Here is a 107,481-nt window from a genome sequence, read left to right as displayed (position 1 = left end):
GTTGAATTATAGGGTACCTACCCAAACAAAAAGCAAGTGTAAAAAAATAGGGACTTGCTTGGTGGTCTAGTGGTTAAGACTCCCTGCTCCCAATGCTAGGGGCATAGGTATGTTCCCTGGTTGGGGAACTAAGATCCCACATGCTGTGGGTGCAGCTAAACAAAACAAAACAAAACCAAGTGTACAGGGCACCCAGTTGGTCTTGGAGAATTGCCTGGTGGTGAGAGAAAAAAAAACATTTCAGAACTGGGGGAAGAATCTTATCTCTGAATGAGGTTATCTAGATAGCTAGTGATTTAAAAGCTGCTGATGCAATTGCAATCTCTGGATCCATACCTGATGTACTGCCAGGATAGAATGTCCAATATATACCACATCTGGAGAGCCCTTTCTTGGAAATTTTAATGTTAACTAACTTCATGGGAAATAGATGGGGAAACAGTAGAAACAGTGTCAGACTTTATTTTTGGGGCTCCAAAATCACTGCAGATGGTGACTGCAGCCATGAAATTAAAAGACGCTTATTTCCTGGAAGGAAAGTTATGACCAACCTAGATAGTGTAGTCAAAAGCAGAGACATTACTTTGCCAACAAAGGTCCGTCTAGTCAAGGCTATGGTTTTTCCAGTGGTCATGTATGGATGTGAGAGTTGGACTATGAATAAAGCTGAGCACCAAAGAATTGATGCTTTTGAACTGTGGTGTTGGAGAAGACTCTTGAGAGTCCCTTGGACTGCAAGGAGATCCAACCAGTCCATTCTGAAGGAGATTAGCCCTGGGATTTCTTTGGAAGGAATGATGCTAAAGCTGAAACTCCAGTACTTTGGCCACCTCATGCGAAGAGTTGACTCATTGGAAAAGACTCTGATGCTGGGAGGGATTGGGGGCAGGAGGAAAAGGGGACGACAGAGGATGGGATGGCTGGATGGCATCACCAACTCGATGGACGTGAGTCTGAGTGAACTCCGGGAGTTGTTGATGGACAGGGAGGCCTGGCTTGCTGCGATTCATGGGGTCACAAAGAGTGGGGCACGACTGAGCAACTGAACTGAACTGAACTAAATATAACTTGGGTTTCAAATAACAGAAGTGACCTGGGTGTCCCCAAATTAGGGGTTCTCCTTCTGTAGCCCATTATTCCAATGTTTAGCCAGCAGGCCTTCCCCAAATTCGTTCCTTTTAACTCCCCTGTACCTACCTGCTACCACCTTTCTCTCTGGTTTCGTCTTTCCCGGGGCAGAGGGAGGCTCCTTCCCCGGCCCTCTGTACTGAGTCCACCCACACTCGATCTGTATCATCATAAGGATAATAGCCCCTTATCTTTAGATAACACTTTTCCACTTTAACAAGCACTTTCAGACCATTATCTCACTTAAGCTGAGCCACAGCCCTGTGATGGAGGCAGCCTGCTTATTATTCTTTTCATTATTATTATCTATATTAGTCTTCTTACATTTCACAGATAAAGAAACTGTGACTCAAAGAGGTTATGACTTCCTGAGCTTCTGGCTGGCCATTCTATGTGCTTCTTACTGTGCCCACAGACCTCCTGCATCATAAAGAAGGTAAGGTGCCCCCTGCGTGAAGTGAAGTCGCTCAGTGGTGTCTGACTCTTTGTGACCCCAGGGACTGTAGCCCACCAGGCTCCTCCGTCCATGGGATTCTCCAGGCAAGAATACTGGAGTGGGTTGCCATTTCCTTCTCCAGGGGATCTTCCCGACCCAGGGATTGAACCCAGGTCTCTCGCATTGCAGGCAGACGCCTTAACCTCTGAGCCACCAGGGAAGCCCCCTGGGTACCCATTCTTTATTGTCATATTTGCTGAACTCATGAGGGGATGAGCAGTAGTCGTTCTTGAGCTCCTGACACATAAAATACCAAATGTGTTCAGATGGTGATAATAATCATAAGTAACTTTTATAGACAGTGAGGCTGAGTCACATGCTGTTCAAGGCCTTCTAGAGATCTTATCTCTAATACTGCCAACTTCCTTACAAGGTGGATATTATTATGCCTGTTTTACAGATAAGGAAGCAGCCTCAGAATCCACCTGCCAATGTAGGAGACAAGAGATGCGGGTTGGATCCCAGGGTTGGGAAGAACCCCCATAGGAGGACATGGCAACCCACTCCAGTATTTTTGCCTGAGAAATCCAATGGACAGAGGAGCCCGGCGGGCTACAGTCCATGGGGTCACAAAGAGTCAGACATGACTTAGGGACTGAGCCCACACAGGCACATTCAGAGAGGCTAACTTGCCTGACCTCACCTGTGTCTCTGAAAATTCTCTAGCCTCTCATTGTAGTTGGGAACCCTCCACTGTGACCTCACGTGTACATTGGTTCAAGTGCTGGGTCTCCCACCTATTTGCCATGTGACCATGAGTCTCAGTGTGTTCCCTCATCTGAAAAATAGGAGGGGTCCCTCATTCACAGAGTGCTCTTCTGAGGATTAAATGTCCAGCCCAGCCTGGTTTGGCAGATGGGAATGATGATTAGGTACCAATCCCGGTCCAAGAAGATGATGGGGGCCCAGAGGCCAGAGGGCAGTGTGTCTGACTGTCAGGGTCCGTGTTTCAGTCTAGGTATTTCCTCCTTCAGAGGCTTTGTCAGGTGATGCCAACAAGTCTGCAGTTGTAGACGTCATGAGGTAGGGTTTGTTCAAAGTTATTAGGTATCATAAAGTTCTCTGTTGAAGCTGGTTTATTATCTGCCTGTTTACTACAATTCAGCACCTGTATTCATCATTTTCTCTCCATCTCAAAGTTTAGTAGAAGATTTTTCATGAATACAATGCTTCCTCTATCACACCTGGCTTGCAGGGTGAAAGTGGACAGTTCACTTAAAGCCACATCACATCTAGTGGTGTGTTCTGGATTGGATGACTTGAACTCCAACCAGAGAGAGCACTTGTAAAATGGAAATGCACTGTAGAGTGAATGGTATGCCACGCCCTGTGCCAGCCACAGCCCAAAGGCAAGGCACACAGGGCTAGGAGCCTGGGAGCTAAGAGTGGGTGCTCACTAAGTTGAGTCAAGAGGCACTTCTGCCCTCTCTTGGGTGGAGGCTAGGGTTTCCAATGGGAATCATTTAGCAATCATTGTGTAGTGCTGTTGGATTGAGAGTGGATGACTTAACTCAGGCGATCTGATTCTCCATGAGGGCTCTGGACAAGTTGCCTGGCTTCCATGTCTCCATCAACTATGGGTTTGGGGTGAACAGGGCAGACCTCATGCAGCTTCCATGGGAGTCATTCAAGTCCTTACATCCAGGTCTTCTGGGGCCATTCATTTTTCCACACTGAGTTAGCATCAGAAACCCTGAGTAGCAATGACTGGCAGTGTATATTGTATTGTCAGTTCAGTTCAGTGCAGTTGCTCAGTCATGTCCAACTTTGTGACCACATGGACTGCCGCATGCCAGGCTTCCCTCTCCATCACCAACTTCTGGAACTTGCTCAAACTTATGTGCATCAAGTTGGTGATGCCATCCAACCATCTCATCCTCTGTTGTCCCCTTCTCCTCCTGCCTTCAATCTTTCCTAACATCAGGGTCTTTTCCAATGAGTCAGTTCTTCGCATCAGGTGGCCAAAGTATCGGAGCTTTAGCTTCAGCATCAGTTCTTCCAATGAATATTCAAGACTGATTTCCTTTGGGATTGACTGGTTTGATCTCCTTGCAGTCCAAGGGACTCTCAAGAGTCTTCTCCAACACCACAGTTCAAAAGCATCAATTCTTTGGCACTCAGCCTTCTTCACAGTCCAACTCTCACATCCATACATGACCACTGGAAAAATCACAGCTTTGAGTAGATGGACCTTTGTTGGCAAAGTAATGTCTCTGCTTTTTGTTATACTGTCTAGTTTGGTCATAGTTTTTCTTCTAAGGAGAAAGTGTCTTTTAATTTTATGGCTGCAGTCACCATATTCAGTGATTTTGGAGCCCAAGAAAATAGTCTGTCACTGTTTCTATTGTTTCCCCATCTATTTGCCATGAAGTGATGGGGCCAGATGCCATGATCTTTGTTTTTTGAATGTTGAGTCTTAAGCCAACTTTTTCACTTTCCTCTTTCACGTTCATCAAGAGATTCGTTAGCTCCTCTTCACTTTCTGCCAGGGTGTCATCTGCATATCTGAGGTTATTGATATTTCTCCGGGAGATCTGTACCACCACCCTGTGGCTTCCCATACCTCTTCAGTTCAGTTCAGTCACTCAGTCGTGTCCGACTCTTTTCGACCCCATGAATTGCAGCACCCCAGGCCTCCCTGTCCATCAACAACTCCCGGAGTTCACCCAGACTCACGTCCATCGAGTTGGTGATGCCATCCAGCCATCCCATCCTCTGTCGTCCCCTTCTCCTCCTGCCCCCAATCCCTCCCAGCATCAGAGTCTTTTCCAATGAGTCAACTCTTCTCATGAGGTGGCCAAAGTACTGGAGTTTCAGCTTTATCATCTTTCCTTCCAAAGAACAGCCAGGACTGATCTCCTTTAGAATGGACTGGTTGGATCTCCTTGCAGTCCAAGGGACTCTCAGGAGTCTTCTCCAACACTACAGTTCAAAAGCATCAATTCTTCTGCACTCAGCTTTCTTCACAGTCCAACTCTCACATCCATACTTGACTACCAAACCACAGCCTTAACTAGACGGACCTTTGTTGGCAAAGTCCAAGGAGCGGTGACTGTGCGGGCACAGGAGGGCCAAGAGGAGCTACTCCACGTTCAAGGTCAAGAGGGGCGGCAGTGAGGAGGCAACCCTTGTCCAAAGTAAGGAGCAGCAGCTGCGCTTTGCTGGAGCATCCATGAAGAGATACCCTATGTCCAAGGTAAGAGAAACCCAAGTAAGACAGTAGGTGTTGCAAGAGGGCATCAGAGGGCAGACACACTGAAACTATAATCACAGAAAACTAGTCAATCGGACCACACAGACCACAGCTTTGTCTAAGTCAATGAAACTAAGCCATGCCGTGTCGGGCCACCCAAGACGGGCGGGTCATGGTGGAGAGGTCTGACAGAATGTGGTCCACTGGAGAAGGGAATGGCAAACCACTCCAGTATTCTTGCCTTGAGAACGCCATGAACAGTATGAAAAGGCAAAATGATAGGATACTGAAAGAGCAACTCCCCAGGTCTGTAGGTGCCCAATATGCTACTGGAGATCAGTGGGGAAATAACTCCCATACCTCTTAGGACCCTGAATAAGGCCCTGCATGGTCTGGCATCATCTCCTGTCTTTCTCCTCCCTTCCTGTGCTCCTGTTCCTCAAACGGACTGTGTTTCCTCCTATCACAGGGCCTTTGCAAATGCTAGTCCCCATGCCAGGTCGTTCTCTGTGATGAACAGACTTTAAGGTGACTCCCTCCAATCCCACCCCACGATCCTTAACTCCTGGTGTTCACACCTTTGAGTGTGGGTGGGACCTCTGACTTGCCTGTAACCAATAGAATATGACAAAGGTGACAGAATGTTACTTTTGTGATTATATTACGTAAGATTCCATCTTGCTAGAGCCTCTGACCTTTCTCTAGTCAGGTCTCCATGTCAGAACACAGCCCTGCCTCACCCCCAGAGAAACTGTGAGATAGCAAAAGTACTCTTTTTTGGGGGGGGGGGGGGCACTGCACAGCTTGCAGGATCTTAATTTCCTAACCAGGAATTGAACCTGGGCCCTCAGCAGTGAGAACGCTGAGTCCTAACCACTGGACCGTTGAGGGAACTCCCTCAAAGGTATTCTTTTAAGTTATGTTTGTTGTTTAAAAAGAAAAAGCTGGGTAAATGCATTACTATTTTCTATATGCAGCACAGAAAACCAATATATTCTCTAATATTCACCTAGTTTATGCCTACTCATCCCTCACCATTCCCACCCCACTGAGATTTCTCATCAGCCAAGATGCTAAGGCTGGTCTTCTTATTAGAGGTTCTCAGGCCATTGTGTGCCTCGCCACTGCATGACTTACATAGTTAGAAGTGTGTGATTATTTAATAGCTTCCCCTCTCCTCCAAATTGTGAGTGCCAGGAAAGCAGCCTGTCATGGTCTCTGTATTTCCCAAGAGACAAGCACGGTGCCTAGCACAGGTAGGTGCTCAGTAGATATCTGTTGAATAAATAAGTGATTTGTAGAACATTCAGGGTCAGGGTATAGACAGGGGCTGGATTGTTCAGTGGCTAGAGGTTAAAATGACTTGGGTAGAAAATGGATTTTGTAGTACTAAAAACTCACTTTGGGGATTTCCCTCGTGATCTAGTGGCTAAGACTCCAAACTCCCAATCCAGAGGGCTGGGGTTCTATCCTGGTTCAGGGAAAGAGACCCCACGTGCTGCAACTAAAAAACTGGCATGCTGCAACAAAGATTGAAGATCCAATGTGCCAATACTAAGAAGCGGCCCAGTCAAGTGAATAAACACACGTATTTTTAAAAAATCTTGATTCTATTGTGACGGAGCTAGACAACTGAAGCTAAAAATGCATTTGGGGGGCATCTTTGATGGGAATAATATGTGTCCATACAATAGTCAGATGAGCCACCCCATGGCTTGGCATAATGATGTTTCTCTTCAAAGCTCCAGACTCCTTTCTCCTTCCAGAAGAATATCTTGTATTTTGATCACCAAGCAACTCTCTTGACAGTGTCCTTCCTATGAGTTTCCACCTTCATGGTCAGAGAAGGGACAATGCAGGGGGAGGAGGAAACGGTGTGGCACTCTGGCTGATCACATCTAATTCACAGATGTTATTATTTGGCTCACATATCATTCAAAATCACCTAATGAGTTTCCCACATTAAAAACCTGGAGATCCCTGTGCAGAACAGCCAGACAGGCTCCTTGAGGGGGGCGGGATCACGCAGGACTCTCCAGCTCTGTTTCCCGGAGCGTCAAGGAGCAAGGAGGCTGCCTTCTGAGGCCAAATTGTCAGGGTCGGCGGGGAGGTGTGGGGGGTGCCCTCTGCCTGTGCTCCACCCCACTTCACCAGCGTGCACGCCTCTTCCCTAGACAGACTGCAGTAAAACAGTACATGAATCAATAAAGAAGTGATGCAAGATGCTAGCCTAAGAAAAAAAACAAAAACCTGGAGATTTCAACATGAAAAGTGGATTTCTGGCTCTTCCTGAAAAATGAGATTTAATAATTCTTGACCCAGAGCAAGAGCATCTAGATTGGATGCTGATTTACAGCTGCCCCACGTGGTGGGCCATTTTCCAGTCTTCCCCCGCCTGCTTCAATCACTCATGCTGCTGCCTGGACCCCAGAAGCATCTGAGTTTGCTATACTTAAACTAGATATTCTCAAATTTTCATCCAGCCTGGGATTTTTACATCACTGTATGTATGGAGCAGAGGAAATTCCCTTGGGACTTCCTCTAGGTTCCCCTCTCTGACTGATCCCAGTAAATCCACCTTCCCAAGTCTCCTCAGAAAGAAGCGTTACTAAACCCATCTGCTTTTTGCCTCTTTTCTCACTTCCCGGTCTCATCTACTCTGTCCACCCCATCATCATTGTGTTTCTAATACTCCTCTGCTTCTGCCTTTAGCTATAAGGCCCCCGGCATTCCAATAGCGGGGCTCCTCAAAGCCCAGCCTTTTCAGGCATTTCCGTAAAGACTGTGTGTGCCTGTGCCTTGCTGTTGCTCTGGAGGTGACATGAGCTTTAAAACACCAGAAGACAGATGAGTGGGATGTTCTTCTATAAGATTCGGAAGGTCCCCTCACAAATGCAGATGACCTAAAGAGAGTCCAGGGAGATGGCAGTCCAGTTAGAAATTCATTACAGCGTTCACACCTGCAGATATGCTGCTAAGTTGCTTCAGTCGTGTCCACCTCTGTGCGACCCCACAGACGGCAGCCCACCAGGCTCCCCGTCCCTGGGACTCTCCAGGCAAGAACACTGGAGTGGGTTGCCATTTCCTTCTCCAGTGCATGAAAGTGAAAAGTGAAAGTGAAGTCGCTCAGTCGTGTCCAACTCCCAGAGACCCCAGGGACTGCAGCCTACCAGGCTCCTCCATCCATGGGATTTTTCAGGCAAGAGTACTGGAGTGGGGTGCCATTGCCTTCTCCACCTGAAAATATTGGGCTGGCTAAAAAGTTCATTCAGGTTTTTTCTGTAACATCTTATGGAATCATTAAAAAAAAAAAAAAAAAACTCTCTTTAAAAGCCATGTAATAGGAAGTCCAAGGAGTTCTCTGGTGGTCCAGTGGTTAAGAATCAACCTTCCAACATAAGGGATGCAAGTTCAATGCCAGGTTGGGGAACTAAAATCCCACATACCATGGGGAAAGCCCGTGTACCACAACTAAGACCCAACACAGTTAAATAAATATTTTTTTTAGAAAAGTCCAGAGCTCTGAGGTTGTTGGAGTTGATTCAGGGCCTCTCATGGTCAGAACATGGTATTCAAGGCTGCAGCTCTTATATTTACATTTAAGGCAGAAAGAAAGTTTGTCTTATTATATCAGGAAAGTGAACATTTGCAAAATACCCCCAGCTGACTTCTGTTTTTCTTTCATTAGTGTTAGGGGGTTCAATTATGGCCTTCCCCAAAAAAGGTATGTTGGAGCCCAAACTTCCAGTACCCATATATATATATATATATATATATATATATATATTTTTTTTTTTTGCCACACCTGACCAGGGATCAAAACCAAGCACTCGGCAATGAAAGCTTGGAGTCAGGGCCACCAGGGAATTCCCTGAAGACTGTATCTTTAAAGAGTTAAGCAAGTTAAAATGAGGTCATTAGAGTGGGTTCTAATCCAATAGGGTGTCTGTGTAAAAAGGAGAAACTTGGACACAAAGGGAAGACGATGTAAAGAGACATTGGAGAGACTATTCCCTGGTGGTCCAGTGGCTAAGACTCTGCCCTCCTAATGGAGGGGGCCCGGGTTTGATCCCTGATCAGGGAACTAGATTCCTTAGCCCACAACTAAGACCCGGTGCAGCCAAATAAATAAATAATAATTTTTTTAAAGACAGAGAGAGAGACATTGGGAGAAGACGGTCATCTGCAGGCCAAGGAGAGACACTGGAGTAGATCCTTCACTCCCAGTGTACTAAAATTGCCCTCCAAAAGAAATTGCCCTGCTGACACCTTGATTTCAGACTTGTAGTTTCCAGAACCTCGAGACAGTTCATTTCCATTGTTTAAGCCATACAGTCTTTGGTACCTTGTTATGGCAGCTCTAGGAAACTGTTACAATTGACCAGACCACAACACGAGCTTTCCCCTAGTTTCAAGAGAGAGCAGGGAAAATGAGCGTATAGTTGGTCTGTTGTTGTTCAGTTGTTAAGTTTTGTCTGACTATTTGCAACCCCAAGGACTGCAGCACACCAGTCTTCTGTCCCTCACCATCTCCCAGAGTTCACCCAAGTTCATGTCCATTGAATCAGTAATGCCATCCAACCATGTCATACTCTGCTGTGCTCTTCTTTCAATCTTTCCCAGCTTCGGGATCTTTTCCAACGAATCGGCTGTTTGCATCTGGTGACCAAACTATTGGAGCTTTAGCTTCAGCATCAGTCCTTCCTGAGACTATTCAGAGTTGATTTCCCTTAGAATTGACTGGTTTGATCACCTTGCTGTCCAAGGGACTCTCAAGATTCTTCTCCAGCACCACAATTTGAAAGCATCAATTCTTTGGCATTCAGCCTTCTTTATGGTCCAGCTCTCACATCTGTACATGACTACTGGAAAAACCATAGCTTTGACTATACAGACCTTTGTCAGCAAAGTGATGTCTTTACTTTTTACCCTGGTGCCCCAAACAAAAGTGAATTCTACTGATGAGAAAAAAAGAAGGTGGTGGATGTTGGAATAACAATCGATAGCATCAGCCAAAGTCCTGGGGAGTCAGAGGCGAGAAAAGCCCATCTCCAAGAAGGTGTGAAATGAATGGATGAATGACTGATTTCCTGGCCTGCTGATAAATGAACGATTGATCAATAAACAGTTACTAAGCATGTAGGGTCTCAGTCCTGTGCCATGCAGAGGATACTTGCACAGTCAGTCTTGACTCTTTCCTCAGTCAGTTCATAATTAGACTGTAAACATAAAATCTTCATTTATAAACCATATTTTCCTGGACCCCAGCAGTTTGAGCATGAAAGCGACTTAGCACACATGCACACCTACATTTTGATAGGTGGAGATAAGCTAAAGAAATAAATCTTGTTTTTCTTGCTCAAACTGCCGGTGCCCAGGAAAATATGGTTTATAAAATGTAGGCACTTCTACCCTAAATCCCTCCTTTGGGCAGAGATCACTAATTGCTCCCCAGTATCCATTTTCCCCTTCTTTATAGTTATAAAATTCACAAGTGTTAGCTGGGCACAAGAACACTCAGCCATGGACTACATTTCCCAGCCTCCCTTGTAGTTAGGGGTGGTCACATGACTAAGACCCAGCCACAGGATGTAAAAGAGTGCTCATGTGGGTCAGCTCCTTAAAGGCAAAGTGGCTTGCTCCAGACACTTTGTTTTCCTCTCCCTGACAGCTTAGAAATAGTAGCCTTGGACCCAGAGAAAGAAGGAACATTTTGAAGGTGACAGAGTAACTGGCCATCTTGATTTTTAGACGATCTTTTGGAGCAGAGCTTGCCTAGACCACCTTTTTCATAGGAGAGAAACTATCTTACCTAAGCTGATGTGGAGGTATTTTTTTACAGCCACCTAGGTGAACCCTAAGTGATATATTCCATGAGAATAAAGTAGGGGTGACTCATGTGTATTTTCAGATGTACTTGTCCTTCCGCACTGCTAGATGGGATACTCTCCACTCTGGCGTATCCTGCGTGTGACTTGATTCCAAACCAGTCCTGTCTCTAGTTTTCGGTTTCTCACTGAGACCCAGAAGCTAGGGGCAGGGTTTGGGTGGGGCAAGATCTAAAGAGGCGCTTTCAGACCTGTGTAGGATTGGCAGCGGCGAGTAAGCGTGAAATCGAGTCCCCCTAAAACTGAGTCCCCTTCCTGAGTTTTATGATTAATACCTCTATCCAAAACTTTACGCTCTTGCTTGCCTCCTCTGAACTCAATCCCTTTCCTGTCCCCTTTGACTTCAGTCCTGTGGTAACTGAACACCCATTAACCAGAGTCAGATGACTAAGACTGCTGTTGTTGATAATATCGTTAATGTGCTAAAATTGCTGTTGTAGAAATCATTAGCGTACAAATTCAGGCTGTTTCTCCAGGGCAAGATGAGCTCACAGACCTCTTAGCCATGGGCCAATTGGCTGAGAACTGTAAACTAGAGACATCCTGACTCTTGAAACCGTGATTAAGAAATGTCACAAGACGATGATTAATCCCAGCCTCTTTGTTCTTCCCCCTTAAAGCATCCCTCGCTCAAAGACCGAGTTGAAGTGGATCTGAGACTTGTCTCCCACTTCTTAGCTGCGCATCCTGCAAATAAACTCTGACTTTGCTGCAGATACCTGCAGTCAAGGTTTGTCTTTCTGTGGCTGTGGGCACATGAACCCTCCTTAAATTTTGCATCATTGTGTTCCTAAGTCTCCTTAGGAACCTTAGTTTTCCTAAGCCACTCTAGTCTCAGCCCTGCCAGAAGTCATAGCATTTTCATTTAAAAACTTAAATATATGCTTGTTCTTTGTCCTAATTGCTAGGAATTCTTCCTTTGGAAATAAACAGGGTTCTAAACCATATGTTCAAAACGATCATATATATAAATATAAGACAGGAAGGACATGCACCCAAATGATAACAGAGGTTATCTCTGAGAGATAGGGTTATAGATTATTTTTTCCATCATGCTTGTGGGTTTGTGTGTGTGCTTTACACATTTTCTGCACTTCACAAGTATGTTTTTGTGGCTAGGCAGAAATAACGTTATATTTAAATATGACCCATTGTGCTTAGGCTAAGCACCTTACTGCCCTCTTTCCTTCTGGACAGCACTTTCCCATGAGGCTTTCTGATCCTTCATGCAAACAGCCCCACAGAGACTCACCGCACAAGCCTCTCAGACAGGCATACACATGTCTGAATCTACAGAGAGGCTGAGACAGGCCTGTTGGGGTGCAGTCTTCTCTGAGGGCACTGTAGGACGGGATATGATGATTTAAATGCCCCTCCCCAACTTCCATCTCCTCTCCCAGGGGTTGTTCAGGGAATCCACACCCTTGTGGAAGGAGTCGGATGGACAGGAATTGAGTCCCTGACTTTGCCAGGTACAAGCCATGTGACTCTAGGCAAGTTATTTCGTCTCTCTGCTCAATCTTCACATCCCTAAAATGGAGATAACACTGGAGTTATAGCACAGTGATCTTCTGGAGCCAGTAAGAAGATGTATGTGAAGTGTGGATGCCAGTTTGGCATGAGGTGACTCAGCAAGAGGTAAGTGGTAGCATTCTTATTGATGCCCTGATACCTGTATCTCCCTCATCTCAAACACGGTAGTGGACATCCTGAACTCTTAATCACCCTCCACCCCCAATCTCTTGCTTTCTAGGCCTGGGTCATGGTAGCACCCAGGAAAGGCTTACCTCTCTTTCAATCTCTCAGTTCAATCCACCTCCATGTCCTGATGGTTCTGCCTTCTAACTATTTTAACATCCTTCTGTCTCCTGACACCATTATCTCTCCCCTGGAAGACTGAATGCACCTCTAATTATTCTTCCCATGTCCACTCTTGGCCCCCTCCAATCCTTCTCCACATCGCAGCCACAGGAATAATAAAATAGAAATCAGCTCTTGTCACTCCCCTGTTTAAAACCCTTTTTGACTTCCAATTGCATTTAGACCATACAAGGTTACCAAGCCCAGCCCAGTCTGCCCAGTCTGCTCTCTGTACCACTCTCATCCTTTGCCCTCTCTCCCACTGCATGCCAGCCTCACAGACCTTCTCTTGGTTTCCTGAAAACACCAGTGCTTTGTAGCTTCAGAGGCTTGAGCTTTAGAACACCTGCTCCAGATACTCTTCTCCCCTTCTTAGCCTGGCCCTGCTCACCCATACTCTTTGTTCAAGCCCCAGCCTAAATGCAGTTTCCACAAAGAGCCACCCCACCCCAACACCCAGTCTAAAGCAGGCCGTCCTGTTGCTCTCTTCCCCTGTACTCTCCTTCAAAGCCCTTTTCACAAACTACCCTGATCAGGATGTATTTGAATGTCCTTTTAATGTCTGTCTCTAATACTAACACTCCAGGAAAGCAGGGACCATATTTCTTTTGCTGGTTACTGTTTCCATAACACCCAGTGAAGTAACTGGGACAAAGTGTACATTAAATAAAATATTTGTTAAAAGAATTAGTTACATATCAGAATAAAAAAAATCTCTGAATGTTAATATATGTGCTATATAAACTCAAAGCAGATCATATTGGAATTTGGGTCAGTGAGAATTTATTGTGGGCTAGTTTGGCCTGATAAATCATCTTGGAAGAGGACATCCCTGCTAGTCCAGTGGATAAGAATCTGGCTGCCAGTGCAGGGGACATGGGTTCAATCCCTGGTCTGGAAAGACTCCACATGCCTCTGGGCAACAAAGCTTGTGCGCTGCAGCCACTGAGCCATGCTCTGGAGTCTGTGCTCTGTAACAGGAGAAGCCACCATAATGAGAAGTCCTTGCACCACAGCAAAGACACAGCAAAGAGTAACCCCTGCTTACCACAACTAGAGAAAGCCCACGCACAGCAAAGAAGACCTAATGTAGTAAAAATAAATAAATGAATAAATTAAAAAAAATAATCTTGGAAGAGCAGTAAGCATCCATCTAGCTATCCATCTACCCATAAAGCGATCCACTCATAAATCCATTCATTCACTTAACCATCCACCCACTTGCCCAACTGTCCATCCATCATTTCATCCAACATTCATTGAACACCACTTAAAATGTTGAAAGGTAAGGATCTCATATAAATGTGATGATAAAACTGTATTGTAAAATTACAATTTCTTAAGGGAATGTCCTCACAAAAAATAAGATAAATTTGTGAGGTAATGGATATGTTAATTAGCTAGTAGGGGGAATCCTTTCACAGTGTATATTTATGCCAAGTTACCACAATGTGCGCTTTAAATATCTCACAATTTTATATTTCAGTTATGCTTTAATAAAGCTGAAATTTTAAAAATGTTGAAAGGGGGGAGAGGGAATAAATTAAGATTTTGAGATTAACAGATACAGACTATACTATATAAAATAGATAAATACAAGGACCTACTATATGGCATAGGGAATTATATTCAATATCTCATAATAATCTATAATGGAAAAGAATCTGAAAAATTATATGTATATAATAATCACTTTGCTGTACACCTGAAAGTAACACAACATTGTAAATCAACTATTCTTCAATTTAAAAAATGAAGAAAGAGCTGAGCCATCATCTAGGACAGTGGCTGATGAGCATTTTTGATTTACAGTTAAAAAGTCCCACACTCATTATCGTGACTTGGTACATTCATTCATTTATATAAAACTGAAACAAAAGTTTTGTTAAATAATACCCTTATCACATGTGAACCTCCCTGTTGTATTCCATCCTGTTCCATTCCATTCTGTTCCATTCACAAGACATGTTAGTATTACCCACTGCGGCTGGCAGTTTCTGAAATGGCTCCCAGTGATTCCAACCTCCTGATATTCATACCCTATGTAATCCCTTCCCTTTGAGTGTGGGCTGGACCTACTGACCTGCATCTAATCAACAGAACACAGCAGACATGGTGAGGTGTCAAGTGACAGGAAGTCCTGGATTAGGTTACAGAATTAGGTTACTGTGACTTGTGTACTGACAGCACTCTGTCTTGCTGACGCTCCCTCTTGCCCTCTTCCTTGCTTGCTTAAATAAAGCAAGTCTCCATGTTGAGGGATGCTCTGTGGAAAGGCCCACATGGCAAAGAACCGAGGGAGGTTCTTGCCAACAATTCATGAGGATTTGAGGTCTTAGTCCAACAGCCCATGGGAAGTGGATCCTGCCAACAACCCTGTGAGTGAGGCAGGAAGAGGGTTCTTCTCAGTTTAGCCTCCGGAGATAGTGAGAGACTCAGAGCCAGAGGACCGACCTAAGCTACGCCCAGATTCTTGCCCCACAGAAACCAGGATAGAATAAACGTTATTTTACCTACTAAGTTTGGGGTAATTGGTTATGCAGCAATAGATAACTAATACAGTCACTAAACTGGCTTCCCAACTTGCTGATGAGTATTGACTTATAAATGAAAAAACACTGATCTAGTTCTAGATGCAAGTTCTGTGCTGGGGCGGGGAGGGGCATCAAAAAGAGACTGAGGATGAATAAGTCCCGGTCAGTGCCTTCAAAGAGCTTTAAGTGTTTTTTGAGGATCCATAATTTAATAGGATGCATGTATTTGTGGGGCAGAGTTCAAAGACAGAAGAAGTAAGGGAGAGGTTTGCCCAGGCTGAGACAGACCACCGTGATGAGCACAGAGATATCTTGTTTGGGGATTCTTTATAGGGGGAAATACAGCCTTCACAGGAGGGTGCAGAAGGATTCTTCCACACTCAGAAATGCTTGGGAGAGGAGGATGTGACCACGAAGAACTCTACTCAGGGGAAGGATCAAAGCGACCACAAACCATGTCTTACGTCTACTGTGGTTAGAGTCTGAGGATTACTCAGGAGTCTCAGAGGAGGGAAGGCGGGAGGATGACAAAGACGTTATAAGGCGTACATAAAAAAATATGTGTAAAATGCCAAGAATGGTGCCTGATGCATATTAAGTGCTCTGTGTTGTTATTCCTGTGGTTTTGTTATAGTCATCTGGTCCTGCTCCTAGCAGTGTTCATTGGCAACGTCGAAATGATCAAACTCAGTGACTTTTCTCAGCTCTTCCCTCCTCGCCTCCCTGCAGCGTCTGGTTTCTCTGCTGCCCAAGTTTCCGCTGAAGCTCTCCAGACCCGCACCTTTTATGAGCCCTTTCTGCCCTCTCTGCCGGCTGACTTCTCCTCTCTCACACCCAGCATCCATCTTCAGATGTTGCTCTAGTGTCCGTTCTCAGACCTTGCCAGTTCTCACCGTGCCCTCCCCTCTCTTCTCTCTGAGGATCCTTCTTGCAAGGATCCTCAGGGCCTCTGACCTATGAGACTGCAGCCCTGACCTCCAGCCCTGGTCTCTCTCTGCACCTCCTGACCTCACCTTCCAAGACTTTGTTGGACAGCTCCAAACGGACATCTCCTTAACATCCTTCTCGGCATATTCTACATCCTTCTCCTCTTTATTCACCCTACACCAGCAAGATCTCCAGGTACCTAGGCACAGCCTAGACCCCCACACCTGACACCTCCCCCATAAGTTTTGTTGTTACTGTTTAGCTGCCAAGTCGTGTCTGATTCTTTGTGACCCCGTGAACTGCAGCACACCAGGATTTCCTGTCCTTCACCATCTCCCAGAGTTTGTTCAAATTCATGTGCGTTGAGTCAGTGATGCCATCCAACGATCTTATCCTCTGTTGCCCCCTTCTCCTCTTGCCCTCAATCTTTCCCAGCATCAGGGTCCCTTCCAATGAGTTGGCTCTTCGCATCAGGTAGCCAAACTATTTGAGCTTCAGCATCAGTCCTTCCAATGAGTATTCAGGGTTGATTTCCCTTAGGATTGGCTGGTTTGATCTCCTTGCAGTCCAAGGGACTCTCAAGAGTCTTCTCTAGCACCACAGTTCGAAAGCATCAATTCTTTGGCGTTCAGCTTTCTTCATTGTCCAGCTCTCACATCCCATACATTTCCCCCCACATCAGTTTCCAAGTGCTGTAGGGTCTATCTCAGAATTATCTGTTGAATCTGTCCTTTTTTTTTTTTTTTTGTCCCCTCTACACCTACCCTAAATTTGGCCCTTCTCTTCCTCACATCGACCATCAAAAGGGTTTTCTCATGAGTCCTTCCATAGTTTTGAGAACTAAACTGTTGTCTGCTGTATCAGTAAACAAAGGATATTACAGCCACCAAGCCATCACATTACGGCCGCCTGGATGGTGAGCCCTGAGGGAGCTCAGGATGGAGACAAACGGGCAGCCCACTGCCAAGCCCATCCAGCAGTCACCCCCATCACCACCACCCCATAGCACACCTAAGGAAACCTAGGATGGGAAAACACCAACATTGCCCCCAGAAAGCTGAGACGCATATCAAAGGAATGATTTCAGTGAGCCCAGACTCTTGCATCTTCCTATACACAGAGAAGTGTTAACTTCCTTAACTTGAGATATCTGGTTTTCTTTTATTAACAATAATCTTTGGATGTTCCAACTACTTGGTTTTGCTGCAAAACCTCCTATATACCCTGGCTTCCCCTTTTCTTCTTTGGAGCAGTCTTCTCAGTGCTGTTTGAGATGCTGTCTCCTGGGCTTGAAATCCTAAGAATATCTGACAGATAAAACATAACTCACAACTTTTAGGTTCTGCATTTCTTCAGTCAATAGTCCAGTAGTTATACATGCAGAGTTATAGAGATAGGCTACCTGAAATTGAATCCTAGTGCTTCCACTTAGTAGCTCTATGACCTCTGACAAGCTCTTTTATTTCTTCATGGCTTGGTTTCCTCATCTTTAAAATGGGGCTACTAACAGGTGTGTGTGCCCGTGTAAGTATGTATGTATGCATGTTTGTAAAGACTGAGTAAAGTAACAGCTTAGTAGAAAAAGTGACATTTTAGTATAAATCATCATTGTTATTATTACCATTTCAAATCATCCCACGCACTGTTCCGTCCTCTCAGAGTGCTTCCCTAGTCACAGCACTCCCTTGCTCAAAGGCTTCCAGAGATCTTCTGTTACCTATTATGGGAGACTGATGCCTTCACGGTGTCAAAATGCTTACTCCTCCCTCTATCCACGCCCTTGGTGCCCTTCCGTATGGACTCCAGGCTTGGCCATGTTTTGGTTAATCAGGTAATAGAAAATCTGTGCCACTAGCAGAGGTTTGAAAAGTGCTTTCACTCTGGGCTTGCTTTTCAGCCTGGGCTGACCCCCTGGGCTGAGACCACGTGGAGCAGAGGCCCATCAACCAACAGCGAGCCCTACTGACAGATGCAGCTGTGAGTCTGTCCTGGATCATCCAGCCCCAGCCAGGATTGTAGAGACCAGCTAAACCAGTTCAGATGGAACTGCCCAGCTTAACTACAGATCTGAGAGAAATAATACACATTTATGGTTGTGAGCCACTCACGCTCAGTGAGGTCTGTTGCAAAGCAACAGCTAAGTGAGACCCGGTAAGTAAATCAAGTACGCCCTCATCATTTTGGCAGTGAAGGCTCTCATGGGCAGGTCAGTGCACCCTTTCCTAGTAATCCCACTCTTTCCTTCCCTCCAACCCCCAACCCAAGCCTCCAGCAGGAATGCACTGAACTTGCTGACTTCTGAGCCTTTGCTCACACTGAACCCTCCTCCAGGAATGGTCTTCCCTCTCCTCCTTTCCTACTCTCCCTGGCTTCTCACTCTTCTTCTGTGCCTATTGAAATTTAACTCACCCTAAGATTTACTTTGGCCACCTCATGCGAAGAGTTGACTCATTGGAAAAGACTGATGCTGGGAGGGATTGGGGGCAGGAGGAGAAGGGTACGACAGAGGATGAGATGGCTGGATGGCATCACTGACTCTATGGACATGAGTTTGGGTGAACTCCGGGAGTTGGTGATGGACAGGGAGGCCTGGTGTGCTGCAATTCATGGGGTCGCAAAGAGTCGGACACAATTGAGCAACAGAACTGAACTGAACTGAACTGAAGATTTATTCAAGTACCATTTTTTTTTACCCCCTGCAGTTGGTGGGCACATTAGGAGCAGCCTGTTTTTGGAACTCTTTACTGGGTACTGCTGAACTCAAATTTCTCTTTATTGCAATATGACAAGTCTTTCCCAAGGAGCTGATTCCTGGAGCTCCAAGAGCACTGATGTGAGAACTATTCCCTTTTCAAATCTTGTTCAATCATCTTGAATTAACCAAGGCACTGGCATGCTTTACCATCTCCCTAACATTTGCTAGACTTGTTTATAAAGAGAACAAGTCTTTATAAGTCCCAGAAGCAGGCCTTTAGCAGGCAACAATAATTTTCTATAATTTAATAACATTGATTCATTGTAATTATATTTTAAAATGTTTTCTACTTCTATTGAGATACAAGTGACTTATTGTTTATTTTAATGTTACTTTCTATAGCAAATGATATGAGTTTCTACTTGTAGTAATAATACAAAGTTTCCTTTAAACTAAAATTTTTAAAAATTTCAAATATAGTTGACTTATTACTGCAGTGTTGTGTTAGGCACAAGAGTATAGGAAAGTGATTCTGATATATATGTACATACATATATATGTATTTTTTTCAGATTCTTTTCCATTATAGGTTATTATTGGACATTGAATATAGTTCTCTGTGGTATACAGTAGGTTCTTATTAGTTATCTATTTTATATATACTAGTGTATATATGTCACTCTCATCTCCTAATTCATCCCACTCCCTCTTTACCCGCTTGGTAACCACAAGTTTGTTTTCTAATCTGTGACTCTGTTTCTGCTCTGCAAATAAGTTCATTTTTCTAGATTCGACATGTAAGTGATATCACATGATATTTGTTGTTCTCTTTCTGATTTATTTCACTCTGTATGACAATCTCTGGGTTCATCCATGTTGCTGCAAATGGCATTATTTTGTTTCTTTTATAGCTGAGTAATATTCTGTTGTATTTATGTACCACATCTTCTTTATCCATTCCTCTGTTGATGGATATTTAGGTTGCGTCCATGTCCTGGCTATTGTGGATAGTGCTGTAGTGAACATCGAGGTGCATGCATCCTTTCAAATTACCATTTTCTCCAGATATATGCCCAGGAGTGGGATTGTTGGGTAGCTGTACCTATTCTGTTAATAGGGTGTATCTGTTAATCCCAAACTCCTAATTTATCCCCCCCCTTCCCTTTTGGTAATCATGATTTGTTTTCTAAGTCTGTAAGTCTATTTCTGTTTTGTAAATAAGTTAATTTGTATCATTTTTTAAAGATTCCACATATAAATGATATCATAGGAAATTTGCCTTTGTCTAACTTACTTCATTTGGTATGATAATCTCTAGATCCATCCATGTTGCTGCAACTGGAATGATTTCATTCTTTTTATGTCTGAGTAGTATTCCATATACATATATCACATCTTCTTTATCCATCCATCTGTAAATGGATATTTAGGTTGCTTCCATGTCTTGGCTATAAAATAAACATTTTTTTTAAGTTAAAGGAAAACTGAATTTAACAGAGTACTCTTGCCTGGAAAATCCCACGGACAGAGGAGCCTGGTAGGCAACCGTCCATGGGGTCACGAAGAGTTGGACACGAGTGGGCAACTTCACTTTCACTTTTCACTTTCATGCGTTGGAGAAGGAAATGGCAACCCACTCCAGTGTTCTTGCCTGGAGAATCCCAGGGACAGGGGAGCCTGGTGGGCTGCCATCTATGGGGTCACACAGAGTTGGACACGACTGAAGCAACTTAGCAGCAGCAGCAGCATGTAAACTGTATTACCACCTCCCTCCAAAAAGTCCTGATTTGTAGTGTGTGCTGGTTTCCACACTGTAAATTTTGTTACCATGCTTATTTCCAATAACCTACATGATGCCACTAAATACAGGGTTGGAAAAAGAAGTGTGGGATGCACCCTCTGGGTCCATACAGGTGACTCAAGCTCATTGTTGAGTGGCTCAGATATTGCAAATATCCAGAAAGTGCTATGGCAATGTCTGAAGCTTGAGAAACACTTTGTTGTAGTCACTTTGTGTATTAATCTTATTCTCCATAGCAAACAGCAGGCATCTTTAGTGGACTGACTACTTCTTGGTCTTCTTTGCAAAGCCTGCACTATCTATGGGGGTGCTCATGGTGGTGCCTTTCACTAGGCTAAGCTTTCTGGAAGAGGGACTGGGGTGAACCACTCTTCTGTTTAGGATGGCAGTGACTTGGAGTGACCTTGAGCTTCTGGCTATGGTAACTTGGCTCTAGGCAGAGGTGTGGCCCCAGGTAGAAGACTTAGGGAGGCAAAGGATGATGCATGGATCTGCCTCATCCATGTCACTGAGACTTCATGTTTTGTTTCTACCCAAATGTACTTTTCCCTCAAGGGGTGTATGATAAGAACAAATGTAAGGAGAACAGAATGCAAAAGGAGAGATTGAAGGGGCCTTGGATCACTTTTATGACAGACGACCACAAACTGGATGGCTTAGCAACAGTAGTTTACTATCTCACATCTCTGGAGACTGCAAGTCTGAAACCAGATGTTAGCTGGGTTGACAAATCAAGACGAGAGTCATAAGGAAAGGATCCGTCCCAGGTCTCAACCCTTGGCTTGATTTGTAGATGGCCCTCTTCTCCCTGTGCCCCTTCACATTGTCTTCCCTTTATGCTTCTCTGTCTGTGACCAAATTTCTCCCTTTTACAAGGGTATCAGTCTTACTGGATCAGGGTCTACGCTGCTCACCGCATTTTAATTTATTACTACAAAGACTCCATCTTGAAACAATGTCATCTAAAGCATTGGGGGTTAAGATTCCAACGTATCTTTTGGGGAGGATGCAGTTCAAACTGCAGGAGGCCTGGAGATTGATTCTAGTGATTCTCTGATGGGAAGTGTTCCCCATCAGGGCTCTCAGTCATAGGAGTTGAACTGTTGGCTCTGTTCACAGGATATGTCCCTTCCACAAGTGCCCTGAGAATTTGTCCTGCTCAGTGGAGGGGTAGACCCTCCAGGAAACAGTCAGATGACAATTTTGTCATCACACAAAATTGTTTCCTATCTGGCAGGCAGCTTACTAGGCTATCAGGCTTAATAGGGACTGTTTGCGCCCCGGCTAACATCTAAATCTCTCTCTATTCACAGGTAAAGATAGATGGCTTTTAATCAGGTGACCAGGTTTGGACCAGGTCCCTTGGGGACCCAGTTCTTTAAAGATGCTCTGGATTTCTTCAGAGGAGGCTGTTTGGGGCCAACCGAACTTCTTCCCTGAGAAGCCTCAGTGGGACTTCCCCTCACACAGGCTTGTCCTCCTGATGCCCTCTTTTGCTATTCTGAAACCAAAGGTGGTAATGGATAGCTTATGAATGAGGGCTAAAATTCTGCCAATTAATTGCATTGAATGAAGTTTGTAAACATTGTGATTGGAAATTTTAGCACTGTCAACAAGTATTTACTGACTACCCACTATGTGGTAGATATTGTGGGAATATTTTTGAGTACAGCGGTAGGCTGCAAAACCAGCCCCAGCTCTCTATCCATCCCTGTATCTGTGTTCCTTGCAATGTGACTTTGCTGCTCCTGCCATCAGGAGATTGAATAAGGGTGTTGCTGTGACTTGGTTTAGTCAATACAACTATGGAAGTGACACAGTCCAGGTTCTGACTTTGGCCTTGAGAGACCTGCATGATTCCAGTCTTGCTCATGGAACCCTGCAGCTGCATGTGAACCAGCCTGGACTAGCCTGCTGATGTATGAGGAACATGTGGCCTCACGTTACCTCAGTTGATAGTCACCTGCAAGAAGCAGAGCCTCTGGCTGCCTAGCAACTACCCCAGAAGCATGAGCGGGTCCAGCTGAGACCAGAAGAACTACCCAGACAAGCCCAACCTAAAATCCTGACCCACAAGAATCATGAAATAAACTAATATGTTTTAAAGCCACCCCTAAGTTCTGGGGTATTCTATCATGCAGGGAAAAAAAAAACCCAAACTAAAAATATACTGATTGATACAAGCACTTACCACACGCCAAACTCTGGCTCTGGTCTATTTGAAAGCAGGCAGAGTCTTGGGAGCAAAGACCTGTACAAATGTGCCATACTGGGTGTGATGCAGAAAGTGCTGTAGAGAGCAAACTCACCAGGAATAGAAGAGATGGCATGTGAGATGGGGAGGAATCATGTCCCTGTGGAGTAGGCTGGTCCAGGATGAAATTCCTGAGAGAGGAGAATGAGTGAACATGGGAAGAACATGGGAAATTCCAGGCTGGGGCCATTGGTGGTATTTACTGAGCACTTAGCTTGTGCATGGAAGCATTACACAGGCCACCTCAGGTCTGCATGAGGCCAAGCAGGGGAGAGAAGACAGCCATATTGCTGTAGCAGAAATTAGTAGAGACACCCCCATTACGTTAGCCCGTTTTCAGCTCTTACTCTTCTGCCCATACAATCAGTCTCCTACAGATGTTTTGTTCCCCCTCTCTTGCTTAATTGTACTCTGAAAATGATTGCTTTCTAGCCAAAGTTGTCCTATGTACCTGACGTTTACTTCTTGAAGACAACACTCCCTAACACTCCTTTTCTTTGTGAGTATTCTTCATGCCAGAAGGAAGGTCACGCAATGATGACCTCAAGGACCACCAGAACCTGTTCTGGAACCACCTGCCGCCAGCCCTAATGATCTCAATGTCTCTAGGAGGAAAGAAGAATGCAAGACTACATCAGTCCCGATCCTTATCGACAGCCTGTTTTCCACTCTGAAGCTACAAGACCATTTCCTGTTTCCCAGGAAGTGAGGCACAATCTTGAGGGCCTTAGCCTGCTGTGGCCCCCTCTGCCTGACAAAATAATAAAGCTACTCTTTTCTGCTCCTCCAAAGTTCAGTCTCCACTTTTCTATTCGGCACCAGTGAACAGAGGCCAAGTTTTTGGCAACTGTATATAGAAGTTGGCTAGAAATGTCAGGCTGGTTTTAACTGAAACAGGAGAAGCAGAGTCTGCTTTGTCTAGGGTAGTGAGAATCTTGGCTTGGGCAGATGGGACTTGATCTGTTTGCTATTTATATCTGGTTCCTGGCATGTGTATAGCAGGGATGATGATGAGGGTGGGGAGAGGCCTTTGTAATCTTCCCAGGAAGGCACAAGGAGTCAGAAAACCTGGCTGCTGGCCACCCTCCCTGCAACCTCACCCCATGAGTGGCAATCTCTTGAGGGAAGAGTCTGTGTTTGATTCACATTGGTCCACCCTATGACACAGGGCCTTGCATACACTAGGCATTCAGTTTTGCAAGACTTTTTCACAGGTGTTTCTCATTCCCTTCCCTTTATTCCTACTCACCCACTGAATTAGTTTCCCATGGCTGTTGTAAGAAATTGACACAAGCTAGGCAGTTTAATAATGGAGAAGGCAATGGCAGCCCACTACTCCAGTACTCTTGCCTGGAAAATCCCACGGACAGAGGAGCCTGGTAGGCTGCAGTCCATGGAGTCGCTCAGAGTTGGACACGACTTAGCGACTTCACTTTCACTTTCCACTTTCATGCATTGGAGAAGGAAATGGCAACCCACTCCAGTGTTCTTGCCTGGAGAATCCCAGGGACGGGGGAGCCTGGTGGGCTGCCGTCTATGGGGTCGCACAGAGTTGGACACGAATGAAGCTACTTAGCAGCAGCAGCAGCAGCAGGTAGTTTAATATGAGAGAAACTTATTCTCACAGTTCTGAAAACTAGAAGTCTGAAATCAAGGTGTCAGCAGAATTGGTTCCTTTATGGAGGCTCTGAGGGAGCACCCGTTCCTTGATTCTTCTTAGTTTCCCATCCTTGTCCACAATCCTTGGAATTCCTTGGCTTGTAGACACATCATTCTACCCTGCCTCCATCTTCACAAGGCCTTATGTGTCTATGAGTCTTTGTGTTTCTTCTCTTCTTATAAGGACATCAGTCACGCCCTATGCCAGTATGATCTCATCTTAACTAGTTATACCTGCAATGACCTTATTTCCAAATCAGGCCACATTCTCAGGTACTGGGAGTTAAGAATTCAACATATATATATATATATATATATACACATATTTTTTTTTTTTGGTTGTGGGGAGATGCAATTTAACTGATAACATCCACCGAGACCCAGGTGAATGTGTATTCCTCCTCTAACTGCCCCAATCCCCAGGGGCAGAATTAAACATTATTCTTCAGGGTTCCCACATATTTGCACACACGCTTCTGTTTATTGGAGGGTTTGACTTTGACCACCATTGCTGGTTGAGTTCAGGGCCTCATCTCTTTGGTCCTCTCCACTGTGCCTAGAAAAAAATATATGGGAAGGGACTTCCCTGGTGGGCCAGTGGTTAAGAATCTGTTTTGCAATGCAGGGGAGGTGGGTTTGATGCCTGGTCCGGTAACTTAAGATCCCACGTGTGGTGGGGCAACTACTGAGTCTGCGCCCCCACGATGAAAGATCCTGGGTGAAGCGAGGAAGATCCCTCCAGCCCCAGTAAGACCTGATGCAGCCAGGTCTTGGTTTACCTTCAAAAAAAAATAAAGAATCTATGGGAAATCCTCTGTAAACTTAGGTCACTTAGGTTTATGAAGCAGCCACCCTTCCCTGAGCCATCATGCCTGGCACCCCACTAAACTTTTCATGTGTTAATCCTCACAATGACCTGTGAAGTAGATATTTATACATTTTAATTTCTATTTTATAGAGAAGAACATTGGGATCTAGAGGGGAGAAATAACTTAGCAGTAGCCAGAATTAATTGCCTCTAAAAACCTGCATGGGCGCCTTGAGGCATTACGAGAAAAGCTTCCTTGTCCCCATCTCCCTGATCTGGCTAGTTCAACTCTGCTCCCTTGAGAAAAACAAATCCGGACACTCAGTCTTATTGATCCTGGAAACTGTTGCGCATTCGGTTCTACGGCCATCCAGAGCGTTTTTGCTCCATAAGTCGAACACAAAGCGGATCCACCCTGCGGACGCGAGCGCGCGGGCCGCCTTTCCCGGCGCACCGCTGCCGGGCGCGGCGTGGGGAACGGCACACTGATTGGTTGCACAAGACAGCCTGCTCCCGCCTCGCGGCCGCGCCTGCCACAGCTATTGGCCAAGCGGCCGCGCGCTCAGAGCCCGCAGCCCCTCGAGCCCCTCCCGGCCGGTTTCAGCTAGCCGCTGTTGCATGGGGCGCCGCCGGCGGCCGAGGGAGCGTGACTGCGCTGCGCAGGGCGCTAGGAGGCATTGTCGCCGTAAGTGGAGCGGAGATCGGCCCGGAATCGGGCACCACTTTCGTGCCCCGCAAAGTAAACCTAGTCTGAGGCTAAGCGCTGGAGGGGCTGGGGGAGAGAGGGAGAGAAATGTCCTTGTTTCTGAAGAGTACCCTCCCCTCCCCCAAGTCACCCGGTGGAAGGAGCATTGGTGCACCAGTTGTGACTTCTGCAGTGCCAAGGGGCCCGGCGCCAGGCCGCTTCTGGCTTGCAGACTGCGGCTGGACCGCAGCTGGCTCGGGGGAGCGGGCGCCGCGGTACCAGGAAATAGGGAGCCTGGGGAATCCGTTCCAAGAGGGCCTCCGTTCCCCGTGGGAGGCACCCCTGTTCGAAGAGGCTATTGTAAATTTCGTTCTCAAGCCACACTTTCAGGATTTGCTTCCGCTCTGGGGAACTGCCTGTCTCAGAGCGTGCTTCTCGGCCTCGGGGTACCGCGGGAGTCCCCGGCCCTCGGCGATCACCAGCGTTCTACCCCTCTGCTGGCTTTATTCTTTCCAGTCCCCGCCTGCCGAACGAGCGGAGGGCCGGCGACGAGGAGCCATTGGCTGCGGGCGCCGGGGGGTGGGGAAGACGGTGAGGCGGGCCCCTAGAGCGAGGCTTGGGGACCCTGCCCTGGCCACCGCGCTCAGTCCTGGGAGGTGCGGCCCGAGGACTCTTAGATGCCCACACTGAAGCGTGCACCGGGATCGGCGAACTCCGTGGCTCAAAAACAGGGCGGCCAGCCCGTCGCGTTCTCGCCCCAGCGGGCTTCTTCCCTTGAGTGGAGAAATGGGTCAACTCGGTCTGGCCTCGACAGACAGAGGCGCGCTCCCCCGGGCCTTCGGGTCTACTTGGGTCCAATCCAGCCGAATGCTTTTCACTTCTCCAGTGGCTCCTTAACTTGGCGAGGTCCAGATGACCCGCTGCAGCCAGCGGTGGGGGGAGCTTGCACACATGGCGCAAGAGGCTCCAGTTGCCCTTCGGGGCGGCTGCCAGGCTCTAAAGTTCCCAAGTGACCACACCAGTAACTAAATATAGGAGCAGCTGGTGCGCATGGGGTGTTGCAGCAGCTCCTTAGCACAGATCTCGGGGCTTCAGATAAGGTAGAATTCTCATTGATGAGGGCAGGAGCCCTATCGGAGGGCTGTGGTCAGTGTTTAAGCAAAAATCATCTCTCCTAGCATGATCTTCCTTTCATGGAACTGAATGAGAACGGGCAGCCAGAGTGGTGGTGCTGACACGAAGATTTTGGTTGACTCAAATTGTTTGTTTAGTCAGAGACCCCTCACATTCTAGGGCAGCTCTGCCTAAGGGGCTTCACACTTAGTGAAGAGTGGGCTCATACCTCTCTGCATCACTCATGTGTGACTCAGACAATTCTCTATTTTTCTTTAAAACAATTTAAAACCAAAAAGAAAAGAAGTGCAATTTGGTGTATTCCACCCACAGCCCCCCAACCCCTGGCCCAAGCCCCTTTCTCTGTCTGCTCCTGTTACATGCTCAATAAATTCTTGCTACTTTTTGGTCAAAGAGGTCCAGTGTTGGGTTGGTGCTGAAAGGAGCTGACAGTGAAGTTGGGCAGCCTTGTAGGATCGCTTTTGGGGGCACACTCTAGACTCTTATCATCTCAAGTTTGTTCTTCCTTCAATTCTGGGGCCCTCCTATCCCATCTTGGGCCTCATACGCATGTGGTCCTGTCACCCTCCGGTCTCAGCCCTGCCTATGCCAAAGAGTAACAGGCCTTGGTCACCTGACTTACAAGGGGGACTGTCAGCTGGACTTTATAAGGAATTCTCCCTTGGTGGAGGGGTGGTTTTGGGTGAAGGAAGCGTGGTTTTCCTACCCAGAGAGTGGAGTGGTGATTTTAGGCAGTTGGAACCTCTTGGGAGTCTAGGGCATATCTGTGCTGTATGCAGAGCATCCTCTGGAATGTAAGGGCCCTCTTCTAGTCATTTGCTTTGACAGCCAGATTTTACAGGCTCTTCCTGTTCCTGCTTTGAGGTCCAATCTCTGACCCATATTATAGGATGTCTGAGCTTGCCACCACCTGGTGAGGTTTTTAATTTGACTAGTTTTTAATCAATGGGTTCTGACTCTAAGGCGCTACTGCTCCCACCTGGTGGCAGCTGATAGAAATTACAGGTATAGTGCCTGATTGAAAGTAGTCAGTAGTCAACCTAGCCAGTCCCACCAGGATTAGCACAGACCCTGGGTAAACTTGGAGATTTACCTTCCCTTTACCTTCTATTGTGAGGCCAGGGTTGCCTTAGTGATGTTCCTTAGAAAAGCCTTCCTCGTCAGAATCATAAGTCAGATTCAGTCAAATTCTTATATTTCCTTCCTCTCTGTGCTTTCGCCCTGTACCTTGTGTATGTTAGTCGACTGCTCAGTGGTGGAGTTGCTTTTTGTGACCCCTTAGACTGTAGCCCACCAGGCTTCTCCATCCATGGGATTTTCCAGGCAAGAATACTGGAGTGAGTTGCCATTTCTTTCTCCAGGGGATCTTCCCGACCCAGAGATCGAACCCAGGTCTCCCACATTGCAGGCAGACTCTTTACCATCTGAGCTACCAGGGAAGCCCTAACCTATGCTCAATACATGTTTGTGATTATTGATGACGAATACTGGAGATGAGTAAAGAAGGGAGAATGGTATGTAGGAAGAAGCCTAGTCTGGGAGTTAGGAGATTTTTTTTGTTTCTATCTAGCTGATTTACCTCTCTTCTTGGGTCCTCAGGATTCTCATTCATAAAGGCATTCAACTGAGTCCACAAGTTTCCAGCAGCATTGCTGTGACTCAGGCTTAGGAGGATGGTCTTAAAGGTAGGAGGGGGAAGGTGTTGAGTTCAGTTTGCCGTAGTCTGAACTATTCCCTACTGTTCTACCCTGGCACATCTTATGCAAATTGCCTACCTGGCCTTGTTATGACTCATGACCCTTCTATTTAGACGGTATCTTTGTTGTAAGAGTCGGTTGACTTGTATTTAGATTTGAAACCCAAATGATGTCTGTTGATTGATGTCACCATTGGGGGATACCAACTGAGCATTTTTTCAGTATGTGGTATAAAGTGCAGGGGGAAAGCACAGTATATATCTGCTCCCTGTCTTAAGTTGCCTGCAGGCCAAATGGGGGGACAAGTATGTATATCTTTAAAAGCTCATAAATAACCCAGGTTTGTGCTAAGTCTTTAAGTGCTACTGAAACTCAGGGAGGAGAGAGTGCTGAGGGTTGGGGCAATCTGGGAGGATTTCCTGGAGGTGAAGCGATGAGAAGTTCTACTCATTCCTTAAAGATGAGTTCCACTGACTTGTTTGTTCAGAGTCATATGGATATTTAACTGGGATTAGGTGCTGGTGTCATGTCTGCATGTGCCCTGCTTCATCCTTTCAGCTAGCATTTAGGAAGTAACTTACGTGTCCTGAGCCCTGATCTAGAAAGGTATGTATTTTTTGTTCAGTCCTCATTTGAACCCAGGGTGGTAGGTATTACTAGAGCTCTTACTCAGATGAAGAAACTGGGGCTTGGAGTAGTTAAGAATCTTTCCCAAGGCTTCTCAACTAAGAAACGCCAGAGCTGGGCATTAGGCCTGTGTGTATCCTTGGCGAGATGCAAGCACACACTGAGCTCATCACTGACTCTCCCTGAGCAGCTGAGTGGGCTTGACTGGGCCTCCCTGTCCAGTTGAGCTCATGTGGACTTTTCCTTGGTATCTGTTGGCAGCTCTGAGCAGGACCCTCACCCCCTTCTCTCTGCCCTTCACATTGTCCTGTCTTTGACTCTCAGATGTGTTCATTAGAGCTCCTTGAGCTGTCTGTGGATCTGGGATTGGGAGTCAGGAGCAAAAAAGGGCAGTGACCTTGGCCTCAAATTCATTTTCTCCATGAGGTGCTGCTTCTGGCCATGTAGGTGACTTTTGTAAGGAAGAGAGCACTGGATATGGAGTTCAGTTAGATTATTGCCATTTACTTACTTTGTTTGACTTTGGCCAGGTTCCTTGAGTCCTTCTCTCTGCCTCAGTTTCCTTCTCTGTAATAAAAAGGAGTTGGAGGCATTTTCTAAGTCCCTTATGTCTTCATTTTGATTATGTCCTCATCTTTTTTTTTTTTTTTTTTTGGCTCTGCCACACAGCATGTGGGATCTTAATTCCCAGACCAGGGATCAAACCCACACCCACTGCAGTGGAAGCATGGTGTATTAACTACTGGACCACCAGGGAAATCCCATCCTCACCCTTCTTTAAGCCTCTTCTCTCCAGTGATCCAGTCTTCTTTCTCTCATTTTCCTGCCCCTACTTTCTTTTCCCCTGGGGTCTTGCCGATAAACTCAGCATCAGGGTGACAATTAGGTCTGTGACTAAAACTGTAACCTTCTCTCCTTACTGTCTCATGGGGGAGGGAATTCTTAGAGACCACCCACTCTCCAAACGGTGAGGTCTGACCCAGCTGAGATTTTGTGTCCCCATTTCCCGGTCGCGGAAGGAGCCTGGCAAAGGTGATTGAGGAGAACTGGGAGCTGGAGAAGTGGACAGGGCTTTGAGGCTGTGGGATGGAGGGACAGGTGTCTCTCCGTGCACCTGGCTGCACCCTGCCTCCTCCCCGCTGCCCTGCCAGTTCAGTGAGTCACAGGCCAGCATACACCAGAGTCCTCACACCTGCCTGGACACGAGTTGAGGTCTTGGCGAGGTCACACATATTAACCCTCCAAGGAAGCTGGTCGGGCTGGGCTGATGGGCGGATTAGCGGTTCTGAAGGCCGAGCCTGATGTTGCCTGGGCTCTGGGCCCCTCAGGAGGAGGTGAGTGGCCTGGGGCCCTCCCTGTAGACTTCCTGGGTCCCTGGGGAAAGCAGGTCAAGGGTGGGTCCTTGGCTGATTGTGGGTGGGCACTTCATGGCCCTGTGTCTTCCCAGGCGCAGGTTCCTTTGTGAGCAGCAGACCAGCCTGGTGGCTGGCGACAGAATACCCGCGTCTGCATGCTGAGGAAGATGGGTGAGGCCGTGGCCAGAGTTGCAAGGAAGGTCAACGAGACCGTGGAGAGCGGCTCCGACACCCTGGGTGAGTGAGGGCATGGCTTTTCCAGCTGCAGGGCCCTCTCTCCGTGGTTTATTTAATCAGGCTGGAAATGAGATAGAAGGGGAAGGTGAAAGACACCGAATCAGTATGCACCCTTCGGCATAAAGGGCAGTGTTCCATGGACTTTATTGTAGTTGTGCTCAGTTTGTATATATGGGGTCCCAGCATATGACATGTTTCTTGGTATGGGTCATAATCAAAGAGGTTTGGAATGCCCTGAGTAGGGGTGTCATCTGCTGGGAGCCTGTCTGCTTCCTCAGACTATTGACAGCTGCAAATATGTATGTGCCCTTGGACCAGGTGATGGTAGACAACGCTCCAAGTAGCCCCAGGACGTGCACAGGTGCCTCATGAGTGTGACCTTGCTGAATCTTCACAGCCTCCCCGTGATGGATGTTACCCACCAGGCATGACTAGCCACAGATTTCAGATGAGGAGATGGAGGGGGGAAAGACAAGTGGGCTTTTTCCAGGTCACCCAGCCAAGAGGCCCCTTTTCACTCCACTTTTTTAATTGAATCATGTCATATATTGTTGAACTGGTCATAGCATTTTAGCCCATGTAGCTACCCTAGGGCTGTAAGCATATAGACAAACCATCCCATTTAGTTGAATTCAGTAGACATTTATTGGGGATTCTCTGGTGGCTCAGATGGTAAAGAATCTGCCTGTAATGCAGGAGACTTAGGTTTGATCCCTGGGTCAGGAAGACCCCCTGGAGAAGGGAATGGCAATCTACTCCAGTACTCTTGGCTGGAGAATCCCATGGACAGAGGAGCCTGGTGGGCTACAGTCCATGGTGTTGCGAAGAGTCGGACACGACTGAGTGACTAACACATTCACTTTCAGATATTTATTTATTTTCCACCATATATAAGAGTGTGTGTGTGTGATCTGTGTGTGTGACCCTCTGGGACGTAAGTGCCCGCTTAGAGTCACAGGTGTGTGGCAGGAACACAGAGGAGGTGAGTGTAGACCTGCCCAGGGGATGATTGTACAAGTAGTTGGATTGGGATTTGATTTGGGCCTTTGGCACACAGAGAGGAATTTCACCAGCAGGTAGGCATGTGTGTTCTTGTGTCTGTCTGTCTGTGTCACGGAGGAGCATTTCCAAGAGAGTTACTGCCTGAGAGATTGGGAAGGTGGAGTGTTTCTGCTAGCAGCCTTTGGCCAGGTGTCTCTGAGGGTCTTAGGGCAGGGGGTGGTGGCCCAGAAAGTAGAGGGATACTCAGCCTTCAAGATGTGCTTGGTCACCACCTCTTCCAGGAAGCCCTCAGCCCTACCTGATCCACCCCTTGCTCCCTTCCTCCTCTGGAGCACTCATTCAGTGTCCCTGGAGGGCAGAGATCCTGTGTCTTTTGTCCCCCACCTGCCAAGAGCCAGAGCAGCGTCTAGCACTTTGTAGGCACTTAGTGGTGTTGACTGAACTGAGCAATAGTGAGAGAAACATCTCCGCCAGCAAACAGACTTGAAGATAGCCATTGGCTTTTTAAAAAAAATATTCACTTATTATTAAAGTTTATTTATGTATTTGTTTATTTGGCTGTGTCAGCTTTTAGTTGGGATCTTCGGTCTTCACTGTGGCATGTGGATTCATGTGGCATGTGGGATATAGCTCAGTGACCAGGGATCAAACCCAGGCCCCTGGCATAGGGCGTGTGGAGTCTTAGCCCCTGGACTGCCTTTGGTTTGGGAGGGAGGCCTGGCAGAGAGCCGCGTGGGGTGGGGGAGGGGAGAGCTTTTGCGTGGGAAGGTGAGGGCTGTGGGCCGTCAGGAGAGGAACTCTGGAATCCTGTGCTGGTCACTCATGTGGTTGCACTTACCTGAGTGCTCAAGGCTCTCCTGCACTGATATGGCCTGAGTTTGAACCCCCGCTCTGCCACCCACTAGCCTGCTCCCTTAGCAGATTGCTTTACCTCTTGGAGCCTTGGTTTCCTCATCTATGAAATGGGGGTGGTAATTGCACCTCCCTCATTAAGGTGGTAGGAGCAGTTATTAAATGCCAGACATTGCTGTCAGCACTTTACTGGTTTTGACTCACTTAATTCTCACAACTGTAGGCCAGAGCTGATATTAATATCCCCATTTTACAGATGAAGAAACTGGAGCGTGGAACTTTTTAATGCAGTGTTTCTAAATGTTCTGTAGCACTAGGGTATTTACCTTGTCTCCTCTGCTGTATTTCTTTTGAAGTAGGAGTTTTGGGACTTCCCTGGTGGTCCAGTGTTTAAGACTGTCTTCCAAAAAAGGGGGTGTGGGTTCAATTCCTTGTTGGGGAACTAAGATCCCACATGCCAAAAAGGTGAAAAAAAGAAATGAAGTAGGAGCTTCCTCTGTTTAACATGCTGGAGCTGAGGCTGGGGGTGTGAATGACCTGCTAGTGACACAGCTGTTTAGAGCTGGAGCCAGGCTCAGCACAGCTCTGAGTAGCTCAGCCCTGCCTTTCCTGTGCACCCCCGCTGCCCCCATTGTGGGGAGGGGCGGCTAGGAAGAGGAGAGCTTGAAGACCCAAGTAACCCTCCTCCCTCCTTAGGCTGCCTCTCCTCTCACACTGTTTTGGAAACACAGTCAGCCGACCTTGTCCTTTGAAAGGAGGAAAATAATTAGAGTCTAATATCTGCATGGCCGTTTAAGATGTCTTAGGTGGTAAGGAGTAAGGGGCTGCCCCCATGGGCTATACCTGCTTATGTGCAAAGCGTGGACCCCACTCTAGAGCTTTCACAGTGGAATCTCAGAAGGTGGGCTTGGTGCCCTACATGTTAACATGAACTCTGTATGATTCTTCCCTGCCTTGAATTTTGGGAACCACTGGCTTAATATTTACGATCTGGAACTTTCTTTTCCTGGCGTGTTGTAGGGAACTGGCTGGGGGTTGGAAGTATCTGGGTAGGTCTCTAGATATGTGTGTGTGTGTATGTGTGTGTGTGTGTGTGGGGGGGTGAGACAGAGAGAGTGAATATGAACATGGACTTGATCCATCTCCAGGGAACTGAGGGGCTAGGCTGGCTTCTGTGAGATAACCAAGTGAGGAGACCAAGACCCTTCTCCCCCTTCCCCTCCAGCCCTCCCTCTCTCCTCCCAGGCTCACTCACACTTGCGCCACTTTTCTCCTGTCTCACCAGCAGATGGCACCCTTTTACCAGCCAATCTGGTGACAGGCCGCTGAGCCCGGGACTTGGCCAGGCTGTCTCTGGGTGTGAGCGCCTGGTCCCGACAAGGGCTTCCCCGCCCAGGCCAACTCACACTCTGTGTCTCCAGTCCTGCCAGCTCCGTGGCAGCTCCTTTCTTGAGCAAGGGTGCTGGGGAAGTGCAGTGTCAGGAAGCACTCCGTACGTACTCACTAGATCAGAATAACATCTTCTTTTGGGTCAGACACTGCCACCAGCTCCTTTGTCAACACACAACGAGCACGTACTATATGTGCCTTCCCCGGAGGACTCAAGTGCCCCAGAAGTGCCCAGTCAAGAGGAGGAGGCAGACACACACACACAGACCACCCCCCCCCGCCCCCCGAGGGAGGGGGGCAGCCGGGGTTTGTGGTGGGAGCAGTCTGTCTTGCCCCAGGAGGGGCTTATGGGACACCTAGAGCCCAGGAGGCTGGTGCTGTTCGTGGGGGAGGGGGGTGTGTTTTGTGTTTCGCTGCTGTGTCACCTGGCCTGGAGAGTCCTGAGGGTCAGCTGGGTACAGGTCAGCTCTGAAGGCGTGGAGTGGGGAGCCGGCTTTCACAGGGCAGCCCTCAGCCTGGCCGGGACTGCCTGTCTGTTTATCATGAAGGCTGGAAGCTTCAAACCTGCCATCCTCTGCTTCTTGCCTCTCAGCTGGGGAAGCAGGCTGGCGGGGGGTGGAGGTGTTTGCCAGGGGAGGAGGGCATAGCCCCTGTTTCTCTCCCCTCTCTCTTTCCTAGACAATGTGATGTGAGGGGTGACCTGAAGCCTTCTGCCTAAAACTCCCCCTCTAGACTTGATCTCTCTGGACAGGGGGTCCTGGGAGGCTGAGAACTGGCCTTGATCCTCCCCTCCCCTTTACACCCTTGAGCAGGGGGCTTTTCTCCCTTCAGGGCTCAGCACTTATTTGAAATGAAGGCTTTATATCCCTCAGTGGGTGTTTCTCAGTCTCGGCACTGTAGACTCTGGGGGCTGCATGATTCTTGGTAGGGGGCTAACCCGTGCATTGTAGGGTGTTCCACAGCTTTCCTGGTCTCTACCCACTGTATGCTAGCAGTCCCCTCTGCTGCTCCCCCCAAGTTGTGACAGCCGTGTCTCCAGGCCCTACCAAGTGTCCCCTGGCAGCAGAACTCCACTCCACTGAGTACCACTGCTCTAGGAGCTCATGCATGTAAGTTGTTGAGCCCGATGGCCCGTACAGTCAGCTCTGCTGTGGCAGGACTGGAGCCAAGTGGAGTGTGGTTGGTGAGCTGAGAAGAAGATGGGAGCTCTGTTTTATGGGAAGGGCTCTGATCCAGAAATCAGGAAGCTGGGGTTCTGGATCTCACCCTAACCCCAACTATGGGCCAGTCTCCTGTCTGTAAAGGTGAGGCTCCAGCCCTGAGCTTTTGTAATTCTCTCTCTTTTAAACCCTCATTGGCTTCCATGTGCACAGAGAGTAAAACCCAAGCTGGTACTTCACACCTGGGGGTGACTGACTCCTGCCAATTTCTCCCACCGCACTTTGGGCCCCTCAGGATTCCTCTCATTATATCCGGCAAGATTGGCCACCTTTCAGTTCCTTGAACTGCTAAACTCCTTCCAGCCTCAGGGTCTTTGTACATGCTGCTTTCTTTGTTGGTATGCTGTTCCTTGTTCTTCATGGCTGGGCCCTTCTCATACCTTAAGGTTCAAACTAAATGTTTCTTGTTTAGAGAGGTCACCCTGGCTTTCTTTTCTAAGAGGCCTTCACCCAATCATTTTTCTTAAAAAAAAAGCTGTGAAAAGGTATACACAAGTAGCGAAGTTCATAAGATCATATATGCTTACTTTAGCAGACATTTATAAATCCATACTCATGTAACTGCCACCCAAGTCTAGACATGGAATATTGCCAGAACCTCCAGAAGGCCCTCCCACCTGAGAGGTAACCAGTCTCCCAACTGTTGTGATGAGCTTTTCCTTCCTTTCTTTAGTTTGATCTCACTCTTTAGTTTTTGGCCCTTGGGTTCTGGAGAGAGCAGGATGTGGGTGCTGGTGGGGGGCGGGATCAGGGGCTCTTGTGTCAACAGGATGTGCTAGTGCTGAGAAAGGGGTGGAGGTGAGACCCTGCTGGGGAGTTGCTGTGTGAGGGTATCATTCAGGGGTAAATAATCAGTATGGAAAGGAAGGCCAGTAGAGCTTTCAGAGCGCTTACAGGTTTCATTGGCACTGCATTGGCACAAGGCAGAAGCCTGTGGTGCAGAAATGCAGGGCCTGGGCCTGGGCTGCCCTTCTCATTTCAGAGACGATTGAGTGACGTCAGCCCAGCCCAGCATGCCTGTGGCATTTTGGCTGCTTCTGAACTGACCCAGAGAGATGGACACAGAGGGCCATGTCCAGGTGGGCAGGACTGAGCCCACTGTTCAGGCAGGTGAGGAGGGGCTTGGGTAGGGGTTTCTGGCTATCCTTTTGCACCATGCCACGGTCTGGCATTGCCTATGTGTTCAGATTGGCATGGACTCATTGGGGGCCTTTCTGGAGCTCCAGCCTTGCATATAAAAGGGGCTGTGGAGGGAAAGAAACAGCTTAGTCTTGGAAGGCAGCTCTTAAGATGGAGAGAGAAATGTGTTCTGTGGCTCCAGCCTGGGTGTTTGCACTCTGAGAAATACTTTAAAAACTGTATATGTTTAACTTGGTGGAGGGGAGGGGATGGGCTTCCCTGCTGGCTCAGACGGTAAAGAATTCTGCCTGCAATTCAGGAGACATGAGTTTGATCCCTGAGTCAGGAAAATCCCCTGGAGGAAGGCTTGGCAGCCCACACCAGTATTCTTGCCTGGAGAATCCCATGGGCAGAGGAGCCTGACAGGTGATAGTTCATGGGGTTGCAAAAGAGTTGGACACAACTGAGTGACTAACACTTTCACTTCACTTAAGAGGGGTGGGAGGAAGGCTCAAGAAGGAGAGATATATATGTATACACACAGCTGATTCACACTGTACAGCAGAAACTAACACAACATTGTAAAGTAATTATACTCCAGTTTAAAAAATCTATGTATGTTTAACTAAAACAATAAGTATGACATGTATCTAGTGCACAAAGCACAAGGCCCAAAGAGTAAACAGAGAGAATAGGCTTCTTCCCATCCTGTGCTCTGGTCTGCAGGTCCCCCAGCACAGCGTCTTGTGGAGCTAGAGGGACTGTTATGATGTTACCCTGGCTGGCTCTAGAGCTAGAGATGAGGATGGGTCCTGAGGTTGTTTCAGTGTATAGCAGTGGTGGGACAGGATCCCAAAGCCCTTTAGTTGTGGCTCAAGTCTCTCTACTGGGGGGTCCCAGAGTCCCCATCTCAGGGGAAGCAGCTCTAATGGCCAGAGCCCCACCCCTTCCCTCCCAGCTGTGCTCTAGACCTCAGACTTCTAGAAGGAGGGAGAATAAGGATTTCGGGGGGTGGGGGTCTGTGGTGGACATTCTCAAGCATAGCCCACCTGTTCCTTGAGTCCCTGTTTGCTGTGATGCTGCCCTGACGCAATGTAGATGTGCAGAAGACATGCATTGAAGGGATGGAGGAATTCCTTCATCCTGTGGGTGCAAATCGCTTAGTCTTCTCCCCTTAGTTTTGTGTTCATTGCTCAGTCTACAGAAACCACCCCAGCTATGAGAGCCAGTCCAGCCATGAGGGGCCTCCAGGGAAGCCTGGTGGGAGGTGGAGGTCTCATCATAGTGGGGACACTGGGACCTAGGTTGTGTGGTGACCTGTGGAGATGCTGCAAGTCCTGGAGATGGCCGCCGGGCAGCCAGCCAATTGCATGCCGTGTCAAACACTTGCAGAACCTAAAGTGAACTAAATAAGGGCGAGTTCCCCTTCTCCTGTCTTGAGATGCGTACACACTGGACGATGGTTTAGCATACGTGCTGAGGGGGTTGCACCGAAAAGGCGGCATTTCAGCTGCACCTAAAGGTTGGAGCAGGTTTAGGGATGTAGGTGTGGGACAGGAGTGAGGAGAGGGGTGGTTTCAGTGAGTGTGTCTGAGCAAAGGTGGAGCAGCATGCAGGTAGGTGCTGGTGATGAGAATAGGAAGACTGAGATATGGGAGAGCCAAGGGAGTTGAGCGGGGAGGGGAGGCAGAGGGTGGCTCAGATCTCAGAAGGCCTCGAATGCCACCTTGAGTATTCCTCCAGTGACATTTCTATCTTACACAGGGCTTAAGTTCTAAAGAGAGCCTAAAAAGTGATCTTCAGAGTCAAAATGACTCATGACAAATAACAGCAAGCTTCTTTGTTTTTTTTTTTTTTTTCTGGTTGCATGGTGGTGCGTGCCAGATTTTAGTTCTCTAACCAGGGATTGAACCCATGCTCCCTGCAGTGAAAGCGTGGAGTCTTCACGGACCACCAGGGGAACCCCTGAGCTTACAAGAATTTAATACCACAGCTCATTCAGTCCTCACAGCCGCCCTGTGATTTAATCGTCACTCAGCCTTAGGAGGTAACTGCTATTATTGTCCCCATTTTCCACAGAAGGAAACTGAGGCACAGAAAAGCTAAGCAACTTCTGCAAGTCTGGGGAATTGCGCCAGGCGCTGAGACTGCAGAGCCCACATTCTTACCCTTGTGTTCACTTGCAGCCTGGGGCAGACTATTTTGATGGTTGGGGACCAGGTAATGTTGCTGGCTTGTGGAGAACACACCCTGATTGAGGAAAACATGTCCCTTCAAAAACACTAGAGTCACACTCAGCATCTGAGCTCAGAAAGTTAGATGGGGGCTCCATCTGCTGGTCTGAGCAGCAGTGGGGGGCCCCTGGCAGGTTCTGAGCAGGGAGTGGCATGAGGTGATCCGGGCTGGGTTCCGGCAGAGCACCGCAGGGCATAGGATGGATGTGAGATCGTGGAAGGGATAGCAAGGAAGAGGCATTCTCCATGGCTGGGCCTGTGCTGGTGTGGTCTTGACCTGAGAGAGGGAACTGGCAGGAGGGTGTAAGGAAGGAGAGGCTGTGAATGGGGCTGGGCAGCCGACTGGTTGTGGAGGGCATAGATGGTCATGATGTAACTGAAACAGGGACACCCGGGCCGTTTGGGTGGATAAGGGGATTCTGATGAGTCGAGGTCCCCAAGGGACACCCCTGGAGAAGCGTATAGCAGGAAGTGAGGGCAGAAGTGCTGCTGCCCCAGAGAGGCCCTACTTCTGATGTCCCTGACAGCCGCACTGTATCTGTCATCCCTCCCACCAGGACAGACCAGCAGGCATCCTGAGAAGCAGGTGGTTAAATAGGCTGCCTGGCTGCCCTGTGTCCTTGGCACTGGGAAATGCATTTTTTTTTTTTTTGAAGACAAAGAGGAATATCCTTTGAAACTACATGGATAATTATGCAGCTTTTAAAAATGCATGTTGGTAAAAAAACGAAAATGTTCTGCTCAGAAGTATAAATGGATAATTTTGTGGCATCAAAAGCTTGCGTTACTCAATTTATAGACTTGGGGAGGTGATTTAGCAAGGTTGAGAAGTTTATTAAAATGAAATGCGTTCAGAGATGCAAGCATGGCTTTGGCTGACAAGACAGCTGGGGATCGGGGGAGGTGAGGCAGGGGCCTGGCAAAGCCAGTCCCGTTGGAATGGAGCCCTGACACAGCCCGAGCTGTAAGTGTGGTGACCCAGGCTGAAATGAGTGGTCTGTGTTTGCCTTTATATGTTAGGAAATTGTAGTTTATTCAGAGCTGTTTAATCATGAGCTCCCTAATTGGCATTTGCCTCATCATGGTTGACTGTGTTTTGTTAGGATGCATATTTTTGTCATGCTCCAGTTGGTCCCCAGAATTTTATAATTCTGTCAAGTTCATTTTGGCCACATGTATTCATTGTGTATCTGTCTGTGTAACGCTCTGCAGAGGATGGAAAGGTGAGAGGAAGAGGAGGGGGCCGATTACTGAGCTATAGCAGATGTAGCATTATTCTATACACTTGCTGGTCTTGCTACCTGGATCATCCTTTGCCCAGATCTTTGCATGGCCTGCTCCTTCTTTTTAATTCTTATCTCAGCTAAATGCCACTTCCTCCAAGAAGCCCTCCTTGACCACCCTAATGAGGTTGCTGCCCTTGCCTCTGTCTCAGTTACCTGCTCTCCCACTACACCAGTTTATTATTTTTTTTGAGAGCAGTGTCACTGCCTGACATTCTTTCAGTATTTGCCACTGTATTTAGCCCTCTTCTCCCCAGACTGGCGTGTAAGCTCCTTGAGGCCAGGGACTCTGTCTTGCTCACCACTGTATTTTCCCTAGCATGTGCTAGATACGTAGAAGATCTCTGTCACATAAATGATTGCATCTGATATTCTCAACGACTCTGGACGGGTGGTGGTTTCACATCACTCATAGAAAGGGGAAACTGAGGCTCCGAGAGCTGCAGTGGTTTTACCTGGATTCTCACAGCCAGCAAATCTTACGCTGGAGTTTGAACTTGAGTCTGTTGGCCTCTCCTGCCTCAGTGGGATCTCATTAATTCTTGCTCTCAAGGAGCTCTCCACCCAGCCAGGAAGAGTAAGACATACATGTTAGTCATTCCCACAAAAGACACACAGGCGAGATGCCCTGACAGAAGCTCACACACACAATGGGAACTTAAGGGCAGGAGCAGTTCCATCACGTGAGGACGTGGGCAGAGGCTTCTTGGAGAAGTGACATTTAGACAAGACCTTGTAACATGGTGTTGATGGGAAAGAAGGATTTTGAGGATAGGGGAGCACATTCTATTTAATGGGAACAAAAGCAGCGGAAATCCAGAGATGGGAAAATAAAGGGAGTTTTCCAAAAACAGTTTGGGTCAGGTGGAGGGTGGCAGTAGAGTCTCAAGCAGGGTACCTGAGAGGGGAGGTTGGACCCGGATCCCTTGATGGGAATGCCAGGCTGCAGAGATTGGGTTCATCCTGTGTGGCTGGGGAGGCCTGCTGGTTCTTGAATGGAGAGAGGTATTCAGGTGATGAGGGCGGAGGGCCAGGGGTGGGGTGTGGAGGCAGGGAGAGAGATTCCTCAGTGAGAAGGCAGCCATGGTCATGGTCAAGATGGATTTCAGGGTTAATGAGCTGGTTTCTTTCAGCTAACTGTAAAACCATAATAGAATAATCACATCTTTGCCACTGACAGGATGGTTCTTCCCATGAGTTCAAAGCCTCAACAGATATTAGCTCATTCTTTTCTTCATTCCCTGAAAGGGTATTTGAACCCCCATTTTATAAAGGGGGATCCCATGACAAAGCTTCCTGGTGGTGAGGTGTATAGTTAGGTCCAAAAGTGTTTGCCCAGCTCTGTGCTGGGCCTGAGGGGTCGTCGGCAGGCGGACACATGCTGCTCCAGTCAAGTTCACCACTCACGGATCCTGAAGGCAAGTCTGCTGATGTTTACCAGTTGGGAGAAGATGGTCTGGCTTAAGCACTCAGGCAGTGTCGTGAGGCTGGAGGTGAGGAGGCTGGGGCACCCTTCCTGGAGGAGGTGGGGCTGGGCTGGCAGGAGGATCTTTGGAGGCAGAGAGGAGAGGGAAGGGCATTCTAGACTGTGGAATGGCATGAGCTGTGTCTGGGCGATGAGTGAAGTCAAGGACTGGCAGTGGGTGGTTGTGGCGGGGTTGGAACTGGCAGCCGGCACTGGCGTTTGGCAGGGTCAGATGCTGTGCATGTGGAGGCAGTTGCTGCCACTTCCTGGGTCTATTCGGTTGTCTAGCTGTGACCTCAGGAAGCCTACTTACTGCTCCAAGAAAGCATTCCTTCCAGCATTATGTCAAGCCCGAGAGATTGTTTGAGGATGAGAAAAGGCATTGTTAAAGTCTAGTCAGTCAATAACGGCTGCTGTGCCGTGCCCAGGGCACTGCCTTTGTTGGGTAAGTGCAGTCTCCCTTGCTGTCAGCTGCAGCCCTCTTGTCCTCTGCCCTGCTCAGAAGCCAGCTCCAAGCTGAGTCATCCAGCATCTCATCACCCGTGGAGACGCCCAGACCGCACACGTGAGCTCTTGCCCTGTAGCCAGCAGCTTTAGTTATAGTAAGAATACTGTCAGATCTCCTCTGCCAGTAATGCAGATCAGGGAAATATATTCTGGGACGTGCACTGACTCTTCCTGTGGGCTGGGCAATGTGCTGGACACTGGGGGTGTTGAGGAGGCTGGGAGGGGAAAGGACACTGCCCCTGCCTGCAAGGAACAAGTGTTTACCTGCCTTTAAACATGTACATGTGATGGTCATGGTTTTGACCATGACAGAGGGCCAGCTGTACTCTCAGTCAAAGGTGGGGTAATGTGATTGACTCTCAAGTCAAGTTGCCTTGGTTTCAAGACTGGCTCAGCCACTCGTTAGCTGTGTGACCTCGGACAAGTTACTTGATCTCTCTGATCAAGTTAAGTCTGATCTAAGTCTCAGTTTTCTTATCTTTGAAAGGTCCTTGCTTTCTAGAGTTGTGAAGATGAAAATTGTGTAATGCACATGAGTGTTTAGAATGGTGGTTAGGGTATGCTCAGTGCTGTAAGAGTATAAACTATGATTATTATTACTTAACATCTTTCTTTTTGGGGGAGGATGAAGTAGAAAAGGATAGCTTTATTGCTTTGCCAGGATTAACAGTTTTCTTTAAATAAATTTAGCTTATATATTAATTTAAAAAGAACTTAAGTCATTACTGTAAATGAAAAGTCAACATAATTTTTCATTAATAGTTGATAACCATAAAAAGAAATATTAAAATGCAGCACTGTTATGAAATCTTAGGTTAGGCTTGAATTTGCTCCCTCACTAAAGAGGAGGTAAAGCAAGGACTTCCAGTAATCGTGTATGGATGTGAGAGTTGGACCATAAAGAAGGCTGAATGCCAGGAATTAATGCTTTCACATTGTGGTGCTGGAGAAGACTCTTGAGAGTCCCTTGAACTGCAAGGAGATCAAACCAGTCAATCCTAAAGGAAGTCAACCCTGAATATTCATTGGAAGGACTGATGCTGAAGCTGAAACTCCAATACTTTGGCCACCTGATGTGAAGAGCTGACTCATTTGAAAAGACCCTGATGCTAGAAAAGATTGAGGGCAGGAGGAGAAGGGGACAACAGAGGATGAGATGGTTGGATGGCATTACCGACTCAGTGGACATGAGTTTGAGCAAACTCTGGGACATGGTGAAGGACAGAGAGGCCTGGTGTGCTGCAGTCCATGGGGTTGCAAAGAGTTGAACACGACTTAGCGACTGAACAGCAAGGGCTGGAGGACTGAGAAATTGAAATCGGACTTTCTCGCTATGTGTCTGATTGTTATTTGCACAGTGATCACCATCCACATCCTTCTCAAAGTGTGGTCTGAGGACCAGCAGCATCAGCATCCCTGGGCGGGGGGCTTGTTAGAGATGCATATCCTTAGGCCTCATCCCAGACCTCCTGACTCAGAACCAGCATCCTGGCCAAGATCTCCAGGTGACCCATGGGCACATTACAACTTGAGAAGTCTGTTCTTTTGTTGCCAGATTTGCATGTTCCCACCCTTGGAGAGAGATGGGCTGAGTTCATTCTCTGTATTTTACACAAAAGGATATTAAACTCCAAGAGCGGCCTGCCCAAGGTCATTTGATGACTTAAGAGCAACAGCAGATCTGAATCCAGTTCTCCAGACTCGCTCTGCAGGGCGACGTCCTTGAGAGGAAGCCAAGCTGCACTCCATTGTTACTTACTGTGTGACCTTGAGTGCATTCTTAACCTCTCTGGGCCTTAGTTTCCTTACCTGCAAAAGGGGACTGACAGTAGTGCCCTTCCTCAGAGGTTGTTGTCAGGATCAAATGAGGTGATGCTCAGTCAGTGTTGCCTGCTGTTGTTTTTGTAGAAGACCTCAGGGCCTGCCTCTCCAAAGTCTGACTCAGCACCTGACCTCCGCTCAGCCTGGCTGTGATGGCCTCAGAGCTGTTGCTGGCCATGCTGTTGGCATCAGTGTGGCTCCTGTTTCTATCCCCTTTTGTTCTGCATGTTAGCGATGAGTCATTGATTGAACAAAGTAATTTAATATCTCGAGTCAGTGACTGTGCATCACTTGGTTGTATTCTGTGTGGTATTAACTTTTGGTTTTAATTAAATACAGGATTTTTTTTTTTTTAAGCAATTAGCTGGTTTGCCAGGAAGAAACAGGAATTGTCTTGGCAAGTCCCAGATTCCACAATAACACACACAGTTGTCTCTTTGCTATGAGGTTTTTGGAATAAGTGACTGCCAGGGGCCTTCTTCCTCCTTCAAGGAACAACAGAGCTGAAGCATTTCCTGATAATGAATTCTCACATCAAAACAATGTCTTTGCAGCCTTGCAACAGCTTCTCTTGTTTACTGAGTACACGCTGCCTGCCATGCTGTGCTTGGCCCCTTGTGGACATTTTCTTTCATGCTCAGAACAACCCTGTTGGTTAGTTAGATCATCTTGTCCTCACGTTTTTTTTTTAAGTTGAAGGATAATTCACATATCACAAAATTCACCATTTCGAAGTGTAACATTCTGTGGCTTTTAATATATTCACAGGTTGTATAACCATCGCCTCGATCAATTTTGGAATGTATTCATCACCCAGAAAGGAACCCTGTATCACTAAGCAATTGTTCCAGATTTCTCAGATCTCCCTCAGCCCCTGGCAACCCCCAGTCTCCTTTTGTCTCTGTAGATTTGCTTATCCTAGACATTTTATGTAAAGAGAGTCATCAGTATGTGGCCTCTTGTGATTGGTTTCCTTCCTTAACATAATTTTTTTTGAGGTTCATCCTTTTTGTTTTTTCTGGCTGTGCTGGGTCTTCGTTGCCATGGGCAGGCTTTTCTCTAGTTGGGATGAGCGGGGACTGCTCTTGGTGGTGGCGCTTGGGCTGCTCATTGAAGTGGCTTCTCTTGTTGCAGAGCACAGGCTCTAGGTTTGCGGGCTTCAGTAGCTGCAGCACGTAGGCTTGGTGGTTGTGACTTGCGGGCTCTAGAGCACCGTCTCAGTAGAGGCGGCACACAGGCCTGGTTGCCCTGCGGCATGTGGAATCTTCCCGGACCAGGGATTGAACCCTTGTTCCCTGCATTGGCAGGCAGATTCTTACCCAATGAGCCACCAGGAAAGTCCCGAGATTCATCCTGTTGTATCAGTACTTCATTCCTTTTTAAGGCCAAGTGATATTCCAGTGTATGGAGCTACCATCTTTTGCTTATCCATTCGTCAGTTGATATACATTTGAGCTAACTTCTACTTTTTTGAGCTACTTCTACTATTGCAAGTGGTGCTGCTGTGAACATGCATGTAGAGGATTTTGTGTGAATTTTTGTTCTCACTTTATGGAAGGGGAAACTGAAGCTGGGGCTAAGTAACTTTCCTGAGACCCCATAGCACGAAAGCCTCGGCCCCAGAAAAGCCTCAGTTTGGATCTGGAGGAAGAGGGAGCTCTCAGGCACCTCTTCCTTCTTTACCTCTCTAGCTCTTCTTGTGTGGTTGGAGCATCTCCAACTGTTAGGTATGATGGCTATTGGCTGGGGGCCAGAAGCTCAGCTTTGTTTTGGGAGGCAGACACTCTGCAGTCCCATCATGTCCCAGAGAGGCTGGGACTCCTGCAGGAGGTCAAGAGAAAGCACCTCTGAGCTCCAGAGTCTCACGTGCGCCGTGTTTGTGGTTGGGCTGTCGACTGTGCTCTGCGGTAGCCCTTCTGGGCTTGGCCCTCCAGGATTTTACCCCATTCCCCCCGTCCCCATCAAGAGAGATCTCTACCAACCCAGCCTCCTTAGCCTGTTCCCATGGGTAGCTGGATGTTAGGGATGTTACTTTCTTTAAACTGAGGATAGTTGTAAGAAGTAATGTAAAAATATCACATAATACAGAGATCTGTAAAGTACATAGAAGAAACAACAAGCCCATGGTTATGTTCAGGTTCAGTGGTCTCTCCCTGTCCCCAGAAGATGCTTTGCACCTTACCCCTTTCCTGAGTACCTTTCTGCCCTTCTCTAACTCCCTGCCAGGGCCCAGTATACCGCTATTGAAGTGGAATTTTCTGGACTTCTGCGATTACTCAGTGAGCTCTCCTGTGACCTTTCCTTTCCAGGTGGCATGAGACAGATGGGGAAAGGCCAGGAAAAGGCTGCTGTAGGGATTGGCAATTAAACACCAGCAAAATCCCCGAAAATGTCTAAAGTAGTTGTCTCTGGAGAATGGGGTTTGCCAGGAGGCAGTTGTCCAGGGATCCTTTTTGTCTTAAACCTTCTACAGCTAGTTAGCTCTGTCAATACTGTGTGCAGATAACAAGATACAGCCTAATTGTGTGCAGTGGTGTGTTGATGCCAGTCCTTAATGACTTGTTTCACCTGCTCTCCGCATCCCACACCTCCCAGCTTTAGAGACCAAATGGTGTTTCAGAGGCTGGCAGCCCTTTGCTTCTTATGCCAGAATGCCAGCTTCTAGCCCCAGCCCCTGATACATGCGGAGGTGCTGGAGTTTGATCTTTTGGAAGGAGTGCTGACTCTTCCTAGCAGGCCCATGTCTAAGTTTTCATTTTCATGTTTCAGAAAAATCTGTTTTCTTTATAAGTTCAGTTCAGTCGCTCAGTTATGTCTGACTCTTTGCATCTCCTTGGACTGCAGCATGGCAGGCCTCCCTGTCCATCACCAACTCCCAGAGCCTACTCAAACTCATGTCCATTGAATCAGTGATGGCATCCAACCATCTCATCCTCTGTCATCCCCTTCTCCTCCTGCCTTCAATCCCTCCCAGCATTGGGGTCTTTTCCAGTGAGTCAGTTCTTCTCATCAGGTGGCCAAAGTATTGGAGTTTCAGCTTCAACATCAGTCCTTCCAATGAATATTCAGGACTGATCTCCTTTAGGATGGATTGGTTGGATCTCCTTGCAGTCAAAGGGACTCTCAAGAGTCTTCTCCAACACCACAGTTCAAAAGCATCAATTCTTTGGTGCTCAGCTTTCTTTATAGTCCAACTCTCATATCCATACAGGACTACTGGAAAAACCACAACTTTGACTAGACGGACCTTTGTTGGCAAAGTAACGTCTCTACTTTTTAATATGGTTTTCTCTATACCAGCCTCCTGAATGAGTGTCTGCTGCCACCGAGGGCCTCTGATTTGAGTGCCTCACATCATCCCATGTGTTGTTCTGCCAAACTGAGCTCTCTCAGGGTAGACTGCCTGGGGTCACATTGCGCCTCTTCTGTTTAGCCCCTGTTTCTACAATGATGCCTGGAGGAGGAAATGACAACCCACTTCAGTATTCTTGCCTGGAGAATCCCATGGACAGAGCATCCTGGCAGGTTACAGTCCATGGGGTTACAAAGAGTCGGACATGACTGGGCGACTAACACACACTCTACAATGATGAAATGAGAATGAACTTAATACTTAATACATGGGGTTGTTGTGAAGATTAAAGTGGACAAATTGTGTCAACTATTTAAAGTCTCAAGCATATAGGTGTGCCACATAAGGGTAAGCTATTATTATATTACTTTTGGTTTTTTTTTTTTTTTGGCCATACCATGAGGCATGTGGAATCTTAGTTCCCTGACCAGGGTTTGTACCCGTGCCTCCTGCAATGGAAGTGTGGAGTCTTAACCACTGGACCACCAGGGAAATCCCTATGTTACCTTTTTTAGGACTGTCTTCTGACCGTGGTAGGAGAGAGGGTGGTGTGGTGTACTCTGATGTGATGTAATGTTGTGAAAAGACCATGGGCTTTTGGAGTTGGGTTTCTTGGTTCAAATCCCAGCTCTCTACTCATGGGCCTGGGTGACTTGAACCTCAGATCCCCCTGTTATAGTACATGTTCCAGCATGTTCTAAGGCACGGACAATTCTGGAACACTTAGCTGCAGCTTGCAGCCTCTCCTCTTTGACAGGAGCACTGGCCAAAAGTCTTTGTTCAGTAGACTCATAGAATCACAGAATCTCCAGCCTGGTTGAGAGTCCCCAGATCCCATGGTCTAAACCCTCATTTACAGAAGAGAAAACAAGGCCCCTGGAGAAACCTTTTCCATGAGACCCCACGGCTAATAGCAGGGGGCGCTGGGACGAGAATGTGGGCCTCCTGAGCCCAGCCCAGCTGCTTCTACACCAGAGGTCACCTGTGCCTCTGTCAGAATCAGAAACATGAACAAGCAAGAGAGAAGGATGAAGAGACAGTGGCTCTGTCTTGAAATCCCCCAATCTGATGAGAAGTGGGAGGCACCCAGGGCAAAATAACGTTCCCCATGTGAGCAAACTCAAAGCCCCTGCACAGGCAGAGACCAGGCAGCCCTTAGTGATTGTGAGTTGCTTTCGTTGTCACCTTCATCACCATCCATCAGGGCCAGGAAACAACAGCTGGGGGCAGCCCAGTCTCTCTAAGCCAGGGTGATTCTCAAACTCAAGTTGGAGAGCTTGTTAAAACACAGATGGGTCTTCCCGGTGTGGCTCAGTGGTAAAGAATCCGCCTACCAATGCAGGAGATATAGGTTTGATCCCCTATCTGGGAAGATCCCACATGGCGCCGAGCAGCTAAGCTCTTGCCCTGCACCTGTTAAGCCCATGCTCTAGAGCCTGGGAACCATAACTACTGTGCACCGCAATTACTGAAGCCTGTGCTCTGCCACAAGAGAAGCCACCTCAATGAGAAGCTGGCACACTGCAAGGGGAGAGTAGCCCCCGCTTGTCGCAACTATAGTAAAGACCCAGCACAACCAAAAATAAAGAAAATAAAAAAACCGCCAGTAGGTGATCAGTGATAATAATAATAGTAAATAAACATCTTAAAACACACACAAACACAGATGGCCGGGCCCTGCCCCGAGAGCTTCTGATTCTGTAGGTCTGGAATGGGGACTGAGAATGTGTATTCACAATGGATTCTGGGGAGATGCTGTGGTCTAGGGGCCCCACTTTGAGAACCACTGCATTGGACTAGTCCTTGCTACTGAGAGTGGTCCTTGGACCTGCCTGGTAGAAATACAGGATCTCAGGTCCCAACACAGACCTCACCATCAGAAGCCTTATCCTAATAGAAACCCTGGGTAATCTGTCAGCACAGTAAAGTTTGAGAGATAATGGTGTAGTGCAGAGTTCTCTACCCTGGCTGTGTGTTAGGATCACCAGGGGAGCTTGAGAACCCCTGATTCCCAAGCCCCAGCTCACACTGTTTAAGTTAAAATCTCTGCGAGTGTGACTAAGATATCAAGAGTCTGTAAAGCTCCCCTGGTCACTGGCTCAGTGTGTCGCCAAGTCTGACAACTACCAGCTAGATTTCACAATGGCAGCCGTGAGGGGTCTCAGAGTTGATCAGCTCCAACCTCAGCATGTACCTGAGATGCATACCAAGGGCATAAGAACCAAAGGGTCTTGTCTGAGGTCCCAGAGCCAACTGAGTGACACATCCAGGCACTGGATAATTCTTTCACCAGCTCTTTCAACTCTAAGCCTCCTTAATATAGCTCCATGGTAACTGTAATATACCAATGTCCATAGCAATCCATTGTAAATCTTGTAAGATCTGTCTGCTCATTGGAGCTCAAAATCTCTTGTTTCTGAGCAGCTGACCATCCTAAGTGACAGTTACATATCCTGGGGAGGCTGTGTACATAGCGGTGTACTAGCTCAGGGCCGGCTATGCCACGTACTAACCAAGGCCGCAGGCGTGTGTCTCAGATTCTTCTTCTGAAAACAGAGATGGTGATAATAATTCCTATCTCATGGAGCTGTTGTGAGGATTGAGTTAATATGGGACATGGGGCAGGGGAAGGGGAGAGTGGGACCAATTGGGAGATTGGGACTGACATGTATGCCCTACTATGTGTAAAATAGCGAGTGGGAAGCTGCTGCATAGCACAGGGTGCTCATCATCAGTGCTCTGGGATGACCTAGATGGGTAGGATGGGGCTGGGGAGGGAGGCCCAAGAGGCAGGGGATACATGTATACATATAGCTGATTCAAATCATTGTACAACAGAGACTAACAACTTTATAAAGCAATTATACTCCAAAAAAAAAAAAATAATAAAAAGTAAAATGAGATGAAATACTGAAAAAAAAAAATGAGTAGATAGAAACAACCATCTCCCCCAGATAGTTAATATAATACCACTTAACCATAAAAGAGGATGAAATTTTGCCATTTGCAACATGGATAGTCTTGGAGAGTATTATGCTTTGTGAAATAAGTCAGAGAAAGACATGCTTTTGTATGATACTGCTTATATGTGGAATCAAAAAAAAAAATCAATAAAATAAACTAATGAATATATGGGCTTCCCTGATAGCTCAGTTGGTAGAGAATCCGCCTGCAGTGCAGGAGACCCCAGTTCAATTCCTGGATTGGGAAGATCCGCTGGAGAAGGAATAGGCTACCCACTCCAGTATTCTTGGGCTTCTCTTGTGGCTCAGAGAGTAAAGAATCCGCCCGCAATGCCAGAGACCTGGGTTCAATCCCTGGGTTGGGACGATCCCCTGGAGAAGGGAAAGGCTACCCACTCCAGTATTCTGGCATGGAGAGTTCCATGGACTGTATAGTCTGGGGTCGCAGAGTCAGGCACGACTGAGTGACTTTCACTTTCTTTTTTTCAATGAATATAACACCACCAAATAAACCAGACTGACAGAGAACAAACTAGTGGTTACCAGTGGAGAATGGGAAGCTGGGAAGGAAAAGATAGGGGTAGTGAATTAAGAGGTGCAAACTACTCTGGATGAAATAAATAAGCTACAAGGATGTATTGTATAGCACAGGGAATATAGCCAATACTTTATAAATACAGATAGAATATAACCTTTAAAAATTGTGAATCACTATATTATACACTTGAAACATAAAATATTGTACATCAACTAAAACTCAATAAAAAATAAAAAAATTTAAAGGACAGTGCTAAGTGGCTTGCATGTAGGAAGCCCTTTATGAATGTTAATTATTGTTTAATTAACTGGGTGACCTTGAATAAGTCATGCAACCTTGAACAATCCAGTCTTTAACTTCTCCATGACTCAGTTTCTTCCTCTGTTAATGGGAGTAAGTATAGAACTGACCTTACAGAGTACTTGTGAGGAGTAGATGAGATTGTAGGTCTGAGGCCCTGAGAAGTTATACAGCTGGTGCCAGTGAGTGGTGGTTGTGGTCATGTGTTACAGACTGAAAGCCTGCAGGAGTCAGTTCTGGCTTTGGCAGGGTCTGAGCTGGGCCAGTCCTGACTCTGAAGGGAGCAGTGAAAACCATGGGGATTGAGGTTTCTGGCTGTTTTGTCTGGAGAAAAGCTTATCATGTCCTTCATCCTCATGTATATAATGCATTATCACTTGGGAGCAGATAGCTATATGTAATCCAAGAAGGCAGAAGGACCGCTAGGTAGTGGCAGAGTAATAGTTACCATACAGTTCATGAAAGAAGTCTCTAACAGTTAAAGCCATTCTGTGAAAGGGAGGTGAGTGCCCCATCATCAGAGGCATTCAAGAAGAACTCTGTGGAGACAGTAAGAGAAATTCAGTTCTGAGTTGGAAGGCTGCGTTACTCAGTATTTCCCAAGTTTGCTTATTGGTAACAGTCACCTAGGAATACTTGTTAAAAAACAAATTCCTTGCTGCCATTCTAGACCCACTGAGACAGAATCTCAAGGGTAGGTTTCTAGGACCCACCTCTCCAAATGGGAAGTTTGGAAAACATGGGTTAAAATGACCTTCAACCTTCTAATCCTGAAAAAAAGATTCTAGGAAAAAAGACTTTGTGAAAAGAGGTATTTTGTGAAAAAAAGATATCCTGGGTGGGACTGGTCACACTGGTGGCGGTTTTCCTTCTACAGCCTGGGGAGTCTTGTTTCTGGATTGGGCTGAGGAGCCCATGCACCTGCCGGCCTGAGTCCCTGACACTTCCTCCTCAGGCCCTGTGACTTGGTTACCCTCTCTGCTCCCACCACGGGGTCCTGTCACCAGGCCCACCTCTCAGCAGGGACTGAGCTGGGTCAGTTCTGAGTTTCTAAGGAACAATACCAGCTTGACTCCGCCCTCCTGATTTCCCACACAGTGTTCTGTGTACTGCTAGGATTTTGCTTGTTTTGCCCAGCAGTTACTTCATTAGAATTTACAGGATAACCTTTAATGAAGGACCCACGCATTTTGAGTTAAAAAGGTTCTTTATTAACACAAAACGCTATCCTAATTAGAGATTTGGAGACATGCAGTTTGACTTTCTTCCAGGGATAGTTACAATTATGAGGCTAATTATGCCTTGTGTCTATTACAGTGCCTCCTGCCTAAAGGTCTCTGTTCTCCACTGTGGTTCAGGTATCAGTGACAAGGGTTCTGAGAACAGGCATACTTGCATCCGGCTGCCATTCAGCTGTTGATGGAGGACCCCATTGTTAGTATTCCCAAGCCCCTGATGGTGTCTGTGGGATTGTATGCACCACTAAGGAGCCTGAAATGCTTTCGAGACGAACCTTCCTATCTCCTGAGCTCTAGGAAGTTACAGGAGGAGGCGGGGCTCAAAGGTCGAGCTCCAGAGGAATGAAGGTCTTTGCTCACGCTGGGTTACCTTCCCTGCTCCTCTCTAATTCTGGTAATCTCTCATCTGTCAGCGTGCAGCTGAATTTAGGGTGACCAGTTGTCATCTGCAATTAAGGAGGGGTCCACCAGGCTGTCAGGCTTTCGGTACTAAAACTGGCGACATCTTGGGCAAACTAAGACAAGTTGATCACCTTGCAGGAATCTTTGCTTTCCAGGTCTTTGTACTCTACATCATCTCCCTGAAATGACCTTAAACAATTCACCTATCGCCACAGACCTCATTTTCCACCTGTGAGGGTAACTTAGGGTTGTTATGGGAATGTAAGGCATTAGTACGTAAAAAGGGCCTACTACTGTGCCTGGCATATAGTTAATACAAGTAGCTCTGCTTGTTTTCTTTTGGTTGAATGAGACTTTGGAGATCACCCGGCCTCCATCTGGTTCGGGAGTCCTCTCAGTGGTAACCCTGCCTGATCTCCCCATGATGTTGCACTCACTTCCTCACCTGGAGCCTTTTCCTTATGGCTGCTGAGCTAGCCCCCATCCTGCCAGCTCTGAGCACTCATAGAGAATGGAACTCTTGGTGACCTCCTGTGCCTCCTGGAGGACGACTGGCCTGTCTCCAGCCTGGCACTTCTTTTCCCTGGTTCTCCTCCCTTAGTGGGACTTGGCCCCCAGCTGTATCCTGGTGGTGTTTTCTGGAAGTCATGCTGTATGCCCCTGTGAACACTGAACTTGACTCAACCCAGGGCTTGTCTCTACCTCACACAGGCATAGTAGGTATAAAGGGTGCCCATCCTCTGAATTAGACCTGGAGAAGAAGTTCCTGAGGACAGAAGGCTCATGAAGAAGGCTGCGAGGCCTCTATCCCTGGATTGTGGGTGCTAAGTGGGAAAGTCCTACAGGAGTTTGTAGCCAAGGCCCTGGTTTCCCACTGAGCTGCTCAGCAGGGACTCCCCTTTCTCTGGCCTAGAACCAGACACCTGGGCACACTCTTGACTCAGCAGGGCAGGATAGCAAAATGGTTAGGACCCCTGGCTGCCTGATCAAGCCGCATCCAAATCTTACACTAATTTTAGCTGAATGACCTTGGGCAAGTAATTGTATTTTCCTCATGTGCACAGAAAGGATAGGTCTGCCAGCCTAGCTTATATGAAATAGTGAGTGCTACTATTTATGGTTAATATCCCCACCCCCAGGGAATGGACATGAGGTGTTTTGCACCTTCTGTACAGATGGCAAGGTGACCAGGCAAGGCTGCGACTTGCTCCCACATATGTGGGTACCTGGATCTCCATACTCTTGTCCCAGTGACCATGGAGAGCTGTGCCCGAGATCACAGGCCTCTCCTCCCCACAGGGGAGGGGACTTCAGGGGCCATGTTAGTGGCTGGTAACATGGCCTGGAGAGGGTGTTTGCATCACATCCCAGCAGGGCTCTTTGCAGGTATTCTTGGGGGCCTTTACCATTAAAGGCAACTAGACTGTTCTGAGTAGGAGCATCGTGGTGTACCCTCCTCCCTATGCATCAAAGGATAGAGGGAAACAGACAGAGTCCCCAAGAACAAAATAATCACAGGGAAGCCACAGGGCACGCTGCGGAGTGGTGCCTGGCACACAGGACGGCCTGGATAGCTGTTTGCAGAGGATAAATGAAAGCAGCAGGTGTGGGTGCACCCAGGCCCTCGGCACCCCTCAGGGGCCAGGCCATATGCTTCTGTGACTATTCGTGGGCAAGTGAAGCTGCAGAGGTCACGTGTTGCTTGCGCTGGGGAGTGGGAGAGTAGGGTGGTGTGCGGTGGGATGTCATGTGGACAGTCCAGGTGGGAGGAACGAGGCTATGGGTTAGGCGTTTCATCTTCTTGGGAAGACAGCTGCTTTGAGCATTCTTGGGAATAAGTTGAGAGGCTTTGTGGCTTTTCTGCCTTCATTGAGAACATTTTCTGTCCCCACTTAGGAGAGCAGGGTGTCGTGTATGTTTCTTTGAGTAGTACTCAAGTCCTGAAAGCTCCATCTCATAACTTCTACTTCAGTCCAGGACAGAGAGCTACTGTCTTTTTTTCATGGGTCTGCCTTCTCTGTTTCTTGGATTTTAAAGAGCTGGCTGGCTTCAGTTTATCCTTGAATATGCCAGGTTATTTTTTCCAAAAAGTTATTTTTATGATGCATTTATTTTTCAATTTTAAAGGTAGAGTATCACTGTATATACTGAAAATATTTTTATGCAAATAAATAGTGGTACTTATTTTATATGAAATAAACAGCAGGACTATAAATAGTAATAAATTGCTCTAATCCTTTATAATAACTATTTAACATTCTGCTTAGATTTTCTTTCAGTCTTCTTTCCCAGGCATGTATACTTTTGCACATACTTGAAATTACTGGGTGCGCATAATTTTTATATTCTGTTTTTAAAAAAACACCTAAATGCTGTAATATGAACTATTAAATAAGAAAACCAATGCACAGATGTAGGTTGATAATATTATTTAGGGAGCTCTACTAACACCTGGAGAGGGTGTGAGGCATGTGGAATGCCAGAACTCCAAGTAGAAAAACAGCCAGAGATCCAAGCAAGATATTCCATCAAGGAAATAAAAATGGTTAATTAATCATAAAAGGTAAACAGTCTCCTTATGACAGCAAAGGATATAATTTCCACTGATTATATTAGCAAAGATTTTTTGATGGTCCTCTTATTTGTTGGCCAGGATATATGTAAATTGATGTAAATATTCTGGGAAGAAGTTTGACAGCATATATCAGGGGCTATATATTTGTTTACTAATTATATTTTCTCGCTGGTGAATGTCTACCATCTGGTGGGTTAATTTTTTAAATTGAGTTATATTGAGTATTTAAAATAATCAAGATAACAACTTATTCTATTTATAGATCCTTTTACACAATCTGTTGCTTGCCTTATCTTCTTTTAAGCATCCAGGTGTGTTATATTTTTTTATCGTTAGGTTTGTTAATCTGTTTCTTTGTAGTCTTTATTGCTCCTATGTTGAAAAAGTCATCCTCAATTAAGGGGCTGTATAAATGTTAAAGTCTGTTTACTTCTGATATTTTGGTTTGATTTTTAAAAATATTTAAAATGTAATTCTGTCTAGAGTTCTATTTTCTTAGGTTAAGGGTCTCTTTCTCTCTCTTATTTTCCCAGAATTATTCATTGGCTAGGCTGACATCAGTTATTAACCCTTTTCTTCCCTAATTTATTTGTGAGGCCTCATTTAGCACTTATTAAATTATGAAAGAGATCAAATTGCCAACATCCGCTGGATCATGAAAAAAGCAAGAGAGTTCCAGAAAAACATCTATTTCTTCTTTATTGACTGTGCCAAAGTCTTTGACTGTGTAGATCACAATAAACTGTGGAAAATTCTGAAAGAGATGGGAATACCAGACCACCTGACCTGCCTCTTGAGAAATCTGTATGCATGTCAGGAAGCGACAGTTAGAACTAGACATAGATGAACAGACTGATTCCAAATCAGGAAAGGAATATGTCAAGGCTGTATATTGTCACCCTGCTTATTTAACTTATATGCAGAGTACATCATGAGAAACACTGGGCTGGAGGAAGCAGAAGCTGGAATCAAGACTGCTGGGAGAAATATCAATAACTTCAGATATGCAGATGACACCACCCTTATGGCAGAAAGTGAAGAAGAACTAAAGAGCCTCTTGATGAAAGTGAAAGAGGAGAGTGAAAAAGTTGGCTTAAAGCTCAACATTCAGAAAATTAAGATCATGGCATCTGGCCCAATCACTTCATGGCAAATAGATGGGGAAACAGTGGCTGACTTTTTTAGGGGGCTCCAAAATCACTGCAGATGGTGACTGCAGCCATGAAATTAAAAGACGCATACTCCTTGGAAGGAAAATTATGCCCAAACTAGACAGCATATTCAAAAGCAGAGACATTACTTTGCCAACAAAGGTCTGTCTAGTCAAGGCTATGGTTTTTCCAGTGGTCATGTATGGATGTGAGAGTTGGACTATAAAGAAAGCTGAGCCCTGAAGAACTGATGCTTTTGAACTGTGGTGCTGGAGAAGACTCTTGAGAGTCCCTTGGACTGCAAGGAGGTCCAACCAGTCCATCCTAAAGGAGATCAGTCCTGAGTGTTCATTGGAAGGACTGATGCTGAAGCTGAAACTCCAATACTTTGCCAAACTGATTCGAAGAGCCGACTCATTTGAAAAGACCCTGATGCTGAGAAAGATTGAGGGCAGGACGAGAAGGGGATGACAGAGGATGAGATGGCTGGATGGCATCACTGACTCCATGGACATGAGTTTGGGTAAACTCTGGGAGTTGGTGACGGACAGGGAGGCCTGGCGTGCTGTTGTCCATGGGGTCGCAAGAGTTGGACACGACTGAGCAACTGAACTAAACTGAACTGAAATTAGGGGCTGTATTTTCTGGCCTGTAGATTTTCTTTATATGATCTTTTTTCCTATTACCCTCTGTTTTAATCCCTGCAGCCTTATAAAATTGATTATCTCCCTACTTTTTCTCTTTTAGAGAGTTTTGCTTGCTTATTCCCTAGTTGAGATTTAAAACCATTTCATCAAGTTAAAAAAAAAAAAAAAACTTTTGGGGATTTGAGTCAGAATTGCATTAAACAACCTATAATTTAACTTCTTAAAAAAATCACCATTATTACAGTATTTTGACTTGTTGTCAATGAATGTTATATATCTTCAATGTACAAACCTATTTTTAAAAATATATTTGTGAACTTTCCTACTTTTCTTAATATTGGTCAAATGTATTTTCCATTATGATTAGCTCTATATTTTGTTTTATTATTTAAAATTTTTTTATTTTTCTGTATTTTTGAGCTCTATATTTTATATTACATTTCTGTTTGGAATAGGATCCTTAAAACTATATTTACTGTAGGCATTTAGGGATATTATTGAACTTTGCATGTTTAGTTTGATTAGCCATTTTGCTGAGATCTTTTTAATTTGTGTACCTTGTCAGATGACTGCTTTGTTGAGGTTATGCAGTCATGTCATATACACATAATCATCATTTTATCTGTTTCTGATGTTTATGCTTTCTATTTCTTTGGCCAGAATGTCTATGACCATATTTAGGGATATTGATGATGGAAGGCATCTTTATTTTGCTCTTTGTTTTAAAGGGAAAGCTTCTGACACTTTCCTTGTTGTTCTCAGCAGGTCTGAGATCCATTGATTTTATCCACAGGGGCTGTTATGATTTATAACTACAAGAAACCTTTCTAGACCTTTGAGCATCTGGCACAAAGTACTAGGGGGCTCATTGTTTGGAAAGGTTTGCTTTTTCTAGAATCCTCAACTTGCCCCAAAGTTTGAGCCTGCAGGGCTGATCCAGTCCTCAATCTCTTTTTACTGAAAGTCTGACCTCTGGCATTCATTCCTCCCGGTAAGGCTTTGCAGTCTCTTCTGCAAACCCCATCTCACTAATCTAAGAACAGGTTCCTGACATTGGACAGCAGCCAGGCTAGGGTCACCTAGCATAGCCCTGGACCAGAGGAAACAGTAAAGACACTTTTTAAATTTTTTTTTATTGAGCCTCGGGGCTTGCGGGATCTTAGTTCCTTGACCAGTGATTGAACCTGGGCCCCCTGCAGTGGAAGTGCAGAGTCCCACCACTGGACCACCAGGGGAGTCCCTAAAGACACTTAATGGGATGTCCTACCTCTCTGGTTCCTTGGTCTTTTGGGTTTTTGCCCTTACCCCCATTCGTCCCCTTTCTTTTCTCAGACCAGCTCAGTGAGGTCACCAGTAACTCTGTCCTGCCCATTGAGCCTGGCCCATCTCTGCTGGTAATGTTCTCTGGGGGTCTTCCTACTCCACTGGGAAAGTAAGTTAATACAGTACCGGGTAAAGAGGTCTCTTTCACACCATATAAGACTCAAGGACTGGAGCTTAGGGTTGTCAGGGAAGGCTTTGTGGAGGAGGTGACACTGGAGCTGCTATTAGAGTCAGAGTAGACATTCTGTGAGGCAGGTAAGGGTGAAGGGCTTCAGTTTTTATTATTTCTATCAGATATGCAGATAACACCACCCTTATGGCAGAAAGTGAAGAGGAACTAAAAAGCCTCTTGATGAAAGTGAAAGAGGAGAGTGGAAATGTTGGCTTAAAGCTCAGCATTCAGAAAACTAAGATCATGGCATCTGGTCCCATCACATCATGGCAAATAGATAGGGAAACAGTAGAAACAGTATCAGACTTTATTTTTGGGGGCTCCAAAATCACTGCAGATGGTGATTGCAGCCCTGAAATTAAAAGACGCTTACTCCTTGGAAGGAAAGTTATGACCAACCTAGATAGCATATTGAAAAGCAGAGACATTACTTTGCCAACAAAAGTCTGTCTACTTTGCCAACAAAAGTCTGTCTAGACGGTTTTTCCAGTGGTCATGTATGGCTGTGAGAGTTGGACTGTGAAGAAAGCTGAGCGCCGAAGAATTGATGCTTTTGAACTGTGGTGTTGGGGAAGACTCTTGAGAGGCCCTTGGACAGTAAGGAGATCCAACCAGTCCATCCTAAAGGAGATCAGTCCTGGGTGTTCATTGGAAGGACTGATGCTGAAGCTGAAACTCCAGTACTTTGGCCACCTCATGCAAAGAGTTGACTCATTGGAAAAGACCCTGATGCTGAGAAGGATTGGGGGCGGGAGGAGAAGGGGACGACAGAGGATGAGATGGCTGGATGGCATCACCGACTCAATAGACATGAGTTTGGGTGGACTCCTGGAGTTGGTGATGGACAGGGAGGCCTGGTGTGCTGCGATTCATGGGGTTGCAGGGAGTTGGACACAACTGAGCAACTGAACTGAACTGAACTAAATAGACTTTGCATTATTGCTGCTGTTTAAAATAGGATCTTTTCTTTCTTCTTTCCTCCTTCCCTCCCTCCCTGTCTTCTCCTCTTTAGCATACTTTAAAATATTTAAAATATGAATTAAAAAAAATTTTATTGGAGTATAGTTGATTTATGATGTTGTGTTAGTTTCTGCTGTACTGCAAAGCGAGTCAGTTATGTATGAACATACATCCACTCTTTTTCAGATTCTTTCCCCATATAAGCCCTTACAGAGTACTGAGTAGAATTCTCTATGCTATTCAGTAGGTCCTTATTAATTATATGTTTTACATATAGTGTGTATATGTCAATCCCAATCTCAATTTATCCCTCTTCTCCACGCCCCTCACCCCATGGCCATAAGATTGTTTTCTACATCTGTGACTCTATTTCTGTTTTGTAAATACGTTTAGTTGTACCGTTTTTTAAAATTCCACATATAAGTGATATCATACTCTTATATAACTGAGAAAGATTTGTTCTTTGTCTGACTTTCTTCACAGAATAAGATCTTTAAAAGCTGTTTTTTATTGTTGGCATATAGGAATGTTATTGAATTTTGTGTATTAATTTTGGAATAAGCTTCAAAGGCTTAGAGTCCTGGGGAAGTCTGGCCTCTTGAGGGAAAAGACCACAGTGTGCTGAGGGATGGATCAGTGCTGTCTGAGTCAGTGAGTGCTCCTGGCACTGGGGGCAATCACCAGTAATGCGGGCCTCCAGAAAGACTTCTAGAAGAGGTGGGACCTGGCCTTGAAGCATGGAGCAGTGTGGGTAGGATGCGAAGGGGAGGGCAAAGTAGAAGGTGAGTAGGGAAACATTTGTAGTAGCCCCACTATTTGCCTGCTAGGCACTTGGTTAGTATATTGAGTACTGTATTAAAATGTCATTTTATTTATTTTTGGCTGTGCTGGGTCTTCACTGCTCCAAAGGCTTTTCTCTAGTTGCGGTGAGTGGGGTCTACTTTCCAGCTGCAGTGCACAGGCCTCTTTGTGGTGCCTCTCTTGTTGCTGAGCACAGGCTCCAGGGTGCACCAGCTTCAGTAGTTGTGGCATGTGGGCTCAGCAGTTACAGCTCCCAGGCCCTAGAGTACAGTCTTGAGTTGTGGGGCACGGGCTTAGTTGCTCTGTGGCAGGTGGGATCTTCTCAGGTCAGGGATGGAACTTGTGTCTCCTGCTTTGGCAGGTGAATTCTTTACCACTGAGCCACCAGGAAAGCCCCACTGAGTACTTTCAATGATATTTACTTTTCCTGACAGCCTTACTAGGTAGACAATGATGCCCCCATTTTAAAGATGGGAAAACTGAGACTCAGCAAAGGTAAGTGACTTAGATGAGCTGGACAGCTAATTTCCGAGCCTCCATACTGTCAATGTCTCTCTGCTGCCGTATATATGAAACAGCTTTATTGAGATATAATTCACATACCATATAGTCCATCCGTTTAAGGTATACAGTTCAGTGGTTTGAGTATATTCAGTGTGCAACTCTCACCGCATTCAATTGTAGAACATTTGCATTACCCCTGCAAAGAAACCCCTCACCCCTCAGTACCCCCAGCCCTGGGTAACCAATAATCTACATCCCGTCTTTACATTTGCCTGTTCTGGACCTTTCATGTAAATGGCCTTATACAGCATATTGTCCTTGGTGATTGGCTTCTTTGACTTACCATTGTGTTTTTAAGGCCCATCTATGGCTTAATGGTAAAGAATCCTCCCCCACAACCAGGAGATGCGGGTTCAACCCCTGGATCAGGAATATCCCTGGAGAAGGAAATGGCAACCCACTCTAGTATTCTTGCTTGGGAAATCCCATGGACAGAGGAGCCTGGTGAGCTACAGTCCCTGGGGTCGCAAAGAGTCAGATATGATTTAGCGACTAAACAACAACAGTATATATTGGTATTTTATTCCTTTCTGTTGCCAAACAAAATGAAAGTGAAAGTGAAGTCGCTCAGTCATGTCTGACTCTTTGCGACCCCGTAGACTGTAGCCTACCATAGCCTACAGGCTTCTCCATCCACGGGATTTCCCAGGCAAGAGTACTAGAGTGGGTTGCCATTTCCTTCTCCAGGGGATCTTCCCAACCCAGGGATCAAACCCGGGTCTCCCGCTTTGCTGGCAGACGCTTTACCCTCTGAGCCACCAGGGAAGCCCGCCAAACACAATGAATATACCACATTTTATCTGTTCATCTGTGGATGGACACATGAGTTGTTTCCATTTTTTGGCTATTATGAATAATGCGAGGATCAGATGGTTAGATAGTATCACTGTCTCAATGGACATGAGTTTGAGCACACTGTTAGTGAAGGACAGGCGAGCCTGGTGTGATGCAGTCCCTGGGGTCGCAAAGAGTCAGACATGATTTAGCAACTGGACAACAACACCACGAGTAATGCTGCTGTGAATATGTGTACTGTTTTGTGTGGACACATGGTTTCATCTTTCCCAGATATACACCCAGGAGTGGAATTGCTGGGTCATGTGCTAACTAGGTTTAACCATTCAAAGAACTACCAGACTGTTCTTCAGAGAGGCTTCCCTGCTGCCTCTTGGACAGACCTATTTTCAGAGTGACAGGACAGGGAAGAAGGTCAAACCACAAAGTCTGTGTGAATTGCCTCTTTTCACAGAAGTAGACTGTTATAAAGCACTCTTAAGACTGTGACTTCGCTGTCGAGTCTGATGATCCCGGAGGGACATGTGGGTCCTGCAGGGCCTCAGGCACACGGCCATGTGGCCTGGTCATTGGTGTGCTGGCAGAGCTCTGCCTTCTGCATTCTGGCTAGCAGGCTGTGCTATTAGAGAATGTGCTAGAATCAGCCCTAAGCTCAGGGCGCTATATGGGGACAAGTGTTGTGAATGGTAACGAAGGCTCTTGGAGGAAAGAGGAGAAGGTCTCGAGCCTGGCACAGGGAAGATGGGTGGGGGAGAAGGGAGGCAGTAGGAGAGACAGGGTCAGGGTCTTTGGGGTTGGGGGCAAGTCTGTGGTCAACTGTGGCTGCTAACTCTGGTCTTTGTCCTTTGACTGCAGACCTGGCCGAGTGCAAGCTGGTTTCCTTCCCCGTCGGCATCTACAAGGTCCTGCGAAATGTCACTGACCAGATTCACCTCATCACGCTGGCCAACAACGAGCTCAAGGCCCTCACCAGCAAGTTCATGACCACGTTCTGTCAGCTCCGAGGTAGGCCGGGAGGGCATTCTGGCTCTTACCCTGAAGGCTCCGACCCTCTCTGGGAACTGTCACCAGGGCTGGTCCCCTGGTCAGCTGGTCTCAGGAAACAGTTCCCAAGGAGGGCCTTTAAGGGTGGACCCGTGTCCTCCCTGCAGCCTGGATATCTCCCCTACCTCTAGCTGGCTGTGAATCAGATTGACTCATGGTTAAGGCTGTGGGTCCTGGAGTGATTCTTTTGTTTTGAATAGACCAGCAGGGTATTTGGGGTCTTGCAGCTCTGGAGTAGTTTTTTCTCGGTAGACTTGTTAACAAGCCCCCTTCTGCACCCTGCCAATCTAGCACTGTTTTCCCATGTTGCTTTTTCAGTTCAGGAGTGACATGTCAGGGATGTTGTTTTCTCTGCTGTGCACACGCAGAGCAAGTGGACTTGGGTGCTTGGCAGAGAGATGAGCAGGAGGCTGACAGGCGGGCGTTATGATGCATATGAAATTTCTCCTCCGGATGGAGGAGCAGAATGCAGTGGCCACTTCGTGTCCACTCCCTGCTCCTTCATCCTTCTGCGGGAGTTCACTGCTGCTCAGCCCAGTGACCTGTGGGGTGGAACTGCAGCCTGGGGGCTTGGTGTGTGTTTGTGAAATGGTGGGGTGGGAGAGAGAATTGGGAAGGGCACAGAAGAGGTGATTCCTGCCTTCTGGAATTCTCTATCTGTTAGGGGCATGAAAGGGGTCTTAGAGTCTGTTTAGAGAAACCAGTATGTAAAATGCTGCTGATGGAATCTGAGGGACCTGAACAGCCTATTTCCTGCAGCTTCCCTTAGGAGATGTGGACTCTGGCGGAGCCCAGAGAGGAGAGGGAAGCATGAATTGGCAAACCTGGGCCAGAGACAGAAAGCAGCTTGGACAGTGGCTCGGGAGAAAGCTACAGGCGGGACCTGGGCTGGGTGCAGACACAAGGGCCGGGAGGAGGGATTGATCTGTGGGGTCGTTTCTGACTAAAGCTCACAAAGCTCATTGCATTTGTGTTTAAAATATTAAAGTGCTTATGATGGGGGGTGAGTCAAGGAATCCCAGGGCAAGACATGTTTCCCCAGGAGCATCTGTGGATGGTTTTCACCAGGACCATTTTACCATCCTTCCTTTTCTGGTGGCTGCTTCTTTACACAGGTGAGATGGGTCCTTCCAGCCAGGGGGGCCCTTGGACCAGCAACTGTCAGCCTGGCTGAAATTAGAATTGATTTGCCTCGGCTTTACCCCAAGACCCACTGAATCAGAATGTCTGGGTGTGGGTCTGGGTAGAGGCACCTGTTAAAACCTAAATCAATCGTTCTAAAGTGCAGGCAGCCAAAATTGAGACCATAGTTTAGACCAACGCAAATGCCAAACTGAACTGAACTGAAATGCCAAAGAGACTAAGTTATGAGTGACTCAGATTGGTAATGATCAGAAGGAGTGGTGGGTACTGTGGCCAACTGGTACCTGCCCTGCTCAGCTTCTGCCAGACGTGCCACGGGAGTGTTCTTTTTTTCCTTCTTCTATTTTTTGGCCACATCAGGCAGCATGTGGGAACTTAGCTCCCCAACTGGGGATCAAACCTGTGCCTCCTGCAGTGAAAGTGTGGAGTCTTAACCTCCGGACCATCAGGAAAGTCCCTGGGATTGTTCTGATTATTTTATTCAATTGAAGCTAGAAAGATGGATCTTTATGTGAAATTTATCCATTTTTACTTTAACGTAAAAACATTTTGCAAGTTAGACTTAGCCAGTTGAGAGAATCTCCCGTAAAATATTAGAGCTGTTTCTGCCATCTCATCTCACAGTGGAAAAGGAAGGTCAGGGAAAGAAGTGATGTGTCCAAGGTCTTCTAGCAGGACACTCACGTCACCCACTCCGCAGGCGGGATTGCCTTTCCAGACCACCTGCGTTAGTTAGCTCAGGGGCCTCCTGGAGAGGACTTGACATTTGGCAGCACCTTGTGGAATGAGTGAGCAGGCCCTTTCCTGGAGACACAGCAGCAAGTACCAGAGAAATACACTCAGGGGCCCTACATTTGTGCCTCAGTTGTGAAAATATGCTTACCATGATACCCTTCCATGAGTCAGTCGTAAAAATGTACTTACCATGATACCCTTCCATCAGAGGTCTGTAGAAGGATGCTGTTTGCCCTCCCTCCTGTGCTCTGGTACTCCTGCCTCCCCTATACTGCCTTGGATTACAAAGAGAAGGCCCCGGTGTGCCCAGCGATTGGATTTCACAGAGGCAGCAGTGGGCCCAGGGAGGGTGACCAGGAATAGAGGGGCTGGAGCGGAGAGACTCACCTGGCTTCCACAGTGATGGCTCTGGGTCCCAACCTTTATTCTGGTTTCTCTTTCAAATAGAAAAACCTTTTCCTTTCAAGTGTGACAAGGAGGCTTGAATAGGCTTTTCTGGGCTCCTCATCTCCTGCTAGCATCCTCTTGTGGGTTCTTGACAGAGAAGGTTGGCTGCCTCAGTGTTGGGGAGAGAGCGGCCTGCTTACTCCATGCCTGTGCCTGTCAAGTGGTCTCCCGTGGATACTCTGGACACTTCTTTTGCTGGAGTCATGGCCCGTTTGAAGTTGGATGGTCTTTTTTTTTTTTTTTTTTTCACTTTATTTTTTAGCCACATCATGCAGCAGGCAGGATCTTAGTTCCCCAATCAGGAATCCAACTTGTGCCCCGCCCGCCACCCTCTGCAGTGGAAGTGCTAGGTCCTAACCACTGGGCCACCAGGGTTGTCTTTAATGGTTACATCCCCTTGACATCTTTCACCCAACTTATAGTGGGAAAAAGCAAGATCTGAGATGGACAATGGCACAGATCGTATCTGTCCAAAGGGCAAGTAGGCTCTGCTGAGAGTGGGTCCCTAAGTCTGGTTGTGGCTCCTCTGGCCTGTCTCCTCCCATGTTCCCATCTTTCCACTTCCTCCCGATGCAAGTCATTCAGGTCTTTTTATTGAGTGTATCCTGAGTCTGCCAGGCCAGAGGTGTCCAAGACACACCTGCAGAAACAGACAAAGACCATCCAAGTGAGAACCAGCAGAGGCGTTTCATTCAGAGCTTGCTCTAGCCAGGGATTCAGCCACTGTCACTTGGATTTAGCAGGGAGTCAAAGGCAGACAGAGGAGTGGGAAGGATTTATAGTGGATGAAAGGGAGAAGGCTTCAGGTGTGCCTGAAGGCAGGCTGGGAGCCCAGGGAAGCTGGAGGCAGGCGGGCCAGCTGGCTGCAGGGCCTCCTGTGTGATTGCTTAGGATGTACTTCTGGCTGTCTCCTCTTGGTCCTAAATGGAATATTGGGATAAACATTAGGGAAACTCAGTAATCAAGTTCTGGCCATTTGAGGCCAACTGTTACAGAGGATGTTATTTGGCTTCCTGGATAGTTGATGGAGATGGTAGTCTGACTGCCTCCAAGTCTGACTTAACAGAAGGCTAGCTTCCTGGGTGGTTGCTTTACTAACCGGACGATTTCCTGGACAGGATGCTGCAGGTTGTGGGTCACAGATCTATTTTTATACTTGGTCTGGCCATTGTCTGTGTGTATATTCAGTCTCACAGCCTGCTCTTCAGCTCAGTTCACTGGCTTCTCCTGAGCACCTGTTCTGGGCCTGGCAAGGGTATGAACAAGTGACTAATAACACTGGACCCAAATTCCCTGGGCATTTAGCACCCCCAGCTCCACACTGAGGGTTTTACATACATCATCTCATTTCACTGTCATAGTGTTGCAGGAAGGGGGACCCCTTCCGGGGCCCAAAACTAGGCTCTTGTCTAACCCTCAGAAATGAATTGTCTGAGGAGACACATGTGCTGACAAAGCAAGAGATTTTATTGGGAAAGGGCTCCCAGGTGGAGAGCAGTAGGGTGAGGGAACCCAGGAGAACTGCTCTGTCACGTGGTTTGCAGTCTCGGGTTTTATGGTGATGGGATTAATTTCCGGGTTGTCTTTAGCCAATCATTCTGACTCAAGAGTCCTTCCTGGTGGTGCACGCCTTGTTCAGCCAAGATGGATGCCAGAGAGAAGGATTCTGGGAGGTGGTTGGACGTGTGGTGTCTCCTTTTGACCTTTCCTGAACTCTTCCAGTTGGTGGAGGCTTATTAGTTCCCTGTTCCTTACCAGGACCTCCTGTCGTAAAACAACTCATGCAAATGGTTACTATGGTGCCTGGCCAGGGTGGGCGGTTTCAGTCAGTGTGCTTCCCCTAACAATAGCACTGACACTTGGGAAGGATAAGAAAACCAAGAGCTGGACCTTGAAGAGCTCACAGTCTCCCAAGGAGGCAGGTGTGTAAGCACAGAAGTGAAGTGAAGTGAAGTTGCTCAGTTGTGTCCGACTCTTTGCAACCCCGTGGACTGTAGCACACCAGGCTCCTCCGTCCATGGGATTCTCCAGGCAAGAATACTGGAGTGGGTTGCCATTTATAATGTGAGGGGATGTCTACTCCAAGTCTGGAGCCTATGGGAAGTCAGTACGCTTATTATCTTTGTTTTCCATGAGGAAACTGAGGCACAGAGAACTTAAGGAACTTGCCTGAGGTCACACAGTGAGAGGATGGGGTCAGGACTGTGGGTCCAGATCCAGAACTCCTTAATAAACTACTAATGGGAGTAAGTGTTTGCACAGTTTTGCAACTTGCTGCTTTTAGTTGGCGATAGATTTTAGAAACTGGTTCACGTCGGTACAGTGAGACCCACATTATCCTTTTCATGGGGGTGGGACGATTAGCACTTCAGTTTAGTCTGTCCCAGACTCATCAGTTAGAAGAGTTTTCTCCAAGAAGTGGATGTGGCTTTCAGAAACTTCACTCTGTTCCTCTCTGTCCCCTACAGGTAGCAATTGTCTCTGTGCAAAGCATCTTCAGTGCTGAGTATGGGCCATTTGAAGGACAATCATTGTCCCACCCAACCTGCTGACTCTGCCCTGCAGGCAGAACAGTAATTGCTCAATGATGCAGGGTCCCAGCAGCCAAGGTGCTGATTGATCCTCAGTGGGCGGGTATTTTTGGAGCTGGCACATTCCTTTTCCACCAGGCTGAGTAATTACTACAGGCTAGCCACGTCTGTCCCTTAATGGAATCGGCAGGGCTTGTCTCTCCCCTGGGGTCAGTCTGAGGCCCATGAATCAGCCCTGACAATTGTTCAAGATAAGGATGATGCAGAAGTAATAAGAGGAGCTTGGGGGAGGGAGAGATCCATCTAGCCAACACCAGAAACCACAGTTCAGAAGAGATAGTAAATAAGGGAATGTCAGGCCTGTCTGCTCTCAGGCGGGGACAGCCTGGGGAGTGAGATAGAGGAAGTTCTCCCAGAGCCCCTGTCTGTCCTCAGAGCCCAGGTTGTTTGACTCTGAACCCTGGCACAAAACAGCAGGAAGAAATATGCGGAGCTCCTTGAATATAGCTCCCTGGGCCAAGAGGGCATTGAGACTCTGGGCATAATTGTGAAAGTCTGATTGATTTTCCTGGAAGCCACATGTCCCAGCAGCAACCACCTTCTCTTCTTTTATCTTTTGAGTCTTGCCTTTAATGTTAGCTTTTAATTTTTTTTCCCCACAGAAAGCTCCATAATCCAGTAATTAAGTCTTGTGGATCTCATACCCCTCTAACAGAAACAGTTCCATTTATTGAGTGCTTTTACTTTTCAGAGATTATCCTTTTCATGTTCAAATACAGGACCGAGCACACAGTAGGTGCTTAATAAATGTCTATATTTTGCCACACATCCTGCTTTTCACAAGACTCACAAATCATTCTTACAGCCGTGCATGGGCAGGGAGGACCTTCTCACGGAGGCTGTTCAGGGAAAGGATGGGCCTAAGGACACATGACGAATTAGGTCAGTACCAGCTCCTCTTGGTTTTTAGCCCGTCATTCATGCACCACTAAGTAAGCAGAGACTTGCTGAGGATCTACTCTGAGGACAGGTGCAGCAGGAACTAGGCACGCAAAACTAGAAAAAGAAGGCCCACTTCTCGTGGAGAAGCTGGCTGGGGTTTGCATCCTAGCTTGGGGGTTGGGAGAGGAGAGTCAGATTAGCTAGGGGAGAGAGTGGGGTTCTGTGTGACCTTGGACAAGTTATTTCATCTCTCAGTAAACTGGAGGTAGCAGATGATAGTAAAATGAAAATGATGATTGTGTATAAACCCCAGAAAACTAGTGCCTGGAGCAGAGTGCTGCTCCTTAGATGTTAGCCATCATTATTCCTTTTTGTTTCAAGCCCCATATCCTGAAAGACTGGGCATCTGGCATAAGAGCTCTTGCCTGGAACCCCCTCCCCCATCCAATCCCAGCACTTCAATACTTTGTTAACCCAGCAGGAGCCTGACTCACTGGCGTGGGTTCACACTGCCTTTCTAGTGCAGATCTGGGCCCCCTTTGAAGATCAGTAATGGAAAGCTTTCCCTTCCTGGCCAGTTTCAGCACAGCCCCTCCGATTACCCTAACGCAACCAAGGAGCTGAACGCCAAGGGTGCAAACCCTGCTTTCCAGCCACAGTTCCCTCTGCGCCTTTTGCTTTTCAATGATGCTTCTGAGCTGGTGGGGAGGCTGCCTTTCAGGCCGACTCAGCTCCTCCTTCTTGCCGCTGAGCATCGCCTTAGACCCTGGAGCTGAAAAAAGGGCTGGGCTTCAGAGAGCAACCTTCCCTGGGGAACAAGAAGCTGGGCAGGGGTGTGATTTTGTAGCCCCAAGTCTCAGTCTTGACAGCAGTGATCTCTAGAGGAGGATACACCAAGCGATGATTTGGAAACCTGCCTTGGCTTTATTGAGTAAAAAAGCAGGAATCAAAAGAGCATATAGGCTATGATTCCATTTTTTAAAAATATTTATTTATTTGGGTGCACTGGGGCTTAGTTGAGGCATGTGGGATCTTTAGCTGTGGCATGGAAACTCTTAGTTATGGTATGTGGGATCTAGTTCCCTGACCACGGATTGAATCTGGGCTACCTGTATTGGGAGCATGGAGTCTTAGCCACTGGACCACCAGGGAAGTCCTCCTCCATTTGTTTTTTTAAAATAATATCTATCCATCCATCTATCTATTAGTACGTACATAGAAAAATATAGACTAGTGAACACCAGACAACTGTGGTTCTAGGGGTGGAAACAGGATTTTCATTTTCCGTGTTCCATATTTTTGTGATGCCTCTATTTTTACAATGAGCATGCATTGCTTTTTATCAGAAGATGCGTTTAAAGTGAAACAAACTGTATTGGTTACGATAGGCCAGTTTTGGATTAAAGTGAAAGTAAAAGTCGCTCAGTTTTGTCCAACTCTTTGCGACCCCATGGACTGTAGCCTGCCAGGCTCCTGTCTGTGGAATTCTCCAGGCAAGTATACTGGAGTGGATTGCCATTCCCTTCTCCAGGGCATCTTCCCAACCCAGGGATCAACCCGGGGTCTCCTGCATTGCAGGTGGATTCTTTACCATCTGAGCTACCAGGGAAGCCTCAGTTTTGCATTAGGAACTCAGACGGTAAAGCGTCTGCCTACAATGTGGGAAACCTGGGTTCGATTGCTGGGTCAGGAGGATCCCCTGGAGAAGGAAATGGCAACCCACTCCAGTACTCCCAGTACTCTTGCCTGGAAAATCCCATAGACAGAGGATCCTAGTAGGCTACAGCCCATGGAGTTGCAAAGAGTCAGACACGACTGAGCGATATAACTTAATTTTAAATCTCAGTGGCTTCAAACAACAAAATCTTGTATTTACAGTTGGGATAGCATTGAGTGTCTGTAATAGTTATCGGCACTGTTCACATGCCTGAGTGCTAGGCGACTTGCTGTCTTCATTGGTGATGGAGGACTAGACCTGAATCTTCTTGAGAAGATAACCCAACACAAATATGGCCCAGGAGGGCTGTGCACAGAGTGGGGAAAATATTAAAACAGTGACAACAATAATCTCCCTTGATGATAGTAAATTTCAGCAAGAACATCTAATTTTAAGTAGCACATCTTTCTGAAGCTTCTCCCGAATAAACCAACTGCAAGCGTTGTCCATGGTAGCTAGCCAGGCGACCCTGTGTGTGTCAGGAGGGTGTGGAGAGTCAGTAAGTGGCATGACTACAATTGCAGAACCTAGAGCCACACTGGCCTCAGGGCAGAACCTGGCTCTGCTGTTTTTAATGTCCCGATCTATATGATGCGATCCATTCTACACCACTTCAGTGGGTCATCGTTAAGGATTAAGTTGAGGTGAAACATGGTAACATTGAAAAGAGGGTACCAGCATGTGGTGAGTATTCAAGACGGTTTGCTCTATTGATCATTATGTAATCCGTCCCCTGTGCCGTCCTGCCCTGATCCTGTCTGCTCCTCCCAAGAGGACCTGAGGTATCCAGATAGCGCGTGTCAGGAGGATCTGTTGTACTTTTGGGATGGACCACCTAATGAGCAAATAATCTGTAATTTGATAGGAGTAAAAGTTGCCCTTTTCTAGAATGGGGTTCACCCAGATGGAATCAAGCCAGAAAGTCATGAGGAGAAAAAGAGCTTAGGAAGAAGAACCTGCTGTTCAGAGTGGTTCTTGAGCAAACATTGCTGAAACAGGAATGCCTTGTTTGTCTTGGAGTTTTTTCTAAAGTTTTTATTTACTTATTTACTTATTTGTTTTTGGCTGTGCTGGGTCTTCTTTCCGTGTGTGGGCTTTCTCCAGTTGTGGTGAGTGGGGGTACTCTCCAGGTGTGGTGCACAGGCTTCTCATTGTGGTGGCTTCTCTTGTTGCAGAGCATGGGCTCTGGGGCACTTGAGCTTCAGTAGCTGTGGCTCACGGGCTCCAGAGCGCAGGCTCAGTAGTTGCGGTGCATGGGCTTCGTTGCCCCGAGGCATGTGGGATCACCCCAGAGAAGGAATTGAACCTGCATTGGCAGGCGTACACCTAACCAGTGGGCCACCAGGGAGGTCCTGACTTGGGCTTTTTAATTAACCTCATTGATGAGGGAGCAGTCTTGACCCTCTGACACCTGGGTTGTTGACGTTGGTTTGTAAAGCTTGGAAGAGCAAGCCTCCCACAGCTCTGAGCCTGAACAGAAGATCCCTGCCCTCCCGCTTCTCCCCCAACCCTGAGAGGAGAAGACATGATGATGCAAAAGCCTGGGGATGATGTTCATTGTGGCCACACATGATGGCAAGGAATTTAAAGAGCCTTTGAGTCATGAATGCAGCAAGACAGAGATGTGGAGAAAAGCTATTGAACAGCAAAGAAATAGAGCTGGCAGGGCACGCCGTGCTTTCATTAAAACGCTGTCAGTCAGATGAAAAGCTTTTCAGCTTCTCAACTGCGGAGATGCCCCTGGCTGATCCCAGTCACATCTCCCCAGCAGGACTCACAGACTGTGCTCTGCACGGAGGTGTCTCCAGCCTCCCCCAGAGGCTCTGCTCCCTGAAGGCTTCACTCAGCCCTGACCTGATATCAGTGCCTGGATGGACCCCTCCCCGACCCCACTTCCCTTAAGAAATGGGACTGTCGTTCCATCCCTCCCTTCCTTCTCTTATCCGTGAATCTCAGGGAACGTGGGGATATAACATCTGACCACCAGTTGGGATCTGCCAAGTGTGTGTGCTTTTGGGCAGGTTATTTGACCTCTGTGATCTTCAGTGCTCTCATCCATAAATTGGGAGATATTTGTGAGATTTCATGAACAACTAATACATTGCCTAGGACATAGCATCACTCATTAAATATTCACACCTGTCTCCTGTCACCTTGGTCACGTTTATCCCATGTTTGGTGACCAGTGCCAGGACATCCAGGCCATCCCAATCCTGGCTTCTCTGCCACCTGGAGGTGTAATCTTGGCAAATTGCTTAACCTCTCTAAGTCACCATTTCTGCTTCCATCAAATGGAACAGAGTAAGACAAATCTTGCAGAGCTGTTCTGAGGATCAAATGAGACAATAAGTATGCGCTCCCGGTGGCATCTGGGACTCATAGTAAGTAACAAAGGAAAAAGGAGCTCCTGTTACCACTTCTGTAGTACCGCAGTGGAGTCCAGCAAGATGATGTTGTGTGACTTCTCCTGTGTAGTGTGAAGATCATCCCAGAGGACATTCCAGGGCAGCCGGGGCCTGGACCCGAGTGTGAGTGCTGGACCTGCAGATCCTCAGCCTAATCATAAAGGGTCTCGGCTACCTGGGGGAGGAGGCCTTGGGGATCCACTGAAGAATTACAAGCTCAGAGCTGTGCTCATGAAGTGAAATATGTCCCACTGTGCAGCATTGATTGGAAAGGGGCTGGAGGCAAGAGTCCAGGGAGGAGGCTGCCAGAGTGGTCCAGGTGAGAGGGACTGGGAGGAACAAAATCAAGAGCCTGTTTGAGCTGCAGTAAGGAAAGCCTGTCTGGTCATTCTGGATACCTCAATGCAAGGATTCTGTAGCCCCTAAACCAGCCTCAGGAAGGACCCCAGATGTGCCATCCTGAGCAGGGGTGAGAGCCTTGCTTTCTAAAGCCAAAGCAGGGCACCCAGCTGGAATGATGGGTGGCAGTGGTTGGGGTTACCCCTCCTTTTGCATGACTATGGAATTCGCCCTTTGGGAAGACTTCTTTCGGATCTGGGTTTCCTCGCTGCTTTCCTGGCCCAGGCAGTCACTGTGGTCTCTGGGTTGTTTCCACTTCCCCCCTCCTTACTCTTCCTTCCCACCTGGCAGAACTCCGCCTGGAAGGGAACTTCCTGCACCGCCTTCCCAATGAGGTCAGCACCCTGCAGCACCTCAAGGCCATTGACCTGTCCCGGAACCAGTTCCACGACTTCCCCGAGCAGCTCTCCACCCTGCCTGCGCTGGAGAACATCAATCTGGAAGAGAATGAGATTGTGGGTGAGTGGACCCAGCCCATGGCCCTGCCCCTCCTCTGTCTGCAGAGCCTGTCCTGAGCTCCCTTGCCTGGATTGAGGCTCACAGGGTCTTCTAGGGCACAAGGGATGGGGCTCTGGAGGCAGAGTTTCATAGACAAGAGTGCAAGGTTGGGCTTTCTGGTCTGAGATTCCTGAGTACAGGGCATTGAGCCTAGAAAGGTAACTCTTATGAGGTCCTGCTGCCTGCCAGGGGCCAAGCTGGACACTTGCTTTCACCTGTCAGGTAGAAGGTCTTGGCTTTTCACACCGCGACCCCTGAACTAGTTGGGCCACCTTGGACCTCAAGCTCTCCTCTTGTCTCCATCTGCCAGCCTTGGCTGCCTTTACGACCCTTCAGCTCAGACCTTCTATGTGTTAACTCCTGCCTGAGCTCCTGGCTCTCCCTCCCTGGCTTCACAGGAGCTCTTTGCCATGATTAAGCAGGAGCCCCTGGGCAAACAAGTTCAGAACAGCCTCTCTGTACCTTCCAGTACAAATGCTCTCCCTCTCAGGGAAGCAGGAGGTCTCCCCCTCCGAGTTGGAGGTGTGCCTCCTGCAAACAGTAGACCCCAGCAAGCTGGGTTCCTCTGAGGTGGAAGAGGGGTTCCTTTCTTCCTTTGGTAACACTTGCATACCTCTTGGTCTCATTAGACCTCAGCATCCTCTCCAACTGCTGTCTAGCCCCTCCAAGGGAGAGCCTGGCACTCACAGGGTCCCTCAGCGCCCCTCCTCCTTGGCTCTTCCTGCTGCTGCTTTGGCAGGCTCTGGAAGCCCATCTCCAGCTCCATGTCGCCTTCTCTCACGTGGCCTCTAATGTTGATGGTTATTAATAACCCCCTTCAGTTATGCGTTCATTTTTGTAAGCTCTTTTGCAGGCATTATGCTATTAGATTAAAAGCAACAGGCCTCTGGTGGTTCGGTGCTGCCTGGTGCACTGATGAGCCTCCCTTCTATCAAGGATGCTGCCTGCAGGGTTCAGGCTCTGGCTGAGTGGGAGGGGGAACCAGCTAAGCTCTGAATTTCGGGGTCCATCCTTTTACAGGTGTGTAAACTGAGGCTCAGAGAGGTCATGACAGAGCATGGGGTTACACAGTGAGACCACAGAAATGCCAGGCTAAGAGTGCATGATTCTAAAACTCAGCCCTATGCCTGGAGAGGGCTTCCCTTGTCTGGCCTCTGGGAAGGCCCTGGGAGTGGGCTCTGGTTCAGACTTGCCATCCCAAGACCAGGATCACTGAGTTGCTGGCCCCTGGGTTGGCACCCCCCAGGCCACTTGGGCACTTGTGCTGTCTTTAAGCAGAAGCACCTGTTTACTGTAAAGCTCATGACCACCTAGGGCTTTCCTCATAGCTCAGTTGGTAAAGAATCCGCCTGCAATGCAGGAGACCCTGGTTCAATTCCTGGGTTGGGAAGATCCTCTGGAGAAGGGATAGGCTACCCACTCCAGTATTCTTGGGCTTCCCTGGTGGCTCAGCTGGTAAAGAATCGACCTGAAATGCCTGCAGTGTAGGAGACCTGGGTTCGATCCCTGGGTTGGGAAGATCCCCTGGAGAAGGGAAAGGCTACCCACTCCAATATTCTGACTTGGAGAATCCCATGGACTGTATAGACATTACTTTGCTGACAAAGGTCCGTCTAGTCAAAGCTATGGTTTTTCCAGTAGTCATGTATGGATGTGAGAGTTGGACTTTACAGAAAGCTGAGCACCAAAAAATTGATGCTTTTGAACTGTGGTGTTGGAGAATACTCTTCAGAGTCCCTTGGACTGCAAAGAAATAAAACCAGTCCATCCTAAAGGAAATCAGTCCTGAATATTCATTGGAAGGACTGATGTTGAAGCTGAAACTCCAGTACTTTGGCCATTTGATGCGAAGAACTGACTCATTTGAAAGGACCCTGATGCTGGGAAAGATTGAAGGTAGGAGGAGAAGGGGATGACAGAGGATGAGATGGTTGGATAGCATCACCTACTCATTGGACATGAGTTTGAGCAATCTCCAGGAGTTGGTGATGGACAGGGAAGCCTGGAGTGCTGCAGTCCATGGGGTCGCAAAGAATTGCACACAACTAAGTGACTGAACTGAACTGTATAGTCCAGCGAGTGGCAGAGTCAGATGCGACTGAGTGACTTTGACTTTCTAGAGCACCGGGGTCTTGCTTTGAGCTCTTGATTCTTGGCCAGGCCCTCCTTGCTGGGCCCTTCCTCTGCTGCCTTTTGTTCTTCGAGGCATTCCTGATGTCTGCTGCTTTTCCAAACGGGGCAGTAACCAAGAAAGGACTACTTGTTTGGGCTAATGTCAAGACCAGAGCTGGGTGGGTAGCTGCAGGCAGGCAGGTCAGGATAAGTATTGGCCATTGGCTTCCTCACTTCCTGACTGTATCTTTCAAAGACTTGCGTCCCTTCTCTAAGCTTCTGCTGCTTCTCCACTTTCACATGGTGGTTCTCTGACCCTCCCCAAACCCCTGCCCCAGAAGGTGGCTTTTCCTCAAGCAGGAGAGCAGGGTGAGTGGGCATCTCTGCTGGCTGTAGTATAAGAAATGCCTCTCCCCAAAATGAGAAGTACAGGGTGACAGATCCCCTAGTCTTCCCCCCTCCAGCAAGGCTGACAACATTCCTTAGCAGCAACAGCTCCCAGAACCTAGATCAGCTGTTTTGACTTATTCTTTTGTACACATATCTCTTCCTTTCTACAGAGTGACAGTAATAACTCTGCACATGGAAGCATCTTGCAGTTTACCAGGAATGCTCATGTGCAGGCCCAAGACAAGAGGGTGATCATCCCATTTGATAGATGTAGAAACTGACGCACTAAGATCCCCCCGGCCTTCATGGTCAACTGTCTGTTGTACACCTGGCCAGGTAACAGAGACTTCAGCCCTGGGCTGTGTTTCCCAGTGAGTTCCTGCTGCCCAGGCTGGGGGACATGGGGAGACTGGGGAATGCCCCTGCCTCCAAGTTTTCCCCAAGTGCCCAGCAGCTCCTAGAGGTGCTTGGCTGATCCCAGGACTGCTCCACTGTGGGATGCCCTGGGCGTTCTCCCTGCACCAGGTGGAGAGAGGGGCACATGGAGGCAGTGGTGGTTCCTTGCCGGAATCTCCTCACTTCTACGTTCTACCTCTCTCCAGCCCACCCTAGTTACTTGGATGGTTTCCTGACTCCCAGACCAGCGGAAGACCAGGCCACAGCCTCTGCAGCCCAGGTTGGAGGGAGGAGGGCTGTAATCACAGTGAAGTAGGTGAGGGCTGCACACGCCTTCATTATGGAAATAGCTTTGTCGTGTTCGCTTGTTGTAGCCGATCTCCCGCAGGAGCTCACTGAGATAATTGTGGTAGGAACTTAGGATGTCTTCAGTGTGGCTTATTTTTCCCCTCAGAGCTCTCAGAGGGGATTGGAAGATTTGCAAAAAAATGTTTTCTAAAGAAATAAATTGGAGGTGCATGAATCTCCTTAAAGCTTTAATTTGGTAAGTAGAGAACAAGCAGCTCTGAAACAAGCTCCAGGTGCATCTGAAGGGACCTCCTCAATAGATGCCTCTGGCCCAGCCTCAGGAAGGCCTGGAAGCTTCCAAGAGCAGTAGCATCATCTTTTTTTTATTTTAATATTTATTTTTTTTCCATTTATTTACTTGGCTGCACCGGGTCTCACCTGCAGCACACAGCATCTTCAGTCTTCATTGCAGTATGTGAGATCTCCAGACAAGGCACGCTGAGACTTTAGTTCCAGCTTGTGAACTCTTAGTTGCGGCATGCAGGATCTAGTCCCCTGACCAGGGATCGAACCCAGGCCCCCCTGCATTGGGAGCGCCGAGTCTTAGCACTGGACCACCAGGGAAGTCCCCAGCAGCGGCATCTCGTTTCTGAACAGTGCCACTGGCTGGCACTCTATGGGCCATGGTGCGGGGAGCGGCTCGGCTCAGGTCCAGGGAGGGGAGAAGACACAGGGCCTCATCAGCGTATGCAGGCTGGGAGAGGCAGGGGCACTGCCCTCTGCTTTCTGGTCCAACTGCGGGTGGTGGGAGGATGCTCGTCCTTGGTGCTCACTGGTAGCCGGAGGCCCTCAGGTCGAGGATCTGGGTGGCACGTGGCGGCCTCATTGCTGCTGCCTCCTACGGACAGTCCTCTGGTTTGTGTGTGACTTGGCTTTTGAGTCCTGTCATCTCCAGAGCCAGCGTGAGTGCGGTGTCTGCATGCAGCCGGCTTGCAGCTGGTTGGGAGCACAGTGCAGAGCAGGAATCCCAAAGCTCGAAGGCTCTCTGAAACGACTGACACTGAGTAGGGCCGATTGTTTCAAATTGCCAGCTGTGACCCACTAGTAAGCTGTGAGACCAGCATGTGCTGGAGTTCCTCACCTGTAGCATGGTACACACTGCTTTGTGACTTTATAACAGTTTTTCTATATGCCTGCATGAATATAGGTACTGGGTCATGATGTGAAATATATTTCTTTTTTTTTTTTTGGCCACTCCACGAGGCTTGTGGAATCTTAGTTCCCTGACCAGGGATCAAACCCGTGCCCCCCACAGTGGAAGTGTGGAGTTCTAACCCCTGGACCCCCAGGGAAGTCCTAAAATGTATTTCTTGCTGTGAGTCGCAATGAGAAAATAACAAAAGCTGCTTCTCTGAGTGGTCCCACAGCGACCTGGGGTCTGTGCTCAGCTGGCCTAGCTCCCTGTCCTTCCGCTCTCGTCCCTCAACTACACTATGTTCTTCCCTCCTCCCATCTCCACCCGCATCTATGTCCATCTTGGTCACCACCACTGCATCCTCCTGGCGACTAGTGGCTGGGGGTGGTGTAAGGATGGGCAGTGGGGCCTCAGCTGGGGAGATGATCTCAGCTCTCCTCTCACCTGAGTGTGAAGCCACGCAGATGCTAGGTTCAATGCTACCTGACTGTCTATCCCCATCTCACCTCACCTCACACACCCTGCACGGCCTGAGCTCATAGTCCAGAAGTCCTGCCTCTGTTCTTATCATTTTCTCTGCCTTGGTCCTAACCCTCCAAGTGCAGGTCCGGGCCTGGTGCAGATGAACAGGAAGTGGTGCAAGTGACAGGACTCTGCCTCCCCCACTCGCTGGCTCCCAGCACACACACCGCAAGTGACCCCATCTGGATGGGAGGCTTCCTGGGTCCTTGGAGACAAGCCTGCCAGGACATGGTTGTTTTCTCCAGGCACTCCTGAGAGAGAGAAAAGGGTTTGTAGCTTAGAGTGTTTATTCCAAAAGCAGTGCATCACAGGTTTCTGGGATATGGGATGGTTCTTGTATTTTCCAAACCAAAAAGAGATATATGGAAACTTCTGCGTGTTTATAAACAAGACTGCTTGGGGAGAGAGAGTCTCTGCAGAGGTAGGGGCTACAGAGATGAAGGAGATACAGATCCTAACCTCAAGCAGCTTGCAGACGGTAGGAGAGGTCTGAGTGGAAGTGGAGAGTAAACTGCTAGATAAGACATGGTCGGGGGACTTCCCTGGTGGTCTCGTGGTTATGACTCCTTGCTTCCACTGCAGGGGGCATGAGTTCGATCCCTGGTTGGGAACTAGGATCCTGCATGTCTTTTGGCACAGCCGAAAAAAGACCAGATGTGGTCAGAAGGGCTGAGGGTGGCCATCCAACTATCCTTGTGAGGTGGGGTTCCCAAGAGAGCCCTGGGAAAGCTTCAGAGGAGGTGGAAGTGTTTAGTCTGACTGTGAATGGTGAAATGAGGAGAAGATGGGTCACTCAGCCTATGAAAGCCAGGGAGTCAGTGCTTTATCCCAGCAGCTGTCATAGAGGGCTTGAAGGTGGGTGCTGAAGCAGCATTCACGCCTAAGACCTTGGAAGTACTTGATGCTACAGAGCAATTCAACACGTTCCTGGAACATGTGGGGGTGAAGGGAAACCAAGTATTGCAGAACCTTCATTTTGCTAAGTAGGAGACTGCTTTGGCTAAGCTAGAATCTCACTTTTTGTCACCCTCAGTTCACTGTTTTTTCGTTTCATTTTTTACCTGATGCATTCACTGTTCCAGAGAGAGCAAGAGATCATAGGAGAAGAAAATCTTGTTAAGAATTTAACAAATAGAGCAATGGTACATTTAAAAGGAAAAGTACAGATATCCTTGGCTTTTCAAAGGTTTGCTTTACATCTCTTCACTTCACTTTGATTTCACTAGTCAAAGAAATCTGAAAAGGATTTTCACTTTTATGAAAGACTAGGAGAAGTGCAAACAGCATTCAGCATTCATTTTGCAGCAAGTGTTAATAGAGGACGCTCCTACCCTGAGCAGGGAGAGTGACCCCGCCAAGCTTCTTCCCGGGATCCCCACTCAGCATCAAGCCGCCATTGCTTTAAACTGTGTCTGTGAGCATCTGTGCTATATCTCCATTTATTTTATTTTTTATTTTATTTTTTATTTTTTTTTATATCTCCATTTATTTTGTGTGTCTGTTAGTAAGTGAAAGTGAAAGTCGCTCAGTCATGTCTGACTCTTTGCAACCCCATGGACTATATAGTCCATGGAATTCTCCAGGCCAGAAAACTGGAGTGGATAGCCTTTCCCTTCTCCAGGGGATTTTCCCAACCCAGGAATTGAACCTAGGTCTCCTGCATTGCAGATGGATTCTTTACCAGCTGAGCCACATGGGAAGCCCAAGAATACTGGAGTGGGTAGCCTTTCCCTTCTCCAGCAGATCTTCCCAACCCAGGAATCAAACCAGGGTCTCCTGCATTGCAGGCAGATTCTTTACCAGCTGAGCTATCAGGGAACAAGATGTGTCCTAAGGTGATCACTTCTTCACTTTATACCATTTCTGCTTTCAAAAGCTTTTATGTGAACTCTCTGCTTTTGGATAGCGGGGCACATCTGTGTCTGTATTACACAGAGATGCTTTGGGCTGCATTTGCTTAATTCTGCCCAATACAGTTTCACTTCTTACTGTTGAGCCCAACAATTCTCGGAGTCAGTGGGGGCAGGGGTGGTCCCAGGACCAGCAGCATCATCTTAGAACTTGATAGAAATACATATTTTTAGGCCCCTCCCCAGACCTCCTCAATCAGAAACGGGGGAGGGAAGTGACCTCCTCAGTCAGAAACTGGGAGAGGGAAATGGACAGCAAATGGTTTTGTTTTCTTATTTTGACCTGTGGGATCTCATTTCCCCAACCAGGGATTGAACACAGGCCATGGCAGTGAAAGTGTTAACTCCTAACCACTAGACCACCACCTGATATGAAGAGCCGACTTATTGCAAAAGACCCCAGTGCTGGGAAAGACTGAAAGCAGGAGGAGAAGGGGATGAGAGAGGATGAGATGGTTAGATGGCATCACCAATTCAATTGACATGAGTTTGAGCAAGCTCAGGGAGTTGGTGAAGGACTCACAAAGAGTCAGACATGACTGAGCACCTGAACAACAACAACAGACCACCAGGGAACTCCCTAGCAATTTATATGAATAATCACCGACCCTGCCCCCAAATGATGCAGATGCATGCTGAAGTTTGAGAACCGCCATCGGAGGCTCTGGCTTCTCCAAGTGCCACCCAGAGGCAGGGTGGGTATCACCGGTTAGAAATTCAAGACCATGGACAGAGGAGCCTGGTGGGCTACAGTCCATGGAGTCAGACATGACTGAGTGACTAACACTTTCTCTTGGTCATGGCTCAGTGTGTAAAGAATCTGCCTGCAGTGCAGGAAATGTCAGAGACGTGAGTTCAATCGAGTTCAATCCCTGGGTCAGAAAGATCCCCTGGAGGAGGGCATGGCAACACACCCCAGGATTCTTACCTGGAGAACTCCATGGACAGAGGAACCTGGTGGGCTATAGTCCGTGGGGTCACAAAGGGTTGGACACGACTGAAGTGACTGAGCACACACAGGCTTCACCTCCAACCTCCTGAGAAAGACACCCAGATGCTTTCTATGCATCGCAGGACCTTTTTCCTAAAGCTCCCAGTGCCATCTCTGGGCAGCTGACTGTGCTCATTGGCCCTGCCATCCTCCCAAGCACAATGCTCCTTAAGCTTCACGGAATTCCTCAGGGTACCCGCCACAGATCCCCATTTGGATCCCTCTGGAGTGCTTGTTAAAAAGGAAGGCTCCTGGGTCTCCTCTCAGACCCACCACATCAGATTTTGTGTGGATGGGACCCAGGAATCTGCCTTTCTAACACATGCCATGGGCGAGGCAGTGGTGTGTTGATTGAGAATCTCTGTGCAACTGATGTCTATCATTCTCTCCTTTCCTCACATCTATCCAGCTAGTGCCTAGTACAGCGCACTCTGCTTCCTGAATCATCTATTGCAACTGGTTCTTCCTTTCACACTTCACAACCCCCACCCTTGACTCCCAGTCTTTCATCATTGTTTATCTGGTGCCATGGCGCCAGCCCTCAAACATAAGGTTTCCACAAAGTACAGGACCCTCATCCCCTGGGATACAAGGATGAGGGTGGGGGGCACCGTGGAGACTTGGAGGGAGCACTCCTGGCCCAAGGGGACACCTACACGCCTGCCATGGCCCAGGCCCTCTATCGCAGTAACTTCTCCCTCCTCTGGGAAGGTGGTGGGGGGAAGAGGCAGATCCTTGCAGGGAACCACAGCTTCACTCTGGTCTCCATCAATAGAAGAGAGTCTCCAGAGTGTCCTCCCTTAGCCTGGGGCACAGGTGCCCACTAGGGCCTCAGGATCGCCCTCCCCCTGCATTGATGTCAGTGTGCCAGCCTCACCCCGTTTCACGGAATTAGCTGATCAGCATCACAGGAGCAGAGAGGCATGGCTTTATTTCACTTTGGGGCTCTACCAGGCTGCCCCTTGGTGGGAGGTTCTGCAGGCTCTGTTTGTTCTGGGAACTCTTGAGGGGATGGGGAGATGAGCCACAAACACTGAGTACCAAGTGCTAAGTGAGAGGCCACATAGCGGCTGAGCAGGGAAGGGCTTCCTGGGGAGCAGGAGTGAGTGGGACCCAGTCCTTTTGTTCCGAAGCACAGCCTCTCTGTGCCTCTGGGGGGACAAAAGGCGACTTCTTTCATAAGAGCCCAGGAAATAGTTTTTAAATAGAGGAAACCCTAGAAAAGCAGAAGTTGGACTAGTGTTCTATTTGATCTAAAAAGATAAAATCGCACCGATTTCAAAATCTAACAGTCATGGCTGCTTGACACTGCTCTTCTGTAATCCTCCTTTAATTTGCTCAGGCCTCTCTTCTGGATAGGAGGTGTTACCTTCACTTGATAGCTAAGAGACAGGCTCAGAGAGATTAAACAGATTGCACAGGGGTGTGGTGGAGGCAGGATCTGAGCCCAGGTCCTTGGCACTCTTGGGCCCACATTGTCTTTGGTGTTCCGGAGCTTGCCAGGTCTACATGTGATGGGTGTGGAGGGCGTGGGTGGTGCCCAGAGAAGCATGTGCAGGTCCACATGGCTGGTAGCACCAGAACGCTGTTGGCCAGGTCACAAGGGGAGAGTTTTCTTATACAGGCCTTGCTCAGCCCTGTCATGATCCCTGTGGTGGCAGAGAAAGGAGCTCTCCCTGCAAGGAGTCACACTACAAGGGCTTTTAGCTGGTATTTACAAGGGGCTAATTGGCAAGCACACTTCCTCTAGCTTCCTGCCTGCCAGAGGAGGCTGTTAACATGTGCGTGTGTATGTGCGTGTGTGCGTGTGTGTGTGTGTGTGTTAGCCGCTTGGTCGTGTTAGACTCTTTGCGACCCCATGGACTATGGCCTGCCAGGCTTCTCTATCCGTGGAATTCTCCAGGCAAGAATACTGGAGTGGGTTGTCATTCCCTTCTCCAGAGGCTCTTTCCAACCCAGGGGTTGAACCTGGGTCTCCTGCATTGCAGGCGAAATCTTTACTGTCTGAGCCACCAGGGAAGCCCTGTTAACCCCTAAGACGTGTCAAAAAAGAGAGGGTCTGGGAAGACAATGTCAAATCCCTGACACTAGACTCCTGCACACAAATCCTCCTGCCCCTGGTTCTTGGGCTCTAAGCCTGTCTGAGGGGAAATTGAAAGAACCCTGGGCACTGGGTTTGAATTCCCCCCTCCCCTACCAGCCGAGCACACAACAGTCCGAGCCTTGCCCTACCCCTTCCACCAAGCACTGAGTGTTACAGTGCCCAGGAGAAGAGAATTCACCCTCCAAGGTGGCAGCTGTCTGTGTGGCACTGGATTCATGCCCTCTGCCCAGTATGCCCTTGTCCAGCACCAGCAGAGCACTGCCGCATACCCCACGAGCAGTGAGCAGTCAGCACACGCATTGATCGTGAAGCCATCGTTAGACACAGCATAGGAGTGCTTGCTGGCTGTGGAGCCTCTTGAGGGAGAAGCTGGGAGTAAACAAACAGTCTTCAACATCAATTAGACTTGGCCCCCAGACGTGGAGGGGAGCGAAGCTCTTGTTGCAGCTCCTGCCCACGTGTGTCTGCCTGGAGGGAACTAGCAAGCCAAGTCTCTGCCCAAATGGCATTCCCTGTGCCAACCAGTGAGTGGTAAAACCTTGATTACCCAGAACCTCCAATTACCCAGGATGCTCGTGACGCTCTGTTGGTAGCACACAAGAGAAGAGCAAGAAAAGTTCTCTGACATTTGCTTCAGTTCATTTCAGTTCAGTTGCTCAGTCGTGTCCGACTCTTTGCGACCCCGTGAATTGCAGCACGCCAGGCCTCCCTGTCCATCACCAACTCCCAGAGTTCACTCAAACTCAAGTCCATCGAGTCGGTGATGCCATCCAGCCATCTCATCCTCTGTCTTCCCCTTCTCCTCCTGCCCCCAATCCCTCCCAGCATCAGAGTCTTTTCCAATGAGTCAACTCTTCGCATAAGGTGGCCAAAGTACTGGAGTTTCAGCTTTAGCATCAGTCCTTTCAATGAACACCCAGGACTGATCTCCTTTAGAATGGACTGGTTGGATCTCCTTGCAGTCGAAGGGACTCTGAAGAGTCTTCTCCAACACCACAGTTCAAAAGCATCAATTCTTCGGCATTCAGCTTTCTTCACAGTCCAACTCTCACATCCATACATGACCACTGGAAAAACCATAGCTTTGACTAGATGGACCTTTGTTGGCAAAGTAATGTCTCTGCTTTTGAATATGCTATCTAGGTTGGTCATAACTTTCCTTCCAAGGAGTAAGCGTTTTTTAATTTCAGGGCTGCAATCACCATCTGCGGTGATTTTGGAGCCCCAAAAAAATAAAGTCTGACACTGTTTCCACTGTTTCCCCATCTATTTGCCATGAAGTGATGGGACTAGATGCCATGATCTTCGTTTTCTGAATGTTGAGCTTTAAGCCAACTTTTTCACTCTCCTCTTTCACTTTCATCAAGAGGTTTTTTAGTTCCTCTTCACTTTCTGCCATAAGGGTGGTGTCATCTGCTTAAAACAAAGCAATTCCATGCTGCCTTAGACAAGCCAGTCTAAGAGATGGGCTGTCCCTGTCTCTGTCCAGAGTGCTGGATAGCAGCCCAAATTCTCTGACTTTCAGAACTCAGCCTTGCAAGGGTCTTATTCAGGGAGTAAGAGGCTCCCAGGGGCACGGACACAGATTTAGGCATTGGAGAAATGTTCATTCACCAGCTGTTTTTTGATTGAGCAGCTTGCTCTGCGCTAGGCACTGTGCTGGAGATAGAGATGGACAAAGCACGCTCCCTGTTCTCACCGGGCTCGTGGCATGTCAGTTACCCTGGCTGATACTTAGTAATTGTTTACTAAGTAAACATCTGGATCTTCTCTAAGCATTTTCAAGTGTGCTTTTGTTTAACGTGGGCGACAGCCTTATGTTGTTGTTGCTTAGTTGCTAGGTCATGTCTGACTCTTTGCGACCCCATGGACTGCAGCACGCCAGTCTCCTCTGTCCTTCACTATCTCCTGGAGTTTGCTCAAATTCATGTCCGTCGAATCAGCAATGCTATTTAACCATTTCAACCTCTTCTGCACCCTTCTCCTTTTGTCTTCAATTTTTCCCTGATGAGGCAGGTACTATTATTCTCCCCAGGTGAGGAAACCAAGGCTCAGGGAAGTTAAGTAACTTGGCCAAGGTCATGCTGCCTGGACAAAACCAGGATCACAGCCCAGACAGTCTCTCTCCAGAACCCCAGCTGTTGAGGACAGTGCTTCGCATAAGAAGAGGGACTATAGGTGGAGGGAGATTGAAAGCCACAGGAAGATTATGGCTGAAGCACATAACTTTGGTTGGAGGAAAATTCCCTTGCGGTGGAGAGACCGGGGGTAAAGTGATGAGGCAGGACTCCCTAAGCCGTGAGTTCAGGCAGTCAGCCTGGCCCTTGGCGGCTGCGCCCCACACAGTGCAGCAGATGGGCCGCGTCCTGGGATGGAAGTGCTAGATGGATGTTTTCACCAGATTCTCTCATTAAGCCTCACCGGGAAGACCAGTGGTACTCAAACTAGCTCTGCATTCAAATCACTGGGAGATTTCAGAACACCTGTGTCCCGGCCATACCCCATGCCAGTTAAGTCAGAATCTCTGATGGAGGGTTTGGGGCTTGATGATTTTTTTTAAAGCTCCCCAATGATTCCAATGTGCAGGCAAGGTAGAATCACTGAGCTAAACCGGAACCTTCCAACAACAAACATTCCATCCCTCAAGAAACTATAACCTCCTTCCTTCTCCTCCCTATGTCAGCTGTGTGTGTGCGCACGTGTTGCTTAGCTACATCAGGATGAGAAGAGCAATCAGCCCAGCCATGAGAGCTGACAGTTGGCTGGGAGGGTGACAGAGGTGAGCTCTGAGGACTTGCCTCTTGGCTTCTGTTCCCACTGACCCTACTGGGCCCTGGGCATGGTGCTGCTGTCCCACAAACCGCCCCTCCTGATTTCCTTGTCGCACACCTAGCGTTTTCATTTATAATTGAACCAAAGGCAACTGAGAGCATATAGACAGCAAAACTGTGGGCCAGTTCCCAAAGTTCAGGTTTATTCCAAAGAATCATAGTGTAAACAGACAGGATGGGCCTGAGCTCTGGCACCTTGTGCTCGGGAGCCTGTGGTCCTGCCTGGGTGGGCTACTTGACTTGGCTCCCCAGTACTGGACATGCTCACTCAAGTTCAATGACCTCACCGTGGTAGCTTGAAATTGACCATGGTGGGAATATTTATACCATGAAAAAATTGGCAAATTCTGGGAATTCCCTGGTGGTCCAGTGGTTAGGACTCAGGGCTTTCACTGCTGGGGGCCTGGGTTCAATCCCTAGTCAGGGAACTAAGATCCCACTGCGTGTTAGTTTCTCAGTTGTGTCTGACTCTTTGAGACTCCATGGACTGTCTATAGCCTTCCAGACTCCTCTGTCCATGGAATTCGCCAGGCAAGAACACTGGAGTGGGTTGCCATCCCACTGTGTAGTACAACCAAAAAAAAAGAAAAAGAAAGAAAACCTTGGCAAATGCCACCAATCAGGGATGTTTCTGTCCAGTAAGTGGAGTGTTAAACCTTAGCCAGCACATCACTTCCTTATTGGTGCCCTACCACCCCTCCCACGTCCCCTCCACCACCACCTTTAACTCGTTTTGTTTTCTAAAAGCTGGTTTCCCTGATGAGGCCCTCCCTTACTCATTCCCACCTAGTGCTTATCTTAAGAGCGTTTCTTCTTATTTTTCCAATTTATAAAGGAGATCTTATTTCACTGACAATGATCTTAAGTCTGAGCAGAAAGAGTTGTAAAGTTGGTAGCAGTAGGCTTAGGTTCTGAGCATGGAGAGGATTTACAAAGGAGCCATTCACACATCTGCCCCAACCCAGGAGAAGAGCTTTCAGGAGGCCATTCCTTTTCTACCCACATGTTACCCCTCACTTCTAGACTGTTGGTGTACGCACAGCAGATGAGGCGGCTCTTGTCCTCCATCCTCCAGCTGCAAGGAAGGGACCGGCAGACAATGGGAGGCCACAGCAAAACTGCCATTGTTTCCTGAGGCCCTCCCAGAGCTTCTCACTGAAAAAGTTGGAGGAGCAGAGAGGTGGGGGTGGGCCGGTGCAGGGACTTCAGTGGGGAAGGGGAGGGACACAGGAGAGCAAAAGGGGAAATCTGCCCTGGAAGACAAATTGCCAGGCTTGGGCCAGGCAATCTGAGTTCCTTACTTGGCTGTCTCCAGGGCAGCCAGAAATAGGACTATATTATTTCTTTATTTTTAATTTCTTGTTTATTTATTTTGGACACAGTCTCCGGCATGTGGCATCTTAGTTCCCTGACCAGGGATCGAACCCATGCTCCCTGCACTGGGAGCACAGAGTCTTGACCACCAGATCTCCAGGGAAGTCCCAACCGTGTTATTTCTGAAGAGAATCGTTATGACCTGGTTTTGACTGCATATCAGATCTGGGCTGGGGAGTGCCTCTGGCAGGCAGACGCACTAGAAGCCACGGGCCCACCTTGCTGACCAGCCTGCGATGAGGAGGAGGGAATCACAGTGGGGCTTTTCTCCTTCTGTTTTTCTTTCCCCGGAACCCTGCCCTTAGGGAAACATAGCGTCTCAAGGGTCATTGGTGGATTCCTTAAAACACTGTGCTCCCCATCCTCTTGATGGGGTGCCTAGCATGCTCTCTGCACCTTCTTGGGGAGCACTGTCTGGTCCCTTCTGGGGGCCTCTGTAGCCTCATGAGGCAGAGGACAGTTTAAAGATGAGAGGTTGGGGTTCAGAGAGGTTAGGGGCCCGCCTGAGGCTGCACAACTCCAAGTGGCACATCTGAGGTCAGGGCCCGAATCCCTGCCCCATCCTCTTCCCCAGTGGCCTCTCTTCACCAGAGGACTTAGAACTGCCGCACACAGCCTGCCCCGCGGGACTCGGCCTGCAGACTGTCGGGTGCAGTGTCTCCCGTGCTGCTGAGCGCAGGGGCAGCTTCAGCTTTCTCCCTGTGCTGCGCCCGCCCCACCACCCAGGGCTCAGCCCAGTGCTCTGTGGGGTGGAGGAGGCTCAGTCATGGCCCCCACCCGGTCTTCTGAAGGGACAGCCCTGGCTGTGAGTGTACCCCGGGAGCCTCCTTGTTACAGGCACGATTCTCCGTCCCACCAGTTTGCCATAGTTTGCCTGCTCGTGTCCTGTGGCATTTCAGATGGGGCTGGAAGCTCAGTATCCTTGATCGTAGCTGTTGCAGGCTCCAGGTACCAGGAGCTGTGCCAGGACGGCTCTGGCTGCCAGGCCAGCCTGGATTCTTGAGCATGAATGTGCCTGCAGCGCCCCCACCCCACCCAGGGAGACTAAGATAGCCCCCGTGTGCTGCCCACCAGGACTGGGACACTGCCCCTGCATCTTTACCCAGCATCCCAGGTCCCACTGAAGGAGGCAGCAGGCTCCCTACTCACTGCTCGGGATTCCTTGGGGATTGAGGAAGAGATGCTGAAAAATCTTGAAAATTCAGGCATTCTGGCTAGAAGGGTTATCTTTTGAATCAGAAGTGAGACTGCCAGCCGTGTGTAAGCATTGCTTACAGTCTTGATCCAGCCTGGGCAGCCCACAGGGCCCCATGATTTGTGTCTAAGCTGCCAAGAAAACTGGCAGACTGGGGCCCTAGGCCACCAGGCTGGGGAGCCTCTGATCCCAGTTCCGGAAGGGACCAGAGGGGCTCAGCTCCACCCAAAGTGGGAATCAGAAGTCCCACTGGCCTCTGCTGTGACTTCTGGAGCTCACTCAGTAACAATTGCCACTTTCCTGGGCCCAGACTCCTCCTGTCAGCATCCTTTTAGACCAGAGGTGCCACACATATGAAGAATCATGCTGTGGAGGGATCATTTTTATCATCTTGTGTCTAGCTTGTGCCCCTGGCATGAAACAAGTTTGCCAGTCAATAGTGCCAATGATCAGTGAAGAGAATTCAAGCTAACCTTAGAGGAGTAATTTTCTCTAAATACTGTCCATTCTGATGCTGCTATTATTATTTTAAGCTTCCACAGACATAAGCAGGAGTCTGGGAGGGCTGTCTGCAGTGGAAAGAGGGTTGGAGTCATCTCTCATTTTCTGGAATAATAAAAGTTGGAAACAACCTGCATGTCTTTAACGGTAGAAACGTGAGCCAAAGCGTGATTGCTCCATTCTTTGGACCACCAAGTGGCCATGATACTGTCACTGACTTGTAACCTGAAAAGATGTTTACAATGTGTCATCAAGAAAAACTATGTTATGGCATAGTATCTAGGAGGCTATTTCTGAAACATAGTTGTGAACAAACATACGTACACACACACACAAGTGTAAAAAAGTTGGTAAGGCCATATATCTCACATTAAGTAATTGGTTCTACATGGTGAAACATGGATGATTTTATTTCTGCTCATCAATATTTTCTCATTTGCCAAATTGGATTATTGTGCTAAAGAACTAGTAACGTATCACAGCCTTGGCCCACAGAGGCCTGGCCCTGACTAGCAAAAGTGCCCAGAGTGGGTCAGGTCAGAGGAAGGGTCCCAACTCTTGAAAGTACTGAAGTTAGAGTTGTTTAATCATATGGTGTTGATGGTGGGTCCACTGTGTGCCCAGCCCAGGTTGGTTTTAACTAGGAACTTGTGATCTAGTTCAGGAGGTAAAATGTTCAGTCATTTATTCGTTCATTCACTCATCCAACAAATAGCTATTGAGCACCTGTGGGCACTGTGCCAGCCAGGTACTGTACTTACAGCATGAGCATGGTCCCAGAGTGTGATGTAAGATATGTTCTCCTATAAAGTGGGTCAGGAGTTTGGATGGGGACCAGAGGGAGTGCCAGTGGAGGGGGCCTTTGAGCGGGAATGTGCGGATCCACAAGACTCAGTGAATGGGCATGAGGGTATGCCCCATGGGAGGGGTGAGCTGGGGCTCTTCTTCCTTTCCAGGTGTGCCAAAGTCCAAAGATCTGGCTTCTGTTAGCAGCATGATGCCAATGTACCATGTGGCCCTGGGGAGCTTATGTAACCTCTCTAAGCCTCAGTTTTACCACCCACAAAATGCAGATCATTTCATATCCTCCCCTCCACTCTCCAGCCACGTCCCTCTCTTCTTAGGATGCTTGAAGACTGAATGTTCTCCTTTGTGCTTTATCCAGAAACTCTCCATTTGCCTCTTGGGCTTATTGTTTGATAGCTTGGCTAGGCCAGTTGTTGATTCTGCCAGCTTTAATGCAGTCTGTTGGCCCCATTGCTTCTTCCTCTAAGCTGCTCAAATGACCTCCATGGTTAAATCAGGGGAAAGAAATACACTTAATCCCACGCCATCACTCTCCTCCAGCAGAGCCGTTTGGAGAACGCCGAAGACTCTGAAGAGGCCAACTCCGTGGGTGGTACTTGGAAATGACAGGCTGAGAACTCAGGGAGTGCTGCTCTCTCTAGGCCTGGAGTCACGCAGATTTGCTCTAAGGCTGGGCTGCAGCAGGTCTTCATGCCATGCCCAGCAAACCTCGGCAGGGGCATCCCAGGGAGACCCTCCTCCCCATCTCAGGCGCACTGGCCACTTTGCAATCCTCAGGCCTCCCTAGCTGCAGGATGGAGGAGTCATATAGTTCAGAGAGAGAAAAGTCCTTAGCAACCCCTAGTTCTTGCTTGAAAGCAGGCCAGGGGGAACAGACATCACTTAGGGGATGGTAGACAATGGGGAACCTGATTAGGTATTGAGAGTGAAACTTTCTGGCTCAACCAACTTAGCAGAATTCTTGCTAACATTGAACATGAGTGATGAACACTGAAATTCAAAAGTCAGGCCTAGTTGAAAAATCCAAGGGAGCTAGAGTAGAGTCAGAGAATCATTGTCAGCATAGAGAATCTATGGTTCAGTTTCCTTATCTGCCAAATGGGTCAGTATGAAAGACCACCTAGTGCAGGGCCTCAAAGATCAGTTCCCAGAATCAGCCTCTTTTCTGGGGCCCATTTTGTTAATAACAATGTGTTAACCTCCCTGAGCCTTGATTATCTCCTGTGTCACCTGGGATATAATGGTAACTACTCTGTGAAATGACCTGAGTTTTTAAAAAAATAATTAATTGATTTTAATTGGAGAATAATTTCTTTACAGTATTGTGGTGATTATTGCTATACTTCAACGTGAATCGTCCACGAGTGCACGTGTCTCCCCATCCTGAATGTCCTCCCCACCTCCCTCCCCACCGCATCCTTCTGTATTGTCCCAGAGCACCAGCTTTGAGGACCCTGCTTCATGCCTCGAACTTGCACTAATGACCTGACTTTTAAAAGAAAATTATTTGTTTATTTATTATTGACTGCTCCAGGTCTTTCGTTGCTGTGTGCGGCTTTCGCTAGTTGTGAGTGGGGGCTACTCGTCCTTGCAGTGTATGAGCTTCTCATTGCAACGGCTTCTCTTGTTGCAGAGCACAGGCTCTAGGGTGGGGGGGCTCAGTAGTTGCAACTCGGGGGCTCTAGAACATAAGCTCAGTAGTTTTGGCGCATGGGGCTTAGTTGCTCCAAGGCATATGAAATCTTCCTGGACCAGAGATGGAACCTGTGTCCCCTACCTTGGCAGGCAGAGTCTTATCCGTTGTGCCACCAGGGCGGTCCATGAACTGACTTCTTAAGAGCCCAAGGCAAGAGGATTTTCTTATCTGGGCCATCAGGGGCAGAGGGGATGATGTCTGTCCTGCGTACCCAGCTGCCAGGTGTGCTGCCGGCCATGGCTGTTACAAAGCTGGTGTACTAACACAGAGAAGGGGAAGCTTCCAAGTCATTAGTCCTTCTCTTCCCAGCCATTGTTGGTGGGGCACTTGGGAGCTCACTGTACATGAAGAGAGATAAGGAATTCCACAGGCAGCCCCTTCCTTTGGCTCCCACTCTGCAGCCCCCCCCACCCCCAGTAAGGAGCATAGAGGAACAGACTGCTAGCAGCTGGGTAACGTGACATGAGCGTGCGGATGTGCTCCAGAGAAAGCAGAAGCTGAGTGGGCATTGATAGCAGTTGATCTTGCTTTTCCTCCACTCCCAGGAACAGCGTCTGCTCACAACCTAGTGATCTGGAAATGCCTTATCTCTGCGTCTTTCCCTACCTGAGCCCCCATGTTTGCCTTGGGCTCTGGGTCCCTCCCCATCACCTCCTTCATGGCTCCTGTCCTCTCATCTATCACGTAGGTTCCTGTCTGTCAAACGGAGCCCCCCTGGCAGTGCTCTAGCCAGTCTTGCTTGGGACCCAGCTCCCGGCCGTGACCCACCCTAGTAACTCCCTGCCAGCTGCCCAGAACATGTTTTTGCGCCCACCATATCTACGTGCCACCTATGGTGTTTGGCCCTGGGGATTCAAGGACAAAGAAAAGACTCTGCTCTTAGGAGGTTAAGAATTTCTCCTGCCTCCAGCATTAGACCCTTGGTCTAATTGATAGAGCCAGTCCCCAGGGAGCTCAGAGCCAGTCACCCCAGGGTACTAAAGGGAGAGCAAACTCCTGTACCTGTGATCAGATGTTTGATGTTACCATCACAAAAAGATTGTGACTTGCTGAAGGCTCAGGTGATGGGGAACATTTTTTTTTTAGCAATAAAGTATTTTAAAATTAAGGTACGTGTATATATTTTTGGACATAATGCTATTGCATATTTAATAGACTACAGGGTAGGGTAACAACTTTTATATGCACTGGGAAACCAAAATATTCAGATGACTCCCTTTTTTGAGATATTCACTTTGTTGCCGTGGGCTGGAACCAAACCCGTGGTGTCTCTGAGGAATGACTGCACAGATATTCTCTTTCATCCTTAAATGACTATGTCAGGTATATACTGTTATTATCCTGATATGAAGTTCATTTTATTATTTTTTAATTAAAGTATAGTTTTAGGTATATCGTGAAGTGATTCAGCTATACATATATTAATATATACTTTTTCAGGTTTCTTACCCACATAGATTATTACAAGATAATGAAAATAGCTTCCTATGCTATACAGTAAATCCTTGTTATTTTTTTATATATAGTGGTGTGGATCTGTTAATCCCATACTCCTAATTTATCACTCCTCTACTCTGCCTTGGGATTCCCAGGTGGCTTGGTGGTAAAGAATCCAGTGCCAATGCAGGAAACACAGGAGACTAGGGTTCAATCCCTGGGTCAGGAAGATTCCCCTGGAGAAGGAAATGGCAACCCACTCTAGTATTCTTGACTGGAGAATCCCATGGGCAGAGGAGCCTGGCAGGCTACAGTTCATGGGGTCGCAGAGTCGAACACCACTGAGTGCACACACATGCACCCCGCCTCTCCCCTTGGATAACCATGAATGCGCTTTATATGTCTGTGAGCCTGCTTTTGTTTTGTAAATAACTTAATTTGTATTATATTTTAGATCCCACACAGAAATGATATATGGTATTTGTCTGTTTCTATCTGACTTACTTCACTCAGTATATTATTCTTTAGGTCCATCTGTGTTGCTACAAATAACATTATTTCATTGTTTTTTTCATGGCTGCATAGTATTCCGTCATGTCACACACGACATCTTCTTCATCCACTCTTCTGTTGATGGACACTTAGGTTGCGTCCATGTCCTGGCTATTGTAAACAGTGCTACTATGAACATTATGTTGCGTATATCTTTTCAAATTAGAGTTTCTGTCTTTTCCATAAATATATGACATGAAATTTAGTAATTTGCTTTAGGCACACAGCGGTTATGTGGCTGACCTGGGACTGGAACCAGAGACTGAGTGATTCTAAAGTTTAGGTGTGAGGAACTGTAAATGTTACCAAGTTTTAATATAGCTTTAAAGAAAATGTGATAAAATTAACCATTTTAAAATGTCCAGTTCAGTAGCATTTGATACATTGACACTGCTCTGCAACTGTCAACTCTGTCTAGTTCCAAAATACTTTATCACCCCAAAGGAGGCCCTGCACCCATTAAGTAGTCCCTCTCCAACCCTTCCTTCCCCCGTCCCTGGCAACCACTAATCTACTTTCTGTCCCTATGGTTTTGCTTATTCTGGACATTTCATAGGAAAAGAATCATGCACTCTGTGATCTCTGACGTCTGGCTTCTTTCACTCGGCATAACGTTTTTCAGGTTCATCTGTGTTGTAGCCTCTGTGAAGCTGATATTCCATGGTTTGTCTGTACTGCTTTTTGTTTATCCATTCTTCATTTGTGGACACCAGCTGTTGTGAATAGCGCTGCTGTGAACACATGTACACAAGTATTTTGAGTACCTATTTGCAATTCGGTGAATTCCACTCAGGAGTGGCACGGCTGGGATAAGTGGTAATCCTGCGTTTAATAGGATGCTTTCCTGCCTGTGGTTGTATCTCCCTGGTGGGTCCCAATGGCCTCTCGCACAGGGCTGGGTACCTAGTGCTGAGCCCACATCCAGTGAGTGAATCCATCATCCTTCTTCTCTGCCCGCGTGTCCCCAACCCCCTAACCTGTCCCTTTCTCCCTGACAGACGTGCCCGTGGAGAAGCTGGCTGCCATGCCTGCCTTGCACCTCATCAACCTGCGCTTCAACCCGCTGAACGCCGAGGTGCGCGTCATTGCCCCACCACTCATCAAGTTCGACATGCTCATGTCTCCAGAGGGCGCCCGGGCCCCCCCACCCTAGGCCTGCCTCCTCATGCCCACCCAGCAAGGGACAGAGGCCACCTGGCCTGGCGCCCTAGGGGAGGGAGTCCCATGGGCCTGTGTGAGGCCAAGCTTGGGGGGCTGGGGGCGGGCGGGCTGAGTAGCGCGTGGTGGGAGGGTGCGGCGGTCCGGATAGATAGGTAGAGCAGTAGTGGGCCCTGGAGTACCTGGATGGAGGAGGCAAGGAGGGGCTTGGAGCCCAGACTCCCCGCACTCACAGCTTCTGTGCAAACCTGAGCAGGTCCTCTGAGCCTTACAATTCGAGAAAGGGGGCAATGGCGGGGGCTTTTGCCTCCTTTTGGCTCCTAGAAGGCTTTTGGCAGAACACATACCTCCAAGTTACCTTCAAGTCATCAGTACCTTCTGGGCCCATGGATGAGCATTGCTGCGCACTTTCCGGGCCCTTTTGGGTTTGAGGCCTTGTTTCTAGTGCTGAGAGCCAGCAGCTGCCCTGAGAGTGACAGAAGACAACTTCCATCTATTTATTGTTTCCTGAGGACCGACCTGGATGAGGCCCTCCACTGTGCCCCGTCCTCAGCCCTCTGGGCCCCTGGATTGGCGCGAACCGGAACTAGGAGTCACGGGAAAGCTGCAGAGAGTGTGGCCCAGCGCTGCGGCACGGCTGAGAATGTTTGTGTAGGGGCCCAAGGACCGGCGGGAGCATATCAAGTAGGCTCTGTGCTTCCCCATGACTAAGAAATCAGTGGCATTGGAAGTCCAGACTGCTCCCTCCCTCCCCCATGGTGACCAGGTTTGCCTGGCATCAGTCCTGCTGCAGGAACGGCGACCCAGAGAGAAACATGGCCATTTGCACCTGTGCCACCCTCAGCACAGTCACCCTCAGACAGTTGGCTGACTGCCTTGTCATTGGTCCATGTCGGGGCAGAAGGCACCATGGACCACTGGATTTGTGACCAGCCAGTTCCCAGGCTGCCACCACCCAGAGCCCTGATGACCTAGTCATCTCTAGACCCTCGATCTAGAGTCTAGGGTGTGGCCAGGTAATTGTGTGACCAGCCATCTCTGTTTGCCCGGGACTGAGGGGTTTCCTGGGACGTGGGACTTTCAGTGCTAACACTGGGACAGCATCTGGCAAATGGGCAACTGGTCCCTCCATGGGGCCTGGGGCTCTGGCTTCCTGACCACACCTGTGGTTTGGACAACTACTGACCCCGTGATCCCTAGATATATCTACCTCCCACCTTCTCATCTGTGGAGCTAGCAGACTCAGAGACCAGAGCCCACCTAGCCTGATCTACAGGAGACAGTGGAGGCCTCAGGACTTGCAGCAAGCTAGACTACCCGGATCCTACATCTGTGGACTAGTGGCCCTCTTCCCGTCCTGAGGTTAGGCTGTTCAGAGCTCAGACCGCTGCTCAGAGCACTAACCGTTTCTCAGAATGCTCCCAGGCTCACTCCCCGTCCCCGGCTCCACGTCCTGCCCCTGCCCGGGCCTTCGGTCTCGGCAGGAGGCTGACTGGTTGGCCCACTGTTGGCCCATTGCTGAGTGATCAGTGTTCGCTCTGCTCATCTTCCAAGGCCTGGTTGGTGAAGCTCCGGGGGAAAGTGTTTTCAGGTTGAGGAGGCTGAAATGGGATCTCCTAGGGCTTCGGAGTTCAGCCCTGGACGGTGGGGACAAGTGAGCAAGCCTGTGGTCCAGCCCAGGCTGGTTGGGATAACCTAGACTGTGTCCTGGAGTGGGGTTTTCCTTGTCAAAGAAGGGGTGCACTTTTCCGATATGCAGGAAGATACTGTATGGCCAGAGCCTTGCAGCTCTAGTGTGGTCTGTGGGGATGCCTGCAGAGTTGGCATCCATGGGAGCGCGATAGAAATGCAGAATCCCAGGCCCCATTCTAGACTTCTGGAACCAGAAACTGCATTTCAGAAGATCGCCAGCTGATTCCCACAAACAGGGGCCTGGGGTGATCCTGGGGACATTCTCAGAGTCGAGGGTGAAGGTTCTCGGCTCTCCCTCTGCACCATCGGTGGAGTCTGAGTCTGCTTATGTCCCCCTAAACCAGCCCTCAGAGCCCCTGGGCCCCTTTGATCTTTCCAGAGGCTGCGTGGTGCTCCCAGTGAAGGGACTGATCCAAAGCCACCAGGAGAGGAGAGCCGGCTTTGCTTGGCCTTCCTGGCTAACCTCTGCTGCTTCCCCAGGTCATCGCCTAAGGCCCTTAGACAGGGTGGCTTCTGGAAGCTGTTTTCTACTCTGCTTGGAGAGTTTGCCCATGCCTGCTGGGAAAGCTTGGGCAGTCAGAGAAGGCCCCACATCAAAGCCCACTGTGTGAGTGAGCCCTTCGCTTCAGGCTGCAATAAAGAATGCGTTGGTTTCATCTGCCTGTTGGTGTTTGATTCATTCTCATGCACAGATCTCACGTGGCCCGAGTGGTGACCCCATTCACCGGCAAAGAGGAGGGGCTGCCCCTCTGATTGAAATTATGGGGTAAAGCAGCTTGCGGCTTGGAATATTCACAGTGGGCAGAGGCACAGACAGGCAGAGTTGATGCCTGCCCTGACACTGTGCGGCTGCAGAGGTCTAAACATCAGTCTGGGGGGACCTGGTACCTGCAGAAGGATGAAGGGGCCCACTGTCCCCGCCTTGCCATTTCTCCCTGACTGGTGCCAGAAATTATACCCTTAGTGGGTCATTTCTCAGGGTCTAAAGTTCTCAAGGAGGGGTCTCAGGACCAGCCAGGGAGCTGGTTAGAGATCTCACCCCAACTCCACAGCTACAGAATCAGATCCTCCGGAGGTGGAGCCCAGCACTCCACTTTAATGATCTTTAACTCCAGGTGTTCTGATGCAGGTGAGAAACTGCTCCTGGGTTCAAGGTTTAAGTCAGTTTTTGTTTTCTGAATCTGGGAGATCAGCCTGAGTTTGCCTTGAGTTTTAGGCCAGCCCTGCCATCACTTTTGTTTAACAAACACATGTAGAGCTTAATGCACACCAGGCAGTGTCTAAGCATGTTATGGATATTAACTCATTTAATCTACCTAACAACTGCAGTGAGTTCTGTGCATTGGACAAATTCCTTTCCTCTCTCTGGACCCTGTTTGCTGTCTGTAAAGGGAAGGGGCTGTAAGGAGATCCCCAAGGGGCTTTCTAGAACTCACTCTGTCTGTGGTTCTGGGGGCTTCACTATGGCTGTGTCTTTGGACCAGCCTGGACTCAGGCTGCCACTCACCCCACCCCAAAGGTCGAACAGAAGACTCCCCCGACTCTGTTTTTTCTTGCTGAATGCTGGCTCACCAAAAGTATCATAGGCTGAGAGCTGTTGGTCAGACAGAGCCGAGACAACTTTTCTCCAGGTCGGGGAGATCTTGACCACGCCTTCCCAGCGTGCCAGCATAGGGAGGGCACAGTCACAGGAAGGAGATTTCCGAGTCTGGTTTCAGGTGGGGCTTTCTGTGCAGGGAAGGATGCCTTGACTAGGATAGCATAAAGATCGTGATAGAGTTTAGGATAGGTGGACACAAGGAGACGTTTTGAGGCGAGGGGTTCAAAGAGTCTTAAGATGTAAGCTCTTAAGTAAGAGCTTAAATGTAAGATCAGAAACTATAAAACTCTTAGAGGAAAACATAGGCAGAACACTCGATGACAAAGCAGTATCTTCTATGACCCACCTCCTAGAGGAATGGAAATAAAAACAAAAATAAACAAGTGGGACCTAATTAAACTTAAAAGCTTTTTGCACAGTAAAGGAAACTACAAACAAGGTGAAAAGACAACCCTCAGAATGGGAGACTGACAAAGACTTAATTTCCAAAATATACAAGCAGCTCATACAACTCAATACCAGAAAAACAACCCAATCAAAAAGTGGGAAAGAGACCTAAACACATTTCTCCAAAGAAGACATACAGATGGCTAACAAACACATGAAAAGATGCTCAACGTCACTCATTAGAGAAATGCAAATCAAAACTACAATGAGATGTCACCCTGCACCAGTCAGAATGGCCATCATCAAAAAGTCTACAAACAATAAATGCTGGAGAGTGTGTGGAGAAAAGGAAACCCTCTTGCATTGCTGGTGGGAATGTAAATTGCTGCAAATCAATGTAAATTGATACAGCCACTATGGAAGACAGTATGGAGATTCCTTTGAAAACTAGGAATAAAATCACCATATGACCCAGCAATCCCACTCCTAGACATATACTCTTGAGAAAACCATAATTGAAAAAGACACATGTACCCCAATGTTCATTGCAGTGCTATTTGTAATAGCTAGGACAAGAAAGCAACCTAGATGTCCATCAACAGATGAATGGATAAAGAAGCTGTGGTACATATACACAATGGAATATTACTCAGCCATAAAAGGGAGCACATTTGAGTCAGTTCTGATGAGGCGGACAAACCTAGAGCCTATTAGAGTAAAGTAAGCCAGAAATGTAACTATCATATGTTCTCGCATATGTATGGAATCTAGAAAGTTGGTACTGGTGAATTAATTTTCAGGGCAGCAATGGAGAAACAGAAAACAGACCTGAGGACACGGGGAAGGGAGGAGGAAGAGGGTGAGATGTATGGAGAGAGAAACATGGAAATTTACAATACCATATGCAAAATAGATAGCCAGCAGGAATTTTCTGTATGACTCAGGGAATTCAAACAGGGGCTCTGTGATAATCTAGAAGGGTGGGGTGGGGAGGGAGATGGGAGGTTTGGGAAGGAGAGGAAATGGGTGTACCTATGGCTGATTCTTGTTGATGTATGACAAAATCACAAATTCTGTAAAGCAATTATCCTCCAATTTAAAAAAAGTGAAAAAGAAATATTTATTAAAAGGAAAAAAAGATGTAAATTTTTTTTTCTTTCTTTTTTTTTTTTTTGGCTGTGCTGAGTGATATGTGGGATCTTAGTTCTCTGACCAAGGATTGAACCTGTGCCCCCTGCATTGGGAATACAGTTTCTTAACACTGGATGGCCAGTGAAGTCCCTGTAAGCTCTCTTTTGATGCTGTTTACTAAAGAGTTCGGAGAAGGCAATGGCACCCCACTCCAGTACTCTTGCCTGCAGAATCCCAGGGACGGGGGAGCCTGGTGGGATGCCGTCTATGGGGTCGCACAGAGTCGGACACGACTGAAGCGACTTAGCAGCAGCAGCAGCAACTAAAGAGTTAAGCAGTTTGATGTTCCTTTAAATGATAGTTTCAGGAATTTCCTAGAATGAACAATACAATGATTTACAACTTTTACTCTCTGGGCAAGAATTTCCTGGATTAGTACAGTTATGTTGAATATGATAAGATACAAGGACTTATTAATGTTGACAGGAAGATGTGTGGGGCTAGAGGGCTGCTTTGTGTGAGAATACAGCTGACATATAACATTATGTTAGTTTCAGGTGTATAACAGTGATTCCCTGTGTGCATAAACTGTGAAATGACCATCACAGTAAGTCTAGTTAACGTCCATCAGCACACGTAGGGGGTTTTGGTTTTCAGTCTCCCCCAGGTTCAGTGTTGGATCCTAGGCCTGACTTTGGAGCTACACTTTACTGACTGTAAAGGATACCCTTTACTTTACTGAAACGTGCCTGTCCCTTCTCAGAAAGCTGGCCCTGGGACGGGGAGCAGTTCCCGGAAAGGTGAGCATTGGCAGGGGCCCAGAAGTTCTGGCCAGAGTGCTGGGAGAGATGCCAAGGCCAAGAAGGGCAGGCCTGGGAGTCTGCATCACTGGGCCACTGGGCAGGACATGAGCTGGGCTGGGTCCAAGAGCAGTCAGATCACTCTGTGGACATGAGCCTCAGGGATGGGTGGGCTGAACCTGTCCCTCAGAAAAGGGGCACAAGTCCAGCTGCTCTAGGTCTGAGCAGGAGCACTCATTGGGCCCCTACTGTTTATCAGCTCTGGGCAGTGCTTCTATGTCTTCTTGCTTACTATCAGCAACACGTCCTTGGTCCTCACTCTGCAGACGAGGACAGCCTCAGGCCCTAGGGGTTAATGTGTGCCTTGGAAGAAGTGGAGCTGGGGTTTGAGCTGGGAGGCTGGCTGGGATGGGAGATGCCATTGCTTTTTCCAACTCACATGTTCTTTCTCCCATCACATTCCTATGAAGACCCCCTGAGCCTTGCTTTTCTCATCCATAAAATGGGTGCTAAGACTGCCTCCCGTCATGCTTCAGGTAGTAGAGGTAAGTATCCCTTGGCGGTCAGCAGTATGCCCACTTCATACACCTAAGAGCTTCCTCATCCTTCTGCTTACACCGGTCCTAGTGTGGGCTCAACTCGAGTGCCCTGACAAGAACATGTCTCTCAGGGAAGCACAGAGCTGTTTGTCACGCACCCCTGGAGGACATCTGGATGCTGATGGGAGATTTCATCCCACAGGAAATGAGAAGACTGACAGCTCACTGCCAGCTTCACAACTCAGGAATCTAGGAGGTTCTGCATTGGGCCGCCAAGGACAACTAATAACTCGTGTAACTCAGAGCCTTGGCCAGGAGTCAGCTGAGGCTCATGCTCCTCTGTGTACACCCTCTCTCCTCTAGATGGAAAACACTTACATTAGGGTGTCTTCAGGGGTGGGCCCTGCAGAACTGCCACAGGACGCAACTCCGATGGGTGCCAGTCATGATGCATTCTAGCTCACTGGCACCAGTTACCTAGAAAATGGGTTCCCAGGTGGTTCGGTGGTAAAGAATCCACCTACCAAAGCAGGATATGCAGGTGCCATCCCTGGGTCGGGAAGATCCCCTGGACTAGGAAATGGCAGTATTCTTGCCTGGGAAATCCAACGGACAGAGGAGCTTGGTGGGCTAGTCTATGGGGGTCGCAAAACCGTCAGACACGACAGAGCATGCAGGCCACGCCTGGGAATGAACCCTTCAATGAACCTAGAAAATAACATGCATGGGCCCTGGGGGTTGGACAAGGGTGGTCCTGGATCTCCTGGCTGTATAAGAGACTAAGTCACCAGGATGTTTTAAGATGCAGATTCCAAACCCACCTGAGCCCCAGTAAACCAGACTCAAAGCAAGGCCTCCACCTCTGCACCTTAAAGAGTCTCTGTTTCTCCCCCACGCAGCACCCAGAGGATCCTTTTATTATTAAAAAAAAAAAAATGTTTTTAGCTGCGCTGTGTGACTTGTAAACACAAGGATTGATTAGTTCCCTGACCAGGAATTGAACCTGGGCCCTGGTGGGGTAAGTGTGGAATCCTAACCACTGGACCTCCAGGGAATTCCCCAAAGGATCCTTTTAAATCCTAAGTCCCTATCTCCCCACATCCTCCAGGGTCTCCATGGCACTCCAGTGTAAAAGCCAAGTCCTTACAGTGGTCTCTAGGACCAGGTGTGAGCTTCCCTTCATTACTTCTCTGGTCCTTTTTTCCCCCTTCTTCACTGCACTTAGAGGCACACGCCTCCCACTGTTCCTCCAGCACCCCAGGTGTGCACATGCCTCAGGGCCTTTGTCATCCCAAGGACTGACAAGAGTAGGAAGTCTTTGCTTTGGTCTTTCATCCCTCACAAGTGGGGCTTCCCTGGTGGCTTAGCAGTAAAGAATCCACCTGCCAATGCAGGAGACATGAGCTCGATCCCTGGGTTGGGAAGATCGCTTGGAGAAGGGCAACCCACTCCAGTGTTCTTGCTAGGAAAATCCCTGGACAGAGAAGCCTGGTGGGCTACCATCCATAGGGTTGCAAAGAGTCAGACACAACTGAAGCGATTGAGCGCACACACACACGCCCTCACAAGCCATGGGTCGTGGCTGGGCTTTTCCTAATAGAGTGCCGGTGGCCAGTGTGCACTAGCCTACCACTGTGACCGTTGCTTTCGGCTTAGCATCACCCTCTCCCTGTGATCCTATTCCAACCCTTGATAGGATTTCCAGAAGGATTCCTATACCCAAAGTTGAGAGGTTGGAGGGGGCTCTTGCTCTTGGTGTGGTCTTCAGATGAGCTGCATCAACAGCACCTGGGGGATGTTAGACCCAGAGGATGGGTCCCTCCCCAGACCTTCTGAATCAGAATCTGCGTGTTTTCTTTTTCAAGAAAATTCTGAAGTTTTAATTAGCATTTAATCAGCATTTATTAGTCCTTCTATTCACTGATATTGAAACTTGCAAGTAAAAATGACAAGATTCATTTCATTATCTTATCTGATGGCCACTTTAAAGGATAATGATACATTTCTCATGTGATAAATTTCATACTGCTCAAGCTGCTAAAAATGACTAAAAAATTAAGTATCTGGAAAATGGAAACAGGATTATCAAGAATAGTTTAAGCCAATCGTCTTTCATCTCCTGGATTGGAAACTACTTTGACCCTTAACAAAATCAGCATTTTTCTGGCATCATAACCTTGAACAGACAACAGGGCTGTCTGTGCACAAATAGGGTAGATACACGTTAGTGAATAAGGGGAGGGAGAAAAAGTGTAATTTACAAAGTATTGTCTAGTGTAAATTTTTGAGTGAATTCTCTGAGAAAAACTGGGCACACAGAGATAAGTAAGAAAGCCCTAGGTCCTGGGAGAAATGGAAGAGGAAACAGTTTGAGAAAACTGAGAAAGGGAAGTTCAAGGACTAGCTAGGCGAGGTTGTTGAGTAGTTGGGTGTTTACCCAACAGTAACTGGCACACCTCCTACCTCAAGCGCTCAGGCTCTTTTTGAGGAGGCAACACTCTCGACAGTTTCCTATTCACACCCCTAGACTCATTGATACATATTCACATTATATATCACTTGTTAATGGCTTTACCCAAAGGGCAGTATATTATACACACTGACTGCTCTGCACTTTACTTTTTTCATTTGACAAAATAAATTGAAGACTTGTTCCATTTTGATACGTAATAAAGTCACTTGCTTCTTTTTAATGGGTGAAATATATTCCATTGTATCAATGTGCTGTCATTTATCCAGTCCTCAGCCAACCCTGACAGAGATACGGAGTTTAGTCTAAAAAGCCAAATATAAGTGAGAAAACGTATTCATATATATTCCCTTTTACATACAAAATAAGGATCATTTTGGATCTTATATCTGCTAAATCAAACTGGATATTCATAGGTCCAGGACTTATTTCATGATCTACTTCAGTGATGAGAAGATGCCTAGAATCACTATCCATATTTGCCATTTTTCTCAGACTCCAAGAATAGTTCTATGAAGACCTACAAGACCTTCTAGAACTAATACCCAAAAAAGATATCCTTTTCATTATAGGGAAGGTGAAGGTGAAGTTGCTCAGTCGTGTCCAACTCTCTGAGACCCCGTGGACTGTAGCCTACCAGGCTTCTCCGTCCATGGGATTCTGCAGGCAAGAATACTGGAGTGGTTTACCATTTCCTTCTCCAGGGGATCTTCCCAACCCAGGGATCGAACCCAGGTATCCCACATTGGAGGAAGACACTTTAACCTCTGAGCCACCAGGGAAGCCATTCATTATAGGGAACTGGAATGCAAAAGTAGGAAGTCAAGAAGCACCTGGAGTAACAGACAAATTTGGCCTTGGGGTACAGAATGAAGCAGGGCAAAGGCTAATAGAGTTCTGCCAAGAGAATGCACTGGTCATAGTAAACACCCTCTTCCAAACACAAGAGAAGACTCTACACATGGACATCACCAGATGGTTGACACTGAAGTCAGATTGATTATATTCTTTGCACCCAAAGATGGAGAAGCTCTACACAGCAAAACAAGACTGGGAGCTGACTGTGGCTCAGATCATGAACTCCTTATTGCCAAATTCAGACTGAAATTGAAGAAAGTGGAGAAAGCCACTAGACCATTCAGGTATGGCCTAAATCAAATCCCTTATGACTATACAGTGAAAGTGAGAAATAGATTTAAGGGACTAGATCTGATAGAGTGCCTGATGAACTATGGATAGAGGTTCGTGACATTGTACAGGAGATAGGAATCAAGACCATCCCCAAGAAAAAGAAATGCAAAAAAGCAAAATGGCTGTCTGAGGAGGCCTTACAAATAGCTGTGAAAAGACAGGAAGCGAAAAGCAAAGGAGAAAAGGAAAGATATAAGCATCTGAATGCAGAGTTCCAAAGAATAGCAAGAAGAGATAAGAAAGCCTTCCTCAGCGATCAATGCAAAGAAATAGAGGAAAACAATAGAATGGGAAAGACTAGAGATCTCTTCAAGAAAATTAGAGATACCAAGGGAACATTTCATGCAAAGATGGGCTCAATAAAGGACAGAAATGGTATGGACCTAACAGAAGCAGGAGATATTAAGAAGAGGTGGCAAGAATACACAGAAGAACTGTACAAAAAAGATCTTCATGACTCAGATAACCATGATGATATGATCACTCACCTAGAGCCAGACATCCTGGAATGTGAAGTCAAGTGGGCCTTAGGAAGCATCACTATGAACAAAGCTAGTGGAGGTGATGGAATTCCAGTTCAGCTATTTTAAATTGTGAAAGAGGATGCTGTAAAAGTGCTGCACTCAATATGCCAGCAAATTTGGAAAACTCAGCAGTGGCCACAGGACTGGAAGAGGTCAGTTTTCATTCCAATCTCAAAGAAAGGCAATGCCAAAGAATGTTCAAACTACCGCACATTTGCACTCATCTCACATGCTAGTAAAGTGATGCTTAAAATTCTCCAAGCCAGGCTTCAGCAATACGTGAACCGTGAACTTCCAGATGTTCAAGCTGGTTTTAGAAAAGGCAGAGGAACCAGAGATCAAATTGTTAACATCCGCTGGATTATCAAAAAAGCAAAAGAGTTCCAGAAAAATATATATTTCTGCTTTATTGACTATGCCAAAGCCTTCGACTGTGTGGATCACAATAAACTGCGGAAAATTCTTAAAGAGATGGGAATACCAGACCTCCTGACCTGCCTCTTGAGAAATCTGTATGCAGGTCAGGAAGCAACAGTTAGAACTAGACATGGAACAACAGACTGGTTCCAAATAGGAAAAGGAGTTCGTCAAGGCTGTATATTGTCACCCTGCTTATTTAACTTATATGCAGGGTACATCATGAGAAATGCTGGGCTGGAGGAAACACAAGCTGGAATCAAGACTGCTGAGAGAAATATCAATAACCTCAGATATGCAGATGACACCACCCTTATGGCAGAAAGTGAAGAGGAACTAAAAAACCTCTTGATGAAAGTGAAAGAGGAGAGTGAAAAAGTTGGCTTAAAGCTCAACATTCAGAAAAATAAGGTCATGGCATCTGGTCCCATCACTTTATGGCAAATAGATGAGGAAACAGTGGAAACAGTGGCTGACTTTATTTTTCTGGGCTCCAAAATCACTGCAGATGGTGATTGCAGCCACGAAATTAAAAGATGCTTACTCCTTGGAAGCAAAGTTATGACCAACCTAGACAGCACATTAAAAAGCAGAGACATTACTTTGTCAACCAAGGTCTGTCTAGTCAAGGCTATGGTTTTTCCAGTGGTCATGTATGGATGTGAGAGTTGGACTATAAAGAAAGCTGAGCACCAAAGAATTGATGCTTTTGAACTGTGGTGTTGGAGAAGACTCTTGAGAGTCCCTTGGACTGCAAGGAGATCCAACCAGTCCATCCTAAAGGAGATCAGTCCTGGGTATTCATTGGAAGGACTGATGCTGAAGCTGAAACTCCAATACTTTGGCCACCTCATGCGAAGAGTTGACTCATTTGAAAAGACTCTGATGCTGGGAAAGATTGAGGGCAGGAGGAGAAGGGGCGACAGAGGATGAGATGGTTGGATGGCATCACCGACTCGATGGACATGGATTTGGGTGGACTCCGGGAGTTGGTGATGGACAGGGAGGCCTGGCGTGCTGCAGTTCATGGGGTCACAAACAGGCGGACACGACTGAGTGACTGAACTGAATTAAGCACTAAAGAAGGGTGTCCTAAGCAGGCCAAGCCCAGAAACTCAGAGAGCTCAGTGGGATGGAGGACACCCTTCCCCAGTCTGCTCACCTTGCTGCAGCCCAGAATCTGTATTTTAACCACCACCACCCCGTCTCCCCCAACATGATTCACAAGGGCTTCCTTTGCGGCTCAGCTGGTAAAGAATCCACCTGAAATGCCTGAAATGTGGGAGACCTGGATTCGATCCCTGGGTTGAGAAGCTCCCCTGGAGAAGGGAAAGACTACCCACTCCAGTATTCTGGCCTGGAGAATTCCATGGGGTCGCAAAGTGTCGGACACGACTGAGCGACTTTCACATAATCCATGGGCATGTTCAAGTTTGAGAAGCTTGACTTTTGATGACTCTGTGATCGCCTCTCATATTCTCAAAGTACCTGTGATAGGCAGTGCCAAAGTGTAATTTTCAGAAGCTAAAAACATGACTTTTATAAATATAGGATGATCATGTGTCAGAGATTTTATTCAGCTCATTAATGAGGGAACCAAGACAGTAAAGCTGATTCCCAGGGTGTTTGCATAATCCTGGAAGAAAAAATAATGTTGAAATATGATCACCTTTACATGCAACACTGGTCAGTGTCCTACGAGGCAATAAACAGCCAACAGTGGGGTTGACATTCTTTTCTACTGGACACAAATCCACAA

The 107,481-nt window shown here is 47.7% G+C and overlaps 1 protein-coding gene and 1 non-coding gene across 4 annotated transcripts; both read left to right on the top strand.

Moving 5' to 3' along the window:
* Positions 1-25,754: 25,754 nt before the first annotated feature.
* On the top strand, positions 25,755-97,319 carry LRRC20 (leucine rich repeat containing 20). 3 transcript variants are annotated; one of them, XM_061405221.1, is made up of 5 exons: positions 25,839-25,928; positions 30,834-30,978; positions 62,507-62,656; positions 73,306-73,473; positions 94,812-97,319. In XM_061405221.1, exons 2-5 carry the CDS (start codon positions 30,897-30,899, stop codon positions 94,964-94,966), a joined length of 555 nt encoding a protein of 184 aa, XP_061261205.1. In that variant the 5' UTR covers positions 25,839-25,928; positions 30,834-30,896; the 3' UTR covers positions 94,967-97,319. The 3 variants fall into 3 exon arrangements, with proteins under 3 accessions (XP_061261208.1, XP_061261205.1, XP_061261206.1); XM_061405224.1 differs by lacking the exon at positions 30,834-30,978 and having other exon boundaries at positions 25,755-25,928; XM_061405222.1 differs by lacking the exons at positions 25,839-25,928; positions 30,834-30,978 and adding an exon at positions 36,259-36,551.
* On the top strand, positions 86,607-86,679 carry TRNAE-UUC (transfer RNA glutamic acid (anticodon UUC)). Its single transcript has one exon. It is a non-coding gene; the product is annotated as a tRNA-Glu (tRNA).
* Positions 97,320-107,481: the final 10,162 nt, after the last annotated feature.

This window comes from Bos javanicus, chromosome 28 (assembly GCF_032452875.1).
Source record: "Bos javanicus breed banteng chromosome 28, ARS-OSU_banteng_1.0, whole genome shotgun sequence".
Classification (NCBI taxonomy): Eukaryota; Metazoa; Chordata; class Mammalia; order Artiodactyla; family Bovidae; genus Bos; species Bos javanicus.
Note: the sequence above shows the minus strand (reverse complement) of the source record. Positions and strands in the feature narration are given on the sequence as shown.

What these genes read in the sequence shown, in the direction of transcription:
- LRRC20 (XM_061405221.1), top strand. Translation starts at nt 30,897, where the DNA reads ATGCTGAGGAAGATGGGTGAGGCCGTGGCCAGAGTTGCAAGGAAGGTC. An exon ending in CACGTTCTGTCAGCTCCGAG is followed by an intron (nt 62,657 to 73,305) that starts GTAGGCCGGGAG and finishes CCCACCTGGCAG; the next exon opens with AACTCCGCCTGGAAGGGAAC. An exon ending in GGAAGAGAATGAGATTGTGG is followed by an intron (nt 73,474 to 94,811) that starts GTGAGTGGACCC and finishes TCTCCCTGACAG; the next exon opens with ACGTGCCCGTGGAGAAGCTG.